This window comes from Mobula hypostoma (assembly GCF_963921235.1).
Source record: "Mobula hypostoma chromosome 5 unlocalized genomic scaffold, sMobHyp1.1 SUPER_5_unloc_1, whole genome shotgun sequence".
In the NCBI taxonomy this organism is placed as follows: domain Eukaryota; kingdom Metazoa; phylum Chordata; class Chondrichthyes; order Myliobatiformes; family Myliobatidae; genus Mobula; species Mobula hypostoma.
In genome coordinates this window covers 234,521-378,699 of record NW_026948113.1, presented here as the reverse complement: position 1 = coordinate 378,699, position 144,179 = coordinate 234,521, and the positions used below count along the sequence as shown (strand labels likewise).

General features: G+C 43.6%; 3 protein-coding genes across 4 annotated transcripts; 2 read left to right on the top strand and 1 right to left on the bottom strand.

The window, feature by feature from the left end:
• Positions 1–9,719: 9,719 nt before the first annotated feature.
• Positions 9,720–37,079, bottom strand: LOC134341110 (major histocompatibility complex class I-related gene protein-like). Its single transcript, XM_063038874.1, has 7 exons — positions 36,897–37,079; positions 25,409–25,672; positions 23,093–23,368; positions 18,194–18,469; positions 12,800–12,928; positions 11,561–11,587; positions 9,720–10,801 (listed from the first exon to the last, which is right to left on the bottom strand). Exons 1-7 carry the CDS (start codon positions 36,946–36,948, stop codon positions 10,719–10,721), a joined length of 1,107 nt encoding a protein of 368 aa, XP_062894944.1. The 5' UTR covers positions 36,949–37,079; the 3' UTR covers positions 9,720–10,718.
• An 11,066-nt stretch (positions 37,080–48,145) lies between these two features.
• LOC134341113 (zinc finger protein OZF-like) lies at positions 48,146–63,066 on the top strand. 2 transcript variants are annotated; one of them, XM_063038883.1, is made up of 3 exons: positions 48,151–48,203; positions 53,238–53,311; positions 57,585–63,066. In XM_063038883.1, exon 3 carries the CDS (start codon positions 57,598–57,600, stop codon positions 58,768–58,770), a length of 1,173 nt encoding a protein of 390 aa, XP_062894953.1. In that variant the 5' UTR covers positions 48,151–48,203; positions 53,238–53,311; positions 57,585–57,597; the 3' UTR covers positions 58,771–63,066. The 2 variants fall into 2 exon arrangements, with proteins under 2 accessions (XP_062894954.1, XP_062894953.1); XM_063038884.1 differs by lacking the exon at positions 53,238–53,311 and having other exon boundaries at positions 48,146–48,203.
• Positions 63,067–94,635: 31,569 nt separating this feature from the next.
• Positions 94,636–106,904, top strand: LOC134341102 (beta-2-microglobulin-like). Its single transcript, XM_063038860.1, has 4 exons — positions 94,636–94,794; positions 103,412–103,690; positions 106,062–106,084; positions 106,171–106,904. The coding sequence occupies exons 1-3, from the start codon at positions 94,743–94,745 to the stop codon at positions 106,067–106,069; spliced, it is 339 nt and encodes a 112-aa protein (XP_062894930.1). The 5' UTR covers positions 94,636–94,742; the 3' UTR covers positions 106,070–106,084; positions 106,171–106,904.
• Positions 106,905–144,179: the final 37,275 nt, after the last annotated feature.

The window sequence follows — 144,179 nt, the reverse complement described above, 5'->3', positions numbered from 1 at the left end:
GGAGCAACACCTCGTATTTCATCTAGGTAGCCTCCAGTCTGATGGCATGAACATCAATTTCTCCAACTTCCGGTATTTGTTTTCTCTGTCCCTTCCCTTTTCCTCATTTCCCCAATCTGGTCTCTTTTTCTCCTCACCTGCCTATCACTTATCCTGGTACCCTCCTCCTTCTCTTTCTCCTATGACCAACTCTTTTCTATCAGATTCCTTCTTTCCCAGCCCTTTACGGTTTCCACTCATTACCCCCCAGCTTCCCACCTTACCCCTCCCGCACCCACCTGGAATACCACCTTCTAGCTGGTCCTCCTCCCCTTCGCCCCACCTTCTTTTTCTGGTTCCATCCCCCATCCTTCTCAGCCCTGATGAAAGATTTTGGCCGAAATGTCGACAGTTTAATCATTTCCATACATGCTGTCTGACCTTTGGAGTTCCTCCAGCAGTTTTTGTGTGTTGTTGTGAAATTTCTTGCTTTGTGGCTAAAACCTAAAAATTGCTGTAAGTTACAGAATATATAAATAGAGCAAAAAAAGGAATAATGAGGTAGTATTCATGGATTCATGTAACATTCATTAATGTTAATCCAAAAGTGAAGAAGCTGTTCCTGCATCACAGAGTGTGGGTCGTGGGCCTCCTGAAACATTGGAGCACCCATTGCTGGAATGGACACTGTCAGAGAGTTAAAGGGGGAATGGGAACGAGAGTGCCAAACCAGATAGTGGAGAGGTTGAGGAGACAGATTTTGCTAAGACCTCAGACTAAGTCTATGCTAAAAGATTGAGCATGGTACAACTAATGTCCTGAACTGTGTATATCCAATGCAAGAAGTATATTCCATGCGACCTGCAGCCCGGTCATCTCGGAGGCTGAAATATGCAAGTGTTTCCAATGAGTGGGCAGTCGCAAGGCTTCGAGACCAGATGGCTTCCCTGGCCGGGTACTCAGAGTGTGCTCGGCACAACTGGCAGGTGTGCTTACGGACATTTTTAATCTCTCCCTCTCCCAGTGTAGAGTGCCCTCCTGCTTCAAAACATCCACCATTGTTCCTGTACCGAAAAAGCCCAAGGTAACATGTCTGAACGACTGGCGTCCTGTAGTAATAAGCAAATGCTTTGATAGGCTGCTCAAGGACTGCATCTGCAGTTTGCTACCACATAAACTGGATCACCTATAATTTGTCTACTGATACAACTGATTGACAGACGATTACCCACAGCTCTTCACACCAGGAAAAGAGGGATGCTTATGTGAGCATGCTGTTCTTGGTCTGCAGTTCAGCATTCAACACCATAATTCCCTCCAGGCTCGACAGGAAGCTCAGAGACCTCGGCCTTCACCCTACTTTGTGTAGCTGGATCCTGGACTTCCTGTCAGATCATTGGTAGTTTGTAAGAGTGGGCGCCTTCACCTCTGCCCCTCAACCCAAATGCCCCTCAGGGCTGTGTCCTAAGCTCCCTCCTTTACTCTCTGTATTCCCATGACTGTGTCACTACCCACAGCTCCAATCTGCTGATTAAATTTTCTGACCACACTGTAGTGATTGGCCTTATCTCAAATAACAATGAGGCAGCCTACAGAGAGGAAGTCATCACCCTGACACAGTGATGTCAAGAAAACAACTTCTCCCTCAATGTCGCAAAAACAGAGGAGCAGGTTCTGGATTACAGGAGGAATGGAGACAGGCTAACACCTATTGATATCAATGGATCTGGGGTTGAGAAGGTGAACAGCTTTAAGTTCTTCGGCATCCACATCACCGAGGATTTCATGTGCCTCTTTCACCTCAGATGGTTGAAGAAGTTTGGTATGGGCCCCCAAATCCTAAGATCTTTCTACGGGGGCACAATTGACAGCATCCTGACTGGCTGCATCACTGCCTGGTATGGGAACTGTACTTCCCTCAATCGCAGGACTCAGCAGAGAGTGGTGTGGACAGCCCAGCGCATCTGTAGATGTGAACTTCCAACTATTCAGGACATTTACAAAGACAGGTGTGTAAAAAGGGCTGGGATCGTTGGGGACCCGAGTCACCCCAACTGCAATCTGTTCCAGCTGCTACCATCCAGGAAATGGTACCGCAGCATAAAAACCAGGACCAACAGGCTCCGGGACAGCTTCTTCCACCAGGCCATCAGATTGATTAATTCATGCTGATACAAGTATAGTTCTATGTTATATTGACTGTCCTGTTGTTCATACCATTTATTATAAATTACTATAAATTGCACATTCTACATTTAGACAGAGACGTAACGTTTTTACTCCTCAGGTATATGAAGGATGTAAGAAATAAAGCCAACTTAATTCATAAGAAAGGCAGATGAGCTCGGAGCATGGATAAGATATTGTACACATTAGTGAGACATTAGTTGCAGGAGGGTGAAGACAGGCAGTTCAATATTCTGGGGATCTGCAATTTCAGATGCAACAGTGCAGGGGGAATTAAAGGGGGAGGAGTGGCATTAATAGTCAGGGAAAATGTCACATCAGTGCTCAGTCAGGACAGACTGGAGGACTCATCTAGTGAGGCTTTATGGGTGGCAGTGAGTAATATGAAAGGTGTTCGTGTTAATGTGGCTATATTATAGACCACCCAATGGTCTATGGGATTTAGAGGAATAAATTTGCAGACAGATCGCAGACTGTTGCAAGAAACATTAAGTTGTTATAGTTGGTGATTTTAACTTTTCACGGAGTTTATCAAATGTGTTCAGGAAAGTTTCCTTAATCAGTACACAGAAGTCCAATGAGAGAGTGTGCAGTACTTAATCTGCCTTTAGGGAATGAGACAGGGCAGGTGACAGAAGTTTGTGTAGGAAAAAGCTTTGCACCTGGTGCTCATAATGGCATTAGTTTCAAAATAAATATGCAGAAAGATAGGTCTTGTCCGCAGGTTGTGATTGGAGAAAGGCCAATTTTGATGGTATCAGAAAGAATCTGGCAAGTGGGAACTGGGACAGTCTGTTTTCTGGCAAAGGTGTACTTGGCAAATGGGAAACCTTCAGAAGTGAAATTTTGAAGTACAGACAAGAGAAAATCAGCAGATGCTGGAATTCCAAGCAACACACACCAAATGCTGGAGGAACTCAGCAGCCCAGGTAGCATCTATGGAAAAAAAGTACAATTGACATCTTAGGCCGAGACCCTTTGGCAGGACTGGAGAAAAAAAATGAGGAGTCGAATTAAAAGGTGGGGGAGGGGAGAGAGAAACACAAAGTGATAGATGAAATTGGGAGGAGGAGGGATGAAGTAAAGAGCTGGGATGTTGGTTGGTGAAAGAGATACAGGGCTGGAGAAGGGGGAGTCCAATAGGAGAGAACAGAGGCCATGCAAGAAAGAAAAGTGAGGAGAAGCACCAGACAGAGGTGATGGGCAGGCAAGGAGATAAGGTGAGAGAGCGAAAGGGGCATGGTGAAGGAGAAGGTGGGGGGGGGGCATTAACGGAAGTTCAAGAAATTGATGTTCATGCGATCAGGTTGGAGGCTACCCAGACGGAATATAAGATGTTGTTCCTCCAACCTGAGTGTGGCCTCATCATGACAGTAGAGGAGGCCATGGAGGAGGGAATCGGAATGGGAAGTGGAATTAAAATGGGTGGCCACTGGGAGATCACACTTCTTCTGGCAGATGGAGTATAGGTGCTCCGCGAAATGGTCTTCCAATTTACGTTGAGTCTTACTGATATACAGGAGGCTGGGCTGGGAGAACCGGACACAGTAAATGACCCCAACAGGCTCACAAGTGAAGTATCGCCTCACCTGGAAGGACTGTTTGGGGCCTTAAATGGTAGTTGGGGAGGAGATGTAGGGGCAGGTGTAGCAATTGTTCTGCTTTCAAGGGGCGGAATGATGTGCTTGTTGGGGGGGGGTGGAATGATGTGGGGGGGCACAGAATGTGGTGGGGGGATGCGGAATGATGTGCTTAGTGGTGGGGGGGTGGAATGATGTGCTTGGTGGTGGGGGGCCGGAATGTGGTGGGGGGGGCACAGAATGATGTGCTTGGTGATGGGGGGGGCAGGGAATGATGTGCTTGGTGGTGGGGGGGCACAGAATGATGTACTTGGTGTTGCGGGGGCATGGAATGATGTGCCTGGTGGTGGTGGGGGGGCACGGGATGATGTGCTTGCTGGTGGGAGGGTGGAATGATGTGGTGGGGGGGCACGGAATGATGTGCTTGGTGGTGGGGAGTGGAATGATGTGCTTGGTGGTGGGGGGTGGAATGATGTGGTGGGGGCGGACATGGAATGATGTGCCTGGTGGTGGAGGGGCACGGAATGATGTGCTTGGTGGTGGGGGGCAGGGAATGATGTGCTTGGTGGGGGGGGCACAATGATGTGCTTGGTGGTGGGGGGAACGGAAAGATGTGCTTTGTGGTGGGGGGGCAGGGAATGATGAGCTTGGTGGTGGGGGGACAGGGAATGATGAGCTTGGTGGTGGGGGGACAGGGAATGATGAGCTTGGTGGTGGGGGGCAGGGAATGATGTGCTTGGTGATGGGGGGCAGGGAATAATGAGCTTGGTGGTGGGGGGCAGGGAATGATGAGCTTGGTGGTGGGGGGACAGGGAATGATGTGCTTGGTGGTGGGGGGATCCCTTTCAAACTTCATCACAATGGATGTAAGTACAAAGGGACAACAGCATTGAGGCAGGTTACTATGTTCTTCTTAGGCACAGGTATAGTTGAAGACTACTTGAAGTAGGTGGGTACCACAGACTGGTGAAGCAAGAGGTTAAAGATATTGGTAAACACTCCAACCAGTTGATCAGCATAGGTCTTTAGTACTCAGGCAGGTACCCCATCTGGGCCAGATACTTTCTGTGGGTTCAGCCTCATGAAGGATGTTCTCACGTCGACTTCAGAGACTGAAATCACAGGGTCACCAGGAGCTGTGAGAGTTTGTGAAGGTGCCTCCATGGTCAAAGCAAGCATAAAAGGCTTTGAGTTCATCTGGCAGCAAAGCCTTGTGGTTACCTGTGTCGCTTGGTCTCACTTGTAGGAGGTAATTGCATCCGAGCCCTGCCACAGCTGTTCAGCATCCTTCACTGATTCAAGTCTGGTCTTGAATTGCCACTGTACATGTGAGATGGCTTTCTGGAGATCGCACCTAGATCCCTTTTATTTTACTTGGACACCAGTACTGAATGTCACTGATCTGACCCTCATAGGATTCTGGATCTCATGGTTCATCCAGGGCTTCTGGTTGAGGAAGACTCTGAATGATTTTGTGGGGACACAAATGTCTATAACTGTTTTTATAAAGCCTGATTTCCGAAAATGCAGTCTAGAGTTTGAATGGTAGCTCTTTCTTATGTTAGTATAGCAGTGGCTGAGTATGTTGGGACCCCTGGTGCTGCAGGTGATATGTTGATGTTAATTGGGCAGAGATTTCTTCATACAAGCCTAATTAAAGCCTCCACCAATGATCTGAAAGATATTGGGTTAGGCTGTTTCTTACTTGCCGATGGCAGCATTCAGTACATCAAGTGCCTGCTTAACATCGGCCTTTAGCAGTACGTATGTAAACCAGCCTTTCTCAACCTTTTTGCCCTGGAAGAACCCTTGAAATAATTTTCAGGTCTCAGGGAACCCCCTACGTATAAATTATTATATCTATAGCTCACGGTATGTTAGTATGATCAGTAAGTTGTGGATATAGTCATCCAAAAATAGTTGTCAATGCTCTTTTGAGTAGAGAACCTTTCTTGGGAAAAGAAACAGGCAGTTAAACTTAGCTAGCTTTCTTGAAATTAATCTCTTTGTTTCTCTTTCATAAATTTTAAAACCTCGTAAGGCAAACATAATAAGTTTCTGTTAAATAAATGGCTTAAGCCAAAATAGGATTTAATTTTTCTAAAGGTGGGCTCGGTAGGTTTAATTTAAATAAAAGTTGTAAATTGATTTTAATTAATGCTATTTACAACATGAAAATTTATTGACAATGTTAAATAGTAAAGTTACTAAAAACTACGAGCCAAAGCAATATGAATAAAATTATAGCCTAAGACATGATTTTATACAAGTTTTTGAAAACACATTTTCTTAGCAAGTGTCATGATCAGGCTCAGACATTGGCCTAGCATGTGTTAAACTCTCTGCTTGTTGTTTGCCACAGACTAGGCACAATGGATTAGGACAACTTTGATCACCAGTCCATGTAAAACCCATTGATAAGCAGATTTTATTGTAAAGATGGACTTTTTTGCGTCTGTTGTTGCACTAGTGCAGTGAAATGACTCAGAAGATTGTAACCTTAGCAGAATTGTCCATAGGCCTAGATCTAGAATCTTCTATCTCACACCTCCTCTTCAAAAATTCACCACATTGGACCACCTTTAGAATGAAAATTTCCCTCCAACTTTTGACTACAAACTGGTAGAGTTTGTTCACTCCCATAAGTCAGTTGGTGGCACGTAAGGGGAAGTAATTCAGGAGGGAGAGGCTGACGTCACAACCCAAGTTGGGTGAGTCTATTGAATGCTCAGAAAACACACTTCATGCTCCTCGTCAACCTATCATCTTCCCCTCCGTGCAATATAGTACTCACCAATTATCAACAGCCTTCCCTATCTCACTGAGAATGGTCTCAACTAAATAAACATGGCCCAATTGCGCACTGCTATACTGAGCTAAGAGACCTCTAACGAGTCGTAAACACAGAGTAGTCTGCAGATGCTGTGATCAAAGCAACACTTTCAGTACGCTGGATGAACTTAGCAGGTCGGGCAGCATCAGTTAGAAACGATGAGTCGATGTTTCGGGCCAGAACCCTTCAACAGGACTGAAGAATGAAAGATGGGGAAGGATTTGAAGAATGCTTGTAGCTTCAGTTGAAAGACCAGTAATTTGAAAGACAAAGGGGTGGGGGAGGGGAAGCATTGACGTCATAGCCCTGAAAACAATGGGTAGTAGAAGATGGAGGCGGAACCATGAGGGAACTGGGGGAGGGGGTAGAGTGAAATAAGGAAGGAGGAAGGGAGGGGGAGGGAATTACCGGAAGTTGGAGAATTCTATGTTCATACCAAGGGGCTGGAGACTACCTAGACGGTATATGAGGTGTTGCTCCTCCAACCTGAGTTTAGCCTCATCATGGCTGTAGAGAAGGCCATGTATGGACATATCTGAATGGGAATGGGAAGCAGAATTGAAGTGAGTGGCTGCCGGGAGATCCTGTCTGTTGTGGCGGACAGAGTGGAGGTGCTTGACGAAGCCGTCCCCCAATCTACGTCGGGTTTCACTGATGCAGAGGAGGCCGCACCGGGAGCACCGGATGCAATAGATGACCCCAACAGACTGACAAGTGAAGTGTTCTCTCACTAGACCTCTAACGAGATTGCTAATGGGGCTGCTCGGTCACTGCCCACCACTCTGAGTGCTAGTATCGTGCAAAGTTAAAAAAATACGATATTTTTTTAATGACGACCTCGTGGAATCGCTAGCCATCTCTCGCAGAACCCCAGCTGAGAAACCCTGATGTGAACTGTGGTAAGGATCAGAGAAGAACTCTCTTGGCAAGTAGAACAGTTAGCACTTAACCATTAGATGTTCCAGTGTTGGGGACAAGACTGCAGCAAGATCGCTGCATCCCAGCACCACAAAGCGTTTATCATGAAGCACAGACACCCACCTTTTGCTTTCTCTGAATCAGCAGTCTGGTCCATCCTATGTACATGGAGCCCTCAGGTCTGATCACTGAATTCAGCATGTCTGGAGTGAGCCATGTCTCCATGAAACACAGAGTACAGAAATTCCTCATTTCCCTCTGATACAGCCATCTTGCCCTTAGGTTCTCAAGCTTGTTCTGCAGCAACTGTACGTTTGCTAACAAGATACTTGGTAGAGAAAGTTTCATGCCCTAGTGTTTTAGTTTGGCTTGGAGTCCTCCCTGCCTCCCTCTCTTAAGGCCATGGTGATGTATCCTTGTCTGCTTAAAGGTCCCATATGTGCATTCTTGAGAGTTAAGTCTGCCAAATCCTTCAGAAGATCATGAAATCCCTAGTTTATCAAGATGGTTCAAAAGTGCATTACTTTAAGGGAAATTAGAGGCTGCAGATTGCAGTGAAACTAGTTCAGAAGAAGTATATTTAGAGGTTTTGTAAGATGCCCTCAAAACATTGACATCTTGAGACATCAGTCAGGATGCTGTCCACCATTTATCTATAGGAATTTACAAGAAGTTTTGGTGACATACCAAATTGCTTCAAATGCCTAACAAAATAGAACAATTGGTATGCTTTCTTCATGATTATATCAATGTGTTGGGCTCAGGATAGATGCTCCAAGATGTTGAGACTCACAACTTTAAAACTGTTCACCCTTTCTACGACCACCCCTCAATGAGGACTGATGTATGTTCTGCTGACTTCCCCATCCTGAAGTTCTCAAAATCAATTTATTAATCTTGCTAAGTTGAGTGTAAGAGTGTTGTGGTGACACCACTCAACCAACCCAATATTTTGTGTATTGCTCCAGATTCAAGAAACTGTAGTCTCTTGTGTCTTTTCAGTTAACTAAAGAGGCAGGGACAGCATGAGATTAAGGGTCCTTGAAAGTGAGTCCATAGGTTATTAAACTGTGAGATTATCCCCTCCGGTTCAGGAACCTGATGGTTGAGGGGTAACAACTCTGTTGTAGGTTCGGAGGCTCCCATACCTTCTTCCTGATGGCATCAGCAACAAGAGGGCATGTCGTGGGTGGTAGGGGTCCTCGATGATGGATGCTGCTTTTTTGCAACAGCACTCCATGTAGATATGCTCAATGGTGGAGAATGCTTTACTCATGTTGGACTGGACTGTATACATTATTTTTGTAGGTTTTTCTGTTCAGGGGCATCAGTGCTTCCATACCACACCACACCCTCCACCACACATCTGCAGAAGTTGGGCAAAGTTTTATGAGTCATGCCTAACCTTTGCAGACTTATAAGGAAGTAGAGGTGCTGCCCTGCTTTCTTAGTAATGGCACTTATGTTCTGAGCCCAGGACATTTCTTCTGAAATGATAAAATTGAGGAATTTAAAATTGCTGACTATCTCCACCTTTGATTCCCCAATGATGACTGGCTCATGGACCTCCACAGTCTTCCCCTTAAGTCAATAATCAGATCCTTGGTCTTGCTGACATTGAGTGAGAGGTTGCTGTTGTGGCACCTCTCAGCCAGATTTTCAATCTCCCTCCTATATAGGGATTCACCACCGACTTTGAATCAGCCAATGGCAGTGGTGTCATCAGCAAACATAAATATGATTGGAAATTTGGATATTGTTTTGGGTCTCAGATCCTTCTTTGGAATGTGAAAAGAGAGAAAGAAACAAGTTAAAGGCAGAGAAGGTGGGGTAGGGTGGGATGTTATAGAGTCACACAGCTTGGGAACAGGCCACTCGGCCCTCTGTGTCTATGCTGACCAGTGTGCCTGTCTATATTAATCCCATTATGCAGCATAGTCAATGACTCTATAACATCCCACCCTACCCCACCTTCTCTGCCTTTAACTTGTTTCTTTCTCTCTTTTCACATTCCACTGAAGGATCTGAGACCCAAAACATTATGGTGTTTCTCTCTCCACAGACACTAGCTGGCCTACTGGGTGTTTACAAAATTTTCTGATTTTATTTCACTGCTTTTCCCACACAAAAGCCGCAGGTTCATGGACAAAACAAACAGCTGGAGTAGCAAGGGAGCACCTGAAGGAAAGGAATGGTGCAGGAGAGCAGTCACGTCTGAGCTCTTTCATTCACAGGTTTTATTGGTATTTGTCACAAATCTGTGGTAAAAATATTTACAGCACATACAATATTACAAAGGCATGGACCATAATGGTAACCAAGACAATGCACCATAAAATTAGCATTTAGATTTACAGGTCTGTTGCAGCTCAAACCTGACATAACAATGTTCTTTTTTAAGAGACGATGCTAATCAGTTTGATCTAGTTGAGCTTGGTCCGGATGATCCTAAAAAAGCTGACTTGCCCACATTACTGCCATACTTCCTATGCTAAACCCAAGCAAGTGAAGTCACATGATTTCTTTCATCCAATGGCAGTCAAAACTGTGGAGGAGTCACGGAGTCGGGAATGACCAAGGTAAGGACGTGTCTGGCACAGCATTGTGGGCCGAAGGGCCTGTATTGTGCTGTAAGTTTTCTATGTTCCTGGATTACTGGAAGTGGACTCTGGATAAAGTGTCAGAGCAATGAACCCAGGGCCATTATAGCACAGGGTCATTTGGTCGGTCAGATCTCTATATCCTGAGACATCAGGTTGATGGAGTCACTTGGCACAGTCTGTGTGCAGGTTGCATAGTCTTCCTGTGACTGGCTGGGTTTCCACTGGGTGCTCCAGTTTTCCTCCACATCTTGAAGATACCTGGGCTTGTAGGTTTATTGGCCACAATAAATTGTCTCCAGTGCATAGGTAAATTGTAGAATTTGAGGGGAAGTTGCAGGGGTGTGGGAAGGGTAAATAAATTGAGTGGTGGAATCCAGGGGTAGTTGATGGGAATGTGGGAGAATATCGAGGTTGTTGTGTAAATGGGCACTTGATGGGCTTCCATGTTTTGAGACTATGATCACAGCTGGACACTTCTGACCTTTGAACATAAAAGGTGAGCAAATAGTAAATCTAATTCAGAATTAATCTTTGTGTTCTGTAATTCATTCCTCTTCCTGATTACACACTGAGAGTCAACCAGCGCAATTTAAGTGGAGTCTCTGATCAGACGCTTCACTACACAAGCATTTTCCCTTTCTCACCACTGCAGTCTGCTTCTTGTGTTGGTATCATTTGCGTTGATTGTTCGCTACCAGTATCTATAACAGAAAGTCACAAGATGAGTGAAGATTCTGGACAAAGTTTATAATAAAAACTCTTGATGGTAAGAAATAATCCTAAATAACATGCTGTTGTTACGCATACACACAAAGTCTACACAGGGCCACTGTCCCACAAGAGGTGTAGGGCTTGGGGGGATTAGGCTGATGGCATGAAATTGGAGCTAGTTGAGTGGGCACCATGGTTGCATGGACACAATGTGACAAAGGCCCTATATCCATGCTGAATTACCTTGTGATTCTAAACACTTCATGCTTATCCTTGGTCCCTGTGCATTAAAACCATGTTATTTGCCGCGGTGTTCATAAGCTGTGTACATACATCTGCTGATGCCTCTGGACACAACTTTAGTGATGTTCCTGGAATCATCGGGTGTGTCGGGTCTTTCAACATCATACACCCTCCTCCAGGTGACCCAGCCAGGGATGATCAGACCCCAGCTTGTGTCCAGATGGCTAGCTACTTATGACTCCATGGCTCCCCTCTTTTGAGCCACCATTTGTTCCTGTGGGATTTGAGAATGAAATTAGCAATATCTCCCTTGAGTGTGGTATTTCAGACATTGGAGTAGGGGATGATCTTAATGCAAAGACTATAAAGTTTCCTGTTATTCCATCTGTGGTATAGAGCTGGCAGGAAAAGTAACGGGATAGAATCTTGAATCATATACAATGGGATGCCACACCCACACTGGCAATACCCTACAGAGTACAGCATATTGGCATTTTGATACTGACCTGATTTAGATATCGTCCCCGTGGATTCTAAACAAAGAAAGATGCACACATTAGCTGTTGAGAAATACCACCAACAAAACATTTCAGAGGCTTCTTTTGAACTTCTTAAAACATTTTCATTTAAAAGTGACCAAAGGTAGCTCAACAACAATGTCACATCAATGCGGTATGGTTCGTGAAATGCCTTTGGTCACAATTTACAAGAAGGCATCCTTGAGGACTAATCATATCCAGAGCAGATGGTCAGAGGATAAGGGAGGCTGGGCCGTTGGACAGGGGTGAGAGCCAGCACCAGGCCACTGGACAGGGACGAGAGGGAACGCTGGGCCACTGGACAGGGGCCAGAGGGAGCACCGGGCCGTCAGACAGGATGGAGAGCAAGAGCCAGCACAGGGCCCCCGGATGGGGAGAAGGAGGAATGCTGCACAACACTTTCTTGCAATAAGTTTATAAGACTGTACACAGATCTCCCAGCCACTTGTTGCTTCTTTGGGCTGGAAGGCACAATGTCCACATGCACACAGACTGTGTGTGGCTGCAGTCCCAATTCACATATCTGAGGGAGCTTCTCCTCGCCTTCTGGTTGGATTTAAGCTCCATCCTCTTTGTATTTGGTCAGCTAGTGCAGGGGGACATGGGACAGGAAGAGGATGCCTGGTTAACTGGTTCCTTGGGGTGGCAAAGTTAAATATCACAGGATCCTGAAGGCAGGTAGATGAGGGCTCCATCCGGGCTGACTGCCTGGCAATCCACCAGGGGTACATTCACACCCAGGTATCCATGCAGAAATAAGATGCAATGCCCACGGGCACCATATAGTTAGTCCAGAAACATATGTCCCCACAGGGCATACATTGCATCCTAGACGAGGATATGAATATTTTAATTTAATTGGTCTTCATCAATTGTTGTTGCTTAGTGTTTTGTTGCAGAGTTGTAGCATTGTGGTTCTTGAAATAAATTTATTTTTGTAAAGAAAATGAGGATGTGCTGCTAGACAAGGAAATAAGAGAGTGCTTGATGGTTAGTCGGGATTTGGAGAATGAATGGCCTGTCCCTCGTGATAGACTACTGATCATCATCTCTGCCTGATCTCTGTTGAGTTCTGCAGCCTACAATTTCACTGCTGACATCTCAGCACATAGGCCAAAAGGTGCTTCGGGTGAATCAAACCATGCAACTGTGAGTGACCCATTCATGAGCTTGGCATGAAAACTGAAGTACACCACTCAGTCTTACCTCTGCTTGAGCAGATGCATTTTATCAGTCCTTTTCTGTGCTTCAGCCAGATGCAAACAGCTCCCACAGCACTGATAACTACCAGCAGGAAGAGGATAATCAGCCATATATTTACTCCACTGTCTGGCTCTAATGAAGCAAGGAGAGAATTGTTACCAGATCACTGTGCAGTGAGCATCAGTCCACCTGCACTTTTCCCATGCCTTACACAAGGCTCCCCCTATTCCTTACAAATAGTAGAATAATTGCAGCGTGGATTAAGCCCATTCCATATCAGGTCAAAGGAAGGACATTCTGGCCAGTGCCTCTCTGCACAGACTGTGAGGACAGGTTTGAGTGAAAGTCCAAAGTAAATTTATTATCAGAGTATACATATTCTACCTAGAGACACCATATACTACATTGAGATACAATTTCCTACAGGCATTCACAGTAAAACATAGAAATACAGTACAGTCAATGAAAAGCTACACACAAAGAGTGGCGAACAGCCAATGTGCAAAAGAAGGCAACGGTAAAAATAAAAAAAGCAAGTAAAGAGTAACGAGAACATGAGCTCTACAGTCCTTGGAAGTGAGACCATAGGTTGTAGAAATAGTTCAGAGTTCAGGTGATTGAAGTTGACCATGCTGGTTGAATAGCCTGATGGTGTAGGGAATAACTGATCCTGTTCCTGTTGGTTTGGGACCAATAGCTCCTATACCTCCTCCCCAATGGTAGCAGTGAGAAGAGAACATGACCTGAAGGGAGGAGGGGGGTGGAGGGGGGGTCCTTGATGATAGATTCTGCTTTCTTGTGGAAGCTCTCCTTGTAGATGTGCTCAATGGTGGAAAGGGCTTTGTCTATGATAGACTGTGATACATCTGGTGCTGTTGGGAAGCAGCACCATCATCAGTACCACTGTGCCTTCCCTTGCGAGCCTGTTATCTAGCAGTTCAGGGACATCTTCGAACAGGTCATAAGGAGAAGCAACCTACCATCCCGATCTCCATACCTGCCCACACATACCTGACCCCTGACCTTACTACCCAGTCTCTTTTCTTTCTTTTTAAATCTTTTCATTAATTTTTCAAAATTATAAACTCAATAACAAAGTTGGTACAAAGAGATTAGGATAATGTTCATCAGCATATATAAAATGAATTTTAAGTATCATAGATATAAAAGACTTTCAAACTCATAATGAGATTAATCATTAAAAAAGAAATAAAAAGAAAAAAATATATATAAACAAAAAAAAACCCAAAAGAAAAAGAGAAAAATAACCCAAAAAAAGCAAAACAGGGCTAGACCAACAGCTTGTATCAGACATGTTCAATAATGTCTTCAACTCCGCTCCTCTCATATAATTTAAGTTTAGAAAAAAGATTCGGAAAGGTCAGATTACCTCATATGAAAATGTTGCATAAAAGGTTTCCAAGTTTCTTCAAATTTAACCGAAGGGTCAAAAATATCACTTCTAATTTTTTCTAAATTTAAACTTAATATGGTTTGAGAAAACCATTGGAATGTAGTTGGAGGGTTAGTTTCCTTCCAGTTCAACAAAATATATTTTCTCACCATTAAAGTAACAAAAGCTATCATTCGACAGGCTGAAGAAGACAAAGATCTATGTTCTACCATTGGCAATCCAAAGATTGCCGTAATAGGATGGGGTTTTAAATCGAACCTTAGAACTGTTGAAATAATATCAAAAATGTCTTTCCAATATTTTTCCAAAAGAGGACAGGACCAAAACATATGAGTTAAAGTAGCCACTTCAGAGTGACATCTATCACAAGTAGGGCTCTGTGGGAATAAAAATGAGCTAGTTTATCTTTGGACATATGAGCTCTGAGTACTACTTTAAATTGTATTAATGTATGTTTAGCACATATAGAAAAAGTACTAACTAATTGAAAATTTTTTTCCAATTTCTCTATAGGTAGGGAAAGTTGAAGCTCCCTTTCCCATTCATTTTTGATTTTATCAGATATATCTGGCTGTAATTTAATAATTATATCATAAATTATTGCTATTAATCCCTTCTGCAAAGGATTAAAACCTAAAATTTTATCAAGAATGCCAGAATGATTTGAAGTCGGAAAGGTAGGCAACGTGGTATTTTAAAAATTTCTTATTTGTAGGTATTTAAAAAAATGGGATCTAGGCAAATCAAATTTCTCAGATAACTGCTCAAAAGATGTAAAGCAGTTATCCAGAAATAGATCACGAAAACATATTATACCTTTCGTCTTCCATATCAGAAAGGCTTGGTCCATTACCGAGGGTTGGAAAAAGAAACTAGATATAATAGGGCTTGATAACATAAATTCATTCAGGCCAAAAAATTTACGAAATTGAAACCATATTCACAATGTTTGTTTAACTATAGGGTTGAAAATTTGTTTATTCAATTTAGATAGTGCAAAAGGCAGCGAAGTTCCTAAAATGGAAGCTAAAGAAAACCCTTGTACAGAATGGCCTTCAAGGTTTAACCAATATGGGCGTGGAGTTATATTCTAATCTTGTGTCCAAAATATTAAGTATCGGATATTAATTGCCCAGTGGTAAAATCTTAGGATAGGCAATGCCAAACCACCCTCTTTCTTAGATTTCTGTAAGTATTTTTTACTTAATCTGGGATTTCTAGTTTGCCATATATAAGAGGAAATTTTAAAGTCAATAGTATCAAAAAAAGATTTAGGAATAAAAATCGGTATCGCTTGAAATAAATATAAAAATTTGGATAAAATAATCATTTTAATAGCATTAATACGGCCAATCAGTGATGGAGACAAAGGGGACCATTTAGTAATCAGTTGTTTAACCTGATTAATTAATGGTAAAAGGTTGAAATTGAATAGATCCTTATGTCTCTTAGTAATTTTATCTCCCAAATAAGTAAAATAGTTAGTAATCACTCTAAATAGACAGTTTCTATAAATGGGAACCTGCATATTTAATGGAAGGAGTTCACACTTACCTAGGTTCTGTTTATAACCAGAAAAACTACTAAACTGAGCAAGCAAAGTTAATACTGCTGGAATAGATTTTCCTGGGTTAGAAATATGTAATAGTAGATCATCTGCATATAGTGATAAGTTATGAGTCTCATTTCCACGGGTAATACCAAATATATTAGGAGAGGAACGAATGGCAATAGCTAGCGGTTCCAAGGCAATATCAAATAGTAGTGGACTAAGAGGGCAACCCTGCCTAGTACCACAGAATAAGTGAAAAAAAGGGGATCTTTGATTGTTAGTAAATACCGAGGCCAAAGGGCCAGGAAATGAATATCGGACTAAAATTAAATTTCTCAAGGGTATTGAATAAATATATCCATTCAACTCTATCAAAAACTACCCAGTCTCAGTATGGCTGTGGTCTTGGCACTTGAAAACTCCTGGCAGATGGTTGAGAGCTTCAAATTCCTCAGTGCAAATGTCTCCAACAATCTGGCCAGGTCCAGGTACTCTACCACCACAGCCGAGAAAGCACACCAGTGCCTCTGCATCTCAAAGTTTTAAAAAGTTCAAAGCAAATTTATTATTAAAATCATATATGTCACCATATACCACCCTGAGATTCATTTTCTTGTACACATTCACAGTATGTACAGAGAAACATAATTGAATCAATGAAAATCTGCACACAAAGTGGACAAAGAAAATAAAACAAAAACATTAATAATAATAAATAAATAACACTGGACAACAAAGATTTTGCTTCCTGAATACTTTTGGGTGTATCTTATGGATTTCAGGCTGCTAATTATGAAAATCACCATGAAATTTCCCTATCACGCACCATTTTTTTGAGATTGCCCATATTGGTTATTTCAATTCATAATCCAAGTCAGAATAACTAAGGCCCAGATTAAGGAAGGAATTTCTGTTGGCCCACAAATCAAACAGGTCACCAATGACAGGAAATTTAAAGAACTTCAGTGGAAATGGAGGAAATCGCATGGAAGTCATTCAAGAATGTTGTTGAAATTTTTCTTGGGAACTACAGAGCACCAAACTACGCGCAGCTGGTTATCAAGATATCCCAAGCAGATGAAACCATGAAGTGCAACATGTCACTAAAGGTTCACTTCCTGCATTCCCATTTAGACTTCTTCCCAGCAAATCTTGGCACTGTTAGTGAGGAGCGTGTTGAAAGGCTTCAATAGGACATTGTGGACATGGAGAAGTCGTATCAGGGAACTGGAATCCATCAGTGCTGGCTGATTATTGCTGGACACTTAACTCAAAGTCTCAGACACTGAGATCAGATGAAAATCATCAGCAAATTGAACTACTGCAAAGTGACAGCACCATGATGCAATTTAACACATTATATTCAATAAAAGTTAATTTCCAGTTTCTCCAAATTCCTCTGTGATACAAGTAGTCTGAAATTGTATTTGTGTTCAGCTTCAAGCATAAACAAAAAAAATTCTGAGGAAGCAACGCTTATGAAAAAAAAAATAAGCATCTCAGAGACCATGGAAATTCAGCCTGTCCCCATTGATCCTCACCAATTTTTAATTGATGCACCATATCTGGATACATCACAGCTTGTTTTGGCAATTGGCTACCCAAGACCACAAGAAACTGCAAAAGATGTGAATAGAGCCCAGCCTCAATTCCATTGACTCTGCCACACTTTTCGCTGCCTCAGGAAAGCGGGCAACATAAGCAAGGACCCATCCCCCACCAGTCAGTTTTCTCTTCTCCACCCCCCCAACCCAAGATATTTTCTGTTATCCATCCTCCCACTGAGCAGAAGATATAAAAGCCTGAGAGCATATGTGACCAGGATCAAGAATAGCTTCTATCAGATCCCTGAAAAGTAGTCCTCTTTTATGCTTGCAGACGAAATCTTGACCTCGCAATCTACATCAACATTGCCGTTGCATCGTATTGGCTATCTGCACTGCACTTTCTATGTTACTGTAACTCTATATTCAACATTATTTTCTTTTAACCACCTTGATGTGCTTATGTATAGAATGATCTTTCTGAAGGGCACACAAACTGAGTGGTTTTCACTATATTTTGGTACGTGTACTGGGAATCAGAGGGGGAACTTCTTCACTCTGAGGATGGGGCGAATGTGGAACGAGCTGCGAGTGGAAGTGTTAGATGGACGCTCAATTGTAACATGTGAGAGAAATTTAGATAGGTATATGGATGGATGAATATGGAAGGCCATGATCTGGGGGGTGCAGGTAGATAGGACTAGGCAGAAGAGTAGGCTGGCATGGACAAGCAGGGCTGAATGGCCTGCTTCTGCCCTGTAATGCTCTATGATTCTACATGACAATGATAAACCAATACAAATACTGATATCTTACACCCACACACCCCACAATACCTTCTCCACCCTTTCACCCCATGATTTACTCATTACTCATCCATGTCTTACCCCAGGTGAAATCCACTCCTTCCGGCCTGCTGCTGTGCTGCACATGACAGACATGTTGCCGTCTCTCCGTAGGCTCTAACAGCAAGGACACCTTTATCTGGTAGGTGTTGTTGTGGTTGGGTAAAATGCTAGAGTTTGCATGTGGGGGAAGAGGTTGGCCATCCCTGAGCCAGGTCACAGTGATGGCCTGTGGGTAAAAGCCAGTGGTCAGGCAATGGAGAATGAGGCCTTCCCCATCTGGAGTCATCTTGGAGTAGACCATCACATCTGGGACAGCTGTGGGAGAAGACAGTTAGTGTTAGAGATACACAGCTTGGAGACAGGTCCTTTGGCCCGATGTACTGTAAGTGCTGAGTGAGTGTGAGTGTGAGAGTGTGGAGCGTGAGTGTGAGAGTGTGGGAGCGTGGGAGTGTGAGAGTGTGGGAGTGTAGGAGTATGAGTGTGGGAGTGTGGGAGTGTGTGAGTGTGTGTGCGTGGGAGTGTGCACGTGCGGGAGAGTGGGAGAGGGAGGGGGAGGGGGAAACAATGCCAGAGAGGGAGTGGGCATGATAGGGAGCAATCAAGAGAGGGCAAGAAAGCAATCGAGTGAGAGGGGGCGAGGTGATCAAGAAAGGGAGTGATTGAGAGTGAGAGATTGATAGAGAGCATTGGAAAGACAGGGAGAGCATTAAAGAGTGGTAGAGAGAGAAAGAGACCACAAAAGAGAGAGAACGCAAGTGATACAGAGTGTGAGCAAGCAATTGAGAGGGAGAGAGAAAGCAATAGAGAGCGAGTGATTGAGAGGGAGCGAGAGAGACAGACAGGAACAGAGCTGACAAGAGCCGCTGAGAACTGGTTTGCTCCTGACCTCCAACACTGTGTTTATGGAGTTTGCATGTGCTCACTGTGACCGTGTGGGTTTGGGGAATTTTCCTGGTTGCTCTGGTTTTCTCCTACATCCCAAAGTCATGCATACTGGTGGGAAAGTCATCTATATTATCCACTGTGAATTGCCCTCAGTAATTACACGAGCGATAGAATCAGGGTTGTGGTGAAGGATGGAGATAATTGATAGGAACATGGGGAGAATAAAATAGCTTTTCTATACTCAATGGCCAATTTAACAGGTAAAGAAGTGTTCCTAATAAAGTGTCCATAGGAGTGGAACCCAGTGGGGTCTTCTGCTGCTGCAGTTCGTCCATTTCTAACTTTGATGTGCTGTGCATTCAGGATGCTGTTCTGCACGCTAAGTCGTAACATGCAGTTATTTGAGTTACTGACACCTTCTTGTCAGCTTTAACCAGTTGGGCCATTCTCCTCTCTTATTAACGAGGTGTGTTTGCCCACAGAACTGCTTCTCACTGGAATTAGTTTTTTTTGTTTTTTTGCATGATTCTCAGTAAATTCTAGAGACTGTTGTGCATGAATATCCTAGAAGATGAGCACCTCATCTGGCACCAACAATCATTCCATGGTCAAAGTTACTTAGATCACATTTATTTCGCATTCTGATATTTGGTCTGAACAACAACTAAGTGTTTTGACCATGTCTCTATGCTTTTATGTATTGAGTTCCTGCCACATGATTGGCTGATTAGATGTTTGTATTAAAAAGTAGGTGTACCTGTTCAAGTATACTCCAGCCAAGGTTATGAGGCCTGGTCCCACAGTCAGGTTTTCACCAATGACTAGCTAGATTACAGGCAACACAGTCACTGCCTAAGCAAAAGCTGCCAAATATTTACAGATAGGTTCAGCAACCATCAGCACCACTTGTTGTAATGTGCATGATCTTACAATATATTGTGAAATGGTGCTATAACCAGACATAAACCATTAACTAATATGACGATATAGCAAATGCTGTGTGCCCGGATGACACTTCAACAGCAGTACTGAAGACCTGCGTCTCCAGAACTTGTCGTGTCCTTGGCCAAGTTGTTCCAGTCCAGCTAACATCACTGGTATCTACCCAACAATACGACTGTAAGACCATAAGACATATTAGCAGAATTAGCCTATTGAGTCCGCTCCACCATTCCATCATGGCTGATTTATTACCCCCATTCTCTTACTGTCTCGCTATAACCTTTGAAACCCTTACTAATCAAGAACCAGCAGCACTTTAAGTATACTGAATGTCTTGGCTATACATCTGTTTGCGGCAATGAATTCCCCCAAAAGAAGTTCCTCCTCATCCTTCTTCTAATCTGGAGGTGCATCCTTGTATTCTAAGTCTGTGCCCTCTGGCCCTGGACTTGCCCACTATAGGAAACATCTTTCCACGTCCTCTCTATCTGGGCCTTTCAATATTAGACAGGTTTCAATGAGATTTCCCCTCATTCTTCGAAACTCCAGTGAGAACATACCCAGAGCCATCAAACAAAATGGATCATTCCCAGGAGCCTCCTGTTCTCCAAAGCAGGGCCAAACAAAGCCAACCAGTTACTACTCCATTAGTCCACTCTTGATCATCAACAAAGCGATGGAAAGGATACAAACAGTGCTGTAGTTGGAAAGGAGACATCAACCAATACAGTTACAAATGGATCTCATAAGATCTGCCAATGGTGACCACTCACCAGATCTCACTGTTGCTCAACTTGATTGTTAGACCAAGATTTACGCCACCAAGTAACAAAAAAATTGCAGTCCGTGGAAAAAGAGCGTAACTAATTGGATATCTCACTCATAGAGCCAGCACAGGCATGTTGGGCTGAATGGCCTGCTTCTTTGCAGTAGGGATTTATGGATAATTTATTGCATGCTTAATAATAACTTACATCAAAGTTGGCCAATAGGAAAGCACTTGTAATGATTGAAGATAGATCTTATTTTGTGAACTACACCACCTAATACTTTCCAAGCAGCATGTATTCAGAATCATACTTGTAGAACAGTACAGTACGGGATCAGGTCCTTTGGCCAACAATATCTGCACTGAATATACGATCCACATCCCGACGTTCCCTGCATATTCATTTCTCTCACGGCCTTTTAAACACCAGACCTTTATCTGCTTCCACCACTGGCAGCCCGTTCCAGGCATCTACTACCATCTTGCCCTTTACCCCTCTCACCTTAAATACCTCAAAGTCAAAGTTGAAGTTGAGTTTACTGTCATGTAGACAAAGACATGTATGCGCCGGTGCATTGAGAAGCTTCCGTGCAGCAGGCACATGGCAACAGAGAGGCATGCCCGGGGATAAGATGTCTGTGGTAATTTTAGAAACTTCTGTCAGGTCTCCCTTCAGCCTTTGATAATCCAGAGAAAACAGCCCTAGTTTATCCAAACCCTTCTTATAGCTCTTGTACTCCAATCCGACAGTGTCCTGGTGAACCTGTTCTGCACCCTCTCCAAAGCCTCCACAACTCTCTTGTAATTTACTCACAGAATAAATGAACACTGATGACGTGTCATAGACCCTCCCTTGTTTCTAGAGCCGTGGATCTCCACAACTCCAATCAGGTCTGACAGTGCATTCAGAATCAGGTTTTATATCACTGGCATATATGTTGTGGAATTTGTCATTGTGGCAGCAGTACAATGCAATATATAGTAAACACAAACTATAAATTACAATAATAAATATATATAAAAAGTTAGATTAAATAAGTGGTCAAAAAGAGAGCCAAAAAAAGGGAAGAAATATAATAAGAGAGTGTACATGGGTCATTGTCCATTCAGAAATCTGATGGCAGAGGGGAAGAATCTGTTCCTGAAACATTTAAGTGTGTGTCTTCAGGCTGCTGTACCGCCTCCACGATAGTAGCAATGAGAAGAGGGCATGTCCTGGGTGATGGGGTCCTTTTTGATAGATGCCAGCTTTTTGAGGCATTGTGCTTTGAAGATGTCCTTGATGCTGGGCAGGCTAGTGCCCCTGCTGCAGCTGGCTCGATTTGCTGATCCTGTGCAATGGCTCCACCATATCAGACGGTGACACAACCAGAGGCTGAATGTGTACCACTACCAGGATGACAGCAGAAAACACCCTCATAACTAAAACGTACAAAACTTGACCACTAGATGTTCCATGTTGGGTGAGCAGGTTTGAGACAAGACTGCCATGTTTGTGCAGCACAATGAAAAGTCTCAGCTATTCTGTCCTTGTGGTGAATAGTGAAGCCCACAGGTAGGATGAACCATATTTCCATGAAGCAAAGTACACAGAAGACCCTGATGTCCCTCTGGTACCGCAATTTTGCTGTGAGGTCTTCATTTTATTTTCCAGAGATCATACATTCACCAGCAGGATAGGTGGAAGTAGGTGTCTAAGGGTTCCATATTTCAATCATACCTGCAGACCTTCCTGTTTTAAGAACAGGTTCATCTCCTCTGCCATCAGACTGCTGAAAAGTTCATGAACCAATGAACATCTCACTAATTGTCTTTTTGCTCTGTTTATTCAGTTCATTCCTCATGTATAATAACTTTTTATGTGTCCCACTGCACTGCTGTAACAAAACAACAAATTACACACAGTGGCTACATTATTAGGTACACTTGTACACCTGCTCATTAATGCAAAGATCTAATTAGCCAATCATGTGACAGCAAAAGCATGCAGACATGGTCAAGAGGTTCAGTTGTTCAGACAAAACATCGTAACGGGAAAGAAATGATCTTAGTGACTGTGACTGGAATTGTTGGTGCCACATGGTGTGGTTTGGGTGGAATCACTTTTAACTCTTTCCTTACACTAATTAAGTGGTCACCTAGTGTATAACAGCGATAATGAACCCGATCCTAATTCTGATCCTAAAAAACAAAGTCCTGCTGCATTTCCTCATGACTCGTGCTATTGGTTCCAGTTCAAACTAACACCATGGAATTAGTGGGGGCAACGTGAAACGTGCAGGAGGACATGGCTGGCAGGGAACTGATCAGATGTTGAATGGCAGATGTTTAGCCTGACCTACCTTTGCGAGACAGTGTCTGGGCTCCGTACTCAAGATATTTCTTGAGCCACTCGGCACAGATGTTCTCTGTGTAATGCTTTTTGTAGAGATTGTTGCTGTTGTCACTGTTCCACTTGTCCTTCGTGGTGATCGCGATGGGAGAGGTGGTGACCCAGGTGGCATGCTCAAGGTCAAAGCTGATTAGGTCTTGGCCGTTGAAGGCGAACTGGCGGACCCCGCTTACCGTTTGGTCGTCATTCAGCTGGCAGCTTGATGTGTACTGCAGGTAGTTCAGCCCTGGAGAAGGAGAAGAAATCAAAACCTGGCCTCAGGTCACACCTGCATCTCGTACGATAATGTGGAACCCAGGGGCATGGATCTCCATTCACCATTGTTCCCCATTACACACTCAATGTCCAATAACCACTTATTGCACACTCATTACCCTCCCACACAGCCATCTACTCACCATTACACTCCCACTCTGCCATCTACTCACCATTACACTCCCACAGCCATCCACTCACTGTTACACCATGACATTGCCATATGGCCATATACACATTATTACCAACGTATTACATCCTCACATGGCCATCACTCACCATTACCCACACTTTTCACTCTCATACAACCATCCACTCATTATTATATTTTCATATGGCATCCACTCACAACAGTCCCACCCAGCCATTACCCACCCATTACACTTGAATACAGCCATCTACTCACTTCTACCCACCCTTTAAACACCCAGATTGCAATCACTCATCATTACCCACCTATACACTCCCACACAGCCATCCACTCACTATTACATACTCATTACAGTTCTACACACCGATCCGCTCACCATTACACACTCATTACACATATACATAGCTATCACTGATCATTATCCACTCATTACCTCCAACACAGACGTCAATTCATCACTGCCCTCCCATTAGTCCTAACTTTGCAGTCACAGCCATTCCTCGTTCTGAGTCAGACATCATTCCTATTCATTACATTCCCAATATTACCATCTGCTCACCATTACGTAGCCTGGATTGCACACCCATTGTGCCTGTCCACTTACCATTTCCCGCCATTTTCATGTCACTGTCCTCTCTCCAATACACCATTGGGTTGCTTTCCCAATATAGTGGTCCGCTCCCATTGAACACTACAGCACAGAAAAACACCCTTTGGCCCACCTAGTCTATGCCAAACTATTGTTCTGCATAGCCGCATCGACCTGCACCTACGCCTGCACCATAGCCCTCCATAACCATGCCATCCAGGTGTTCATCTAAACTTCTCTGATGTTGAAAACAAACCTGATCATTCCACATTCGCAGCCACCCATGTTCACCTGAGTACTTCATCTCTCACCTTTAGCCTATGATATCTAGTTCTAGTCTCACCCGACCTCAATGGAAGAACACTGCTTATATGTACCCAATCTATAATACTCATAATTTTGTATATTTCTATCAAATCTCTGCTCATACTCCTATGGTCCAGGGAATAAAGTCCTAACCTGCTCAACAGTTTCTTATGACTTAAGTCCTCAAGTCCCGACAACATCCTTATAAGTTTTCTCTGCACTCTTTCAACATTATCAATATCTTTCTTGTAGGTACAGGAGGTGACCAGAACTGCACACAACACCCCAAATTTGACCTCACCAATTTCCTATACAACTTCAAATAACATCCCACTCCTGTTCCCAATACTTGGATTTATGAAATCTAATATGCCAAAATCTCTCTTTATGACCTTTTCTACCTGTAACACCACGTTCAGGGAATTATGGATACGTATTAACAATCCCTCTGTACTACTGCACTTATCAGTGCCCTACACTGTGTACTGTATGTCCTACCCTAGTTCTCTCAAAGTGCAACACCTTGCATTTGTCTACATTAAATTTATCTGTCACTTTTCAGCCTTTCCTCCCACCCCTCCACCCGCACCACGGCTGGTCCAAATCCTGCATAAGCTTTGATAGGCTTTCTCACTGTCCATTATGCTCCCAATCTTGGGGGTCATCTTTAAATTTGCTGATCCAGTTTAACACATCATCATCCAGATCATTAATAAAGATGAAAATCAATGGATGAACACTGACCCTTGCAGCACACCTCTAGTCACAGGCCTCCAGTCAGAGAGGCAAACATCTACTACAACCCTCTGGCTTCTCTAATGAAGCCAATGTCACATCCAATTTACTATCTCAACTGAAGTGACTGAACATTTTCAATCAGCCTCACACATGGCTCCTATAAAAACAATGTGGGTCTGCATACAGTGTGAAGCCCATTCACTTTACAAGCATAATGATGCACGCACCTGTCATGCTTCTGTTGGTTCGTTGAATTGCGATCTGGAGGTTGGCCATGGACAGCTTGTGCCGATTGATTAGCCTCTGGGTCTCCTTCGTCCAGTAGTCACCATTCAGTTCTCTCTCCATCCACGGCTGTCTTGAAACGTCCTCCATAATACTGTTGTCAAAGTAGGTTATCTGGACATCATCCAAAAGTCCAACGTGTACAAACTCAGGAAAATCCACATTTCCGGTCATCGAGGTGTAAAAATATTGCAGTTTGTGTGTCTCTGCCAAATACAAAACAACCGCAACTTCATAATGAGGTCACATATCATGGCGATTCTCCTTCCTCACCTCCTGCCCTGCTAGTCATCAGTGATGTGCAAAGCTCAAAAAATGAACATATTCAATTTAGTGTTTGAAGAAAATCACTAAAACAGACAGATGGAAGGGAAACACGTACAGTTCTGATTATTGCACTACAGGATACATGTGACCACACTGGAGGGGCACAAAGAATATGGCATATTCGGTTTATGAGGAAAGACTGAAGAGACTGTGTTTGTTTTCCTCGAGGCAGAGTAGGTTGAGGAGGGATCCAAAAGAGGTGTGTCAAATTATGAGAGACATAGAGAAGATAATGAGAACCTTTTCCCCATAACAAAGACATCTGAAGTAGACAGCGTAGGTTTAAGGAGAGAGGAAGTTGAGAGGGGATTGAGGGAAATGTTTTCACCCAGAAGGTGAGGTTCAGGAAGTTATTACACTTCAACCATCAGACTACCTCAACACTGAACCAATTCCATAACCTACGGACTAACTGTCAAAGACTACATCTAGTTTTCACAGTATTATTTAGTGGAGGAGATGAGAGCCTGCAAGGCGGTGGGAATGAAGCAACAGGGAGCTTGGACAAGACGGGAGAATGCGGTTGAGAGGAAAGTGACCTGGGCTGATCTTTGGAAAGCCGAACCACACTGCATCCAATTTCTCATCCAGGCAGTGTACGATGTGCTTCCAAGCCCATCAAACCTGCACACATGGGGCAAGGCAGAGTCATCTGCGTGCCCACTGTGCTCCAAGCGAGGAACCCTGGAGCACATCCTCAGCGGCTGTGCAAGGGCACTTTGTGAGGGACGATACAGGTGGTGGCATGATCAGTTCCTGAAGACCATCGCTGAAGCCGTCAGCACAGGAGTTGAGTGGGCGAAGAGGTCCCGACCCTCCAAGCAGACCATTGCCTTTGTCAGAGCTGGGGATCAGCCAATACCTGCCAAAAGAACATCTGCAGGCATTCTGACCTCTGCAAGGGACTGGCAGCTGTTGGTGGACCTCGAAGGGCAGCTGAAGTTCCCCAACCATATCGCAGCCACCACCCTGCGACCAGACATTGTCCTAGTGTCTGAGTCTACTAAGCAAGTGGTGCTGCTGGGAAGTTCCATGGGAAGATAGCTTGGAGGAGACCTTTGAAAGGAAGCTCTCCAAGTATGCAGGACTGGTCAGCAACTGTCAGCAGGCTGGATGGAGAGCGAGGTGTCTCCCAGTGGAGGTTGGTTGTAGGGGATTCATAGCCCGTTCTTTAGTTAGAGCCTTCAGCATTTTGGGCATCGAGAGAGAGAGGAAGAGGAGAGCCATCCACAGTACCACCGATGGTGCAGAAAGGGCCTCAAGATGGCTGTGGCTCAAAAGAGGGGAGCCATGGAGTCATAAGTAGCTAGCCATCTGGACACAAGCTGCTGTCTGATCAGCCCCGGCTGGGTCACCTGGAGGAGGGTGTATGATGTTGAAAGACCCGAAACACCCGATGATTCCAGGAACATCACTAAAGATGTGTCCAGAAGCATCAATAGATGTATGTACACAGCTAATTATTATTATTTGTCTTTTTTTCTTTTGTATTTGTACATTTTGTCTCTTTTACACATTAGTTGTTTGTCTGTAATTGTATATGTGTAGTTTTTCATTGATTATTGTATTTCTTTTACTGTGAATGCCTGCAAGGAAGTGAATCTCAGGGTGGTATATGGTGACATAGCCATGCTTTGATAATAAATTTACTTTGAATTTTTGAACTTTGATTGCAATTTGTAAAACACACTTTGAGGAGCAGATAGGTAATCTCAGAGACATAAAAGTGTCTGAATTCAGTAGACAACATGCTAGTTCTCATGGGTGGGTGAGAGTGGAGAGTCATCAGCTTCAAATTCCTGACTGCCAACATCTCAGTGACATTTCATGGGCATGGCACATAAATTAAATCATTAAAAAGGTACATCAACATCTCTGCTTTCTGAGAAACTTAAGATTTGCCATAGCACCAAAAATGAGAAGAAACTTCTACAGAAGTACTATAAAGTATTCTGACTGGAGGCCTCTTGATTGGTATGGCAATTCCAATGCAAAAGAATACAAGATATGGCAGGGAATAGTGGACATAGCTTGGTCTAAAATGGACAGAGCCCTCCCCTCCACTGACAGCATCTACAGGAGGTTCTGCCCCAAGAAGATGGCATCTATCAACAGCATCTTTTCAATCTTGGTCATGCCCTCCTCTGGGTTTTGCCACTGGGCAGGAGGTACAGAAGCCTGAAGTCCTACATCGTCAGGTTCAGGATCAGATACTTTCCTACAACCAAGAGGTCCTTGAACTGACCTGCACGACACCAATCTACCTCAGCAATGGAGCAGTGCAGACCACCTCTAGAACTATCCTGGTTTTATTGTTGATTGTGTTGTTTTTTGGAATAATGTCTCCTTTTTGCATATTTTTTCATTTCTATTCACCATGATATAGCTTACATATAACTTATCTGTATGTACAAATTATATTCTGCAATTGTGAGCCTGTGATGATGCTGCAAGCAAGTTTTTCACTGTATGTGTACCTCGCTGTATTTGTGCACATCACAATAAACTTGATTTGAGTTGACTTGAATTGCAAAGGCACAGAAGGCTAAGGACTAAATACTGGCAAACAGAACTACTATAGATGAGGACACAACAGTTAGCATGTTTGTGATGGTCTGAAGGGACTGCTACTGCCCTCTATGAATCTATGAACCTCTCATTTCAAAATTTGCCTGCTTTCTTTTTTTTTTGAATATCCCAGATGATTCAGCTTCCCCTGCATAGGGAATTCCAGAGATTATCCATTCTCTCTGAGAGTGTCAATTGTGTCAAAATGCTGTTGATTGATGTCAGTACTGTTTTCAATACAATTATTCCCCAGATATTCGTTGGAAAATTGTCCATGTTTGGTCCCAATACTTGCCTCTGTAACTGGACCTTGATGTCCCTGATGAACACAGAACATACAGAATAATACAGCACAGTACAGGCCCTTCAGCCCACAATGTTGTGCCGACCCTCAAACCCTGCCTCCCATATAATCCCCCACCTTAAATTCCTCCATATACCTGTCTAGTAGTCTCTTAAACTTCACTAGTGTATTTGCCTCCACCACTGACTCAGGCAGTGCATTCCACGCACCAACCACTCTCTGAGTAAAAAAACTTCCTCTAATATCCCTCTTGAACTTCCCACCCCTTATCTTAAAGCCATGTCCTCTTGTATTGAGCAGTGGTGCCCGGGGAAGTGGAGCTGGCTATCCACTCTACCTATTCCTCTTATACCTGCTGGTCTGCACTGCTCCATTCCTCTGAAGAGACCACACACTGCCCCTATTGGCAGCAACGTCTCTGATCCCATCACATATAGCACTAGCACGCCCCTAGGGCTGTACTTTCAACCTACTGCTGTTCATAACACTAACACACAACTGCATTGCCAAATCCATTCTAACTGCGTCATTAGATTCGCTGACAATGCAACAGTGGTTGGCCTCATCAACAGCAATGATGAAACAGCAGGGAGGAGGTAGTGCAGCTTGTGGACAGGTGTAAACACAGCAACATAAATCTCAATGTCGACAAGACTGAAGAGATAATGTTGGACTTCAAGAAGATGCAGGCTGACAACTTCATATTGCACATAATGGCTTTTTTGCGGAGAGAGTCAGAAGCACCAAGTTTCTTGGAGTGCACATGACTGGCAATCTCCTATCTCCCCACTTTCCCCACATTTCCCCTCACCCCCCCATTTTCACCACCTTCTACCGGAGCACCAACAAGAGTGTCCTAAGCAGCTGCATTACTGTCTGGTACAGTAACATTATACATTATAATGTCTTACATAAACATGCACATCGCAATTCATGCCAACCTGTCAGTCTTCACACTTGGCACTCAGGGATTGTGCTCATGTTATTTTGCGACTTTATGTGCTGGATTGGACGATCCAGGGGCGGCATAGTGGTTAACACAACTTTTTACAGTACCAGCAACCCAAATTCAATTTCCACTGCTGCCTGTAAGGAGTTTGTACGTTCTCCCCTTGCCATCCAGTGCTCTGTGTGTGTGTGTGTGTGTGTGTGTGTGTGTGTGTGTGTGTGTCTGTGTGTGTGTGTGTGTGTATGTGTGGAGTTTGCACATCCTTCCTGAGACTGCCTGGACAGGAATGTGGGAAAATGTGGGCTGACCACCAGGCATCTATCTGACTGAGTTTTGGATCTTGGACTAGTGTAGATGAATGCTTGATGGTCAGACTGTTTCTGTAATGTGCATCTCAATGTGAATAAAGTGGGGTGTACGGAAAGTGGAAAGCACTTTAATGCCTCTGCATCCACCTTGGCCCTGAGAACATTTTCTTTTACTCATCTGCTGGAGAGGCATTATTTATTGGCCTTTCACTACTGCCCCGTTGAAGGTGAGGATGAACCATCTTCTTCGATCTGCTGGAGTCCTTCTGGTGAAAGTTCTACCAATAAGCCATTGGAGTGAGGTACTGTATGCTAGGAGTTAAAGTCCAATGAACATGCAGGAGTGGCAATATATTTCCAACTCTGGATGGTGTGGGGAACCTGCAGGGAGTAGTGTTCCCATGCAAATTAAGCTTTTGACCCTCCTGGTGGTGGTCACAAGTTTTTGGTGAGGAACTGTGATGGATTTCATAGATGGTGCAAACTGCAGCTACCATCCACTCGTAAAGTAAGGAATGAATGTTCAGGGTGGTGGATAACAGGCTGCTTTGACATCCAGCAATGAGAAGAGTACACGTTAGCACTCCTGACGTGTGTAATCTGACTGGATTCATTGTCCGAGCAGCAGCGAGGCCGGGGGAGACCTGATACAAAACTGGTACACAAATAAAACAGACTGTAGGAAACCAAAGGGCTGAGGTATAAGGAAAAGGTAGGACTGGATTTGGGGAACACAATTTTTATCCAGAGGGTGGTTGGATTCTGGAACGAACAGCCTGAGAGGGTGGTGGATCAGAGACTCTCACAACGTTGAAGCATCTGGATGAGCATTTAAAGCACTAAGGCACAGAAGCTGTAGATGAAAAGCTAGTAAATGGAGTTATATGCAAAGGTACTCAATAGTCAACATGTATATGGTGAACTGAAGGCAATTTCTGTGCTATATAATTCCGGAAGCTGTTAAGGGAGATGGTTTAGAGTCATACAGCACTACAGCACAGAAACAGGCCACTTGGCCCATCCAGTATATGCCAACCTGGTCTTTTGCCTAGGACCATCTAACAGCACCCTGACCATAACCATCTATACCTCTCATTGATATACAGTACCAATCAAAGTTTCTCTTTAATGCTACAATCAAAATTGCATATATACCTTCTGCTGTCAACTTGTTCCATACCCACAGCACGCTCTGAGTGAAGAAATTCCCCCACAGATTATAGAGTCATAGGTGATTCTTTACTGATGCAATCAGCCATTTCCCACAGCTTCATACCATGAACACAAGAGCAGCACAATGATTCAGCAAGCAGAGCAGTGCTCCACTTCATAGTTGTACTGTTCTCCTTGCTGAATCATTGCGCTATTATAAAGTTGCATCCTATTCAGACACAAACAAGAGAAAATCTGCAGATGCTGGAAATCTGAGCAACACACACAAAATGCTGGAGCAACTCAGCAGGCCAGGCAGCATCTATGGAAACGAGTACAGTCAAAGTTTTGGCCCGAGACCCTTCAGCTGGACTGGCGAGAAAAAGCTGAGGAGTAGATTTAAAAGGTGGGCGGGGGGGAGGGAGGAAAACACAAGATGATAGGTGAAAACTGAAGAGTAAAGATCTGGGAAGTTAATTGGTGAAAGAGATGGTGAGCAACAGGAAAACAAAAAAGGGGAGGAGATCCAGAGTGAGGCGCTGGGTGGGCAAGGAGGTAAAGTGAGGGAGGGAAAAGGGGATGGGGGATGGGGAAGGGGGGGCATTACTGGAAGGTCGAGAAATTCTGTATATTGGTGACCCGACGTAGATTGGGAGACCGCTTCAGTGAGTACCTATGCTCCGTGCAGCACAGAAAGCAGGATCTCCCAGTGGCCACCCATTTTCATTCCACTTCCCATTCCCATTCCCATAATTCATGATGAGGCCACACTTAGGTTGGAGGAACAACACCTTATATTCCATCTGCATGGCCTCCAACCTGATGGCATAAACATCGATTTCTCGAACTTCCAGTACTGCCCCGCCTTCACCATTCCCCATCCCCTTTCTCTTTTCCATCTCTCACCTTATCTGCTTGCCCACCTGTTACCTCCCTCTGGTGCTCCTCCCCCCACCCCCTGCCACCTTTTGTTTCTTCCATGGCCTTCTGTCCTCATCTATCCTACTTCCACCTCCTCCAGCCCCGTATTTCTTTCACCATCAAATTCCCAGCTCTATACTTTCACCTATCACCTTGTGTTTCTCTCTCCCCTCCCTCCACTTTTTAAACCCTATCCTCAGCTTTTTCACTCCAGTCCTGCTGAAGGGTCTCAGCCCAAAACATTGACTGTATTCTTTTCCATAGACGCGGCCTGGCCTGCTGAGTTCCTTCAGCATTTTGTGTGTGATCACAGATTGTAACCACTCTGCCGAAGACCACAAGAGTCATTACACTATTAATGGCAAGACTCTTAGCAGTATTGATGTACGGAGGGAGTTGGGGTCCATGTCTATAGCTCCCAGAAAGGGGCAACACAGGTTGATATGTTGGTAAATAAAGTATATTCATGCTTGCTTTCATTAGTGGAATTTCTGAGGTCAAGAGTCAGAAAGTTATGTTGCAGCTTTATAAAACTCTGGTTATTTGGAATATTTCATCCGGTCCTGGCTGCCCCATTACAAGAAGGATGAGAAAGCTTTAGAGAGAGTGCAGTAGACGTTCACCGAGCTGCTGCCTGTATCAGAGGGCATCTGTTGTATGGAGAGGTTGGTCAAACTTATGCTGTTTTATTCTCTGGAGTTGCAGTGGCTGTGGTGTGTCCATAACTATAAAAAAAATGTCCAGGTATGACTTATGGAAGACTATTTTAAGGGCAAAAAAAACCCCAGTTTCCATTGTGGTTAGAGATGGAGTTGGAGATGGAATCTGGTAGGGCTTGCAGACCATTACTTCCTAAAAAAGCGGAATCTAATATCATGTATGGCTGTGAATTTCACTCCCAGATGAGCTCAATGCTTTTATTCATGCTTTGAGTGGAAGAATAAAACAACACCTGTGTGGGTCCCTGCAGCACCTGATGACCCTGTGATCCCTGTCTTGGAGATCGGTGTTAGACCATATTTCAAGAGGGTGAACTCTCACAAGGCATCAGGACCTGGTAGTGTACCTGGTAGAGTTCTGAAAACTTGTGCCAACCAATTGATGGGAGTGTTCAAGGACATTTTCAATCTCTCATTACTGCAGTCAGAGGTTCACACTGGCTTCAAAACGGTGACAATCATACCAGTGCTCAAGAACAGCAGGGTGAGCTGCCCCAAAAGCTATCAGCCAGTGGCACTCAAATCTACTGTGATAAAGTGCTTTGAGAGATTGGTCATGGCCAGAATCAACTCCTGCCTTTGCAAGGACCTGGACCTGTTGCACTATGTCCACAGTGATGCAATCTCACTGGCTCTCTGCTCGGACTTGACTACAGCTCAGTATTCAACACAATCAGTTCTAACCAACAAGTTCCAAAACCTGGGCCTCTGTACCTCCTTCTGCATCTGTATCCTTGAGTTCCTGTGAGGATCAGAAGTAACATCTTCTCACCCATGATTGTGTGCTGAGGCACAGCTCAAACCCATCTATAAATATGCTGACAACACAAATATTGTTGGAAGAATTTCAGCTGGTGACGAGGAGGTGTATAGGAGTGAGACAGATCAGCCGGTAGAGTGGTGTCACAGTAACAAACTTGCACTCGAGGCTAATAAGACCAAGGAACTAACTGTGAACTTCTGGAGGGGAAATTGAGGGAACAAACACGATTTCTCGATGAGGGATTAGAAGTGGAAGGGACGAGCAGTTTCAAGTTCCTGAATGTCAACATCTTTGAGGATCTATCCTATGCCTAAAATATTGATGCAATTACAAAGGCACAACAGTGGTTATATTTCACTGGGTGATTGGGGAGAATCAGAATCAAAATCAGGTTTAACACTGCTGGCATGTGTCATGAAATTGGTTAACTTTGCTGCAGACTACAACACAAATTTATATATACAGTATATAGTTATATTAAATAAGTAGTGCAAAAATAGAAACAAAAAAGTGGTGAGATAGTGTTCATGAGCTCAATATCCATTCAGAAATTGGATGACAGAGGGGAAGAAGCTGTTCCTCAATCATTGAGTGTGTGCCTTCAGGCTTCTGTACAATGAGAAGAGGACATGCCATGGGTGATGGGCGTGTTTAATGATGGCATTGGTATGTCAACAAAGACACTCACAAATTTCTACAGATGTACCATGGAGAGCATTCTAACCTGTTGCCTCATCATCTGGTACGGCGGCTCCACTGCGCAGGATCGATAAAAGCTGCAGGAAGTTGTAAACTCAGCCAGCTCCATTGTGGTCACTAGCCTCCCCTGTATCCAGAATACCTTCAAAAAGTGATGACTCGAGAAGGCGGCATCCATCGTTATCCCATCACATGCCCTCTTCTCATGGCTACCATCAAGGATGAGGTACAGCAGCCTGAAGGCACACACCCAGTGTTTCCAGAACAGCTTCTTCTCCTCTGCCATCAGATTTCTGAATGGACAATGAGCCCACAAACACTACCACAGTCATTCTTCCCTAACTTCTTCCACTACTTTATTTTATATTTATATACTTCCTATTGTAATTTTTAGTTCTTTTATTATGTATTGCAATGTATTGCTGCCGCAAAACAACAAATTTCATGACATATGCCCGTGATATTAAACCTGATTCTGATAAAATTATGAGGGGCATAGATACAGAAAGCACCCAGTATCTTTACTGTTAAAACATCTAATACTAGAGGGCATACATCTAAGATGGGAGTGAGGGTAAATTCAAAAGAGATGTGCAAGGCAGAAGGGATGAATTTAGTAAGGCATTTAATTGCCAATTTAATTATGTCACACAACATTGCAGGCCGCAGGATCTACTCCCGTAATGTTCTATGTTCTAAATTGCAGGGAGCTGAGTACACACTCTGTCTACATTTCCCCCTACCTCAGGAAAGAAGACAACAAACCCTTTGCACCCAAGTCATTTTTGGTTCGCCCCACTCCTACTGGGAGAGGATCCAAAACTTGAAAACAGGAACCAGCTGCTTTAAGGACTGCTTTGGTCCAGCTGTCATAAAGCTCTTGAATAGACCTGTAGTATAATAAATTTGAACCATCAACCTTACAGCCTACCTTGTTATGGCACTTGCACCTTATTCTCTGAAAATGCAATACTATAATCTGGAGGTTATTTTATTCCTCTTCTCTTTGTTCTACTTTGATGTACTTATGTTTTGAAATTATCTACAATGATAACGTACAAAACAAAGTTTCCCACTGTATCTTGGTATAGCTCCAATACCATATACAAGTTTGCTGATGATACCACTATTGTGGGCTGTATCAAAGCTGGTGATGAAGGAGGGAGATTGAAAATTTGGCTGAGTGGTATAATAACAACAACCTCTCACTCAATGTCAACAGTACCAAGGCACTGATTGTGGACTTCAGGAGAGGGAAACCAGAGGTCCACGAGCCAGCAATCATGGAGGACCAGAGGTGAAGATGGTCAGTAACTTTAAATTCCTGTGAATCACTATATCAGGGGACCTGTCCTGGAACCATCACTATTGCGAAGAAAGCACTTCCTCAGGAGTCTGCGAAGATTCAACATGTCATCAAAAACCTTGGCAAACTTCTATAGATGTGTGGTGGAAATTGTGCTGACTGGCTGCATTATGGCCTGGTGTGGGAACATCAATGCCTCTCAGCAGAAAATCTACGAAAGGTGGATTTGGTCCTTTACATTGAAAGTAAAACCCACTCAATCATGAAACATTGCCATACAAAAGCTGCTTCTATCAACATCATCCTCACCACCCAGGCCGTGCTCTTTTCTAGCTGCTGCCATCAGGTAGAAGGTATAAATGCCTCAGGACTGACACCACCCAGTTCCAGAACAGTTACTACCATTATTACCCCTCAATCATCAGACTCTTGAACAAAAGGGGATAACTACACTCATTCTATCTCTGCTGTTCCCACAACAGATGATCTCACTTTAAGGATTCTTAAACTTGTTATTTCATGCTCGTTATTTATTGCTATCTATTTATGTTTGTATTTGCAGAGTTTGTTGTTCATTGATCCCGTTTAGAGTTACAGTTTTATAGATTTGCTCTGTATGCCCGTAGAAAAAGAATCTCCGGGTTGTATGTGGTGCCATGTACGTACTCTGATACAGTAATAAATTTTACTTTGAACTTTGAACATCTGACGGAGGTCAGCAGACGAGAAGAACTTCAAAGGAAGCAGAAAAATTATCAGGGGGTTGAGACATTAGATCTGGGACAGAATCAACAACTTGGGTGGATTCGGCTGATAAAATAAAAACTGTACAAACACTGGAGGTCAGTGTTGAGCCTGGGCCGACGGCGCAGCGAAACAGCAATGCCACCAGATGCACCACCCCCAAGTCCTTCAAGCCACAGTTTTTTTTTAATGATTTTGCCCTGAGGCAAATCGACTGGAGTGATCCAAACACGGAGTTCCATAAAGTTGTGGAGTTAGAGGGGCGGGGGGATTCCACCCTTCCGGGAAAGAGTAGAGAGAGGGACAATCCTTGGCAACAGGGGGCACAAAGAGCACACTGTGCGCTGCATGTCTGATGGGCCATGGCTCAACGACAGTAGAGCTCAGCCATACTGGAGGAGTGCAGATCACCCCTATTCCTGTAGTTCCGAAATCAATTTAAAACGGATCATTTTAATGTTGTCTGTTCCCCGTTTACGACCTCCCCGGTTCTGTAATTATGCGCCTTATTGTTAGTCAGGGAAGTTACACAGGAATCCTTCACTGGAGTCCTTTATCGAGCAAGGATTAAATATCACCCCTTTCAAACCCTAATCATAGTCTAAAATTATCAACGAAGTGTGTCTCCCGGGACGACAGTGGAGGCTGGGTTGATGAATTCACTACTTACCTGGGAAAACCGGACGAATGGAAAGACACAGGGCACAGAGTATCAGCAACATTCCCCAAACTTAATGCTCGGCCGGAACACAGAATAAAATTATATAAAAAATAAAATGAAAACCGACAGATTTATCCACACAACTCTACGGCTACATTTCCGGGTACTCGGTGCTAAGCCTGTTTAAAAAAAACTAAGCTTTTCCTATACAGGCAGCCAATTAGAAGCTTAAGGAAGTCTGATCACCAGTTACCAGGCAGTCTTGACGCCTGCAGTTTGAGAAATAGAAACTAACAAGAGAGGCGCGGCAGTTGCTGGTTAGTTCAGTTTTTTTTTGTTCTGGAGCCTCGGATGTTGAGGGGCGGCCTGACAGAAGTGTATGAAATTATGCGAGGCAGAGATACAATAGACATACTGTAGACCTTTTGCCAAGACCTATGATTGTTTTTGAACTTTATTAACGTTCAGTAACATGCTGACAAGGCTTGGAAGATAGTTCAGGATTAAGGTATAACAGCCCAGGGTTATAATGAGTCTTAATGAGTAATAAGATGCAAATTTCCTCTATGTTCTGTACTGAATTAATTAGCTGCACCACTAATAAAGGGGAGAGGCTGTTCCGAAAGAAGGGTTTGTGATTCATAATTTTTACTCGGTTCTCTTCCCCTCTGATATGTCACAAATAAATGAAGGGAATCCCAGCTATTTTCTCAACGCATTTTTGTCTTTTAAGAGTTGTCTCATGTATGTGGCTGTCCCAATTAACCAGTGGTCTAATTAACCAGGGAGGGAACATCGACTCAGACCTTGAGGCCTGCGTCGGGCATTTTCATGCCTTACAAGGCGCAGATCCCTCCCTCCCTCTCTCCCTAATTAACCAGAACCCACCGTATTTGCCGGACAGCAAATGGTAGGACGTGAAGTGCTTCCCTCTCCACATGAGGGGCACTTCCCCTATTAACAGTGACATCTAAACAAATTCCACTCTAACCATGCAAACAAGAGGAATTCTGCAGATGCTGGAAATTCAAGCAACACACATCAAAGTTGCTGGTGAAGGGTCTCGGCCTGAAACGTCGACTGTACCTCTTCCTAAAGATGCTGCCTGGCCTGCTGCGTTCACCAACAACTTTGATGTGTGTTGCTCCACTCTGACCATACTGGATAATCCCAGCCACCTACGACAGTGGAATATACTCTGCTTGAGTGCACTCACTGTTGAATAATAATGCACTCAGGTACCTCCTGTACCTAACAAAATGCCCAAATGTTCATGGACCCTTGCTGCCGCAGCCATCCCGGTTGCTCTTCTGCACACCACCGTTGTACCGTGTGTTTCTGCTGCCTTCCTGTCAGCATGAACCAGTATCGCCATCCTCCTCTTACCTCCCTCATTAGCTAGGCATTTTCACCCAGAGAACTGCCACTCACCGGACGTTCTTTATTGTTTTTCATGGCATACTCTGTAAACTCTAGAGACTGTTGTGTGTGAGAATCCCCAGAGATCAGCAGTTTCTGAGATTCTCGAGCCATCCAGTCTGGCATCAGCAATCATTCCTCAAATAATCCCAACAGAGTTGTCAAGCACGATTTCCCGTTATGGAAACCATGCTGACTTTGGCGTATTTTATCACGTGCCTCCAAGTATCCCAAAGTCTCGTTCTTAATAATGGACTCTAACATCTTCCCAACTATTGAAGTAGTTACACCCCCACAAAGGTAGGCTATTTAGAACCAAATTAATGGAGTGGTGAACGTATGGGATTATCTGTCACAGTTAGCAAAGATGAACAATGCTGAATATATTTAAGTCATGGAGAATCAGACTGATCTTTTTCACACTGACTTTCAACCAATTAAATTTGTGGATGATGTCACGTGTAGTGTACAGTGAAGAGGATTATCTAAGATTACAATAGATCCAGATCAATTCACACAGAGAGTGGTGGGAGCGTGGAATGCACTGCCAGTGAAGGTGATAGAGGCAGATTCAATAGGGTATTTTAAGATACTGTACTCTTAGATAGGTGCAGACTTGAGCAAGGTGCAGCGGTTTGGTAAGATAAAGTAAGGTAGGACTTACACAGTAAATGTTGATGCCTGGAGAGTAAAGAAGAAGGAAGACTCCAGGGGTACAGGTATGTTGTTATCTAAAAGTGGAGACATGGGTAGTCAGGTGTTATACTTTGCTCTATCAGTCAGGGTACTGAGTACAGGAGCTGCGGTGCCATGTTACAAATGAAGTTATTGGTGAGACCTCACTTGGAGTACAGTGTGCATTTCTGGTTGCCTAGCTGGAAACGGTACAGTAAAGATTCACAAGGATGCTGCCAGGACTGGAGGGCTTGCGTTATAAGGAGATGCAGGATAGGCTAAGACGTTTTCCACTGTAGCGTAGGAGGCTGAGGGTTGAGCTTATATAACATCACCAAGTCGCATAAATGCAGCATAACGTCCTGTACCCAGTGTGCTGACTGATGAAGACCAGTATATCAAAATGTTATTCGACACTTTTATCTACCAGTGATGGCACTTTCAGAGAAATATGTACCTGCACACCTCAGTCCCTTTGTTCTACAACGCTACCATTTACTATAAAAGTTCTAACTTTGTTTAACTTCACTAAATGCAACATTTCGCACTCGTGCAACTCGAAATGCTTGGCCTCACATTGAGACTCACGGCTGCAATGGAAATGAATAAACAGTCCTGATGAAAGGTTTCGGTTCGAACGGCGACTGCTTATTCAATTCTATCGATGCTGCCTGAACCGCCGAGATTCTCCAGCGTTTTGTGTGTGTTGCTCCTCAGTAGAACAAAAGCTGCTCATATTAGCGTTTGATTAGTTGGTGGTTGCGATTGCATAATAACCCAGTTCCGCTGATTGGTTAAAACATCTGCCAATCAGGTGACCCCCCCCCCTTACTGCAGAAGGGTCCCACCGTTTATTTCCATAGTCGGTACCTGACCTGCCGAGTTCCTCCAGCATTTTGTGTGTAATGCTTTTGGTTTCCAGCATCTGCAGAATTTCTGGTGTTTAAAATTCAGCTCTTTCCTGTGTCTGGAAACAAAGTGAGCGGGAAAGGGTTCAATGGGATTTTTCTGCTGCGTTTTTTTAAACAGTAAAATACCCAGCAATGTCCATAGGAGAATGGGGGAGAGGGCACAGGAAACGTGCCTCGTGTTCTGTGAAAGCATCCAGACTGCCTACTTTGAGATATGTGCTAAACTCTCAAGCTGATACTGTAAATTTATTGGAAGCTGGGCTGAGTTTTGTGGGCTAACTTATAAAATTAAGATGCCACGTGATGACCCAAGAAATGCAGAGTCCCAGATGATTCTTCTCAGTTTCTTCGCTGTGGTGAAAACCAATTTCTCGTGGGAAATATTGTTCTCTTGGAAGTCCCTCCCTCTGGAAAGGCTGCAAACAAGTCCCTGGAGGTTTACCCTGTGATTCCTTCTGGTGAAACGTTGAAGACAACTCCACATTCTGAGGCAAAAAAAAACGACTGGAGGAACGCAGCGGGGTCGAGTAGCGCCCGGGGGTGGGTGGGGGAGAAGTTGTCGGCGGGTCGGGTCGACCTCTTGCTTCAGGATGAAGAGGGGACAGGGATGATGGAGGGTACAAAGGGGAGAACGGTAAGGGAGAGAAAGAGACCAAGAAGATATATCGGGGAGGATTGGAGAATCAGAATTAAGTTTAATTAGCACAGCACGTGTCGTGAAATGTGTTCTGCGGTAGCAGAACACTGCAATACGTAACTATAATTTACAATAAGTATATATAAAAAAGATTAAATAAGTTGGGGATATTGGAGGGGAAAACACTGAGTAAATGCCCATGGGTTCGTTGGCCTTTCAGAAATCTGATGGCGGAGGGCAAGAAGCCATCCCGAAACGTTGAGTGCCTCTTCAGGCTCTTGTACCTCCTCCCTGATGGCAGCAATGAGAAGAGGGCATGGTCTAGTTGATGGGCGTCGTTAATAATAGATGCCGCCTTTTTGAGACATCGCCTTTTGCATTTATTAATATTTTTCAGGAATTTGTTACCCGGGCTTTTGTGTTTGGCGCCAGGACGTGTTGTATCCCGCAATGAACTTTTCAGGATACATTTACCATGGTAATCGAGTGGGACACAAGTTTTCCTGAACACAACACGACGGTCCTGTGTGGACAGTGACACGAGGTAAGATGCAGGGTGAGACCTTGCCACTGTTGAGTACAGGGCCTCAGTCTCACGGCACACGGGGAAGCTGTTTGAAAGAGACTGGTTTGGTCGCTATGTAACAGAAGACAGCGCTGGATTGTGCAGAGTCTGAATTTCTAGCAGGTGCCGCCGGAAAAAGCAAAATTAATTGGGCAAAGCATTCACCGAAACCACGGATTTGATGCGGAAAGTTTCATGCATCGTTTGAAATCGGGTCGAAGGGCCTGTATTGTGTTGTAGATTTTCCATGTTTCTATGTTTGCAGGGCTCATGAATCCGCCTATGGGCTCTCTGGGTGGTGGAGTGTGCTTGTGTTGGTGATCTTTGGAAAAGGCAAAAACTGCTGCTATAGCAACTTGGCCACAGTGTGAAAGAAAATCTATATCCTGACATGCAATAACCCCAGTCTGCAAGAAACCGTGAGAGAGAAAATATTTGAAGCTAGCGATGATGGTAATTAAGTTGCAGGTGAAGAAGTCAGATGTCCAAGTCCAGCAAGTTCCCGCCTGTACTGAAAAACAAATCGTTCACTTCCCCAGACAGATTCTGATTAACCTGCTGAGTTGTTGTTTGAATCTCAGGTGGTGACGAGAGGGCGTACAGGAGTGAGATATGCCAACTAGTGGAATGGTACTGCAGCAACAACCTGGCACTCAAAGTCAGTAAGACGAAAGACGAAGAACACATACCAATCCTCACAGAGGGATCAGAGGTGGAGAGAGTGAGCCGCTTCAAGTTCCTGGGTGTCAAGATCTCTGAGGACCTAACCTGGTCCCAACATATTGCTGTAGTCGTAAAGAAGGCAAGACAGCAGCTATACTTCATTAGGAGTTTGAAGAGATTTGGCATGTCAACAAATACGCTCAAAAACTTCTATAGTTGTACCATGGAGAGCATTCTGACAGGCTGCATCACCGTCTGGTATGGAGGGGCTACTGCACAGGACCAAAAGAAGCTGCAGAAGGTTGTAAATCTAGTCAGCTCCATCTTGGGCACTAACCTACAAAGTACCTAGGACATCTTTAGGAAGTGGTGTCTCAGAAAGGCAGCATCCATTATTAAAGACCTCCAACACCCAGGGCATGCACTTTTCTCACTGTTACCATCAGGTAGGAGACACAGAAGCCTGAAGGCACACACTCAGCGATTCAGGAACAGCTTCTTCCCCTCTGCCACCCGATTCTTAAATGGACTTTGAAGCTTTGGACACTACCTCACTTTTTTTCTGTTTTTGCACATTTTTAATAATTTATTCAATATATGTAATTGAATTACTTGTTTTTAATTATGTTTTATTTTATTTATTATTTTTTTTCTCTCTCTCGGGTAGATTATGTATTGCATTGAACTGCTGCTGCTAAGTTAACAAATTTCACGTCACATGCCGGTGATAATAAACTTGATTCTGATTCTGATTCATTTATCCAGCAGTTTGTTTTTCTCTCCAGATTTCAATCCTCATATGAAAGAGGGATTGAAGTGATGAAACCCTGGTTTGTGTTAAAGGGGGTGTGCAAGATATGCCAGCTAGTGGAGTGGTGTCGCAGCAACAACCTGGCACTCAACGTCAGTAAGACAAAAGAGCTGATTGTAGACTTCAAGAAGGGTAAGATGAAGGGTAAGATACCAATCCTCATAGAAGGATCAGAAGTGGAGAAAGTGAGCAGTTTCAAGTTCCTGGGTGTCAAGATCTCTAAGGATCTAACCTGGTCCCGGCATATCGATGCAGCGACAAATAGGGCAAGACAGCGACTATACTTCATTAGGAGTTTGAAGAGATTTGGTATGTCAATAAAAACACTGAAAAACTTCTATAGATGTACCGTGGAGAGCATTCTGACAGGCTGCATCACTGTCTGGTATGGGGGGGAGGAGGCGCTACTGCACAGGACCAAAGGAAACTGCAGAGGGTAGAAGGCTCCATCTTGGGTACTAGCCTACAAAGTACCCAGGACATCTTCAAGGAGTGGTGTCTCAGAAAGGCAGCGCCCATTATTAAGGATCTCCAGCACCCAGGGCATGTCCTTTTCTCACTGTTACCATCAGGTAGGAGGTACAGAAGCCTGAAGGCACACACTCAACGATTCAGGAACAGCTTCTTCCCCTCTGCCATCTGATTCCTAAATGGTCATTGATCCCATGAACATTACCTCACGTTTTTAATATATATTATTTCTGTTTTTGAATGATTTTTAATCTATTCATTTAATGTAATTTATTATTTTTTTCTTCTATATTATGTATTGCATTGAACTGCTGCTGCTAAGTTAACAAATTTCACGACACATGCTGGTGATAATAAATCCGATTCTGTAACCGGGAATGAGGTGTGATGGAGAGAGGGTGGGGAAACTGGGCTCCAGTATGCTGGAGACAAGGCGAGAACTGGGGTCCCCAGTATGTGAGAGGGAGTGTGGGAACTGGGAATGAATAGCCAATTCCTACTTTTTTTTTTCGTAACCTTGTAGAATTATACAGCGCAGAACCAACTCTTCAATACCCAGCGTAATTCCTATCTAATTAATCTAATTTGGCTGTGTTTGGCCATAAACCTTTCTAATCCATGCACCTATCTTTTAAAAGTTGCACCTGTAACCGACTCTACCACTTTCACTGACAACTTGTTCCGTATCCCCATCACTCTGTGGGGAAAATGCTCCTCAAGTCCTCTGAAGGTTTGTCCTCTTTCTTCTTAAACCTGTGTCTTCTAGTGTTAGACTTCACTATCCCTGGGGTAAAAAAAAACTGTGACTATTCCCCCATCTGTCCTTCATCATTTTATAAACCCCTATAAGGTCACCACTCGGCCTTCAGTTCCGGGGAAACCATCTCCGCTTATCCAGTGTCTATAACTCAAGCCCTCCAGTACACCTAACCTTCTTGTTTATGCATGCTCTTTAACTTGGGGCAGTACTGTGCACAACACTCTGAGTACTAGCCAACATTTTGTACAATTCTAATCTGATTTCCCAGTTCTTGCACTCAGTGCAGCAGCTGATGAGGTCCAGCTCACCATCTACCTTTCTCACTGCCTGTGTCAGCGCCTCCTTAACCTCACCACGCCAGAACTCGTTGATTATCTGCTATTTGTGGTGGAGAGGAGTAAATGCTCAGTATCATTTAGGTTAAAGGGAAATAAATGCATTTATTCAACGATTTACTTATCAAAGGATCAAATACAATGACACGCTTTTGAAAATTTGGGAAGCCTTAGAGAGCAGATTCGCCTGAGATGGAGCATTTCAATTATGAGGGGAGGCTGGGATTGTTTTTCTTGGGCTGGGGGAAGCTAATTTAGGAACTAATAGACAAAATTATGAGGATTAGATACAGGGAAACTTTGTTCCATGGCAGGCATACCTAAAATTAGAAAGCATGGGTTAGGGTGAGGCTGGAGGTTTAGAGGGAAGCTAAAGACTTTCTTCCTTCAAAGGGTGGTTGGACTCTGGAACGCACTGACTGAGAGGCTGGTGAAAGTTAAAGGTAAATTTATATCTATATCTATCCATATAAAACACAGTACACCCAAGAACCATAACAGAATCGATGAAAGACTGCACCCAAAAGGGTGGACAATCAACCAATATGCAAAAGGCAATTAACTTTCAAATATAATAGATATAGTATAATAAATAAACAATAATTATCAAGAACATGAGATGAAGAGTCCTAGAAAATGAGTCCATAGGTTCTGGGAACTGTTCAGTGACGGAGCAAGTGAAGTTGTACCCTTTGGTTGAGGTACTTGATGGTTGAGGGGTAGTAACTGTTCCTAAACCTAGTAGTGTGAGCCTTGAGGCTCATGTACCTTCTTCCTGATGGCAGCAGCGAGAAGAGAGCATGATCAAGATGGTGGGGGTTCCAGGTGATGGACGCTGCTTTCCTACGACAGTGCTCTGTGTAAGTGTGCTCAATGGTGGGAAGGGCTTTACCTGTGATGGACTTGGTTGTATCCACTACTTTTTGTAGGACCTTCTGTTCAAGGGCATTGATGTTTCCATAACAGGCTATGATGCAACCAATCTATATACTCTCCATCACACATCAATAGACATTTGTCAAAGTATTAAATGCCATGCCGAATCTTTGCAATCTTCAAAGGAAGCAAACTTTCTTCATAATTGCACTTGTATACTGGGCCCAGTCTTCTGAAATGATAACACTGAGGAAGTTAAAGTTGCTGACCATCTCCATCTTTGATTCCCCAATCAGACTGGTTCATTGGCCTCCAGTTTCCTCCTCCTGAAGTCAATAATCAGCTCCATAGACTTGTTGGCATTGAGTGAAAGGTGGTTATTGTGGAACCACTCAGCCAGATTTTCAACCTGTCTCCTATATACTGATTCGTCACCACCTTTGATTTGGCCAGTGACAGTTGTGTCATCAGCAAACTTGAATATGGCATTGGAGCTGTGCTTAGCCTCGCCATCACTTGTATAAAACAAGTAGAGTAGGGGGCTGACCTGTGCTCATGGAGATTATGGAGGAGATGTTGTTGCCAATATGAACTGAGTGGCATCTGCAAGTGAACAAATCGAGGAAACAATTGCACAAGGAGGACTTGAGGTCAAGGTTTTGAAGCTTAAAGATTATTTTTGTTGGGATGATAGTATTGAATACTGAGCTGTAGTAGATAAAGAGCATCTGTGCTGTATGAGTCTTTGCTGTCCAGATACTCTGGCATTGAGAGAAGAGCCAATGAAATGGCATATGTTGTGGACCTGTTGTGCCGCTAGGCAAATTGGAGCAGATCAAGGTCACTTTTCAGGCAGGAGTTGATGTTTCATCACCAACTTCTTCATTGTGGATGTAAGTGCTACTGGATAATGATCATTGAGGTAGGTTACCATGTTCTTCAGCACTAGTATGATTGAGGCCTGCCTGAAGCAGATGGGTACCTCATTGTCGAAGCAAGAGGTTGAAAATTTTGGTGAACACTCCAGCCAGTTCATCAGCACAAGTCTTTACTACTGACCAGGTACCCCACCCAGGCTGGCTGTTTTCTGTAGGTTCAGCCTCCTGAAGGATGCTCTCACATTGGCCTCAGAGACTGAAATCTACAGGGTTATCAGGGACAGAGACTCCTACAACCTGAATCACCTAGTGCTGGTAAATGGGATTAGTAGAGACAGCAGGCTGCAAAAGCTGGAATCTGCAGTGGAAAACATTGCTGGAGGATTTCAGCATCAGTGGAGTGGTGATGGTAGGGGAACGGGAGGAGAAAAGCAGTTTTTTAGTATAGGCAGGAACTTGATTGGCTTGAACAACTATGACTGTGAGTTCTTAAACTGCTGTTTACTGACTGCAATCATGAGCTTCTGAGATCTTTACTAATCAGGCGATTAGTAAAATCAGCATTTGGCTTGTGGTATGGCTTGCATCTCGACATTAGAATAGTGCGGCTACCGTAAAGTCGAAACACTGCGGTACTTGGTGGGCTGAGTGCAGGGACTGTGTTTTAGATATCAGAGTAAAGCTCTATTCATCTGCACGCTAGAGAGTGGGGGGGGCACAGCCCTGTGTGCTCAAGGGGGAGTTGGGGGGGGACACAGCCCTGTGTGCTCGAGGGGGAGTGCGGGGGGGTCACAGCCCTGTGTGCTCCAGGGGGAGTGGGGGGGGTCACAGTCCCCGTGTGCTTGAGGGGGAGTTGGGGGGGCCACAGCCCTGTGTGCTCGACGGGGAGTTGGGGGGGGGACACAGCCCTCTGTGCTCCAGGGGGAGTGGGGGGGGGTCACAGTCCCCGTGTGCTTGAGGGGGAGTGGGGGGGGTCACTGTTCCCGTGTGCTCGAGAGGGGGTGGGGGGGGTCACTGCCCCTGTGTGCTCGAGGGGGGTGAGGGGTCACAGTCCTGTGTGCTCGAGGGGGAGTGGGGGGGGGTCACAGTCCTGTGTGCTCGAGGGGGGAGTGGGGGGGCCACAGTCCTTGTGTGCTCGAGGGGGAGTGGGGGGGATACAGCCCCGGGTGCTCAAGGGGGAGTGGGGGGCACAGCCCTGTGTGCTCGAGAGGGTGTCATTGGGAGGCAGTGGTAGATGAATAAAGGTAGACAGAAAAAAAGAGGCAGATGGAGTGAAATCAGGGGAGTGGAGTTTGGAGAAAACTGCTGGAGGGAGATAAGTAAAGATGCCACTCAGCCTGCAGAGTTCCTCCAGCAGATTGTTTGTTGCCCCAGATTCTTGCATCTGTAGCTTCTTGTGTTTCTACGATCAGCACTGATCTGGTCCAGGTCTCATCTCTGCTTCTGTGCCAGATCCTCAAATCACTATGTCTGTATTCACTAGAGGACTGTGTCCATTACGGGTTTGTATTCATTAGAAGTCTGAATTTACTATATGTCTGTACTGTCGTGAAGACTGCGTTCACTAGAGGTCTGTGGCATAAATTTCCCTCTCTTTCGAAACTGTTTACCCATGTCAATGTTGTAATGTTTGTAATATCCTGTATCCTGTTTGCAGTATGCTGCTAAAGTGAGTAATTTTCATGGCCTTTATACCCTGGTATGCAGGCGTATGACAAACCAACCTCCCCTTTGTTACCCTCTTCCTCCGGTGATCCAGCCTCCATAAATCCCCGGGATGGAGAATTCACCATCCACTGTGAGAAGCGTTAATTATGTTCCCAGATTTCAGACTCCCACTAGGGGAACCATCTCAATATCTACCCTCTCATGCACTCATCATCATACATGTTTCAAAAATATCACCCCTCATTCTTCATTTGGAATGTAATGATTCAAAAATGTGCGCAATTTTCTGGTCTTTGTTTGGAGACTCTTATTTTAGAGGACACTTCTTAAAGGTCATAGCTTGGAAACTGGATCCGTCCCGAGCACCAAGCACCAAGCACCCATGAATACTTAGCTGCAGATACACCACTGCTGCCCCAAAACCACCAATGCTCCGGGCCCCGGCAGCCGGGACGTCCACCCAGCAATGCAGCAAGTCCGCTCAGTCCGCCGGCGCCGCGGAGGTCCGATGGGTGATTGACAGCTCGGGCGCAGGAAGAACTGGATTGGCTGTTTGACCTGCCAATCAGATAAGAGCCGCCCATTTACGGCGGCCGCGGCCTCCTTTCGTTGCAGAGCGAGCAGCCGAAATGAGCGGAGCGGAGACGGTGAGGCTGAGATGGGGAATGCTTGGATGCATAGACCGGAGCGGTGTGGGGATATGGACGGGGCCGCTACTGTTGCTGTTATAGGAAAGGGTCGGAACTGTAAGATATACCGGGGAGAATGAATGTGATATATAGAAACGATGCATTTTCTTTATTTGCAAACTGCTAGATTGAGGGAGGTTGTTGAATAGTAAGGAGCAGGCGTGATCTGTTATCTGTTGACACTTCAGAGCACCTTAGGGTGGTGAATACACCTCGATCAAGCCATCTCTCATCCTCCTCCCCAAAGAGAAAATCAATTTTAAACACGAGGAAATCTGCAGATGCTGGAAATTCAAGCAACGCACGCAAACTGCTGGTGGAACGCAGCAGGCCAGGCAGCATCCGCAGGAAAATCAATCCAGCTTGCTCAACCTTTCCTTATTAAGGCGGGCTCTCTAACCCAGGCAGCATCCTGGAAAATCTCCTCTGCTCCCTCTTTAAAGCTTCACATCCTTCCTGTAACGAGGGGACCAGAATTGAACACAATATTCCAAATGAGGTCTAACCAAAGTTTAGTTATAGAGCTGCAACATTACTTCGTGACCCCTGACTAATGAAGAACAATACGTCATACACATTCTTAACCACCCTCACAACTTTGAGGGATCTATAGATGTTGTTCCAAGATCCCACTGTTACTCCACACTGCTGAGAATACAGGCATTAATCTTGTACTCCTTTCTTCACTTTCATCTTCCAAAGTGTATCACTTCACACTTGCCCAGATTGAACTCCATCTGCCACTTCTCAGCCCAGCTCTGTATCTTTTCAGTGTCCCATTGTATCCTATGACAAGCTTCTACACTACCCATAACACCACCAAACTTCAGTTGGAGAATGAAATATGAGTAATGTAAATGGACGGCTAATAGTTGTCATGGAATTGATGGGCTGAAGGACCTGTTTCCTTGCTGCTGTTTGCCGTCCGGTATAGTGGCAATGTTTTCAATGATTTTCTGATATACTTGTGAAATGTTTTGAAGTGAATGTGGGCTGACGTGTGTCTGTGTGTGTGTGTGTGTGTGTGTGTGTGTGTTTTAACTCTTTACAAGGTTGCAGAGTTAACACATTGTGTTCATCATAGCCCGAAGACAGTGAATGACATGCGCCAAACATCAGTAACTGCAAACTTATCCCCAGGTCACCATGGTCCCACTGACTAGGAGAGGTTGTCAATTAGACATTATTGCCTTCCCCAACCTAGGACTGGTCTTTAACTCCTGGTCACAAGCATGCAGACAAATGGTGGACATACCTGGGACCTGAAACTGCTGATCTCCCATATGAGATAGACAGCTGTAGGAAGAATGTCAGGAATCTGAAAAAGGGTGTGGAAGAGATGGGTATGGATCTTACTGGGAGTGGAGGGCTTGAGTTATAAGGAAAGGCTGGGATTGTTTTCCCAGGAGTGTACAGGACTGAGGGTGAGCTTACAGAGGTCCATAAAATAATGAGGAACGTAGACAAAGTGAATGGCCACGGTCTGTTTTCCTATCGTGAGGGAATCTGAAATGAGAGGTCATGGTGAGGAGAAAGATTTTGAAAGGGTCTGAGGGGACACCTTTTCACACAGATTGATGTGGATATATGGAGCAAACTGTCAGAGGAAGCTGTAGAGGTAGCAACAGTTACTATGTTCAATAGATAGGCACATGGATAGAAAATATGTAGAAGGACATGGGACTAGCATCTTGGTTGGAATGGATGAGTTGGGCTAGAGGGCCAATTTCCATAGCTCTGAGACACTAAAATTGTTAGCTGTCTGTGTTCAGGCATTGGGTGTTGAATGGAAGATTTTCAAGCTGCTGTTCATTAGCTTTTCTCATGGAGGTGGAGCGTGCTTTGCTGGGTAGGTGATGGACACAGGTCATGGGAGCATCGAAGGAAGCCCCAAATTTCAGCTCCACAAGCAAACAGATCCAAGTAACATATTTGCCTTTCTTTGTGAGGTTCAGTTGCATCGAGAATGGAAGCTGCAGCACATGGCTGGCATAGTGGCAGAGCACTGGAGATACTTCCTCACCGCACCGGAGACCCAAGTTCGATTCTAATCTCAGGTGTTGCCTATGTGGAGTTTGCACATTTTCTGTATGACTGTGTGAGCTCGTAGGTTATAATTGTCCCGTGAGTAGGTGAGTTAATATGGGGAGAATAAAATGAATTAGAGTAAATAGGTGTTTATATCAGTAAATAGCTAGCGTAGGCTTGGGGGGCAAAAGGCAGTTTCCATGTTGTGGAGACAATACCGCAGATGCTGGAATCTGGAGAACAATCAATCTGCTGGAAGAATACACTAGATCAAGCAGCATTTGCGAGAGGAAAAGATTGAGTTCTGATGCAGGGTTTTGACCTGAAAGCTCAACATTTCCTTTCTTTCTACAGATACTACTTGACCCACTGAGTTCTTCCAGCAGATTGAGCTATTTCCTTGTTCCATCTCTCTGACTTAATCACAGTTGTGGAGGTTTCAGCTTGAAACTACAATACTGCAAAATTGTAAAGTCCTGTTTGTATATTTAAGACAGGGCTTTATAGATCTCTGACCAGTTTTATGATCAAAGGATTGTATTTCCCAACTTGCAGGCAGGCTGGGGTGAATGTGCATCACACTGGTTTACACTGCAGGTGCCCTTGTAAGCAGCCTGTTTTTTTTCCTCCCACAGTAGCAAATCACTTTTCAACACCAGTGACTGGAATATCAGAGTTCAATTCCTACTGCTGTCCGAAATAAATTTGTACCTTGTCCCTGTGACTGCATCTCTTCAGTTTCCTTTCACATTCCCAAAGGCATATTGGTTAGGGTTAATAAGTTGTGAGCATGCTCTGTTAGCGCTGGAGGCAATGGTGATGCTTGCAGGCTGCCCCTGGTATATTTTCAAGCTATGATGGTAGTTGACGCAAATGTTTTGATGTGTACATGATAAACAAAGCTAATCTAATAATTCAAATCATTGTAGCTGTTGCTCTGAAGATAATTAATTCACTGTTGACTTGGGCAGATGAATTGAGAGCACATTGAATATTGAGAGAGTTCTGGTCACCATGCTGTAGAAAAGATGCCATTCGGCTGAAAAGGGTGGAGTTATATGAATTGGGTTATTTCCTCTGGAACACAGAGGCTGACAATATCATCATGGGAATAGTCTTTTTCTCAAGGTAGGGGAATCTAAAACCAGAGGGCACAGGTTAAAGGTGAGAGGAGGCGAATTTAATGGGGGCCTGCGGGGCAACTCTTTCATGCAGATGTTGGTGGCTACAAAGGGACCAAATGCAGGCAAATGGGAGTAGCTCAGGTGGGGGTCTTGATCAGCATGGGCCAGTTGGGCCAAAGGGCTTTTTTCCATGTTGTCTAACTCTCCATGGAGAGACTATTAAGTACATATTTGGCACATTTAGTAAGTACTTGGGTGATTTTACAGGTTGGTGCTGGAGTGCAGAACTAATAGTTATTTCAAACTTAAATGATTTGGAAATTAAACTTTGTGGAAGGTGCCTTTTGGTGAGTGTAATTAATGTGACTGTAATAGTTATGACAATATTAAGTCTTTCTTAAACAATTAGTTAAGTTTTTGCTTGGGTGATGTGATCGGTATGAGATGAAGGAATACACATACAGTTTGGAAAATGATTCCAGGTGATGGAGTTGAGTAAGATACAATTATGTAAATCATCCAAGAATCATTCAACATTGCAAAGCAGGTTAATAAAACATCAGTATCAGGTCATATAGTTAATTTCTCATGGAGAGGGTGCTGGACATGGTTAATCCACAATTAAGAATACTGTTATGTTGTTGTAACCATGTTCTAAACACTCAAGAAGTCAGAACACTCAAGACTGCAGATGCTGGAATCTGGAGCATAAACAACCTGCTGGAGGAACTTAGCAGATCGAGCAGCTTTTGGGCTATATTCCCTGGACTTCAGGCGAATGAGAGGGGATCTCATAGAAACATTCCAAATGTTAAAATGCCTGAACAGATTAGATATGGCAAAGTTATTTCCCATGGTAGGGGAGTCTTGGACAAGAGGGCACGACTTCAAGATTGAAGGACGTCCATTTCGAATAGAGATGCAGAGAAAGTACTTTAGTCAGCAGGTGGTAAATCTGTGGAATTTGTTGCCACAAGAGGCTGTGGAGGCCAAATCACTGGGTGCATTTAAAGCAGAGATAGAGGAGGGATGGAGGAGGAAGAACTGTTGACATCTTAAGTCAAAAAACTGTCTCAGGATTGGGAGTAGTGGTGGCATTATAGGGGGGAGAGGTGGGACAAAGGACAAAGCTCAGAGGTGATTGGAGGAGTGGGTTGGATGATGGAGAGTTCGAGCCAAGTTTTGGAGGAGGAGTGAAGTTGGAAGACGGAGGCAAGTGGATGCTAGATGGAGGCAGACACAAAAAGAGGCCGATGCAGCCATGAGTGGCAAGAGGCAGGTGAAGATGGAAACGGAGGTTAGAAGGTGATCAGCAGGAACACTAAAGACTACCAGATAAATAAGGAAGGCAAGAACGGGAACCACTGGGAGAGCCGAAAGGTGGATGGAACCAGAACTAGAACCATGTGGGAGGGTGGGGAGAGCCAGTGGGTGAAATGTATGGGTAATAGGTGCATCAAACTGGGAGGGAATGAAGATGGTTGGTAAGGGTGGCAAAGGAAACACAAATAGTGGGGCTGGAGGATGTTTGGAATGAGGGAGAGTGAAGCACTGGGAATACAGAAGAAAGGATTACCAGAGATAGGAAAACTCAACATTTGTGCTGTTGGCTTGTTGGCTATTCAAGTGGAAAGTGAGGGAGCACCAGTTGAAGAGTGAGGGGACTGATCTGAGCATTCTCTGAACTGTTATATTAGGCCTGCTGCTCTCTCCACAGAGTGCTTCCTGAACTGCAGAGTGTTTCCAGCATTTGCTGCTTTTATTTCAGATTACCAGCATGTGGCAATTTTTTTATTACTTTCACCTTCTCTGTCTAATTGTAATCTCTATATTGTGTAAGGTTCGCATGGATGTGAGATTGTAACTTGACAGAAGATTTTAAACACCAGGGACCTTCAACAAAGGAGAGCATGTGTGAGTGACTGAATCAAAATAGAGTTGTACCATAAAGATCCAAGCCCTTCTGCTCATCCTGTCCACAGTGACCATCAAATATCCAACTCTACTGTTCTCATTTACCTGCATTTAATCTTTAAAAATGGTAATGAATGGAATGTATTCACTTGTCTCAAAACCTTCTCACTAGAAATCAGAAATATAAGTAACTAATATAATCCCAGGTAGGAGTAAGGAAAAATGTTCACTCCTGATGTCTGGGCAGAGGATGGAAATCCCTGGTATCAGCAGATGTGAGGCAGCTTTCGGGACCACTGTGTGAGTCTATGTCACCCATCAAACAAGTAGAAAACAAGCTGCAGGAAGAAGTTTACCACGGTTATCTTGACTGTGCATCTTCCCACCCGAAGGAGTTAGCACGTTCTGCCCGTGACCGCGTGGGTTTCCTCCCACAGTCCAAGAATGTACCGGATTGTAGGTTACTTGGTCATTGTAAATTGTCCTGTGATTAGGCTAGGATTAAATTTGGAGATTGCTGGGTGGCATGACTCGAAAGGCGTATTCTGCACTGTATCTCAATAAATAAATAAATAAATAAAATGAATAGATAGAAAGATTGATAGATAGATAAATAAATAAACAAACGAAGTGCTATTCCCTTTTCTCAGTTCGTTCATCTCCATCCTGTTCCCAGGATGTGGCTTTGCTTTCCAGGTTATCAGAGATGTTGTCCTCCTTCAAAGAATGGGGTTTCCTTTCCTCCACTATTGATGCTGCCCTCACCTGCAATTCCCCCGGTTTCCTGAACATCCGTTGTCACCCCATCTTCCCACTGCCTTAACAGTGATAGTTTCTCCTGCCTTTACCTACTACCCACCTGTGAGCCTCCACATCCAGCACACATCTTTACCCCTCCCCCTCCCTCACACACTTTCTCCACTTTCTGCAGGGATCCCTTGTCCATTAGTTCCTCCCCACTAATCTCCCTTCCGACACTTATCCCTGCAAGTGGCCAAAGTGCTACACCTGCCCATTCACCTCCTCCCTCACCTCCATTCAGGGCCCCAAACAGTCTTTCCAGGTGAGGCGACACTTCCAGGTGGGTCGTCTACATTGGTGAGACCTGCCGTAAACTGGGGGACAGCTTCGTTCAGCACCTCTGCTCCATCCACCGAAGGCAGGACTTCCCAGAGGCCGAACACCTGAATTCGGATACCCATTCCTGTTCTGACCTGCTGGTCCATGGCCTCCTCTTGTGGCAATATGCAGCCACCCTCAGGAGAAGCAATACTTATATTTCGACTGCAATAAACATTTATTTCTTCTTCTGGTAAAAATATTTTTCTCTCTCCCTACCAACTCTTCTATTTCCCACCATGGCCTCTTACCTCTTCTCAAATGCCTATTACCTCCCCCTAAGTCCTCTCCTCCTTCCCTTTCTCCTATGGTCCACTCTCCTCTCCTATCAGATGCCTTCCTCTTCTGCACTTTACCTTTCTAACGCACCTGGCTTGACCTATCAACTTCTAGCTATCCTCCTTCCCCTCCCCCCTACCTTTTTATTCTAGTGTTTTCCCACTTCCTTTTCAGTCCTGAAGAAGGGTCTCAGCCCATAACATCGACTGTACATTCATTTCCATAGATACTGCCTGCTGGTGTCTGAAAAGAGGATGCTGTCCAAGTTGCATGCCATCTTGGACAATGTCTCCCATCCACTACATAATATACTGGGTGGGCACAGGAGTACATTCAGCCAGAGACTCATTCCACCGAGATGCAGCACAGAGCTTCGTAGGAAGTCATTCCTGCCTGTGGCCATCAAACTTTACAACTCCTCCCTTGGAGGGTCAGACACCCTGAGCCAATAGGCTAGTCCTGGACTTTATTTCCTGGCGTAATTTACATATTACTCTTTACCTATTTATGGATTTATTACTATTTAATTATTTATGCTGCAACTGTAACAGAAACCAATTTCCCCTGGGATCAATAAAGCATGACTATGACTGACCTGCTGAGTTTCTCCAGCACTTTGTCTGTGTTGCAGGAAGAACTCACTGAATCAGGCAACGTCTGTAGAGGGAGGTAGTCCAGATAGTTTTGACCTAAAACATCAACTATCTGTCCATTTCCCTCCACAGACACCGCCTAACCTTCTGAGTTCTCCCAGTTGCTTCTTTGTTGTTCACATTCAAGCACCTGCAGTCTCTAGTGCAAGAATTCGAGGGCCTGAGTTGTAGGGAACATTGGGCAGGCCAGGACTTTAATCCTTGATGTATAAGAGATTGAGGGGTGACCTTAGAGAGATGTATAAAATCACGAGGAGAACACACACAATCTTCTTTCCGAAGAAAGTAAAAAAAAACTAGCAGGCATAGGTTTAAAGAGAGGTGAGCAATTTTAAAGGGATCTGCAAGGTAACAGAGGGTGGTGTGTTTATGGAATAAGTTGTATGAGAAAGTGTTTGAGGCAGGTAAAATAAACTATTAAAAAGACACCTGAATGGTTACAGAGATAGGAATGGTTTAATAGAGAACGGGGAAAGCAGAAGAGTACAGCATAGGAACAGGCCTTACAGCCCAAAGTGTCTGCGTAAAACAAGATACCGAATTAAACTAATTCTCTTATGATTCCAACTGATCCATATTTCTCTACACCTGGATATTCTTGTTTTTATCTGTGGAACCATAACAGAATCAATGAAGTATCAATGGAAATGAATCAACAGTCGATGTTTTGGGCTGAGACCCTTCTTCAGGACTGAGAAGGAAGGGGGAAAACACCAGAATGTAAAGGTGGGGGGAGGGGGGAAGGAGGATAGCTAGAAGGTGATAGGTTAAGCCATGTGTGTTGGAAAGGTAAAGTGCAGGAGAGGAAGGAATCTGATAGAGGGGAGTGGACCATCGGAGAAAGGGAAGGAGGAGGGGACCCGGGGGAGATGATAGGTAGATGAGAAGAGGCATTCAACCTATGTGCAAAAGATAACAAACTGTACAAATAAAAAAGGATAGAGCTAATAATATTAATTAAACTATATCGAGAACATAACATGGAGAGTCCATTGGTTGGGAACATTTCAATGATAGAGCGAGTGATGTTATCTACTTTGGTTCAAGAGCCTGATGGTTGAAGGGAAGAAACTCTTCCTGAACCTGGTGGTGTGAGTCCTGAGGCTCCTGACCTCCTTCCTGATGGCAGCAGCAAAAAGAGATCATGTCCTGGGTGATGGGAGTCCTCGATGATGGATGCTGGTTTCCTGCGTCAGTGTTTCATGTAGATGTGCTCAGCAGTGGGGAAGGCTTTACCCATAATGAGCTGGGCCATATCCATTACCATCTGTAGGATTTTCCATCCAGCCTCTCCATATAACTCATCGCTCTAATCCAGGCAGTACCTGGTGAACATCGGCTGCACCCTTCCCAAAGCCCTACGTTCTTCCTGTAGTGGAGTGACTAGAATTGCCCTTAGAGGAAGAATGTGGAGCCTTTGAGCCATTTAGAGGAATATAGGCCAAACACAAGCAAATGGCCACAAAAGAGACTGCAGATGTTGTAATTTAGAACAACAAACAAAACACTGGTGGAACTCAGTGGGTCAGACAGCATCTGTGGAGGGGAATGGACTGTAAAAGTTTCAGGTTCAGATCCCTCAACTGGTCTGGAAGAGAAGGGGAAGCAATCAGTATTGAAAGGCAGAGGGAAGGGGTGGAGCAAGAGTTGGCAGGTGATGGGTGAATCCAGGTGAGGGGAGGGAAGTGACAGGCAAACGGGAAAAGCAGAAGTAGAATGGCATTAACAACGTAGAGTCAATGGGTGGATGTGATGACGAGGTGAAGGTTTGGAACCTGACAGGAGAGAGAAGTGGAGCATGATATAAAGGGAGGGGATTCAGTCGCAGGAGTGTGTGGGTGATGGGCAGATGGAGAGGGTGAGGAAAGCAAAGAGATCGAGCGATGGAGGGGAGCATGTCAGGAGGAGAGAGGAAAGCGACAGAGCCCTGCAGAAAGATCTTGGCACAAAATGTCGACTGCATGTTTTTTCCATACATGCTGTCTGGCTGGCTGAGTTTCTCCAGCATTTTGTATGCATTGAAGGACAGAGGGGGACCAATTAAGGAAACATCTGCGCCTTTTGTGTCTCAATGCCTACGCGCTGAGGTGACATCTGAGGTTTTCTTTGGAGATGCGACTATCTTAGATGAGTTTCTAGTTCAACATGAGCTAAGCACATCAGAGCACTCCGATCCATACCGTATTGCAATGCATGATTTTTATTTGTTGGTTTGTTTACAGACTGCATTTGGAGATGGAGAGTCACTGGGAATGGACTGCACTTGACGAACGCCAGGGCTCCCAGCGAGGACGCCCCTCGGTTCCCCAGAGCAATTGCCCGGTGGCTGTGATGTCACACCGTTTCCTGATGGGGAAGAAGCCATACAAGTGTGAGCTGTGCGGCTGGACCTTTGCCCAGCCCTCCGACCTGGGTGCCCACCTGCGGATGCACACGGGCGAGAGGCCGTTCCGGTGTGAAGTGTGCGGCAAGAGCTTCAGCCATTCCTCCAGCCTGGTGAAGCACCGTCATGTTCACACTGGCGAGCGGCTCTTCCAGTGCAAGGTGTGTGAGCAGGCGTTCGCACAGGCCACCGCCCTCCTGCAGCACTGGCGGCTGCACACGGGCGAGAAGCCCTTCCAATGCAAGACGTGCCGCAGCACCTTCACCAAGCAGTCGCAGCTGGTGCTGCACCGGCGCAGTCACGCCGGCAGCCGGGGCTTCAGGTGCAAGGTGTGTGGCAAGGCATTCATGATGCCAGCCCGGCTGGCTGAGCACAAGTGCGTCCCCAAGGACGGGCGGCTTTTCCTCTGCGAGACGTGCGGCAAGGACTTCTGCAGCGCTGCCTACCTGGTGGTGCACCAGCGCCTCCATACCGGCGAGAGGCCCTTCCGCTGCGAGGTCTGCAGCAAAGCCTTCGGCAGCCCCTCCTACCTACGCATCCACCGACGCAGCCACGCCCAGGAGAAGCCCTTCCACTGCGACGTCTGCGGCAAGGTGTTCTGCAACGTCTCCTACCTCCGCATCCACCAGCGCAGCCACACGGGCGAGAGGCCCTTCTGCTGTGAGATCTGTGACCGGGACTTCTGCAGTGCATCCTACTTGGTGATCCACCGGCGCATCCACACAGGGGAGAGGCCGTTCCACTGCGAGGCCTGTGATAAGGCCTTCCTCAGCTCGTCCTACTTCCTCAAGCACCAGTGCGTCCCGATGGGGGACAAGCCCCTGAAGTGTGAGTTCTGCAACAGGGGCTTCACGCAGCTGGCACACCTCCTCAAGCACCAGCGCACCCACACTGGCGACAGGCGCTTCCAGTGCGACTTCTGCCAGCACTGCTTCACCTATTCCTCCTCCCTGGAGATACACAGGCACACCCACTCCGCAGAGAAACCTCCCATCCTCCCTTCAAGCAAGCCAAAGAGTACCTGAGGGCAGCGATTATGGAAAAAGCCTGGCCCAAAGAGTCAAATCAACACCACTTTCCAGAGGGTATTGGAAATGCTCCTTGAGAAGGGAAGACCTGTAGATCTCCAGAGGAGGAGGAGGAAAAGAGTTAGTTGATTAACTCAGAAGAGCGGACACAGGGAAGGTTGAATGCTGAAAAGATTCTGGATGGGTACCTGCCAAACTGTACTGATAACGCTCTGTCATAATACACTGGTAGGCCCACACTCAAAGGATGGTTGTGGGAAGAATTGTCAGCATTGGAAGTATTGGCGACACCTGTCACCTTAATCGTGTATATTCTTGGGGGAATGAGGGTAAAACTGGGGGTAAATCTAGAATACGTACCATAAGCAGGTCAAAAATCTCCGCAGGGGTACGTTCCCCCCATTTACCTCACTTTATTAAGGATGTTGTATTCCAGGAACTCCACATCCTAACTGATGGAAGATTTTCCCTTCAAAATTTCCACTTTTAAAAGCTGGTCCAAAAGCAAAATAGTGCAGCTGCTGCAAATCTGAAGTTAAAGCGGAGACATGGAACAAGTCTGACGGTATCCACTGGATGGAGATACAGGGTTAGCACATCTGGCTTTCATCAAAGTCGATGATATCTTGCTTTACATTTATTTGGTCAGTGAAATTGTAGCTACCGTATCAGTCCAGCCATTTGAATGACACCGTTATGGTGTACATATATTCTCAGTGGGAACTGATCGCTGATCGGAGAATTAACAAACTTTTTGCTGGAAGGGCTGTTTTTGGGGTCTTTGATGGCACACCCAGTTTTCCTTCCGTTGTGGCAAATACAAATATGTTGCTGTTGTTAGACAGGATCTTCGGTCTCTGGAAGTTTTCTGCACTGAGACACATGTGATCAGACATGCATGAGATTAGCAAGTGAAGGTGTAAGAGGAGCACAACCCTTCCCATAATTTTTAAAAACCCAATGAATGGAGTGCTTGGGCACAGCACACGCCCAGCCCACAACACCAGGGAAGAGGGCTCATCACTGTTCAACTCCGTTGTCGAGGGAGATGCAAAAGAGAAGAGTTCGGTGCTAAACACAGATGTACATACTCTATCAGAAGAACATCTATCAAGAAACTTGAGTTTACCTCAGAATGCATTTTGCCCAGCTAATGTTCAATGTAGTGTAATGTTTTCTAGGAGTCTGAAACATGTATTGTTGTCACGTGGGAGATGTGCCCTGTGAATTTTGCATTGTTTTGGTTTTAGAAATTGCTCTAAATATTAGTGTTGGTAATATTGCATGCTGTTTCCCTGCTTACGTCTGCATACATTTATACCGTGCAGTAAATTTGATACTTGGCTTTATCCAGACTGTTTGGCTTGTAAAAGTTTCTTTTCCCACCTTTTCACAATGGGGGCTGCTGTGAAGTAGCTGGTGGTTCCCCACCGCGTTCCCAGGATGGGCACCAGATGCCAAACCTTTCAGTGATACCCACAATCCAAAAGGAAGGTAAGCAGGGTTACTCCCCACAGGGCAGCACAGTGGCTCAGCTTGTAGAGTTGGGTTCAGTCCCAACTTCCGGCACCATCTACACACCTTCTCCCTGTGACCCCGAGTGTTTCCGCTGGCTGCTTCGATTTCCTTCCACGTCCCAAAGACATGCAGACTGATGACTTGGTTGGCCACTGTAAATTTCCCCCAGAGTGTGGGTCAGTGGTAAGACTTGGGGGTGGGGATTGATGGGAATGTAGGGATAATATAAGAATGGGATTAGTTTAGCAACTGTGTGGTGGAGGAAATTAGAAGGTCAGGCAGTATCTGTGAATGGAAATGAATAGTTGATGCTTTGGGCCTCCACTACTCATGGGGTCTCGAAAGGAAGGGGGCAGAAGACAGAGAAAGAGGGCGGGAGAAGTGGGGGGAGTACGAGCTGGCAAGTGATAGGTGAGTCCACGTGAGAGGGGGAAGGTGGATAGGTGCGGCTGGGTGGATGAAAGACAATGCCATGAGAGGCTCAGATGATGGATGAAGAGGTAAAGGGCAGAAGATGAAGCAGTCCAATAGGAGAGAACAGTGCACTGAGAATAAAGGGAAGGATGGGCAGGTCATGAGGATGCACAATGGAAGGACAAGGAGTGAAATGCAACTAGAATTGGAAAATTGGTTCAAACAGATGGGACTGCTTATGGTAGATGCTGCCTAACATGCTAAGTTCCTCTAGAATTTCAAGTGTGTTCCTCAAGATTTCCAGGATCTACAGTATCTCCTGTGTCTCTGGGATTAGTGTGACTAGGTGTTCAGTGATTGGCATGGATTTAAAGGTCCTCTTTCTGTCCTGTATCGCTGTCTGTGCAATGGTATGGGTGCAGACTGCAGCGCAACTGTATGCTTTTTCTGAGTTTCTTTCCTTCCCTTTGCAATGATCCTGCATACCTTACTTGCCCTCTTCTTACACAATCCCTGGGGATGGAGGGTAACCTGATTCCACTGCAGATTTGTGGGATCTGCAGTTAGTGATGTGGAACACATGGACTCTTCCACTGATAAGATAAGATAAAGCTTTATTTATCCCAGAAGAAATTATTGTTGCAAGGTTGCTCAGTCAGAAATATATACTTGGAAATATATTGAGGTATGAAAAAATACAAAATGTACATTAAAACGTAAATAGTGTAAAATACACGTAGCCCCCCCCCCCCACCCCCTGGCAAGTCTCAGGGTCACTCAACTCTCTGTCGTCTAGGGAAACAGCCCTCAGTCCTGCCAAACTGGGTACTTAAGTTTGTGTGGATGCTGTGTGATGTACCCCACCCCGCCAAATAACAGACAATACACCATATACGATTAAATGAATTACAGTTTATAGATATTACTGGAACTATATAATTAATAGAGATAAAATATAAAAGGGGCCAACTTAGCAAAGTTCAATCTCTTTGTGCACAAACAGTTGGAGGTCTAGTAACGATCCTCTCTTCGCCAGTCAATCCCCTCTGGCCACCTCGACCGGCCGCCTGGGACCAACCACGGTGGTCGACCAGACGCTCCACACGAGTCTGTCTCCGTCTCCTCTCCTCGCCGAAAACCCTGAACCTCGGACTCCTGCTCGGGATCCGACCCCGTTAGCCGGCTCACAGCACCTTGTCCATCCTCTCTCTCTCTCTCTCACGCCTTCTGCCCAAAAACCCGCGCATCACAATAACTTGCAGACACACTGGAAAGAATAACATCTATCCCAATTGGTTCGTTCACTCTATTATCAATAATATAACCCAAACAAGCTGCTAGCGAGAGAACTTTCTCAGCTTTTAACATAACAAAGAAGTCATTTTAATTAGCCTACACAGTAACATAAAAGAATAAACCCCTTACATACAGATGTGCAATGAAGCCGTATACTTATATACTTAAGGAGAAGGAGATGTGGCGTCTTACAGCCACAGGGAGAAAGGATCTCCTGTGGCATTCAGTGGTGCACCTTGGTGGACTGATGCCTGTAGTCATCGGGAGGGGGATTCAGGGATTTGGGAAGTAGTCCATCTTCTTCAGGGTTTATCTTTATTTTCTTATACATTGGGGCAATCTGTACAGTCCTGATGAAGAGTCTCACCCCAAAATATTGACTATTCATTTCCTTCCATAGGTGCTCTCTTGACATGCTGGGTTGACCCAGCACTTGGTGTGTGTGTTGCTGTACATATTGAATGTCAGCCCCTTCTTTCCTTATGCTTCGGTGAGCAAGTTGATAATGGCTTCGAGCTTGGCTTTGTCTGCATAAGTGCAGCTTAAGTACTGCAGGTCAGCCAACCAACTTGCTATAGTGTAATCACTACAGTTTGAACGGATTTCCATTGGTTCTGAAGCCTGGCTCTATTCCAGTGTGAAAGCTGGGTGAGGTGAGGAGAATTGGGAAGAGTGTAGGTGCTTGTTTGACACTGTTCCTGTGCTTACTGTGAACACGGCGCAGCACATCACACAAACCAATCTTCTGTCCTTGGACTCACTTTACACCGCAAGCTGCCGGAGCAGTGCTGCCAGGATAATCAAGGACATGGCCCACCCAGCCAACACACATTTTGTCCCTCTTCCCTCCGGGAGAAGGCTCAGGAGCTTGAAGACTCGTATGGCCAGATTTGGGAACAGCTTCTTTCCAATTGTGATAAGACTGCTGAACGGATCTGGGCCGTACCCTCCAAATATCCGGACCTGCCTCTCATTTTTTTTTGCACTACCTTACTTTCGTTTTTTTTTTATTTTCTATTTATGATTTATAATTTAAATTTTTAATATTTACTATCGATTTGTAATCCAGGGAGCAGGAACTGCAGAATCAAATATCGCTGTGATGATTGTACATTCTAGTATCAATTGTTTGGCGACAATAAAGTATAAAGGATATAAAGTATAAAGTACATTCTATTCTATCTGGAATAAAGTTGTCACTGTGGTTTGGATATGGCCCAAGTGCGGAGTGAGAGACACTGAAGCAGCTTGATGGTTCACAGAATTTAATGCGAACAGTGTTAAAGGGTAAGGAAAACAATAAACGCTAGGCCAAACAGAGCCATTAACTAAAACTCTCAAATGGAAAATGAAGCCTACACTGCGGCTGAAAAGAACAACTAAGTATAGAACAAGTATCGCTAGTCCTCAGAGTCAGTTGACTGGACAGTTTAATTTTCAGGCAAGTCATAATGCAAGCAAGCACATTTGCTGTGTCCAAGTCTCAACAAATACTGTGACAGAATGAATGGAGTTAAATACTATCACAATGAAATGATAATTAGTTTACAAATGCATATTCATGAGCGCAATTGCCAAATATACTGCGCTGCCGAATCCGTGGTTGTGACAAAATTCCCCTCATCCATTTACCTTTCTCATTACTTACAGAATCTGTAACTGCCTTTCTCAAAATGAGCAGACTTTCTTTTTCATAGTCATAGTCATAGTCATACTTTACTGATCCCTGGGGAAATTGGTTTTCATTACAGTTACACCATAAATAATAAATAGTAATAGTAATACTACTATTAGTAAATAGTAATAGTCATGGAAATAATAAATAGTAATAGAATAGTAATAGAAAAATAGTAATAAATAGTTAAATAGTAATATGTAACTTATGCCAGTAAATTATGAAATAAGTCCAGGACCAGCCTATTGGCTCAGGGTGTCTGACCCTCCAAGGGAGGAGTTGTAAAGTTTGATGGCCACAGGCAGGAATGACTTCCTATGACGCTCTGTGCTGCATCTTGGAGGAATGAGTCTCTGGCTGAATGTACTCCTGTGCCCACCCAGTACATTATGTAGTGGATGGGAGACATTGACCAAGATGGCATGCAACTTGGACAGCATCCTCTTTTCAGACACCACCGTGAGGGAGTCCAGTTCCATCCCCACAACATCACTGGCCTTACAAATGGGTTTGTTGATTCTGTTGCTGTCTACTACCCTCAGCCTGCTGCCCCAGCACACAACAGCAAACATGATAGCACTGGCCATCACAGACTCATAGAACATCCTCAGCATCATCCGGCAGATGTTAAAGGACCTCAGTCTCCTCAGGAAATAGAGTCAGCTCTGACCCTTCTTGTAGACAGCCTCACTGTTCTTAGACCAGTCCAGTTTATTGTCGATTCGTATCCCCAGGTATTTGTAATCCTCCACCATGTCCACACTGACCCCCTGGATGGAAACAGGGGTCAACGGTACCTTAGCTCTTCTCAGGTCTACCACCAGCTCCTTAGACTTTTTCACATTAAGCTGCAGATAATTCTGCTCACACCATGTGACAAAGTTTCCTACCGTAGCCCTGTACTCAACCTCATCTCCCTTGCTGACGCATCCAATTATGGCAGTCATCCGAAAACTTCTGAAGATGACAAGACTCTGTGCAGTAGTTGAAGTCTGAGGTGTAAATGGTGAAGAGAAAGGGAGACAAGACAGTCCCCTGTGGAGCCCCAGTGCTGCTGATCACTCTGTCAGACACACAGTGTTGCAAGCACACGTACTGTGGTCTGCCAGTCAGGTAATCAAGAATCCATGACACCAGGAAAGCATCCACCTGCATCGCTGTCAGCTTCTCCCCCAGCAGAGCAGGGCGGATGGTGTTGAACGCACTGGAGAAGTCAAAAAACATGACCCTCACAGTGCTCGCTGGCTTGTCCAGATGGGCGTAGATACGGTTCAGCAGGTAGACGATGGCATCCTCAACTCCTAGTCGGGGCTGGTAGGCGAACTGGAGGGGATCTAAGTGTGGCCTGACCATAGGCCGGAGCAGCTCCAGAACAAGTCTCTCCAGGGTCTTCATGATGTGGGAGGTCAATGCCACCGGTCTGTAGTCATTGAGGCCGCTGGGCCGTGGCGTCTTTGGCGCAGGGATGAGGCAGGACGTCTTCCACAGTACAGGAACCCTCCGGAGCCTCAGGCTCAGGTTGAATACATGGCGAAGTACTCCACATAGCTGAGGGGCACAGGTTTTGAGCACCCTGGTACTGACACCATCTGGTCCTGCAGCCTTGCTTGGGTTAAGACGTTTCAGCTGTGTTCTCACCTGTTCAGCCGTGAAGCCCACCGTGGTGGTTTCGTGTGGGAGAGGGGTATAGTCATGAGAGCAGGGTGGGGGTCTGTGAGGAGGGGTAGGAGGGGAGAGTGGAATATGTGTTGGTTGGGGGCCGACAACAGATGGCTTATGTGGGAGTTGGGCAGGGGCCTCAATGTGAAATCTGTTAAAGAACAGGTTAAGTTCATTGGCACTGTCCACACTGCCCTCAGCTCCTCTGTTGCTAGTTTGCCGAAACCCAGTGATGGTCCTCATCCCACTCCAGACCTCTCTCATGTTGTTCTGCTGGAGTTCCCACTCAAACTTCCTCCTGTACCTTCTCTATTGTGTATAACCCAGGCTGTGGAGCATGTCACACAACCTTCCCTTCAGCAAAATTTTCATTATAGAACATAGAAATTTACGGCATATTACAGGCCTGTCAGCCCACAATGTTGCACTGACCATGTAACCTACTCTGGAAACTACCTAGAATTTTCCTACTGCATAGCCCTCTATTTTTCTAAGCTCCATGTACCTATCTAAGAGTCTCTTAAAAGACCCTATTGTACCCACCTCTACCATCTTCACTGGCAGCGCATTCCATGCACCCACCACTCTCTTTCTGTGAAAAACTTACCCCTGACATCCCCCTTGTACCTCCTTCCAAGCACCTTAAAACTATGCCCCATTGTGTTAGCCATTTCAACCCTGGGGAAAAGCCTCTTGCTATCCATATGATCAATGCCTCTCATCACAACTATCAGGTCACCTCTCATTCTCTGTCGTTCCAAGGAGAAAAGGCCAAGTTCACTCAACCTAATCTCATAAGACAAGCTCTCCAATCCAGGCAACATCCTTGTAAATCTCCTCTGCCCTCTCTGTATAGTATCCACATCCTTCCTGTAGTGAGGTGGCCAGAACTGAACACAGTACTCCAAGTGAGGTCTGACCAAGGTCTTATAGAGCTGTAATATTATCTCATGGCTCTTGAACACAATCCCATGGTTGATGAAGGCCAACACACCATATGCCTTCTTAACAACACTGTCAACCACCGCAGCAGCTTTGATTGTCGTCAGATCCTCCACATGCCAAGAGTCTTACCATTAATATTATATTCCGTCTTCAAATTTGTCCTATCAAAATGAACCACTTCACACTTATCTAGGTTGAACTCCATCTGCAGCTTCTCACCCCGGTTCTACATCCTGTCAATGTTGTACTGTAAACTCTAACAGCCCTCCAGATTGTTTCCACTATTTACAATTTCTGTAGCCATTTTTACCTCCACAATCTTCTCTGTACCAAGAATCCCATGATATCTCTGTCTTCCTCCAGTTCCAGTCTCTTCATTTAATCCTCCACCAATGACAGAGCAAGATAAGATTCCAGAGAGTAGTGGTGGATAACTGTTTGTCGTATTGGAGGACGGTGTCTAGCGGTGTGCCTCAGGGATCTGTACTGGGTCCAGTGTTGTTTGTCATATATACTAATGATCTGGATGAAGGGTTGTAAATTGGATTAGTAAGTATGCAGATGATACTAAGATAGGTGGAGTTGTGGATAATGAAGTAGGTTTCCAAAGCTTGCAGAGAGATTTAGGCCAGTTAGAAGAGTGGGCTGAAAGATGGCAGATGGAGTTTAATACTGATAAATATGAGATGCTACGTTTTGGTAGGACTAATCAAAATAGGACATGCATGGTAAATGAAGAATGCAGTAGAACAGAGGGATCTAGGAATAATGGTGCATAGTTCCCTGAAGGTGGAATCTCATGTAGATAGGGTGGTGAAGAAAGCTTTTGGTATGCTGGCCTTTATAAATCAGAGCATTGAGTATAGGAGTTGGGATGTAATGTTGAAATTGTGTAAGACCAGATTTGGAGTATTATGTACAGTTCTGGTCACCGAATTATAGGAAAGATGTCAATAAAATTGAGAGAGTACAGAGGAGATTTACTAAAATGTTGTCTGGGTTTCATCACCTAAGTTACAGAGAAAGGTTGAACAAATTAGGTCTTTATTCCTTGGAGCGTAGAAGGTTGAGGGGGGACTTGATAGAGTTGACATGGATAGGCTTTTTCCATTGAGAGTGGGGGAGATTCAAACAAGAGGACTTGAGTTGAGAGTTAAAGGGCAAAAGTTTAGGGGTAACATGAGGGGGAACTTCTTTACTCAGAGAGTGGTAGCTGTGTGGAACGAGCTTCCAGCAGAAGTGGTTGAGGCAGGTTCGATGTTGTCATTTAAGGTTAAATTGGATAGATATAGGGACAGGAAAGGAATGGAGGGTTATGGGCTGAGTTCAGGTCGGTGGGATTAGGTGAGAGTAAGAGTTCGGCACGGACTAGAAGGGCTGAGATGGCCTGTTTCCATGCTGTAATTGTTATATGGTTATATTCCCCTGAACCTTCCTGCAAGAACATCCTTCCTGAGATAAGGAGACCCACACCATACACCTCCTGATGGGTTTCACCAGGACCCTCTATAGCTACAACAAGACATCCCTGCATAGTGGCATATAGTGTTGAGGAAACAGAGAGAGTCTGCCGAAAAACTTAGAAAGATTAGGAAGATGAGCAAAGAAGTGGCAGATGGAATATAGCATAGGGAAGTGTATGGTCATGCACTTTCATAGAAAGAACAAAGGGCCAGACTATTTTCTAAATGGGGAGAAAAATCAGCGCAGGATTCCCTAAAGGTTACCTTGCAGTCAGTGTAATGAAGATGTTGCTGGCATTCATTTCTAGAGGACTAGAATGTAAAAGCAAAGATGTAATGCTGGGGCTTTTTAAAACATTAATCAGACTGCACTTCAAAGTTCAAAACGAGTTTATTTTCAAAGAACATATATGTCACCATATACTACTTGGAGATCCATTTTTTTGCAGGAATTCACATTACATACAAAGAAACACAATCAAATCAGTGAAAAACTGATGGATGGACAAACAACCAATATGTAAAAGACAACAAACTGTTGCAAATACAAAAAGACAACAAATACAAAATAATAATAATAAATAAATAAGCATCAAATATTGAGAACATGAGTTGGAGAGTTCTTGAAAGTGCCTCCATAAGTTATGGAATCAGTTCAGTTTTGGGGTCAATGAAGTTGAATGTAGTTATCCCTTCTCCAATGCTTGACGGGTAATAACTGTTTCTGAATCTAGTGGTGTGGCACCTAAGGCTCCCCTGCCTCCTTTCTGATGGCAGCAACGAGAAGGGGTCATCAATGATGAATGCTTATTTCTTGCGATAGTGTCCCTTCTGGATATACTCAGTGGTGGGGAGGGCTTTATCCATTATGGAGTGAGCTGTATTCACTACTTCTTGTTGGCTTTTCTGTTCAAGAGCGTTCGTGATTCCATACCAGGCCAAGATGAAACTAATCAATGTACTCTCCACTGCACATCAATAGAAGTGTGTCAAAGTTTTAGATGACATGCTGAACCTTTGCAAACTTCTAAGAAACTTGGGGTAACAAAGTAAGGTGTTGCTGTGCCTTCTTTATAATGGAAGTTATGTATTGGACCCAGGATTTTCTGAAATGATAATGCCCAGGAATTTAAAGATGCTGACTCTCTCCTCCTCTAATCCCTGAAGAGGACTGGCTCACGGCCCTTCAGTTTCCTCCTCTTGTAGTCAATCAGCCCTTTGGTTTTAAATAGTAGGGATACCTTTGCCATCCTCTGACCTGCAAGAAATTTGGAAAATGACCACCAATGCCTCCACTATTTCTGGGGCCACTTCTACTCTAGGATGTGGATTGTCAGTGTCCTACCTCGGTTTGTCCTCCAAAAGTGCAACACTTCAAACTTGTCTACATTAAATTCCATCTGCCATTTTTCAGCCCTTTTATCCAGCTAGTCCAGATCCCGATGCTTTCCTCGCTGTCCACTACATCTCCAATCTTGGTTATTTGCAAATTTGATCATCATCCAGATCATTGATATACAGTTGATGACAAAAAAATCAATGGATCCAGCACCGATTCCTACTGCACCTCAAACTGTACAGGCCTCTAATCAGAGAAACAACCATTTACTGCCACTTCCTGGCTTCTGCTGCTCAGACAATATTGAATTCAACTTCCTACTTTATCATGAATGCAAGTGACTGAACCTTCTGGACTAGCCTCCCATGCAGAACTTTATCAAAGGCCTTGCCAAAGTCTGCTCAGACAACATCAACTGCTTTACTTTCATCAACTTTCTGGTACCCTCCTTTATAAATGCTATAAGATTGATTAGACATGACCTACCATGGTCAAACCCATGCTGACTAGCCTTAAGCAGGCTCTGTCTATCTAAATCTCCTGCCCTCCAGAGTATCTTCCAATAATTACCAATGTCAGGCTCACCAGTCTAACTGCCATATTTTCACTTATTCTCTCAGTCAGTTCATCTCATCTTTAGCTTCTTCCATACATTCTCACATCCTCCTCCCAGCTCACTAGTCTGACTGTTATTGTATCAGCAACTGGGTAGTAAGACTTAGTTGGACTAAATCTTTGATATGATTTCCATGGAATCCCCCTAGTAACAGCCATGCTACTTGTGAATAACAATGTTTATTCCCACTTGTTGCTTTTTGTTTAATAAACAGTCCTGAATCCTTGGCAACACAAGAAAATGCTAAAGGAACACAACAGGTCAGGTAGCTGCTGTGGAGTGGTTTCAGGTCTAAAACCTGCATCAGGACACTCGCATAGATCAACCTGAAACAACCTTTCTTCCCACAGATGCTGCTTGGCCTGCTGTGTTCCTCCAGCAGATTGGATGTACCTTTTGGAGGAACCCAGGCAGCATCCGTAGTGGGAAATGAGCAGTCAATGTTTCAGGCTGGGATGCTTCATCTGAACTGGAAAGCGGAAGGAACCAAAAGAGAATTTGTTCAGGGTAACCTCAGGTTCCACAAGGTAGAGGAGGGTGTTAGTTAAGAGGTACTAGTTGGATCTATGTTTCAGAAAAAAAGCAGAGAGCTCTTGGGCCATCCTGATTGGGAATAGAAGGGAAGTAAGGTGTCGAAAATGAGGTGGTGGAGGCCAGAGAATTGAAAGTTGTTAAAATGGTGGAGAGTATGTGGGATGTCCTGGGCATCGGTGGAAATGGATTTGACAAGGGGAAGTTAGAATCAAAATACACTTAGTGGTCACTTTATTAGGTAACCTGTGGATCTGCTGGTTAATGCAAATATCAGTGGGCTACAATCATCAGCAGATGTACTTCATTGGTGAGGCAGCGTGTGGTTTAAAAAGAGCTTGGGGCCTTTCGGAACTTTTCAGTAGGCTGCAATCATAACAATCTCTTAGGGACTCGGCAGGGGCCAATAGAAAGAAGCAAGGTATAATCAAAGCAGCCCTGGTAGAGTAGACAATGTTAGAGTGGCCAGGATTTGGCTCCACAGGCTTCAGTGAGAATAGGCACAGGCTAGAATTTAAGCCCGAGAAGTTGGAGGTATAACAAGAGTTGACAGGATGGTAGTAAAGTCAGTGGAATGTTCCTCCTGTAAGATGTGGGATTGTAGGCTACCTAACCATCTCCTTGATGATAGACAGGAGATCCAATGGCCACAAAAGAGATGCCAGGATGGTGTGTTGCCTCCTGGGTGAGAGCAGAAGATTCTCAAGAGGAAGGGTGATTAATCAGAGGCTGAGGTGCACAATGGCATAGGTAGAGAGGGGAAGGAGGTCCTGCATAGTGTGATAAGACTGCTGAACGGATCCTGACCCGGATCTGGGCCGTAACCTCCAAAATATCCGGACCTGGCTCTCGGTTTTTTTTTTGCACTGCCTTACTTTCCATTTTCTATTTTCTATTTATGATTTATAATTTAAATTTTTAATATTTACTATCGATTTGTACTCCAGGGAGCAGGAAGCACAGAATCAAATATCGCTGTGATGATTGTACGTTCTAGTATCAATTGTTTGGTGTCAATAAAGTATAAAGTACAAGGAGTTAGAAAAGAGGCTGAAGTAATTGGTAGTAATTGCTTGAATACACACAGTACCATGTACTAGTAAAGACAGGAATAGTATGATAATATAGATGAATGAGTGGCTGAGGAAGTGGTGCTGGGGACAGGGTTTCAAATTTCTGGATCACTGGGCACTGGGATCTCTTCTGGGGAAGGCATTATCTGTAAAAAATTGACAGGTTACATCTGAACCCAAGAGGAACCAATACTCTTGTGGACAGGTTTGCTAGAATGTTATGTCGGGTTTAAACCAAACAAGTTTGCTAGAATGTTATGTCAGGTTTAAGCCAATTTTGGAAGGGGAAGAGAACTGGATGGATGGTGCAGTTGGAATGCAAGTTGATGCATTGTGTCAATGCATAGCTTCAGCAAGATGATGCTGGTGAACCATGGTGATGAGCTGTGGGCAGTTTATAAAACTCCTAAATATAGTTCTTTTGAATAACTCTCATTGCAATCTGCAGCCTGTAATTTCCCTTTAAATAATATGGTTTTAAACCGTCATAACAAATTAGTGATTTCACAATCTTCTGAAAGACTCAGAGGACTTAACTTTCAGGTACACTAAGCAGATGAAGGTACATCACTACGCCAAAAGGGAGGGAGGGGGGGAGGACTGCAAAACAGAGTCAAATGAAGTGGTATGACACTTCCTCTACCCAGCATTGTGTTAGCAAATGTACTGTTGCTGGAGAACAAGATTGAGGACCTAAGAGCATAATTGTTGTAGATTAGATTAGATTAGATTATGAAGACACACAGTCCTCTTTTATCGTCATTTAGTAATACATGCATTAAGAAATGATACAATATTTCCTCCGGTGTGATATCACAAAACACAGGACAGACCAAGACTGAAGAAAAACTAACAAAACCACATAATTATAACATATAGTTACAACAGTGTAACAATACCATAACTTGAGTAAGAAGTCCATGAGCACAGTTAAAATTCAAAGTCTCTCAAATGTCCCACATCTCATGCAGACGGGAGAAAGAAGAAAACCTCTCCTTGCCATACCCGACCACGGTCCAACTCTGAGAATTCCAAAAACTTCGAGCTCTGATCAACTCTCCGACACTGAGTACTGAGCGCCATCTCTGTCCGAACGATTTGACCTCCATCTCGGTCGCCAACTGCAGGCAAAGCCAGGGATTTTGAGGCCTTCCCTCCGAAAGATTCCCGACCGTGCAGTAACGACAGCAGCGAACAAGCGTTTCAGAAATTTTTCCAGATGTTCCTCTGTGCTTTCACGTCCATCTCCATCAAATCAGAATTGTCCACGGCCCCTATTTAATGCATATGATATTATTTTTCACCGGAGGGCTGCGCACGCATGGCGTGCTGCTTCTCTCTCCTCCCGCTGATTGTATCAGAGTGAAATGAGGATCTGCTGCATTCTCTGTTTCACAGAGACATGGCTCATTCCAGACATGCTGGATTTGTCGCTAAGGCTCCAAGCCTTCTCAATACACAGGATGGAACAGACTGCTGATTCAGAGAAAGCAAAAAATGGAAGTCTGTATTTCGTGATAAACCCTTTGTGGTGCTCGGATATAGCGGTCTTGTTGCACTCTTGTTCCCCCACCCTGAAGCATCTTATGATTAAGTGCCAACCATTCTACCTACCAAGAGAGTTCTCCTCCGTGATCCTGACTGCAGTTTACAAGCCATCAAAGGCTGATGTTAAGTAGGCTGTCAATGTATGGAGTGCCATCATCAGCAAACAAGAAACAAACTACCCTGACACCTTTCAAATCATTGTTAAGTATTTCAGTCAAGCTTGCTTGAAGAAATCTCTTCCCAATTATCATGAACATTTCAGCTGCAGCACCAGGGTTCCTAAAACACTTAACCACTGACATACTATAATTAGGACTGCCTACCAATGGCTGTCCTCCTCTTACTTGCATACAAAGAGGTGGTCACAGGGGGCAGAGGAGTGGCTATGGGATTCCTTTGAGTTGGTGGTCTGGGCCACGTTCAAGAACCTGAAGGACCAGAGGATCTGAACCTATATGCAATGGTGATCACGGACTTTATAAAAACAGTTGTTGATGAGTGTATCCTTAGAATATCATTCAGAGCCCTCTCCAATCAGATGCCATGGATGAATCATGAGATCCACAAAATGCTGAGGGCCAGATCAGTAGCTTTCAGGTCTGGCCCAAGTAAATACAAGAGATTCAGATGCAATATCCAGAAAGCCATCTCACATACAAAGTGGCAATTCCAGACCAAATTTGAATCACCGAAGGATGCTCAACAACTGTGCTGGGACTTGAATGCTATCAACTCCTACAAAGTGAAACCAAATGACATAGGTGGCAATAAAGCTTCACCCCCAGATGAGCACGTCTTTAATGCTAGCTTTGACTGTCAAAAACATGGAGGCACCTCCACAGACTCCAACAGCCCTTGAAGACCCTGTGATTTCAGTTTCTGAGGACATCATGAGAGCTTCCTTCATGAGGGTTGTTATGGCAAGCCAAAACCATCAGCACCAAGTGGTCAGCTGAAACCAATCCCAGGCTGAATTTTACTGATTAGTCATTGTCCCAATCAAAGACTCAATTGTTCTGGAATAAACCATTTAAATAGTCATGCTGGGGAATGTGTTTGAGTTTGATGTAGTTTTACTGAATAAAGGGTTACTTTGAATTCCAGTTTTTTCTGGAGTTATTTGGCTTTGGGTCTCATCAGTATTTATAGGCAAGTGAACACATGGAGGGAGAACCCACAGAAAGCATCCTGCCCAGATAGGATACCTGGCCGAGTACCAAAGACCTGTGTTGATCAACTGGCTGCAGCATTCACCGATATCTTTAACCTCTCACTTCGGAAGTATGAAGTACAGTTCTGCATCAAGCAGACTTCAATTATACAGGTGCCTAAGGAGAATGTGATAATCTGCCTCAATGATTAACATCCAGTTACTTTTATGTCCACTGAGATAAAGAGCTTTGAGAGTTTGGTGATGAATTATATCAATTCCTGCCTGAGAAGCGATTTAGATGTGCTCCAACTTTCCTACGATCACAACAGGTCAACAGCAAATACCATTTCATTGGATATTCACTCATCTCTGGAACACCTGTACAGTGAAGGTGCATACATCAGGATGCTTGTCATTGACAACATCCCATCAGAACTAATCAATAATCAAGATGTTAGCCTCAATAGCTCTTGAGCTACCAGATGCTCAATTTCCTCACTTGCAGATCCCAGTCAGTTTGGGTTGCCAACAACATCGCCTCCACTATCTCCATCAGCACAGGTGCACCTCAGGGCTTGTGTGCTTATCCCCCTGCTCTGTTTGCCTTGTTCTTATGACTGTGACACTAAGCACAGCTCCAATGCCATGTTTAAATTTGGTGACAATACCACTGTCATTGGTTGACTGAAAGGTGATAAGGAATCAGCATATAGGAAGGTGATTGTTTTGGATCTCCATAACAAACTCTCACTGTAGGTCATTCCTCTTTGGGGGATCAGGTCAGAGGTTGAGAGGGTCACCAACTTTAAATTCCTCGGTGTTATCCTTTCAGTCAATCTGTCCTGAGCCCAGCACGTAAGTGTCATGAAAAAAGCATGGCAGTGCCTCTACCGTTTTAGGAGCTTGTGAAGTTTCAGTATGTCATCTAAAACTTTGACAAACTTCTATACATATGTGTTGAAGAGTACGTTGTCTGGAGAGTGAAGATACGTACTTCAGGGTGCATGTCATCACGGACTGGTATGAAAACACCAATGCTGTTGAATGGAGAAGCCTACAGAAAGTACTGGATATGGCCTGGTCCTTCACATGTAAAGCCCTCTCTACCGCTGAGCAACCTACATGGAGTACTGGTGCAGAAAAGCAGCATCCAACATCGGTGACCCCCAACATCCAGGTCATGCTCTCTTCTTGCTGCTGCCATCGGGTAGAAGATACAGGAGTCCCAGGATCCAAACCACCAGGTTCAGGAACAGTTACCCTGCAAACGTCAGGCTCTTGAACCAGAGGGGATCACTTCATTCAACCTTACTTGCCTCAACTGAACTGTATTCATTTTCAAGGACTCTTCATCTCATGTTCTCAAGATTTATTGCTTATTTATTTATTATTATTTTCTTCTCTTTTTATATTTTGTTAATGGTCTTTTGCAGATTGATTGTTTCTCCATTCTGTTGGGGGTGATCTTTCATTGATTCCATTGTGTTTCTTTTACTTACTGTGAATACCACAAGAAAATCAATCTCAGGGTTGTATACCGTGACATATACAGTGGTACTCGAAAGTTTGTGAACCCTGTAGAATTTTCTCTATTTCTGCATAAATATGACTAAAATGTGATCAGATTTTCCTAAAAGTCCTAAAAAGAACCCAGCTAAATAAGTAACACAAAAGCATTGTACTTGTTCATTTATTTATTGAGAATAATGATCCAATATTACATGTATTTGTTGGAAAAAATATGTGAACCTCTGGGGTAATGCCTTCTACAAAAGCTATTTGGAATCGGGTGTTCCAGTCAATGAGATGAGATTGGAAGTGTGGGTTGTTGAGACGCCCTGTCCGATTAAAAAAAAGACACACAACGTAAGGTTACGGACAGAGCCTGCCCTTCTCAAGAAGGATCTGTTTATGTGCACTGTGCCTTGATGAAAACACCTTTCAGAGGACCTGAGAAGGATTGTGGAGATGCATGAAGCTGGAAAAGGCTACACAAGCATTTCTCAAGACCTGAGTATTCATCAGTCCATAGTTAGAGAAATTGACTACAAATGGAGGAAGTTCAGTACTGTTACAACTTCCCCTAGGAGTGGGCATCCTGCAGAGATCACACCAGGAACACAGCTTGCAATTTTATTATTATTTTCTTCTCTTTTTATATTTTGTTAATTGTCTTTTGCAGATTAATTGTTTCTCCATTCTGTTGGGGGTGATCTTTCATTGATTCCATTGTGTTTCTTTTACTTACTGTGAATATTACCCCAAGGGTAATAACAAAAAACCTGCAGAAATCTCTAGAACTTGCTAAAGTTTCTGTTAATGTGCCCACTACAGGAAAAACGCTGAACAAGAAAGATGTCAATGGAATGACACCAGGGTGGAAACCACTGCTCTCCAAAAAAAAATTGCTGCAAGTCTCAAGATTGCAAAAGACCACATGGATGTTCCACAATGCTTCTGGGACAATGTTCTGTGAACAGATGAGACAAAAGTTGAACTTCTTGCAGAAATACACATTGCTATATTTGGGAGGAAAAGGACATCACACACCAACACCAAAACCTCATCCCAACTGTGACACAAAGTGGAAGGAGCATCATGGTTTAGGGCTGCTTTGCTGACTCAGGGCATTGATAGCTTTCAATCGTTGGGGGAACAATGAATTCAAAATTGTATGAAGAAATTTTACAGGAGGACGTTAGGATAGCAGTTCATTGCCTGAAGCTTAATAGAAGTTGGATAATGCAACAAGACAATGATCTGAAAGACAAGAGTAAATCAACAACAGAATGGTTTAAAAAGAAGTAAATTAGTTCCTTGGAATGACTGAAACAAGGACTTGACCTTAATCCTATAGAAATGTAGTGGAAGGACCCGAAGCAAGCAGTTCCTGCAAGGAAGCCCACCAATATCCCAGAGTTAGAGTAGTTTTGTAAGGAGGAATGGGCCTAAAATTTCTCCAAGCAGATGTACAGGACTGATCAACAGTTACCGGAAGTGCTTATTTGAAGTTATTGCTGTATAAGGGGGTCACACCAGTTACTGAAAGCAAAGAGTCACATACTTTTCACAACAACTACATGTAATGAACAAGTATAATATTGTTGTTTTATTTATTTAATTGTTTTCTCTTTATCTAGTTTTAGGACTTGCTTGAAGATCTGATCACATTTTAGGTCATATTTATGCAGAAATAGAGAAAATTCTACAGGGTTCACAAACTTCCTAGCACCACTGTACGCGCCATTGATTTACTTTGAACATTGAATTTTGATACTGCGAGGAAGGACAGGCAGATGATAGGATAAAATTGTAATATGTGGGATGAGTTGAAGTGTAACATGGGGGCAAAATCAAAAAGGAGTTGAATATGGGACTTCAGGTAGATGATCTTCTAGTGCAATTATAGATTGGTATGTATGATGTTGTGGGCATCACTGACTCATGGCTGATGTAAGATCATAGTTAGGAGCTTAACATCCAAGGATACACATTGTATCAAAAGGACAGGCAGGTAGGCAGAGGGGGTGGGGGTATTTATTTTTTTGTTTGTTTAGATACAGTGCAGAGTAGATTCTTCCAGCCCTTTGAGTCACGCCGTCCAGCAATTCCCCCAATTTAATGCTAGCCTAACCATGGGACAATTTTACACTGGTACATCTTTGGGAGGAAACTGAGCATCCGGAGGAAACCCATGTCGCCATGGGGAGAAAGCAGTAAGTCCTTACAGGCAGTGGTGTAAATTGAACCCAAATTACCTGTACTGTAAAGTTTTGTGATAATCACTGCAGTGCCATTCCACCCCACCAAGTAGGGTGGCTCTGTTGGTAAAAAATGAAATCAAATCCTTAGAAACAAGTGAGATAGGTTTAAAGATGAAGATTATTTGTGGGTAGAGTTAAGAAACTGCACGGGTAAAAGGATACTAATGGGAGTTACATAAAGGCCTCAAAACAGTAGCCAGGAACTGAGATGTAAATTGCAATGGGAGATAGAAAAAGCATGTGATAAGGGCAATGTTACAATACTGATGGGGGATTTCAATATGTAGGTAGATTGGGAAAATCTGATTGGTGCTGGAATTTGTAGAGTGCCTACAAGATGACTTTTTAGAGCAGCTTCTGGTTGCATCCACTAGGGGAAAGGCAATTCTGGATTGGGTAATGTGCCATATTTGATTGGAGAGTTTAAGGTAAATGAATACTGAGGAGGCAGTGATCATAATCTGATAGAATTCACCCTACAGTTTGAGAGGGAGAAGATAAAATCAAATGCGTTTGTGTTATAATGGAATAAAGGGAATTACAGAGGCACGAGAGCGGAGCTGGCAAAAGTTGATTGGAAGGGGACACAGGCAGGGATGATGACAGAACAGCAGTGGCTGGAGTTTCTGGCAGCAATTCAGATGGTGCAGGATAGATGTATCCCAAAGATGAAGAAGTATTCTAAAGGGAGGATGAGGCAACTGTGACTGACAAGGAAACGTACAACAGCATAAAAGGAAAAGAAGGGGCATATGATATAGTAAAAATTAATGGGAGGTTAGAAGATTGGGAAGCTTTTAAAAGCCAACAGAAGGCAATTAAAAAGCAATAAAGAGAGGAGAGATGAAATACGAAGGTAAGCTAGCCAATAAAATCAAAGAGGATGCCAAAACTTTTTTCAGATACAAAAAGAGCAAAAGAGAGACTTTGGTGTATATCAGACGCCAGGAAAAGGTGCTGGAGAAGTAGTAATGGGGGACAAAGAAATGGCTGATGAACTTAATAAGTATTTTGTATCATTCTTCATGGTGGAAGACACTAGCAGTATGCCAAAAATTCAGGAGTGTCAAAGGGCAGAATTGAGTGTAGTTGCAATTATTAATGAGAATGTGCTTCGGAAGCTGAAAGGTCTGAAGGTAGTAAGTCACCTGGACCAGATGGAATACACCTCAGGGTTCAGAAAGAGCTGGCTGAAGAGATTGTGGTGACATTAGCAGTGGTCCTTCAAGAATTACTATATTTTGGAGAGGTTCTGGGGGGCCGAAAAATTGCAAGCACTCATTAAGAAGGAAGGGAGGCAGAAGAAGGGAAACCATAGGCTAGTTAGCCAGATGTCAGTGGTTTGGAAAATTTTGGACACCATTATTAAAGATGAGGTTTCAGAGTGCTCAGAGGCATGCAATAAAATAGGCCAAAGTCAGCATAGTTTCCTTAAGGGGAAATCTTGCCTGACAATTTTGATGGAATTATTTGAGGAAATAACAAACAGGATGTTGTTTACTTGGATTTTCAGAAGGCCTTTGACAAGGCCTCACACGTGAGATCGTTTAACAAAATAAGAGCCCATGGTATTACAGGAAAGGTACTTCCATTGACAGAAAATTCCTTGCTTGGCAGGAAGCAAAGAGAAGGAATAAAGGGGGCCTAAAGGGGGCCTAATCTGGTTGGCTGCCGGTGAACAATAGCGCTCTGCAGGGGTCGATGTTGGGGCTGCTTCTTTTTACGATTTGGATGCAGAATTGATGGCTTTCTGGTCAAGTTTGCAAACAATATAAAGATAGTTGGAGGGCAGGTAGTGTTGAAGAAACAGAGAGTCTGCAGAAGGACTAAGGCAGATTAGGAGAATGAGCAAAAAAAGTGGCAGATGGAATATAGTGTAGGGACGTGTATGATCAAGCACTTTGGTAGAAGGAATAAAGATCTAGACTATATTCTAATTGGGGGAAAAAAGTAAAAAGTCAGAGTTAGACCATAAGACCATAAGCCACAGGAGCAAAATTCGGCTATTTGGTTAATTGAGTCTGCTCTGCCATTCAATCATAGCTAATCCTTTCTTCCCCTTTCTCAGCTCCCCTCCCCGGCCTTCACCCTGTAACCTTTGATGCCATGTCCAATCAAGAACCTATCAAGCTCTGCCTTAAATACACCCAACCACCTGGCCTCCACAGCTATCTGTAGTAATAAAATCCACGAACACACCGTCCTCTGGCTGAAAAAAATGTCTCCGCATCTCTGTTTTAAATGGATGCCCCTCTATCCTGAGGCTGTGCCTTCTTGTCCCGGATCTCAAGCATAGTACTATTTCAGGCAACTTTATAAGCCTCTGTCTTCAATTAAATTCTAAATTCTCTCATCAAGACTAAGCATATTTTGGTCATTGATGATATTTTTGCAAATGATATATTATCTCATAAGTGCAAGCCCATCATCGTTTCCTTAAGCGTATTTTCCCAATTAGCCACATCTCAGTGTCCTCTCATTCATCCATTCATCTGTTAAGATGTAAGAACTGAGTCAGGTTAAACTACATCCGATCATGTTATTATCACTATTTACCACAGACCCTAACAACAAAATGATCAATTAACCCCTTTCAATGCAAACAAAAAAGGAAGATCTAAAATAACTTTTACCCTAGTGGTTTGTCCATACGTTAAATTGGAAAACAACCTCATGTGCATTCCATGAGTTCCCCCTTACTGCTAATCCTGTGTATTAGTAGACAAAATTTTCCCATCGTTATCTTACCTTTTTTCATCCACTGAATTTGTCACGATCAGTGTTACGTTTATGACCACTATTTGGTTACCCAAGAGGAACTCCTACCAATGTTTCTGCCCATTGCTATTAACTTAGCATGAAATGATTTTAATTCAAGATCATGATCCATCCAAACAAGATAATTTCCAGCATCTGCACATTTTCTCTTGTTTGTGAGATAATTTCTCACCAGTGTGCTGACCTCTTTCCTTACTGATAATACAACACCAAGAATTTCACTTATCTTCTCCCTCCAAAGATTGTACATCTTTGAGCATTTAGTCACAATGCAGCCATTCTTCTGTACTGGCACTGAGATAATACTCATTTTTATTTTGTATCATTTTCTCACTTACTTTGTTGCCAATACTGTGAGCATTTAGATGGAGCAGTTTTTGCTTTGCTTCTTAAACTTTTTACTGTACTTTGACTCCATTTGTTGCATGACTTTGGTTCCAATGACTAATTATTATTTATCTAGTTTTCCACTTCCTGCTTTGTTTAGTTTCTCCCTGAATTCTCTTTAAGCTTCCATCCCCACGTAAGGCTAAGGTATAGCATTGCTAATATCAGTACCAAGACCCAAACTTGCTTGAGGTCTGAAGAAATACCACTCCCATGCTGCAGAAGTGATTGCAATAAATTAGTGTCACTCCAAGACCTCTGACTTAAATTGACCTTTGGGCATTAAAGTGACTGCATCTTCCTTTAATGATTTGCCCGCAGTGTAGGTCCCTCACATGCTAGACTGGAGGGTCAGCCGCGAATCCAATGCACTAGTCTCCCATGTAGAACTTAAAGCTACAGGCTATCAGCCAGAGTTTAAATTCCTCTCAGCAATTACAATTACAATGTTTAAAAGACATTTGGACAAGTACTTGGATAGGAAAGGTTTAGAGAGTTGTGGGCCAAATGGGGCCAATGCAAGTTGGCAACTTGGTCCGCATGGACACCTTGGACCAATGTTTCCCTGACTTATAATGATTCTAAATCATCCGCTACAGCGAATGACAGATACCTTAAGCCCTCCTTCTCTTTCTATCTTTTGTCATGCATTTATCGGCCCCATCCTTTTATTTCTGAACTCATTCACATTGGTAATAATCCTGAGATCCTGCACTTTAATCTCTTTCCCAGCTCCCTAAATTCCTAAATATAATGAACCGGTGAGAATTCTGGAGACTACATATCTTGGGATTGCTCCCACTGCCAGCTCATTTGGTAGGAGTGCAATTTCTGCTTGGAAAATCTGCGGCTTTAAGTTCCTCATGGGAGATAAGAGCTCTCCTGAACTCACCCCATTGCCCAGCTCCCCTCCCATTGCACAGTACTGATCCAAAATGCATTCCAACGCTTTTCTCTCTCCATCTATAAATCCAAAACTATTTCATCCTCTTCTCTTCATCCTCTATCCATTTGATACTATCCCACTTTCTGTCTGCTCAAAACACTGCTCTGCTCTTTCCCCATGATCTGGTATCAATCCAAAGTTAATCTCGCCCCTATCACCTTCAATGAATCCAGTACTAATTAACTGCCCTCCCCTTAGCCCTTTATCAGTCGCAGGGATTCCTGATGCCCTGTTCCTCCCTAAAGGAATAGTCTTTTCCTCTCTGCCATCAGATTTCCGAATTGTTCATGAACTGATTAACACCACCTCACTATCCCTCTTTTGTATTATTTATTTATTTATTCATTTAATATTGGTAACGTATATTTTTATGCACTGCTGCCCCAAAATAAAAACAAATCCTGACGAAGACTGTACCTCTTCCTATAGATGCTGCCTGGCCTGCTGCATACCACCAGCATTTTTTGTGTGTTGCTTGAAATTCCAGCATCTGCAGATTTCCTCGTGTTTGCGTCATGAGATATGTCACTGCTCCTGATCCTAAAGGAGATTTGTCAGTGCAAAGCTAATCAGAATTAGGTTTTAGTGTCATTGGCACTATCTGGGAAACGGTACCGCAGCATAAAAGCCAGGACCAACAGGCTCCAGGACAGCTTCTTCCACCAGGCCATCAGACTGAATAATTCATGCTGATACAGTTGTATTTCTATGTTATATTGACTGTCCTGTTGTACACACTATTTAATATAAATTACTATAAATCTCACATTGCACATTTAGATGGAGACATAACGCAAAGATTTTTACTCCTTATGTATGTGAAGGATGTAAGTAATAAAGTCAATTCAATTCATACGAAATTTGTTAACTTTGCGGCAGCAGCACAATGCAATGCATAATATGTAAATAATATTACTTATTTAACTATTTTTATATACATATACATACACTAAGTATGTACGTGTGGCCTCCGTCGGTCGTGGTTGACCGTAGGTACTGCGCCTCTGGTACTCACCGGTTTGTCGAGCAGCGTCGGCTGTGGCTATTGAGGCTGATCCTGGAATCGCAATGGTTGCTGTTGCTGCATGTGTCGGGCGTCGTGGAATTGTTGTCCGCTGTCCACTGTGCTCTTCTCAGACTGACTCAGGATCACTCTTTCGCCTCGCTCTGGGTGTTGCTGAAGAGTACCTCGCCATTTGTTGCGGAGTGTGTATATAAAAATAGTTAAATAAGTAGCGCAAACACATAAATAAAAAACGTAGTGAGGTCGTGTTTCAGTGTCCGTTCAGAGACCAGATGGCGGGGGGAAAGAAGCTGTTCCTGAGTTTTTGAGTGTGTGCTTTCTGGCTTCTGTACTTCCTTCCTAATGGTAACGGTGAGAAGAGAGCATGTCTGGGTGGTGGGGGTTCTTTTTTGAAGCACCGCTCCATGAAGATATCTTCGATACTACAGAGGCTAATACCCATGATGGAGCTGACTAATTTTACAATGCTCCGCAGAATACTTTGATCCTGTGCAGTAGCAGCCCCCCATACCTGACGGTGATGCAGCCAGTCCGAATACTCCCCGCGATACATCTGTAGAAATTTTCGAGTGTTTTAGGTGAAATTCCAAATCTCCTCAAATTTCTAATGAAATATAGACGCTCTTGCCTTCTTTGTAGCTGCATCGATATGCTGCGAATAGATCAGATTCTCAGAGATACTAACACCCAGGAACTTGAAATTGCTCACTCTCTCCACATCAGCTCCCTCTGTTAGGATTGGTGTATGTTCCTTCACCTTACCCTATATGAAGTCCACAATCAGCTCTTTGGTTTTACTGACTCTTGAGTGCAAGGTTGTTGCTGTGACACCATTCAACTAGCTGGTATATCTCCCTCCTATATGTCCTCTCGTCAGCATCTGAGATTCTGCCAACAATGATAGTATCTAGCCATGAAGTCATGGATGTAAAGAGTGTTAGCCATAAAGAACTACAGTCTGCAAATCAGTGAATTCGAATGAAGCAAACATAGCGGAAGCAGATGGACCAATTGTCTTTGTTCGTACCATAAGGGGGGAGATGGAGGCTGCCATTTTATGAAAGAGTTCTCCATTTTGTGCTAAAGTAATCAATCTTGTAAAGTTGACTCAATGATGCCTCAGGGAATCGACTGAACGAGGAATCATTTCCAAATGAGAAGTTATTTGAGTGCTGTTTTTGGGTTGGATATAGCATGCAGGTTTGTAAATGTGGTCTCTGTCTGGTCTGTGTGATTCAAGTAGATGCTGATTGAGAATAAAGAGCCATCGATTGCCAATTGTCACTTGCAGGGAAGAAGACAATAAGTGGATGTTGGCCTGGAGAATAGCCAATAAAAAGGTGTTAAAGGTTAGATACATGACCTACAGCCATTGACACTGGAATGTACCATTTGAATTGGTAAGGAATGAATATAAAAGCAGCCACTTATAGTTTGCTGGCAGTGGTTACTCTGTAGGAGAACAACTTTATTTTATTAACAAAATATACTTTCCTCGCAATAAAATTACTTATAACAAACTATTCAATAACTCTAAATTCTTTACAGACATTACCATTACATTCTATACAGTTTCACAATTTCAGCCACTTACATGGCACTCTGTTGGTTCATATTGTATAACCACTGTTGAGGGGTATAGTCCTCGCCACCTAACCCCTCTCACTCCCACGGGAGAAGAACCCTAAACCATGGTCCTTCCCCACCGGGCCCTTGCAGTGGTTGCACCAAGTTCCGGTGCACCCCTCAGCATGTAGTCCTTCAGCCACAAATGTGAACAACTATCGCGGATGTGAGGTGCCCCAATCACGTGGAGATCTGAAACAGGACTCTGAGGAACATGTGGTCAGCAGCAGAAACTCCCTTTTAACTGGTAATATCTTTACTGCACTTTGACTGCTCATGGAAGGTCATGAAAACTTAGCTGGTGTGCACACAGGTATTGGCTGTGCAAGTTCAAGTGTTCCTCCATTGAGATAATAAATATCGGTAAATACAGATTCTTTTTGTGCATCACTGATTATTATTATTATTATTATGAGGAGTGAATCTTGTAACAAGATTGTAGAGTAGTGGACTAAGCACACATCCCTGAGGTGTGCCAGTGAGTCATGGAGGCCGAGATATTATTACCAATCCGCTCAAATTGTGATCTTCCAGTTAGGATGTCGAGTATCCAGTTGCAGAGGGAGCTACAGAGGCCCAGGTTCTGTAGCTTTTTGATCAGGACTGTAGGAATAATGGTGTTAAACGCTGAGCTATAGTTAATAAACAGCAGCCTGACATGGGTATCTGTATTGTCCAGGTGATCTAAGGCCACTTGGAGAACCAATGAGATTGCATCTGCTGTAGACCTATTGTGATGACAGGCAAATTGCAATGGGTCCAGGTCCTTGCAGGCAGGAGTTAAATCTGGCCATGACCAGCCTCCCAAAGCATTTCATCACCGTAGTTGTGAGTGCTACTGGATGATAGTCATTAAGACAGCTTGTACTGCTCTTCTTGGGCATTGATATAGTCGTTGCCCTTTTGAATCTGGTGGGAACTTCTGACTGTAGCAGTGAGAGATTGAAAATGTCTTTGGACTCTCCCACCAGTTGGTTGGCACGAGTTTTCAGAGCCTGACCAGGTACCCCATCAGGGCCTGCTGCCTTGGGAGGGTTTGCCCTCCTGAGAGACAGCCTCCGAGTCAGATCACAGGGAAGTCCTGATGCAGGGTATCAGCCCGATACACTGACACTTTCTTTCCCCCACAAATGCTGCTCAACCCACTGAGTTCCTCCAGCAGATAGTTTGTTGCTCCAGATTCTAGCATCCTCAATCTCTTGTGTAGGTAATCATGGAAGTTTGTTGTTTAACTTTGATATTGAAATCGTGGCTTGTCTATGATCCAAACGTTTTAAGTCCCCAGTGCAGAATGCTATTGAAGGAAAGGGATATTACTAAAGGAGGCCCAAGGAAGGAAACACTGTGACTGGCTCAGTGGCACAGTGTGTGGAGCAGCCTCGCAGTCTGAGGAATTTGAGTTTGATCCTAACCTCTGGTGCCCTCTGTGACTCCATGAGTTCCCCCAGGTGCTCCGGTTTCCCCCCATATGGTTAATTGCATGCTGTACATTGCTCCATCTATGCAGGTGGATGTGGGAATTAATTGGAATGTGGGGAGACTAAATTATAGAGAATGGGATTGCTCTGAGAGCTAGAATAGACTCAGTGGGTCAAATGGCCTTGTTAAGGACATACAGAAATAACAGGCAATACTGTAATAGGAGTAGGGTGGTAGGAGTGAAAAAAGAAGCAGTAAAAACCGGCTGAAGGGTGGGGCAATGCTGAATAGGACTGTTGTGCTGGAAATCCCCCTCTTTTCTTATCACACATACTGCATGACACAATCAAAACCCAACTCTTTCACTTTCATTTGGCACAGTTTCAGCGCAGAAAGGGCTCAACCCAGCACCGTGTGTTTACCACGAACAGCACACCGCCTCCATTTTGTATCTGGGCTTGCCTTCTCCACATATTCACATTCCTGCCGTTTTTGCTCCTTCTTTTCGCTTGGAGCTGGAGGAGTCACTATGAGTAACCCCTGCTCTCCTGGAGGATACCCGTCAGCCAGCCCAGGAAGGATCAAGACAGAGCTGGGGCAGACCACTTTTGTTGTCAAGTAATCACAGGAAGCCAACCGAAAACATTGATCACATAAAGTCATACAACAGAGAAAACAGACCATTCAGCCCATCTGGTCCATTTAAGCTAGGCTGCGTTTGACACATATCTTTCCAACTTTTTCCTATCCGTGCACCTGCCAAAGTTCCTTTTAAGTGTTGTTAATGTTTCTGCTTCAATCACTTCCTCTGGCAGATCATTCCATATACTGAACAGCCTCTTGGTGAAAATGTTGCCCCTCGGGTTCCTATTAAGTCTCACCCCTCTTGCTCTAGACCTGTGTCTTCTCGTTTGTGATTCCCCAGCCTGTGACCCTAAGGAACTCTCCCTGTGATATATAAGGAGACAAAGTACTGGTGACCTTGTAAAAAAAATGCTGGTGGAACGCAGCAGGCCAGGTAGCATCTATAAGAAGAGGTACAGTCGACGCTCCACCAGCATTTTTTGTGTGTTGCTTGAATTTCCAGCATCTGCAGATTTCCTCGTGTTTGCGAATAAGAAAGACATGACCTTGTTCATGGGGCTATATTACTGACTACCCAACAGTCTGTGGGATTTAGAGGAACAAATTTGTGGAGAGATTGCAACTGTTGCAAGAAACATAAGGTTGTTATAGTAGGTCATTTTAACTTTACGCACATGGACTAGGCCTCCCATACTGTAAAAGACGGACTAGTGCTTAACAAATGTGTTTCGGAAAGTTTCCTGAATCAGTACATGAAAGTCCCAATGAGAGAGTGTGCGATACTTGAGCTGCTATTAAAGTTCAAAAGTTCAAAGTTCAAACTAAATTTATTATCAGAGTACATACATGTCACCACATACAACCCTGAGATTCTTTTTCCTGCGGGCATACTTAGCAAATCTATAGAACAGTAACAGTAAATGGGATCAATGAACAATAAACTGTGCAAGTACAGAGGTAAATAAATAGCAATAAATAACAAGCATGAAATAACAAGATAAATGAGTCCTTTAATGAGTGTAGTTATCCCCCATTGTTCTACAGCCTGATGGGTGAGGGATAGTATGAATCCCGAGGCACCTCGATCTTCTACCTGATGGCAGCAGCAAGAAAAGAGCATGGCCTGGGTGGTGAGGATCTTTGATAATGGATGCTGGAAGTAGAGGCACTGTCATGCTAAGGAATGAGAGAGGGCAGGTAGCAGAAGTTTGTGTGGGGGAATACTTTGCACCTAGTAATCGTAATGCCAATAGTTTCAAAGTAAAAATGGAAAAGGATAGGTCTGGTCTGTGGGTTGAGATTCTAAATTGTAGAAAGGCCAATTTTGATGGCATCAGAAAGAATCTGACTAGTTTTCTGGTAAAGGTGAATTTGGCCTTCATAAGAGAAATTCTGTGAGGACAAAGCTTGTATGTGCCTATCAGAAAAAGTAAAGATAAAGCAAAATGGCAGTGGAGAACATCTAGGAAGAGTTTAAAACACCAGTGACAGAAGTTGCAGAAAAGTCCTTGGGTTATCGGAAAAAGAGCAAGAGACATAACCCTTGGTTCACCGATGAGTTGAGAAAGTTAACTGAAGAAAGAAGGAAGGTAAAACATTGGGATAAATGAGCAAAGCCCTGTGGTAAACCATATATATATGTTGTAACTTGGTTACCTGTCTGGCCACGCCCCTCTGCTGACTGCTCACGTGGCTCCTCCCACAGATCCCTAAATAAAGGTGATTGCGCTATTGCTCCTCCTCAGTCCAGGGGCAGATACTCAGCATGGTGGAGGTCACATTTTACTGCTAATAAAAGCCTTTCAGTATTCACTTTACTTCCAGTCTTTTGGAGTTATTGATAGTGCATCACGCCCTACACTGCTTGATTCAAAGAAAATGTAAGGAAGCAAAAGAGAATTGGATGAATGAACGGTGCAAAGAAATTGAGCAGTATGAACAAAGTCATGATTACAGAGACCTTCACCAAAAGGTAAAGGATATGACGAAATTAAAGAGGACCATGCCATCAACTGGGTGTATCGAAGACAGTAGTGGTAATCCATGCTATGAAAAAGAAGAGGTCATGGACAGACGGGTTAAGTACATCTTGGAATTATTTGAAGATAACAGGATTAAGGATTTACCAGAATTAAATCAAATGACTAATCAACCTAAAATATTGATGTCAGAGATGGAAAGTGCGATTTGGAGTCTAAAAGTCAGAAAGGTGGCTGGTGAAGATACGATTTCCATTGAAATTCTGATATCACTTGGTCCGAACGGAAAAAAAACAAACCTTTTAGTGATATTAAACAACAGTATTATGACTTTTTCAAATCAGTATTTATCGCCTTACCAAAAAGGCCAAGGATGATAAGATGTAACGAACACAGGACAATAAACATAATGTCTCATTGCGTCAAGCTACTGTTGAAAATAGCGTTCGGCAGAATGAAAGGTACAATCAGCGATGAAATTGGAGAAACAGTCTGGTTTTCATAAAGGCTCAGGAATAAGAGAATGAATATTTGCATTGAGAAACATCATGGACAGATGCATTGAGGCACAAAAGACCATTTACTTATGTTTATTGACTATGAAAAGGCTTTTGATAAAGTAAGACACAAGAAAGTAATAGAAGTGCTGAACAAGTTCGATCTGGGGTGGGAGAATGTGCAGATAATAAAGAACTTGGATTGGAAACAGAAAGCAGTGGTCAGGGTAGAAAAAGAGCTATCACCATGGGCATGTATTAAATGAGGCACAAGGCAAGGCTATGTTGTACCGCTGGATTTGTTCAACCTCTACGGAGAATGGATTTTTCGGGAATGCAACCATCAGGAGACAGGTATTCCAATCGGAGGCTGGAGGTGGATAACATCAGGTATGCGGACGACACCGCGTTGTTAGCTGACGGCGAATGTGAACTGCAAATTATGCTGACTAAAGTGAATGAGCAAAGCCTTGACTATGGACTAAAGATCAACCCTAAGAAAACAAAATCGATGGTGGTAAGCAAAGTAAACTCTAAAGACTCATTCATGATGATATCGTTACAAGTGAATGGACCAGACATTGAACAGGTGTGAAAGTTTGAATATCTTGGCAGTTGTCTGACAGATGACGGGAGATGTGAAGTTGAGATCAGAAGGAGAATAGGTATGCTAAGACCCAGTTCATGAAGCTAAAAGATCTACTATGCAGTAGAATCCACTTCCTCGAGTGTTATGTATGGTCAGTGCTGAGGTGTGGATCAGAAACATGGACCCTGAAGAAGGATGACATAAAATGAATGACTGCTTTTGAAATGTGCTCCTATTGACGAATGTAGAAGATCAGCTGGGTAGAGAAAGTTTCAAATGAGAGGGTTTTGTCTGAAGTTGGTAGACCATGGATATTGCTGGAGAAGATTATGAAGTTAAAAGTTGCTTATTGTGGACACGTTATGCAGAGAGATAACATCTTGTTGGATTTTCTATATGGAAAGGTGGAGGGAAAGAAAGGAAGATGAAGGCAAAGAACAAATTGACTGGATATCAAGAAGGATTGGACCAAGCTGGACAAGACTAGGGATGTTGTGGACAAGTGTTGGGACAGAGAAGCATGGAGGGAAATAGCCCGCCAACTGGAAATTCCAGATGCGACCTGACGATGGCAAAAGATAACGGGTTTAGGGATCCTTGGTTTTCAAGAGATATTGAAGCCCTGCTAATGAAAATTGGGAGATGCATAGCAGGTATAGGCAGGTAGGAACAAATGAGGTACTTAAGGTGTATATGAAATGCAAGAGAACACTTAAGGAAGAAATCAGAAATTGCAGGGGTCCTAGCAGAGATATTTAAATCATCCTTAGCGACAGGTGACGTACCAGAGGGTTGGAGAACTGCTAATGTTATTCCACTCTAAAAGGCCCTAAAACTAAACCAGGAAATTATAGGCTGGTGAGTCTAACATCATAGTAGGAAAGTTATTGAAAGGTATTCGGGTCTGAATATATAGGTATTTGGTTAGATGGGGAATGATCAGGGATAATCAGCATAGCTTTGAGAGTGGTAGGTGATGTCTAAGAAAACTTACAGAGTTTTTCAAGGAAACTACCAGGAAAGTTGATGAAGGCAAGGCAATGGATATTGACTATATTGAATTTAGCAAGGCATTTGACATGTCTTACATGGGAGGTTGGTCAGTAAGGTTCAGTTGCTTGACATTGAACATGAGTTAGTAAATTGGATTAGACATTGGCTTTGGGGGTGAAGCCAGACTGGAGGACTCTGACTAGTGGAGTACCGGTGACTGCTGTGTCTGTTATTATTTGTCATCTATATCAATCATCTGGATGAGAATGTGGCTAACTAGATTAGCAAATTTGCAGATGACACCAATATTGCGAGGAAGACTATCAGAGCTCACAGCAGGATCTGGACCAGCTGGAAAAATGGGACTGAAAAATAGCAGATGGAATTTAATGCAGACAAGTGCGAGGTGTTGCACTTCAGTAGGACCAACCAGGGTAGGTCTTACACGGTGAGCAGCAAGGCACTGAATGCGATAGAACAAAGGGATCTGGGAATACAGGTCCATAATTTGTTGAAAATGGCATCACAGGTAGATAGTGTCATAAAGAAAGCTTTTAGCACATTGGCCTTCATATGCCAAAGTGCAGTGTACAGGAGATGGGATGTTAAGTTGAAATTGTATATGAGGCCTAGTGAGGCCTAATTTGGAGTACTGTGTGCAGTTTTGGTCACCTACCTACAGGATGTAAATAAGGCTGAGAGAGAGTACAGAAAAATTACAAGGATGCTGCTGGGACTGGAGGACCTGAGTAATAAGTACAGATTGACTAGGTCAGGGCATTATTCCCTGGAATGTAGAAGACTGAGGGCAGATTCGATCGAGGTATACAAAAATATGAGTCGTATAGATAGGGTAAATGCAAGCAGTCTTTTCCGCTGAGATTGGGTGGGATTACAATGAAAGATGATGGATTAAGAGTGAAAGGTGAAGAGTTTAAGACCATAAAACAAAGGAGCAGAAGTCGGCCATTTGGCCCATCGAGTCTGCGCCGCTATTTTATCATGAGCTGATCCATTCTCCCATTTAGTCCCACTCCACCCCCCCCACTTCTCACCATAACCTTTGATGCCCTGGCTACTCAGATACCTATCAATCTCTGCCTTAAATACAAGGGGAACATGCGAGGAAACGTCTTCACTCTGAAGGTTGTGAGAGTGCAGAACGAGCTGCCACACACAAGTGGTGCATGTAAGCTTGATTTCAACGTTAAAGGAAGTTTGGAAAGGTACTTGGATAGTAGAGGTTTGGATGGCTGTGGTCCTGGTACAGGTCAATAGGACTAGGCAGTTTAATTGGTACGGCACAGTCTAGATGGACTGAAGGGCCTGTTTCTGTGCTGTACTTTGCAAAAAACTCCATAAGTCAGAAAATACACAAAAATCTCTGGCTACGGTAATCATAACTCCACAATGATGCAAGGAATGGCAGCAAAATACACACACAGCTGACAAGGAAGAACAATTACTAAAAGTGGAGAGTGAGAGGAAATTTGTTCTGCTGTTCATTAGAACAAATGTACATCCATAGAGTGATAGGGTACTAAGGCACAGAAATAGACCGTTCAGGGTTCATGCTGGAACATACTACTGAACTAGAATATGAGCCATGATCTGGAACATAAGAAAATAGCAGCAGGATAGGCCACACCCTCTTAAGCCTGCCCTGTCATTCAGTATGGGTGATCTGCTCCAGGCCTCATCTATTTCTCTGTGTCAGACCTCTGCTGGCCTTAATAATTGGGGAAGCAGGTTTAGAAGGCTGGATTGCCCATTCCTGAAGCAATTTCTCATGTCCTTAAAAAAAGAGTACAAGGAACTGACAGTGTAAGTCATCTTCCTTCTCAAAAGAGGGCACAAAACACATACCAGAAATTGAGAGAGAGAGGGGAATAAAGTATTACTGAGAGTCATAGTCATACAGCATGGAAGTGGATCCTGTATGGATTGACCCTATCTGTGCACTTCATGCTTTTAAATACCTCTATAAGACCACCCCCAGTCTCATATGCTCCAGTGTAAAAGGTCCCTACCTGCTCAACCTAACTCCATAACTCAGTCTCCGGAGTCCCAGCAGCACCCTGGTAAGTCTCCTCTGCACTTTTTCCAGTTTAACAACATATTTTCTATTCTGGGGTAACCAAAACTGAACACAATATTCCAAATGCGACCTCACCAGCGTCTAGTACAACTTCAAGTGTACAATTTACCAAAAAAAAAATTGAACGCGATCCAAAACCATAAATTCCCCGACATTTAAAATGTTTCGATCTGCAACATTAATTGTGTTTATCTCTCCGTAGACACGACTTAGGAATTTTAGGAGATTCTGTTTTCAGTTCTGGAAATCCCCTGGATTCAATTTCCTCCCCTCCTTTACAATTTTGAAACTGCTGCAGTAGGGACGATATTGTTCTTGAGTCTCCAATATTCTCTAAATTCTGAGCATTGAAAATTGAAAATAAAGAAGACTGACACATTTAGGCCTCAACTGAAGTGATTGCGCGATTAACAATATGTTCAGCTTCAATCACACTGTAAATTGACTTTGGGGCCGCAGATTCTGTCGCAGGTAGATTCAGTTTCACATTTGTTTTATTGTTTATAACAATAAACGTGTTCAGATTTGACAGGATTTCGTCAATATCAATCTAAGCACTGTGCCGGGATTTACCGAAGTTTCAGGTTCTCCTGCGGTAAGACCAGAGTCGAAAGCGCAGGCCAGTTGAACTCTTAGCGATGACCGGGCTATGTTGGGTTCAGAGTGTAGGAACAAAAGTCACTTGGACTGGAGCCTGAAACGGTAATTCCGGGAATCCGTCAGATTTCTCTCTAAGCGACTTGTGAAATTAGTATAAACATAGCATGCGCATTTGCGCAGCTGAACGGGAGGGCGGCGACTTGTGTCAGTAACAGGCTGCGTGACTCATCGGATATTAATCCCAGGTCTGCAAACCCTGTGTTCCCTGTAAGAAGAAATGCAAAACAAGAAATGTTTAGAGCAGTTTTTAACATTAATATTGGGTAACCAGAGCCATTGCCAAAGGATAAACCCTAGCTGAGATTTTGTTTTAGCATCATAGTTGGGTAACCCGGGCCATTGCAAAAGGATAATAACTAGGTGAGAGTTTATAACATAAATGTCTAACTTAATGTATAATTCGAGTTTGTTGTCATATGCGCAAGTACAGATATACACAAGTGCAATAAAAGCTTATGTGTAAAGGTATTACAGGCAAATAGCATCATGTAAGCAGCATACGCAACAAAACATAAATTTTACAAGTATACACTTACGACAAAAAGTCCATTTGTCCTTGCATTATTGAATAATCTGAATCATATTTCGTTTCCGTATTTATCTTCCTATAATGTCTTTTTCTCTCTCGATTTGCATTAATATCGTTTTGTTTATGATGTTTATTTTATCGTGTAAGTTACATAAAATGCATGTTAATTTAAGTTCATGTCAACTTATGTACTGTGCTGCTGATGCAAAAAATCTAATATTCACGCCATTTGTACATTTTCAGTACATTTGTACAATGCAAGTTTATTGTCACAGGAGACTGCAAAATGGTAACTACCTAGTTAATTTTTTAGCATTATTATGGTATGATCTGAGGCATCTTAAATGGATAAGGTGTAACCGAGCTCTGACGAGTAACGGATATACTGAATCTCACCGTCCTATGAAAACACTAGAATTGGCCAGAATCCAACTGCCTCGGAATAATTATTCCACAAATACATGATTTATGAAATTCCAGCAAATCACTCTAATGTTTTGCTTGTGATGTTTCATACTGCGCCTAAAGTAGATTTGTCAATGCTGTGACACAGGCAGTCGGAATTGCAGAGTGACTTTCCTTCTTAAATTTTCTTAAGAGATCGCCGAGGGTCGCGTCTGAACGATCCGCCCTCGTTTCCCGGTCCGCAAACTCTACCGAGATCTTTCACCCGGAGACTGATGATGCGTATTTTCTAAATATTACCATTGGTTGTGCCGAGGCAAAAGGGCGGAGTGCCGTTTTCTTATTGGTACCGGGCGGCCGGTTGTTTCGCATAATCTGAGGGTGCAAGCGCGAGTGATCAGTTGCGGAGACCAAGAAGCGAATTCCTTTCTAGTAGCTGGTGTGTGCCGTGTGTCCGAAAATGATGCTACGTGTTCTGATCCTGCTCTCTCTTGGGTTGATTTGTGTGGCGAGTAAGTAAATTTATAAACTCGAAATTTTGCAACTGCTGGAAATACTGAGTGATTGAAATATTGATACATTAAGTGCCTGAAGAACTCAGCAGGTCAGCCAGCGTCTGTGGAAAGGAATAAACCGTCTATCTTTCGGGTCGAGATTGATGAAGGATCTCAGCCCGAAACGTCAACTTATTCCTCTACGTAGATGCTACCTGACCTACTGACTTACTCTAGCACTGAGTAAATTTGTCGTTTTGGGTCTGTAGGGAGTAGGCAGGGTTGGGAAAATTCTCGGGTCCTATTTGGCCCTATACTCCAGTGCCCGCTCACTGAAAGAATACCCTAGGTCCGGATTCTTAAGTCTTCGTATCAAAGGCGACCTCCCCATTTACGCTAATGCCCCAAGACTCAAAGAGTCCTCCACCTAACCTGTTACACCCACGTCCCCTCTCTGCTCTCTGAAAGATTTACCCATTAGCCCTATTGCCCCATGACGCTCTTGAAAGGAGAGCTTCGCATTACACCCAATACCCCCACAGCGCTCTGGAAAGCAATCCTTCCCACTGGGTGTAATGCTCAATTCCACCTCTGGAGAAACACCTTTCCATAATGTCCCATTCCCTCTCTCTGCCCTTCCCACTGGTCTTAATGACCCTTACCCTCTCTCAAAAGAAGTTGTCCTCATTAATACCAATACCTCGTGTCCCCCTCCGATTAGAGCTAATTCCCCGGGCAGGAGCCCCCACACCCCTTAAATCCCAATGTCCCATGATCTCTTTTCCAAAAGACACTTAACCAGACTTCCCTCTCCCTCAGACCCATCAAATGTTATTTGTCCCAGTATCCCATGCATGCTCCTTTTTTGGAAGGAATCCCTGTTCCAGTGTCACATGCCCTGCCATCACCTTAAAACCTGACGTTTGTTCTCTCCCGGAGAGAACACTACCTCTGGCCATCTGCCCCATGTCTTCAACCTGCATCACCTTTGGAAAGAATCCCTCCCATTATCCTGAATGCCCGGCTGTTGTTTCCTTCTTGACGGCCTGTCAGTTAACCCCATTCTCTGTGCCCCACTTTTGCCCCATTTGTAAGTGAGACCCACTGACCCTGGAGTTGGAAACTGTTCCTGGGGCTAGGGGGAATCGGGGAAAAGAGCTGTAGCATAGAACTGAATGTGGATGAATAGTGTTGAGATGGAAAGTAAATTCAAAGGTCTGAGTGGTCTCTTGTTCCTTCTATTAGATGCAGTGGGCTTCCGCACTTTCTCTGTAAGAGCCCCAAATTACTCATCAACCTCAGTGCCCGATGTCTGGCGCGTGCACTTCCCATTCCCTCTGCTGTCCGTGTGTCCTTTGTTTCTGAAAGAGACACCCATTACTCCAGAAACCCATGTCTTTAACTCTCAGAATACCTGCCCCATTAGCGCACTGCCCCTCTGGAAAGACACACCATTAATACCTTCTGCCCCCCTCTGAATGTGTTCCCATTAATGTCCTGTGCCCCCTTCATCTTGGAAAGCCCTTACCCAGTCACTTTAGACCCTATGCCCATGCGCATTGTATTTGAAAGCAGTGTTGTCCAAAGCACCATGCCCTCTCCCTGAAAGCTGGCCCCATTAAACTTAATGTTCCATGTCCTCCCCCTCACAGAGTGAGCTTCCAGTTAATCTAATGTCTGATGGAACCCCTCTCTCCCTATTGGACCTGTTGCCCCCGTGAAAAGGATGAATTTGTGAAGTGTAGAGGACTGGATATGTTTGGGAACCAACAAGTGGAAATAGTTTTGGAATCAGTACTGTGCAGCAAGAAAGGGTTAATTAATAAACTCTGGTAAAGGGGCCCAGAGGACATACCTTAACTGCAATACTACATGCAATTAGAAAGTGGTATGATTCAGACTGAAACCAGGGTTTTTAATGCAAATAAAATCAACTGTAAAATTATGAGGGGAGGGTTGGCCAGAACTAATTGGGAAACTCCGTTGGAGGATATGACCTCAAATGAGCCATGGCTTGTATTTAAAGGAAAAGTGCATCACTTGTAAAATATTTCTTCAAGGCAGATAGAACTAACCAAAGAAGTGGACCCATCATAGATTATGGGATAAACAGCATAATTATTTGTAATTTATGTAAATGTTTTATGTCTTTGCATTGTAATACAAATTTCACAATATATAAGTCAGTGATCATAAACCTGATTCTGAAAGTTCAAAGTACATTTATCATCAAAGTATGTATACTATTTACAAGCTTGAGATTCATCTCTGTGTTGGCAAACTTGAAGATTGAGAATCTTTTAGAATTCAAAACAAAGTTCATCTAGAAATTGGTAAAGAAAGGCACATAGGGTAACATCCTGTAAAAGCTTATATAGTTGTGTAAAAAAGAAAACTAGCCTGGGCATGTGTGGAGCACAGTGAGAGCTGGGAGAATTTATAGCAAAAATCGAGCTGCTGGAGGAACTTAATAGATCAGGCAGCTTCCGTGGTGGGGGCTGGGGAGGGAAATAGGCAGCTGATGTTTTGGTCCAAGACTCTTCATCTGGACTAAATGAGTAGAGGGGAGATAGTATGAAGAAGTGGGCTGAGAGCTGACAAGCGATTGGTGGATCCAGGTGAGGAAAGTTTGATTGGCAGTTGAAGTCAGTTGGGGGAGGGAAAGTGTAGATAGGCTCGGAGGTGATAGGTGGAGGTGACAAAGGGCAGTCAGTATATGGTGGAATCTATTACCAAAGGAAGATGCAACATGGAGTCAAATAAGGGAGATAGGGCAGTCAGTTGCAAGAAAGTAAAAGAAATAAATATGAGTAAAAGGGATAGAACTAAAAAGTAGATCCTGAAAGCAGGTAATTTCCAAAGATCCCATGATCTACATAGTGGACCTTTGAAGGGATGATGACAGTCTGGTTATCATCTTCCAAAATTCTGTAGATTCTGAAATGGACCTTGCAGACTGGAGTGTAGCAAATATGACCCCACCATTTAGAAAAGAAGGAGAGTAACAACTGGAAGCTACCAATCTGTTAGACTTACAGTACAATGGAACATGGGAAAATTGTGAGTTCTGCAGTAAAGTATGTGATATCAAGACACTTAGAAAATAATTTGACAAATTGGACTCATCATAGATCGAAGAAAGTAAAATCTTGTTCAACTAATTTTATTGGTGTTACTTGGGATGTGTCAAATAAGGGGGATTCAGTGGGTGGGTAAGGTCCCATGCAGCAAGTTAGAACAGATAGAATTGAGGATAATTAACATCTATGGATTGGAGTTGGCTAACACATAGGGAATAATAGGAATAAATGGAATATCTGGTGGCTTTCTTAAGGAAGGATGTGCTTGCTATGGAGGGACATATTGAGGTATAATAACAATTCACCTCATTGGTTACTGTGGTGGCAAGGTCTGTAATTTGAAAAGTAATTGAGTGCTCAAAGCTTTATAAGTATAAGGGCTCGACAGTGTTTATGTCAGGAGGATGTTTATACTGGCTAAAGAGTCTAGACCAGCGGTCCACAACCACCGGGCCGCAAAGCATGTGCTACCAAGCTGCGAGGAAACGATATGAGTCAGCTGCACCTTTACTCATTCCCTGTCACGCACTGTTCAACTTGAACATACTGCACCTGTATTTGCCGGGACATCCCGTATATTGGGCGAAATTGGTTTGTCCACGTATTTCCCCCGCTAAGGTAGAGCATTCCTATGAAACCTTTTGGGCCGAAATGGTGTGAAGTGAAGAAGCAATTACCATTAATTTATATGGGGAAAAGTTTTTGACTGTTCCCAGACCCTAAAATAACACTAGCATATAGTAAAAGCAGGAATGATATGATAAATACACAGCCTATATAAAGTAGAAATAACGTATGTACAATGTAATCGGGAAGATTAAGCCAAAACTGATTTGTGGGGGGGGGGGAAATTGGCATGTACGCGCATGCGCACGTCACATATGCACACACAGGAGCCTGCGCAAGGCTTCATGGTCATGGTAGTCTTTATCAGGGTAAACACAAGTGTCTCGTCAACACACACAAAAAATGCTGGTGAATGCGGCAGGCCAGGCAGCATCTATGGGAAGAGGTACAGTCGACGTTTCGGGCCGGGACCCTTTGTCAGGATTCAACTGCTACTTTTGTCCCTTATTTGGGAGTGAGAAAGTTGGCAACCCTAACTGTAAAAGACATGTTGAGGTGAGTTTAACCCTACTTGAACACCCCACCCCCGCCCCCCCCGGTCGGCCGGTCCGCAAGAATATTGTCAATATTAAACTGGGCCACAGTGCAAAAAAGGTTGGGGTCCCCTGGTCTAGACCTAGAGTCACATTCTCCAAACTAATGTGTAGTTACATGAGTGCATGAGAATTATCTTCACACAGTGGCTGGTGTGCCTTTGAAATTCTCTGCCCCAGAACTGTAGAGGTTTAGTCATTGGTACATTCAAAACAGGTTGCTAGATTCTGGTGAACTGAGGGAATTGAGAGATATGGGGTTAGTCTAAGAAGGTGGTGTTAAGATAGAAGACCAGAGGCAATGTCGTTGAATGGAAGAACAGACTGGAGGGGCTGAATGGTGTGCTTCACATTTAGTTTCTCTCTATTAACTTCAAAGCCACTTCACCCTCTTACTGAAAGCTCTGCAGTGTCTGTATTGTCTTTCCTCTTTTTGAAGGCTCTCAAGTAGTTCCAGTGCCCCACTGCCCTTTCTCTGAAAGAGTTCCCTCATAGTCTAGGTCCTTATCAAAGTGCCAGTTGACTGAACCTTGGACTGTATCAGGCAGCAGTGTGTCATAATTACTCTCCACAGTTGGCCGTAGGTGTTTGTGCAATACTCGGCAAGCATTTTTATTGCATTTCCACACTTAAGTGTTATGAAGAAACCATCCCTAAAACAGATTCCTTCAGCAAACTGATTTAACTTTGTATGTATTTGTGTACAGTATATGTGTATGTGTGTATATCATTGTGTCTTTAATGCAGTGTGAACAGAATCCATTGCCATGATCTGACATTGATACACAAGAGGTTCATACAATGTCCGTATTTCCCTATTTCCTTCTAACATATCAGTCGGCCATTCTGCCTGTCAAGTCTGTCCTAGCTCACAGAGCAATCCCATTCCTCTACTGATTTTTATGGTAATCAATTCTGGATGCCCGTCAGTTCCACCACACACTTGCACATTAGGCACAGTGTGTAATCTTGTGTGCCTTCGTGATGCTTATTCACCACAACTTCAAACTTGCCTGCCTTGTTTAGATTTCAGTTTCAGATTTTAAATTCATCTTTCTTCACATAGCAACTTTACTTTTTTTTGTATCTCCTGAACTGCTGTTCGTATATGACTTTACAATATTTTTGATTTTTGTGTGGCTCTTCCATGGCTGACAGACCCTGACTAATATACGAACAACTCCATTAAGTGGGGGAGTGAGGATCTTGGCACAGTGAATAAATATTCTGATAAAACTCTGAATATCACTCAGGTTGGACCATCAAACTTTCTGGACTTTTGGATAGTCTTTTCATTAATACCTCAATGTGCATTTAATTCAGTTTTTTTTTAAAAAAAGAGATTACATAGTATTATACTAGATTTCCCTTGAAACAGTTAAGCCTAAAGAGTTAAGCTTTTCTGTGGCTGTAAAGTTTTGATTTGTTGATTCTTGGAATTGAGTGTGTGTGTGTGTGTGTGTGTGTGTGTGTGTGTGTGTGTGTGTGTGTTGCTCTATAAATCAGAGTTTGTTACACCCCCCCACCATCTTGAGAAGACAGTCATAAGCAACCTTAAACTACCACCTTCTGTTTAGCGAGTGCACCTGCACTATGTAAGGTGTCTGAGGATGGTAGGTCAGGTGAGTGCATGATAAAGTAATCTCTCATCACCTAGTATTCTGGCCTAAATAGTTCCCTTTCAGTGGTCTAAATCAAAACTAGAAAACACTAGAATCAGTTAGTTGGTCAGGTGGCACCTGTAAAGAGAGAAACAGGTTTGAGTTTCAGGTTGGTAAGTTGAATTGGGGAAAATTAGTTAACAGGCATATATGGTGAAGTGGGGTGGATGGAAGATTGTAAATGGATGCCACAGGTTGGAATAGACTAGCAGAGGATAGAAGGATGTTGATTTGACAGGAGGAAGTGAAAATGGAGAAGGTGCTGAGGAAAGAAATAAAGACAAACTCTTCATTGTGAAATGTGCAATACCAAATGTAGCATCTACTGGAAATCCGAAATAAGGGAATCTATTTGGAGAGCCCAAAGAGAAGGATACTGTCTTCAGAAGTGGTCAGGGAATGAAAAGTGAAAAAATGCAGATACTGGAAATCTGAAATATAAACAGAAACTGTCAGAAACATCCAGATCAGGCCTCATCTACAAAAGGAAGGAAACATAATGGTCCACATCAAAATCATGAGCAGTCACAGATCTGAAACACCAACCATACCTCCTTCCTCATAGATACAGCCCAATCTACCAAGCAGTCCCTGCTTCCATTGAAATTGATAATGTCTAACACAAACTGGAAAGCCTGGCTATCTGAAATTGTTGAATTTGACATTGAATAACCTATTCAGATGAAAACTGATATAAAAGTAAAGACATAGAGTCAGAGTGAGAATGCTGTGGAGATTTACAAGATGTAGGAAGTTGAAGGTTATTTTTGTGAACTGAACAGAGCGGTCCTGCAAAATGGCCACTCAGTCTGCAGTGGTTGTTGAGGAAACCATGTTGTTCAAGTTTCAAGGTAAATTTATTATCAAAGTACATATATGTCACCATATATAACCCTGAGATTTGTTTTCTTGTAGGCATATTTAGTAGGTACAAGAACCATAATAGAACCAGTGTAAGACTACATTGCACCCAAAAGGGTAGGAAACAAGCAATGTGTAAAAAACAAACTGTGCAAATTCAAAGGATAAAAAATAAGCAACAAACATCAAAAATGTGTGATGACGTGCCCTTGAAAGTGAGTGCATAGGTTATGGGAACAGTTCAGTGATGGGTGAATGAAGTTAAGTGAAGTTATTCCCACTGGTTCAAGCGCCTAGTGGTTGAGGGGTAATAACTGATCCTGAATTTGCTGGTGTGAGTCCTGAGGCCCCTGTACCTTCTTCCTGGTGGCAGCAGCAAGAAGAGAGCATGACCTGCATGGTGGGGTTCCCTGATGATGGATGCTACGTTACTGCTACAGCATTCCATGTGGATGTGCTCAGTGGAGGAGAGGGCTTTACCCATGATGGACTGATCAATTTAGCATGGTCAACACCATGTTAAATGGTGCAGGTAGACATCAGCTTCACTTGGAAGGAGCCTTTGATACCCAAGTTGGTGAGAAGGAAAGGGGCGAGAGGGTGAGTGCTGCATTTCATGTAGTTCGTGGTTCATGGTGGAACGATGTATTGTGAAGGGCAGTTGGTTGGATGAGTTTGGGCCGTGAGATTCAACGAGGAGACAGGAATCTGCAAGAGGGGTGAAATATGTCTGGTAGTAGATGATGTATTGAATTTGGACACTGGACAGTTAGATGGAGAAGGGGTTGGGGAATGTTTTAATTTCTCTGACCAGGATGTGGAGAGGTTGGAAGCATAATGGCTGCAATGATTACCAGTGATATCGATTACCAAGGAAGGACAACAGTGACAGCGGAAAAGCATTACCAATAGATTCCTGACTTGTCATACATCAGCCAAATTAAGAAATATATCACCTAGCCTTCATTATGAGTCTAAATCCTGAAATGTCTGCTCCAACAGCATTGTGGGAGTGCCTTTAACAGAAAGACTAAAATTATTGTAAAAGAATATCATTTTATCTGGGGAAAAAACTGGGTGTTGCCAGTGATATCTGATTTTCATCATCATCATCATCATCATGTGCCGTGCCCAGTTTCAGCTTTGACTGCCATGGCCCACACACTCCTTTTTCAGATCAAGTGGATCATTGGTATTCATTTCCAGTTCTCTGGCTGCTGTCTCCATCATCATTTGTCTTTGTCTTCCTCTTGCTTTCTTCCCTTCAATCCTTCCCATAATTACCGTGCATTCTAACTCCTCTTTCCTATTCACATGTCCAATGAAGTTACGTTGCTATTGGACATGTGATTAGGAAAGAGGAGTTAGAATGCACAGTAATTATTGGAAATGTTTTTCATACGTAAATGAAATATAGGGGAAGCACCCAGACGGATTGTCTCGTGAGCAGGAACACAGAACAGGTAGAATAATTTTCCAGGGGAATTGTCAAGTACTAGAGGGCACAGGTTTAAGGTGAGATGGGGGAAGTTTAAGGGAGACATTCAGTGCAAGTTTTCTTAAAGGAGAGAGTGGTGCGTGCCTGGAACTGAATGCTGGAATAGGTTCAGCAATGTTTAAAAGAAATTTAGCCAGACACATGAACAGGCAGAGAATGGAGGTGTAGAGAGCATATGCAGACAGATGGATTAGTTGGACTGGCATAATAGTCGGCCAGACATAGTGAGCTGAAAAGCCTATTCTGTGCTACACTAGTCTATGTTCTAGGGGCAAGCTTGTGATGGAATTTTTAGTGTAGGAGACTCATAATGATACCAGAATTTGAATGGACTTTATTACATGCACTCACTGTGACCCTCCTGTGTATCTGCAGATGTAAGTTCACCACAGGTCAACGTCTACACCTACAAACCCCTCGTGACAGGTGAAGACAACGTTCTCCTTTGTCATGCCAAGGAATTCAGCCCACCCAACATCAAGCTGGAATTGCTGCAGGATGGTCTTCTGATACCAAACACAAAACAATCTGACATCAGCTTTGAACAAAACTGGAAATTCAAATTGACCAGTTATGTTGAAATCTCTCCCAAGGAAGGAGTGCAGTATGCCTGCAGGGTGCTGCACAATGGCGTTAACAAAACTGTTAAACTGGGTGAGTAAAACATGTGATCCTCATCAATCATATTACAATGGATCCCCGTTACTTGGGAGACTTTGGGACCAGTACATTCTAGCCCAATTAAGCTATTGCACCAATTAGCTGAAGTTTCATGGAAATATTTAATAAGATATTTAAAAAAGTCAAACTACCATTTAACTGAGTAACAAATTATGTATTTAAATGAAATACAGAACAAATTAGAACACTACCAAAACTACTGTAAAACTCTGTATTAGTTCCTAATAGTTATTGTGAATCTTAGTGTATGGCACATGTTCTCTTGATTGACTGTACATGAGCAAAATTAGTGCAGACAGTTCGTGTAGATAATGGATGCCTTCAGACAATGTTTTCGAGGATGCCATCCTCCAAATCATCATTGTCATTGTAACATTCAAGATGATTGTCAATACCTTCAAATTCTTAGTAGTTTCTAACTTGTTAAAGTAGTGAAATCATTTCATTTTCACTCCTGGCGATTTCTGGTGTCTTCAAGCCTGAATGCTTGAAACTGCAGTCATACGTTCCCCTCCCCCCCCCCCCCCCATCCCTTCCCACTGATCTCCCTCCCGGCACTCATCCTTGTAAGCAGAACAAGTGCTACACATGCCCTTACACTTACTATTTAAAAACTACAGTGTAGTGTCTGAAGGCAACATGACATGCATGCCACTGATGTTAGTTAGAAACTGTTCTGTAACAGTTTCCTGTCCCAATTAAGTGGCAGGGGACTACCAGCAATTTTCTTGATTTGATTTTGTTTTTCAAAGAGTTGTCCCAAATAAGCTGCAGTCCTGAATAACCGATGGCCCCGATTAACCGGAATCCGCTATAAGTCTCCGATTATCTGACACACTCAGGACTTCGGTGGTGTTGGACTGCAAGGTTTTCTTGACAATTGAAAGTTGTCGTATTCGCAAAGCAGTTTAAGTTCTTTTTTTTTGTATGTTACATGGTATTGCAATACATTTTCGGTGAACACAGTAAGTGCAACAGGAACTTGAGGCCCAGGGCACCTGTGAATTCTAGAGGATCCCAAGGAACTGGGATCCTAGTAAGTTTTATGGGAGTGCAGGTAGTATCATTGATGAGATAGATAATAAACCTACTGCCTAATCTAATAAAAATAGCAGATTTTTGCAGCTGAACTGTATATAAGCATACATTCTTTACTCCAATATGCACAATTAAGCTCTAATAACAAGTTCTTCTCCACCTAATATCAAAACTTAATTAGATTCTACCCTGGAAAATTCCCAGGTATCGTTTAATCCTTAAATAGTCACCTGAATTCCTGCTTAGACCTCATTTCCAGGTACCATGTGTAGGTGTCTGGCCTAAAGTTCAATAATGTAACGTACCTATAACTAACATATACTGACCATTTTTCTCCCCTAAAATAAAGCAAATTCAAATGAGATGTTAACAAGGCCATGTGGAGGGTGGCCAAGATACCCAGAGGAAATTTTTTTTTAATGAAGCTGTGAAAATTTTTATGATGGGAAGTGGATTTAAGGCCCCATCCACAATCCAAACCTGTGACTCTGCTCAAGACTGTATGAAATGTCAGTGTAGTTTCTGTGGTCATGTGTTTGAAATGAGCCTCAACCCTTAACCTGTGATTTGGCTGAGTGTCTTACAATGGAGCTATGCTAGTCCCTGAAATCAGGCTGTAGGATACGGTATCGATGCAACAATTTTCTCGATACAGGTCCAGAGCATGTTTTCCAAAACCTGTCTGACTTAGCCAATTGTCAGCACTCAGCAAATAGAACACTTCAACACTGGAGGTAGCTCTTCATTTCACCATGTCCATGCCAACAATCAGAAGAATCTGACTAATTTCACCTCAAACTTCAAAGTAAATTCATTATTAAAGTACAGATATGTCACTATATACAACCCTCAAATTCATTTTCTTACAGACCTACTCATTAAATTCAATAGCCATAATCAATGAAAGACCACACAAGTGGAGAGGACAACCAGTGTATTTGACATTTCCAGACAGGATTCTATCTGCCTCTTAGATGCCTCTCATAGTTTCATATACCAAAAATTGTACTTTGAGGTGCACCGTGTGAATAATTTGAGACACAACTTGATAATGGTGACAGGAAGCTTTAGGTCCCTGGCTCCCAGATCATCCTTCCACTGTGGACATACTCAAGTTGTGGATTCACGTATGATTTGGTTGATCGTTGCTATTAGTTAGCGGCTCCGTTAGCAGAGGATCTTGCAGTTGACATGATGGTGTATGGAAACTTCAACAGACTTTGGTCACTTAGTCCACTAATATCTATGCATCGTTCTCATCTCTTCTGTTCACTAATTATGTGTTTTTTCCTGCCTTCACTTACAGAATCCTAAGCTGTTGCGCCACAGGTAAGCAAACTCTGACACTTCTTGTTTTTACTGATGATAATATTCTGGCCTAATGTTCAGCTTCCTCACTCTCTTTTGTCTTGCAGGCATGAACACCAGCCCAACAGGAATGGATTGACTTCAAAATTTCATCTTTTCAACATGATCGCATGTTTTGATCCGGCTGTTAAAGTCGAAAAAATATATTACAGTCTGTCTTTTTTGAAATGATATGGATGATTTACTTTAGATACAAGGCTCTATGGTTCTAATGTTTGCTCCTTATTAATTTTGCTGATGACCAGTCAATATGTTTCTTATTATAGTTTATTCGAAATTAAATTTTCCTTCCATTTGCTGCAGAGGACTGGCCTGTAAGTCATGGCTTATAGAAGCAACTAGTAATATTCTTCCTCCTCCTCCTCCTCCTTCCCCTCCACTTCATTCAATAGTATTTGATCCATCGACCCATCCTATGGATTGTTGTACTCATTCGCACACAGCATGATTTACAGCAACTCTAACCTGTGCCAGCCCACCCAGACCCATTTAGTTTGGAATCCAGGTGTGATGCTGCTTTTGGAACATCTCTGGCCAACCCTACTTGTGCATCTTTCCTACAGTTCCCATTCCACTTTGGTGACTTGCAGGACCGAGTTCTATTTCTAGCTGTTGGGTTTTGTTATTGATCGAAGCAACGCGGGTGCAATATGTCGAAAATGCTTTTTTAAAAATCATAGTTGCATTAACTGCTCAGTTTTGTGGGGGGATTTATCATTAGTGTTAATTGGCTTTTTATGTGTAAATCACTGGATAAGTGAATAAAATACATTTTACCTTATCTCCTTGTTTTCTCATTTGTGACTCCAAGAACAAAGAACCAATCAATGTCAGTGTTTGTATCAAGAATACAAAAAACAGCAACTACCACTTACATAATGTTTTCAATTTCTGAAGCAGTTACAAACAAGAGAAAATCTGCAGATGTTGGAAGTCCAAGCAACATAAAATGCTGGAGGAGCTCAGCAGGTCAAACAGCATCTATGGAAAAGGGTATCGTCAACGTTTTGGGCCAAGATCCTTCATCAGGACTGGAGAGAAAAAAAGATAAGTCAGAGTTAGAAGGTGGGGGAAGGGAAGGAAGAAACAGAAGGCGATAGGTGAAACTGGGAGGGGTGAAGTAAAGAGCTGGGAAGTTGATTGGTGAAAGAGATACAGGGCTGGAGAAGTGGTTATCTGATGGGAGAGGATAGAAGTCCATGGAAGAAAGAAAAGGGGGCGGAGCACCGGAGGGAAGTTTGCCATGTGAGGTGACATTAAGCAGGTTAGGTAGCTTTTGAGGAAAGGGAGCTTTGAGATTTCCATACAATGGTGTCAAATTTATTGTCATATGCACAACTGCTATGAAAAATTTGCAGCAGGGTCACAGGCACATAGCATTAGAGACATAACATTGACAAGAAGAATATAAATTAGACAAGAAAGAAAACAATCACGACAAAAAAAAAATCCATCGTAGTACAAAGTTCTCACAGTATTGCCATACAGAGGGAGTGATTAAGGTTGTCATTAGGGAAAAAAGGACATTCAGGTCATCAAGTAACCTGGGGTTGATTGACCTTGTGTTTTGATATGTGTAGTTTTCACATTTTCCCGGTGAGTGTTTGGGTGCTTGATGGTTGGCATGAATGTGATGGGCCAAAGGGCCTGTTGTGTGACTCCACGGGCAGCTCTGCTGTGAACTGCCCAAGAGCTGATTGTGCTGACCATAAAGCAGCCATCTGCATGAGCCATATCTACATGAACACCATGCTTCATTCTCCCCATCCTCCCCAGGTTACCATTTTCCATACACTCGGGGCAACTTACAGTTACATCTTTGCGACGTGGGAGGAAACAGGAGAATGCTGGGGAATTCCGCACGGTCACAGGGAGAACTTGCAAACTCCACATCAACAGCACCTGTGTTCAGGATTGTACTAGAGTCACTGGAGCTATGAGGTAGTGACACTATGCTGCCGCTGGTTTGCAATGATAATTGAGGAGGAGAATCTGAACGGATTCAGGTTAATATGTTGTGGTAGCGGTCGATAGATAATTGGGTAAGGAGCCAGAGAAATATTTCAGTTTCCCTGAGGAGTGGCACAACACAGCAATGTGGTGCACGCCTAGCTGCCCCCTCAGGAATGATAAAGAATAATTAATAGGAACAATGGTAGGGATAGCCACATCCTATGTGAGAGGGTTCAGAAGAACCAGCAGGGAAAGTTTTATCACAATGCACAAAGTTTACAAAATGGGTAAATTTCATCCTGTACTGCAAGATAACATTAGCACTTCAGTCACACACAATAATGAGAGATACTAGATACTGAGTCCCAGCACAGTGAACAACATACTACCAGTGAACTATGGAGAACAGGGATGAGTACATGAGCATTTTGTCACTGTGGGGTATCACAAGCCAGTACTGTCTGGGTGGGTGGGTATTCATTCCAAAACTCTGGATTAATCTGATATTGAGGGTTAGATCTTTGATACTGTGTGACTGTAGATTGGTCTTTGATACCATGAGAATAGGGGTTGGGTATTTGATACCACAGGACTGGGGGTGGGTCTTTGAAACTGTGAAACTGGCAAGTGGGTCTTTAATACTGGGATCTTAAGTTTGGGTCTTTACTCCGAAACTGTGGACCGGGGTTTGTTATAATTTTGTGCGACACCGAACCCCAACAGTTATCCATTGCCCCACGCCACTCATTTAAGTTTGAAAATAAGGAGCTGAAGAGAAAGGGAGCTCGGAGAGAAACAGCATGGGAATAGGCTCTTTGGCTCACTCAGTACATAAGCACCCATTTACGTTCATACTAAATTCATCTGTAGTTTTATTTTCCCCACACTGTCAGCAGTTCCCCTCTTTCCGTCACTCACCTACACAGTTGGAGTGATTTACAGAACGTGTGCCATACGATTGTTCATTGCACTATAGTTTACTGACCACAGGTTCGCTTCAATAATATAATTCCAAGCAAACTCGTCACCAAATTCTGGACCCTGTGAACCAATGCTTCACTCTGCAACTGGGTCCTTGACCTACTGACTAACAGATCACAACCTGTAAGCTTAAGTGGCAATATGTCTGTCATGATTATTCTGAAGAATGGTGCTCCACAAGGTTACGTTCTCAGCCCCTGCTCTGCCCCTTGTACACTCATGACTGTGTGGCCGGACTCTGCTCTACAGGTTTGCAGATGATAGAACTTTAGTGGGCCGTACTTCCAATAACGATGAGTCAAAGTACAGGAAAGAGATAGGAGCTTAGCAACATGGTGTCACAACAACATCAATACCAGCAAAACAAAATAGCTGGTTATTAATTTCAGGAAGGGGGTGAGGTGGTGCACATGCTCCTGTCTACATCAACAGTGTTGCGGTTGAGAGGATCGAGAGTTTCAAGTTCTAGGAGTGAATGTCACAAATAGCCTGTCTTGGTCCAATGACATTGATATCATGGCCAAGAAATCTCTTCAATGCCTCAGGAAGCTAAAAGAAATTTGGCACGTCCCTGTCGACCTGACCAATTTTATTGATGCACCATAGAAAGTATCCTATCTGGATGTATAACAGCTAGGTATGGCAATTACTTTGCACACGACTAGAGAAGAACTGCAAAGACTTGTGGACACAGCTCAGCACACCATGGAAGCCAGCCCCACATCTATAGACTCTGACTATACTTCTTTCTGCCTCACTAAAGCAGTCAGCTTAATCAAAGACCACATCCACCCCGGATTTCTCTCTATCCCACTCTCGCTTTGGACAGAAGATACAAAAGAATGAAAGCATGTCCCACCAGGCTTAAGTTCAGCTGCTACCCACCATTAAATAATACCCCCACACAATAAGATGGACCCTTGACCTCACAATTTACCCAATTATAATCTTGCATCTTATTTACTTGCAGTGCACGATCTCTGTAAAATGTTTCAGTTCATCCTCCATTGTGCAAAGATTTGAGCTGGATGAACCAAATGCAAAACAAGACTTTGCATTTGTATTTTGGTACAATTGACATAATAAAGCAATTCAAATTTCAATTTTTCCGTTGTAAATTCCACCAGGTCTGTAGGAAAGTGGTAGAAGCTGCTGAACGGAGAGCTGCTGACAATGTAAAAATTGGGATTAATGGAGAATTAGCGTAAATGGAAGTCGATGTCAGTGCAGACTGGATGGTCTGAGGGGCTGTTTCCATGCTATCCCTGTCCGTGACAACCCTGAAGTCAGGAATCAACCTAGCGATCTCTGAAATGGACCTTAATCTCCTTCCCTAAAATGAACCAAAACTGTGCTCCAGGTGTGGCATGTGAAACAAGACTTACCTAATTTTTTGTCTTCCTTGTAATAAAGGCCAAAGTCAGTTGACCTCCATGTTTATGTGCTGCACCCGATCCTAACTCTATTTATACAAGGACACCCAAATCTTTTTGAAATCTCCCGCACCGTTTAATTTACATCGCTGGGAGATCACCAAAGGCTCCCAGACGGGGAGAGGGGGAGAAATACCTGCAAGAATACTGAGATATTAATAGGGGATTTCAACTATCTTCATATAAACTGTTTACAGCATATACATAACAGTGGTTCATAATCACTGGTGGAGTGGGAAATATGGACAATGCAACCCCTTCGAAAGGCCTTGCATTGGAAGCACTTAACTTCAACCACAGTGGTTCAACACTGAGGTGAGAGAAGTCTGTCCAGGAGCTCAATGGCTTCCAAATTTAGCGGCATGGGATTCAAGACATCTGCACCTCCTGCCCGATGGCAGTGGCAAGTAGAAAGGGATACTGGTCAAATATGGGCAGATGGTGCTGAACACCTGCTTGTTTTCTGCTCTTGGCCTCAATAATTTCTTCTTGTAAGGTTTCATGGTGGTTGGCTACCAATATAAGGTGCAGTATCTCGACATATTGAATTGGAGTGTGGAGCAAAGAGACAGGAGGTAAACCCACTAAATTCCCCCCTCCCCAAAAATAACTCAAATCATATCAAAAAGTCTAATGCGTTTCAGGAAGTCAGATACAAAAACTTTCCATGTTAAGCAGTGTCCCAAAAATCACAATTTAGCAATGAGATGTTTCCTTTGCACCTCATTGGAACTGCATTCAAATAATGCATGCTGCACCATTTCTGGAGAAGTGCACTCACTACAAATGCCAGTATTATGCACATTAATTCTGAACAAGGAATTATTCAGCCTAGTATGCCCAATACAGGAATGTGTAAGTGTAACTTCTTCTCTCCTTTTGTACCCATCTCCCAAATGAGTTCCCACTATACCGTGCATGTTATATAAATGATGCCCTTTCTTTTCCTTGACCCAACTTTGCTGCCACATTGATTGAATAGACTTTTTAATTATGGCTTTCACCACTTCCCCCCCCCCCCCCGCAACTTTTATGCAAAGGCATCACTGGATTTATAACGTTAAAATGATTGCTTGGCTAGAATGTCTGCCATCCCGTTTCCTTTAACCTCAACATGGGAAGGGACCTATGTTCTCTCTAAGCTGTGCACGTGTGCGCGCACACACGTTTTTCAACCAGCGCACAAAGGAAATTAATGTGTGCACAATAGGTTAATTACCTAAAATGATTTAGTAATTAATAATTATACTTACTGAAAATAATCTTTTAGCTAAATGTTTCTGTTAACTAGTTAGTCGGTTTTTCAAATACCACAATGCACGTCACTAATTTACGTCACCTCACCTTTCCTTTTCCGGTTTGTACAGCTGCATCACGGCGGCAGCCATCTTTGACGGACAGTGTTCATATCGTAAAGTTTACAAAGATCTGTTTGAAATCCTATAGATAGCTGACTAAGTTTTTATTGAAAAAGATCAGTCAGATGACCCTGTGGCTAAGTACTGTCACAAGAAATTGATAAACATCACATACAAAGTAGCTTTACAGGTTTTAAGTGATGTCTTTGATGAACTAGCTGCACTGTGAAAGATTCTGCAAAAGAGTGGCCTGACACCGATTGATGCACTTCATTTTGTGTGAGGTAAAATTAAGAAGATAAGAAAGCAGTATCTAGGAGACAATGTTTCGTGGAGTGACAAGGTTAAAGTATTGCTAAGCCAACAACGTGAAGAAAACGTCACAGTACACACAAGTTTGCTGTTCACTTTTATAAGTAGTATTTGTGTTCATTTAGAAGGAAGGTTTCCTGAAGATGAGGTACAAGAATGGTCAGCTTTTGATTTCTCCACAATTGCAGATTGCGACTTCACCTTTGGCGATGAACAAGTTAATGCCTTATGTCTAAAATATCGTGTTTCCTAGCTGAAAATACTGTAATAGTTAGACAGTTCAATGATTTCAAATTTTCCGTGCAAGAAAAAATGAAATCCAAACTGATTTCAAACTTTGCTCAAATGGTGGCATTTGTACTTCAAAATGAACAGTTTTGCAACCTTGCACAGTTGATGGACATTGGGGGAACCTTTCTTGCGTCTAGTGCGGAGTGTGAGCGAGGTTTTAGCCTAATGAATCAACTCAAAAACAAACTGAGAAACCGTTTAGGTGAATGTCATTTGGATATGTTAATGAGAATCAAAAGCTATCAATTGGATGGAAGTTCTACTAGTCTAGATAGAGCTTACAAAGAATGGGTAAATGCCAAAGACAGGAGAGAGAAAAAAATAAGAGTGGCTTAAATACGTATGTTATTTTGTTGTTATTCTGTGCGGTTTTATGTCAAATGTTTTGTAAACCTAGATAACCCTGCAATGCGTGCATTCAGTGCGCATTGCAGGGTTATCTAGGTTTACAAAACATTTGACATAAAATGTCAAAGGAAAAAGATTTGCACAACATATGATTTTTGCACACACTAACTACTAAAAGTTAGAGGGAACATTGGCAGGGACCCATAAAAACTATATACACAATGCCAAACACTGCAGGCTGAACAGATGTTGTCCAATCTCGAGGAATATCTGGCCTAAAATTTTAAATTCATGTTTTAATAGGTGTCAAAATGAGAATGAATCAGAGCACAGAAGTACATAATCTGCCACATGCAAAGGGAAAAACTATGGAGGAGCGACAGAAAAGGGTACACTGGGACCATATTCCATATTAAACAACCCAAGATTTTGTGCCCATTCGTTTCCAATCCACACAAAACTGAAGTCCTTACAAATGTAGTGTTCCCAACACTACTAATGTTGCCAATATTGGATTACCAACTTTATGTTAACCCAATAAGTCATTGCTAACTATAACCTGCATAGTACTTCACAAGTAATGCTGAAATTGAGGATAATTTAATAGCACCACAAAATAATCTTAATGCTTGAGCTTCTACTTTATCTAGGTGCTTTAAGACCACTGGTGAGGCTGACCCATAAGCAACACATCCACGATCAAAGACATCTGATAAAGTGATATACAGTTGTTTAAGTGACCTCCTATGCACACCCCGATCACACCCAACTAAGCACCTGAGCACATTAATGGCTTTTTTGCACTTATCTACAACTTTGTTCACATGCATTTTCCATATTAGTCTTGTGTGCATCCACATACCGACAAATTTGACTGCTGACTCTTGGTTAAGAGATTGACAATATAACTCGCGATCAATTGTGGGTGTAATGTTCCTTTTAGAAAGACAAAAAACTGGAGTCTTTGGAACAGAATGTCTGAGCCTACATTTAAGAAAATATCATTAATTATAATATTAAAAAGGAGTGGGCTACACACATTCCCCTGTGGAGTCCCATCCTCCATCTCAAACTCTTTCCCACCCTAACTTATATCTTCCTATCCCCATAAAAATATCTTGAATTCAATTGAACATTCTACCATTTCCAGCAACAACCTTGTGTCCATAAAATATCATAAACTTTCTCTAGATCAAAGAAAACTGCTACCTCCGATTCTTCATTAGCTTAGTCCTTATGAATATTAGATTCCAAACTTAACACTGAGTTCATGGTCATTCTCCCATTACCAAATTGAAATAGGTATACTGTACAGCTAATTTTCCACTACTTTCCACAAAATGAACAAGCCTGACGTAGTGCAAGGGATTAAAGGTGGGTGGCATTGCTAGTCAGGGAAAATGTCATAGCAGTGCTCAGTTCAGGACAGACTGGAGAACTGGTCTAGCGAGGCTTTACGGGTAGAACTGCAGAATAAGAAAAGTATGACCATGTTAATGGGGCTATATTATATACCGCCCAACAGTCCACGGGATGTACCAAATAAACCTGATATATGTGTACAGGGAACCTGGTTAAAATCTTGTCTGTGTTTTAAGTTACAAAGTTATGTTGATATAACATGTGGTCGGAAAATGGGTAATGGAGGAGGAGGTGCTACCTTTATCAAAAACCAAATAATCTGGGAACTTACTTTCACATAAATCATCAAATACATCAAAAACTTGCCTTTTTAAAGTTCCATCTGGGGATATGAGAGTCTTTTCTCTATACAGATAGTGGCAAAATGAACACTCCCCACCGTGGTATCCTTATGCACTTCCCAGTTCCACACACTTGCTGTGTCCTCAGATAACAGTGTAAGATCTATAGCAGAAAGCGTGCTGCTGAATAGATTTACCCTTGTAGTCCTACCATCATTCAAGCACTCCAAACACTTCTCTTCCTGAAAATCTTCCACCGCTGTCCCATTCACATTTGTGTCACTGCAACCCCACATGGTACTATGAGCATTGAAATTCCCACACGTTTCAACCATATCTTTCCCAATTTCCACCCACACTTTCCAATATATTAGGCATTAAACTTTCATAAGGGTAATAAAAAATTATCTGAACTTTACTATTCTTTCCCCAAATTTCAATCACAATTGACTCATAAACAACTCTTATTTCCATAAGTCTATTAGCTGTCTCATTTTTGATAAAGGTAGCTACTATTCCTCCATTACCCATTTTCCGATCACATCTTATATCAACATAACTTTGTATCTTAAAACATAGACAAGATTTTAACCAGATTTCCTGTACACATATAATATCAGTTCTATTTGGTAAATCTTTAATAAATGCCTTAAATTCTTGTCCATTAGATAATGGGCTTCTGGTATTACAGTAATATTAGAAAACCATTTACAACCCTCCTTTGAAGTCTAAACATTATTTACTCCTCCTGTAAGGCATCATTAATAACTTACAGAGTTACGGTAAGTGTTTTATTTCTGGATGTTCTTCTGCAGCTTTTAATATAAATTTTTTCTGTCCTATTTTCTGTTTGTCCTATTTAATTTACCACATCTACCATGAAAGTGACAAATTTTAGCTTATAAATTAATCCTTTGTTATAAAATCATGCATTTTACGCACTGTCCCTAAACTATCTCGATATTAATAGGTCCCTTTGACACTGTCTTCTGTATTTCCTGCAGAGCCTCTGCATATGATATGCCCACTTTCACCTGAACATATTACACTTCCACAGCTTTCTGATATACAGGACACCCGGCATAAGCTGAGCTATGCTCTCTTCCACAGTTACTACATATTAGCCAACACCTTCTGCATAATTGCCATAACCATGCTCTTCACCACCTCTAGCACACCGCTTTTTACGCTTGCACACAGCTGCTACATGACCAAACTTCTGCTCTTGAAAATATCTCAAGACCATGGACTTGAACCATAACTCATATAACCTCAATATAACCTAAAACTCCCTGCAACTTTTTTCCCATCATCATTAATCAACACCAATAATATATCTGTTCATACTCTATTATGAAACCTTTTCAAACATTTAACCCCAAAGCTTTTTCACATTGCTTACTATCTTTACAAAATACTGAGAGTGTCCCATCTTTTAAAAGTTTTGTGTCCACACTATCTTCAAATGCTTTTTTTTCAAATCCTTAGGTAGTCTATTTGGATTGATGCTAGAAACAAGTCCACATCCAAAACTTAACAAAACCTTTAAACCTTCCTGCCTTATTTTAATTAAATCCTGACCACTGCCTTCATCATGAGACGGTAAGCACTACAATCCTCAACCAGCTGTTTATTCTTCCATTTCTCAGAAACCTTGCCATTTACCTTTCTCCATACAACTCCTATCATTCAATATCACCTCCCGTTCATTACCTCCATCTCCTCCAGCATTTCCTCCCATCTCTACCACCAACGCCCCCGTCCCCCCACCACCACTTACACCCTGACAGCTACTCACAACACAAGGTTCAGCCGTTTGCTCCAACCCCAATCAGGACTCCAGAATGAGTGCTCCCTAATCGAGTCACCCACTGCCCTCTATCCCCCATTCCTCGACAATTTTAATCCTGCTTGATGTTTTAAATGTCACAGAATAATGGAGCCGAGCACAGGTTCATCTTCTGTTATCTGGCCTCTACGCAGCATTCTCAGCCAGCGGTTTGCTGTCCCGGATGTAGAAGCAATCTCTAGAGTCTAATTTGCCGAATCCCCTGGAGAATACAAAAGTGCCAGTTCATTTAGTCAGTTCGACAGCACATCCATTAAAGGGAAATTACAGGCTGCGGACCGTAGCAATAGCATTTCAGAAGAAGTATGTCTACTAGGGTATCTCGAAGTTTGGTGAGCTGCCTGCAAAACAACGTTGTTGATCACTGGATACATCTTGCAATGGGTGTGATTACACCGGAAAGGGTGCAGGAGAGATTTATCAGGATGTGGTCTGGGATAGAGCATCATGGATGAGCTGGGTTTATTTTCCTTGGAGTAGAGAAGCTTGATATGTACAAACCTATCAGGGGCATTGATTGGATAGATAGTGCACAGACGGAGAACTGTGTGCAGTTCTGACCTCCCGACTACAGCAGTCTAGAGGATACTTACAGAGATATTGGCATGTCTGGATAGCTGGATAGGAGAGTCTGACTAGGCTGGGGTTCCCTGATACACTGAGCAGAGTTATAGCTTAATTGTATAAAGTCCTGAAGCCCAGACACATTTAAGAGAGGAGGCCCTTGCTGGAGGTTGATAACTTTGACACATGCATTTTATGTTGGTTTTGACTTCCCTTGTCAGCCATGGTTGCATCATTCTGCCTTTAGTATACTTCTTCTTGGTATGTATCTATCCTGGTCCTCCTGAATTAATCACAAAAACTCCAGCCATTCCTTGACTCTAATTGATCCACCTGTTGCTTGCCAGCTCCTGTCTCAGCCCACCCTCTCCCATCTTTATACTGGTTATCTTTTGGCCCTGATGGATGATCTTGGCCCAAAACAATGTCCACCCCCTTTCCTCCACTCACGTTACCTGACATGCTGAGTTCCTCTAGCAGCTTGTTTATTCCAGAATCTGCAGTCTCTTGTGTCTTTAGGGTTTATGGGGACTTGCACCCAAATGCTTCCTGATGACCCAGGTATGTGCAAGTTAGCTTCACCACAGGCAAATAAATGTCATGCTCTCATTGTCAAGGTCAAGGTTGCCTTCGCACTCACACCTTCAGAATCATTCTGGGCCGTAACTGCTAGTGGATGCCATGGTCACTGGGTTGAGGGATTCGGCAACACAATGACGCAGCTAGTGGAAACCTGCCTGACAGCACTGGAGACCCAGGTTCAATCCTGCTCTCAGAAACTATCTGTGTGGAGTTTGTACTGTGACTATTTGGGTAAATTGATAATAGAAACTTAGAAACATAGAAATCTACAGCACATTACGGGCCCTTCGGCCCACAATGTTGTGCCGACCATGCAACCTACTCTAGAAACTGTCTAGAATTTCCTTACCGCAGAGCCCTCTATTTCTCTCAGCTCCATGTACGTATCTCAGAGTCTCTTAAAAGACCCTATTGTATCTGCCCCTACTACTGTCGCTGGCAGTGCATTCCAAGCACCCACCACTCTTTGTGTGAAAAACTTACCTCTGACATCCCCCGTGTACCTACTTCCAAGCATCTTAAAATGATGCCCGCTCATGTTAGCCATTTCAGCCCTGAGAAAAAGTCCCTGGCTATACACACGATCAATGCCTCTCATCACCTCTATCAGGTCACCTCTCATACTCCATCGTTCCAAGGAGAAAAGGCCAAGTTCACTCAACCTATTCTCATAAGGCATGCTCCCCAATCCAGGCAACATCCTTGTAAATCTCCACTGTGCTCTCTCTATAGTGTCCCCACCAATATAGTAACCAAACCAATAATAAATTGGTTTATTATTCTCACATGTATTGAGATACAATGAAAATCTGAACTGAGAACATTCAGGCATGACTGGTATGTGGTCAGTAATGTTCATGCCAGCCGTACAGAGATCATTTCGTTACAACAGTACACTGAGGTAGTAGAAGGGAAAACTGTAATAACAGAGTGCAGTATAAAATGGTACAGTTACAGTACTGAGAAAGTGTGGTGCATGCAGATAATCAGATGCAGGAGTCCATCTTATTATTCTAGGTGACCATTCAATAGTCCTATAACAGCACAGCAGAAACTGTCTTTGCACCTGGAGATATGTGACTTTAGGCTTTTGTATCTTTGACCCAGTGTTGGTGGGGGTGGGGGGGCGGGGATGGCAGAAGAGAGAATATTAGGTGTGGCTTTTCCCCTGGTGCTCCAATTTCCTCCACATCCCAAAGATGTGTGGGTTAGTAGGTTAAGTTGTCATTATAAGTTGCCTCGTCTCTTTAGGTGAGAATGTGTGGTGTATTAGCAACACTAGAATTAATACAGGATTAGTGTAAATGGGTAGTTGGTGGACAGTGTGGACGCACAGGGCCAAAGGGCCAGTGCATCCAAACTGACTGTCATGCTTCCATTGCTGTATCTTTCTATAACTTTTAAGGTAGGTGTGTGAAAAGAATAAGGATAGCATATGTAATTTGTCTGGAGGCAGAGGCAACAGGAGAATTTGAATGCTTCAGAGGCTGTTGATGCCTCAAGAAAGACACATGCACTCATGTATTCAGCAATAACCAGCATCCTGAAGCTCAGCAGGCTCCAGATCAGATAAGAATCTCAGTCTAATATTACTTCCATCGCAAGATCAATTTGGGATGTCCACAGATAATCTCGTAATGTTCAATTCCATTTGCAACCACTAAGGATGATGAAGCAGTCTGAGCCTGTGCACAGAAAAATACAGGGAACATACAGGCATGACTGGTACGTAATACCTATATGCTCAGTGATGTTCATGCTACGTAAGTGTAACATGATCAACAAAAGAAATATTAACAACTCCTCTATTAACACAATATTAAAGCAAGATATTCCATAGTGAAAGTGTCTAAAGGTAGAGGGGTCCTGCAGTTCTGGTGGGCACACTGCAGGAAGGATGTGATTGCACACAGGAGGGAGCAGAGGGGATTCACAAGGAAGTTGTTAGTTATGAGGAGAGACTGGATAGGCTGAACTTGTTTTCCTTGGAGAGGAAGAGGCTGAGGTGATACCTGAATTTGAAGGGCATAGATAGGATAAGGAGGAGGGAATATTTTTTATAGAGGAGATGCTTATGACTGGAAGACATGGGCTTAGGGCAAGAGGTAAGAGATTTAGAGATACAAGAGATTCTGCCAACGCTGGAAATCTTGAGAAACACACACAAAATACTGGAGGGACTCAGCAAGTCAGGCAGCATCTAAGGAGGGGAATGAACAGTTGATGTTTCGGGCTGAAACCCTTCATCATGACTGGAAAGAGGCCAGAGACCAGAATAAGATGTTGGTGGGTAGGGGGGAGAGGGGGAGTTGTACAAGCTGGAAGGTAAGACCAAGTGAGGGGGAGGGTGGAGGGTGGGTCTGGACGATAAAGTGAGAAGTTTGGAGGTGGTAAGTGGAAGAGGTAAAGGGCTGAAGAAGAGGGAATTGAATAGGAGAGGATAGTGGACCATGGAATAAAGGGAGGAAGAAGGGAACCAGAAGGAGGGTCTGAGAAATAACTTTTACCATCAAAACTGTGCACGATACCTCAAGCATGTCTAACAAATGTTTTAGAAAGCTATAATGTGACATCCCTGCTGACATATTCTATGCCACAGCAAATAAAGATAGCCAAACAGTGGCATATCTAAGGTATGGCAGATATGCCACGTGCCTTGGGCACCACTTGAAGGGGGTGATAAGCACTAGGATGGCCTTATTTCAGAGCATTGTGCAAGAAGACCTTGAAATGTTTCTTGACAAAGAGAAGCAAAGTGGAGCTGAAGGACAGAAGAGACAAAAGTGGGATGCAGAGGAAGCCAAGAAGTCGAGCAAGTTCTTCATGCCCTTCTTTGAAAAGCCTGGAACAAGTAGTTCGACACGTTCCTTGGAGTCGCCTGCACCTGCTACAAGTTTGTTAGAATCCAAAGGTGGATCAAGTACAAATGCATCACAAGCCGAGGAGGAAGTCAAGTCAGTTAAATCCGAGTATGACGAAATTAAGAGTGAGGCTGCCACAGAGAACGTGGACATGACAGGAGAGGAAGACAATGGTGGTGATGATAATGTTGAGTTTATTGACGAGATTTTACCTGATGAGATTGAACCTGATGACACTGAATCCAGTGAACTAGATGGTGTCAAAGAGCCTCGAACTGTCATACCAGAAGTGATTGAACAGCATGACACTGGACTTCTGAAGTTCGACAAGGATACTGGAAAAGCAATTCTGCCTGACGCGTTGAGAACAAAAATAATAAAGCTGGGTTTGAAGTATTTCCAAGACAGTGAGGGACCTTTCCTACCAACAAATAACTGCTCAATGAACAAAACTTGGTTCAAGTGGAAATTGGGAAATGGTCGTGGTGAGGAAGTGACTCACTCATGACTGGTCTATTCCCCTTTTTAAAAAGTCTGCATTTTGTATCTGTTGTCTTCTCTATTCCCGGTCAGACCATCAATCCTCATTGGAGCAGGAAAGTGGATTCAACTAGTGGAAAGCACCTGAAAGGAGTGGTGTTCATGAAAATGCCAAGAATCATCGGGAATGCTTCACACAGTGGAAAGAAATGGAAAGAAATTTAGCTGGAAACAGAAGAGGTATTGACGTGGTATTTCAGTCACAGATTGAGAAGGAGAAGCAGAAGTGGTGTGATATCTTGACGAGAAACCTTCACAGCATAAACACAAAATACTCCGCAGATGCTGGGGTCAAAGCAACACTCACAACACGCTGGAGGAACTCAGCAGGTCGGGCAGCATCTGTGGAAATGATGAGTTGATGTTTCGGGCCGGAACCCTTCATCAGGACTGTAGAGGGAAGGGGCAGAGGCCCTATAAAGAAGGTGGGGGGAGGGTGGGAAGGAGAAGGCTGGTAGGTTCCAGGTGAAAAACCAGTAAGGGGAAAGATAAAGGGGTGGGGGAGGGGAAGCAGGGAAGTGATAGGCAGGAAAGGTGAAGAAGGAATAGGGGAAAACACAATAGGTAGTAGAAGGAGGCGGAACCATGAGGGAGGTGATAGGCAGCTGGGGGAGGGGGCAGAGTGACATTGGGATTTCCGGTAATTCCCTCCCCCTCCATTCTTTCCCCTTACTGGTTTTTCACCTGGTACCTACCAGCCTTCTCCTTCCCACCCTCCCCCCACCTTCTTTATACGGCCTCTGCCCCTTCCCTCTACAGTTGTGACGAAGGGTTCCGGCCCGAAACGTTGACTCATCATTTCCACGGATGCTGCCCAACCTGCTGAGTCCCTCCAGCGTGTTGCGGGTGTTGCTTCACTGCATAAAATTCCTTAGGACTCAGAACCCGGCTTTGCGAGGACACAGGGATTCACTTCAGCTAGACGATGACTCCAACGTGGGAAATTTCCTTGGCTTACTGAAACTACTGACCATCTTTGACCCTGTCATAAAAAGAACACCTCACTCATCTGAAAAGTCATCCTGGATCCACGTCTTATCTTTTACCCGGTGTCCAAAACGAATTCATCCACATGGTGGCATCCACTGTTCGCCAGAGTTTACTGAGAAGCATTCGTAAAGCCAAGTACTTTGTACTATGGTCTCATGTTCTACTCGACTCCAGATCAGGCACACCTTGAGCAGATGTTAAAAGTAGTGAGGTATGTGGAAGTTGATTTTGAGAGGAAAACAGTCCGTGTTAGAGTGTCCTTCCTTGGTTTTATCCAAATAAGCCAGAAGGATGCTGAGGGCTTGGTTGAAGACATCTTGAAACAGCTAGAGAAGGATGAAATGGAGCTACAAGATTGTCGGCCACTGTGCAATGACCACGGTGATGTGATGGCTGGACACAAGGCGGTGTTCATCAAAGAATAACTGAGAAAAACAACCTGGCAGTGTTTGCGAATTGCGGCAGTCACTCACTCAACTTGGTGTGTGCACATGCAGTCAAGCAGGATACAACGATGGTCACGTTTTTTGGAACCATCGAAGCTCTCTATGTGTTTTTCCCCCCGTTCAACACAGCGCTGGAAAAAACTCAAAAACGCCGTACCTGTGGTCGTTAAATCAGAGTCCGAAACCAGGTGGAGTTGTGACAAGAATACACATAGATTAAGATGTTAGCTGTCCTGTGTGATCAGCAGTTGGTCTGCCACCTGTCTTCAGGAGAGAGAGATAAGGAAAACAATGGAGCAGCAATGGAGATGTGTAATGAAGGGGAAGGAGAGCTGTCAAGAGCGGCTCCCCCTTTGAACCCTGAACTGTTTGAAGTGATGGACAGGCGATACCCCAGCAGGGGGATAAAAAGGGACAGGTTTGCTAAGGCAGGACACACACGACACCCGAGGTAACAAGACCCTGGAAGCCGTGCGTCTCTCACAAGTCGGTGGGAAGTATCGGGCCATAAACGCACAGGGTGGAAAGGCACGATCGACGGGAACCTGGTGTGTGTCCACCCTTGCCTGGGTGCCAGGTTCAGCGCAGGGAAACGATCGTATCTGGAAACGGAGGGGTCACGGTCGGTGACCTCAGATGACATCACAAAGGACTCGCCCGACAGCTGACTGCGAAGGTCTGTGTGTGGAAGCCGTTTGAATATTCATTCGTTTTTGCTCTCTCTCTCCTTCCCCCACCGTCCATCGCCACGGCAACGATTACTGCGAATTGAACTGAACTTTGCGTCACTTTGAAACTGGTCATTTGCCCCTAGACAACGACAGAGCTTGATTGATCCTGTTATCTGAATTCTGTGTACATGTATGTTTATCATTGCTGAACTGTTGCATTTATTATCCTTTTGATTAGAGTACTGTGTTGCTTGTTTCTTTAATAAAACTTTCTTAATTCTAGTAATCCAGACTCCAACTGAGTGATCCATTTCTGCTGGTTTGGCAACCCAGTTACGGGATACGTAACAGAGTGTAAGGACAGAAGCAGTGACGTCTGTCAACAAGTACCTCGGGGAGACACTTCAAGTTCTCCAGGACATGATAGACAATGAAAACAAGACCAGTTAAACAAGAAGTGAAGCAACGCAGCTGAACAACCGCATGTTGAGTTACGATCTTCTGATTTTGCTAGAATTTTGGAACAAAGTACTCATTCGCATTGACCGTATTCAAAAGAGGCTGAAGGATCCTCGCATGAACTTCCACAATACTGCCCTGGATTTGAAAGCCTTCCGAGATCATTTTTATGATGAAAGAGAAGTGTTGGTCAGTAAGTCACTCGAAGAAGGAGTCGGTCTCGTCAAGAATGGAATAAGTTGAAAGACGTCAGAGACGAAAGAAACGAATGGCTGATGCGAACTCGAGAGACGCTGGGTTAACAGCTAAAGAGGACATGGAAAGAGTCATGAAGGGAACACTCGACCGTCTTCACAGATAAATGGACGAAAGGTTCGCACGACACTGACACCAAGTTCGGGTTCCTTTTCGATGTCGAGGGACTGCGTTACGGCGCCGACAGTAACGACCGAAAGAAGAAGTGCGAAAATTTGGGCGATTTGTACAGATCTGATGTTGATGGACAGCAGCTATATGAAGAAATTTTGGACTGCAGGATGTTGCTATCAAGGCAGGTCAACATGAAAATATCAAGACCTGAAGAGCTTCTTGAATTTATTGTTCAGTAAGGAGATGAGAGCGTCTTCCCCAATCTTCGCATTGCTATTCAGATAATGCTAACCATCGCAGTTTCCATCGCCAGCTGTGAGAGATCATTCAGCAAGTTAGGACTAATACTTTCATATTTGAGAGCCTCTATGGGTCAAGGCAGACTCTGTGATCTTGCTCTGCTGAGTGTAGAAAGAGAAGAAACTGAAAAAAACTGACTTTGATCACGTCATAGACCAATTTGCATCAGTGAAAGCAAGGAAGGTGCGGTTACAATTTTCATGTAGTGCCATAATTTGCTAATTAAAAGATTAACGAGCTTGACTTGTATTTTTGAGCTGATATTATGGTAAAGTTATCTAAAGGATGGGTGTAGTACATTCAGCCAGAGACTCATTTCTCCGAGATGCAGCACAGAGCGTCATAGAAAGTCATTCCTGCCTGTGGCCATCAAACTTTACAACTCCTCCCTTGGAGAGTCAGACACTCTGAGCCAATAGACTGGTCCTGGACTTATTTTATAATTTACTGGCATAATTTACATATAGCTATTTAACTATTTATTACTATTTTTCTATTACTATTTATTATTTCCATTACTATTACTATTAATATTACTATTACTATTTCTATTACTATTTATTATTTATGGTGCAACTGTAACGAAAACCAATTTCCCCCGGGATCAATAAAGTATGACTATGACTATGACTATTGCTCAGGGGCACAATTTCAGTGCTTGCCATAGGCACTATTTTCCATAGATACCTCCCTGCAGTCAAAAGACATTGACCTCCCTCAACACCCTATCAATCAGTGATGCCATGTTCAAAGATTTCTGGAAATATCCCAAGCTTTCTTTGTCAACCAACCAACCATAGTCTTACAATTTACTTTCCATGTCCTACTTTTGTTTGCCCTCCATAGATGTTACATGACTTTATGAGTTCCTCCAGCATTTTGTGCATGTTGCTCAATATTTCCAACATCTGCAGAACCTCGTGTATCTGTCCAAATGTCTTATAAATGTCATGTGCACCACTGCCTCTGGCAGTTCATTTTAGATAGCCCTACCCATTTGAATGGAAAATCTTCACCCTCAAATCCCATTTAACATTCCCCACTCTCACCTTAAATATATGCTCTCAGGTTCTGAACTCCCCTGTCCTGGGAAAGGGACTCTGTCTATCGTCTAAATAGGACTATCTGTCCTATTTTTGTATCTGACAAACTTATAAGCCGTACAATGTTCCTCCTATGTTTTAGTGTGAGTCAGAATCAGGTTTATTATCACCAAAGTATGTCATGAAATTTGAGCAGTCGTACTCTGCAAGACATAAAAGTAATTAAATTTTTACAAAAAATACAATAAATAGTGCGGAAGAGGAATAGTAAAGTAGTGTTCATAGACCATTCAGAAATCTGATGGTGGGGGACTGAATCAGTTTTAAAAACATTGACTGTGGGTCTTCAAGCTCCTGTACCTCCTCCCTGATAGCAGTAATCAGAAGAAGGCATGTTGCCCTTAATAATGAATGCCACCTTTCTTGAGGCACTGACTTTTGAGGATGTACTCGATGGTAGGGAGGCTTGTGGCCATGCTGGAGCTGGTTGAGTCACAAGCCTCCCGCAGGATCTTTTCATCCTGTACATTGGATTCTCCATACCAACCGATAATGCAAATAGTCTGAATGCTGTCCATGATACATCTGTAGAAATCTGCAGATGATACACCAAATCTCCTCAAATCCTTAATGGAGTGTAGTTACTGCTGTGCCTTCTACATGATTGCATCAATATTTTTGGCTCAGGGTAGATCCCCTGAGATGTTGATGTCCAGTAAGTTGAAGCTGTTCACCCTTTCTAACACTGACTTCTCAATGGGGATTGGTATGTGTTCTCGTGACTTCAGCTTCCTGAAGTCTGCAATCAACTCCTTGTTCTTGCTGAATTTGAGTGCAAGATTGTTATTGTGATACCACTCAACCAGCTGATGCATCTCATTTTGTCTGCCTCTTTGTCACCATTTGGAATTCTGCCCACAATAGTGGTGTCATTGATGAATTTATTGATGGTGTTTGAGCTGTCTCTAAACAAACAGTCATGATGTAGAAACAGTAGAGTAGTGGGCTAAGCACCCATCCTTGAGGTTGTGCCAGTGAGAAGGAGATGTTATTTCCAATCCAAACTGACTGTGGTTTCCTGTAAGGAGTCATGAATCTGGTTGCAGGAAGAGGTGCAGAGACCCAGGTTTCAATAGGTACATTTAATGTTAGAGAAATGTATACAATATACATCCTGAAATTCTTTTTCTTCGCAGACATCCACGAAAACAGAGGAGTGTCCCAAAGAATTAATGACAATTAAATCTTAGATCCCCAAAGCCCCCCATCTCCCCCTCCCACACATAAGTAGCAGCAAAGCGATGGTCCCCCCACCAGCAAAAAGGCATCTGCACCTCCCACTAAGCACTCAAACATGCAGCAAAGCTTCAATGAAGACACAAACTTGCAGTACACCGAAGACTACTTGTTCACCCAGTAATTCGTCATACTACAGCAGCCTGATGCAAGTATTGTCATTGATCAGGTGCTCCAAAGTCAAATGGAGAGCCAGTGAGATTGTGTCTGCTGTAGATCTGTTGTGGTGGGAGGCAATTGCATTTCCTTGCTCATATATGAGTTAATTCTAGTCATAACCAAAGTTCGAAATTCAAAGTAAATTTATTATCAAAGAACATATATGTCACCAAATAAAAGATTGAGTTGGGGTTCACTTTAAGACCATAAGCTATAGGAGCAGAATTAGGCCATTTAGCTCATTGAGTCTTCTCCACCATTTCATCATGGTTAATTCTTTTCCCTCTCAGCCCCAATCTCTTGACTTCTCCCCATATCTTATCCCTTCATGCTCTGACCAGTCAAGAATCTGTCAATCTCTGCTTTAAATATACATAGTTAATTCAGAAACAAAGGTTCTGAACTTAAAGAGGGGTAACTTTGAAGGTATGAACGTGAATTAGCTAAGATAGACTGGCAAATGACACTTAAAGGATTGACGGTGGATATGCAATGGCAAGCATTTAAAGGTTGCATGGATGAACTACAACAATTGTTCATCCCAATTTGGCAAAAGAATAAATCAAGGAAGGTAGTGCACCCGTGGCTGACAAGAGAAATTAGGGATAGTATCAATTCCAAAGAAGAAGCATACAAATTAGCCAGAGAAAGTGGCTCACCTGAGGACTGGGAGAAATTCAGAGTTCAGCAGAGGAGGACAAAGGGCTTAATTAGGAAGGGGAAGAAAGATTATGAGAGAAAACTGGCAGGGAACATAAAAACGGACTGTAAAAGCTTTTATAGATATGTAAAAAGGAAAAGACTGGTAAAGACAATGTAGGTCCCCTGCAGACAGAAACAGGTGAATTGATTATGGGGAGCAAGGACATGGCAGACCAATTGAATAGTTACTTTGGTTCTGTCTTCACTTAGGAGGACATAAATAATCTTCCAGAAATAGTAAGGGACAGAGGGTCCAGTGGGTTGGAGGAACTGAGCGAAATACATGTTAGTAGGGAAGTGGTGTTAGGTAAATTGAAGGGATTGAAGGCAGATAAATCCCCAGGGCCAGATGGTCTGCATCCCAGAGTGCTTAAAGAAGTAGCCCAAGAAATAGTGGATGCATTATTGATAATTTTTCAAAACTCGTTAGATTCTGGACTAGTTCCTGAGGATTGGAGGGTGGCTAATGTAACCCCACTTTTTAAAAAAGGAGGGAGAGAGAAACTGGGGAATTATAGACCGGTTAGCCTAACGTCGGTGGTGGGGAAACTGCTGGAGTCAGTTATCAAGGATGTGATAACAGCACATTTGGAAAGCAGTGAAATCATCGGACAAAGTCAGCATGGATTTGTGAAAGGAAAATCATGTCTGACGAATCTCATAGAATTTTTTGAGGATGTAACTAGTAGAGTGGATAGGGGAGAACCAGTGGATGTGGTATATTTGGATTTTCAAAAGGCTTTTGACAAGGTCCCACACAGGAGATTAGTGTGCAAACTTAAAGCACACGGTATTGGGGGTAAGGTATTGGTGTGGGTGGAGAATTGGTTAGCAGACAGGAAGCAAAGAGTGGGAATAAACGGGACCTTTTCAGAATGGCAGGCGGTGACTAGTGGGGTACCGCAAGGCTCAGTGCTGGGACCCCAGTTGTTTACAATATATATTAATGACTTGGATGAGGGAATTAAATGCAGCATCTCCAAGTTTGCAGATGACACGAAGCTGGGTGGCAGTGTTAGCAGTGAGGAGGATGCTAAGAGGATGCAGGGTGACTTGGATAGATTGGGTGAGTGGGCAAATTCATGGCAGATGCAATTTAATGTGGATAAATGTGAAGTTATCCACTTTGGTGGCAAAAATAGGAAAACAGATTATTATCTGAATGGTGGCCGATTAGGAAAAGGGGAGGTGCAACGAGACCTGGGTGTCATTATACACCAGTCATTGAAAGTGGGCATGCAGGTACAGCAGGCGGTGAAAAAGGCGAATGGTATGCTGGCATTTATAGCGAGAGGATTTGAGTACAGGAGCAGGGACGTACTACTGCAGTTGTACAAGGCCTTGGTGAGACCACACCTGGAGTATTGTGTGCAGTTTTGGTCCCCTAATCTGAGGAAAGACATCTTTGCCATAGAGGGAGTACAAAGAAGGTTCACCAGATTGATTCCTGGGATGGCGGGACTTTCATATGAAGAAAGACTGGATGAATTGGGCTTGTACTCGTTGGAATTTAGAAGATTGAGGGGGGATCTGATTGAAACGAATAAGATCCTAAAGGGATTGGACAGGCTAGATGCAGGAAGATTGTTCCCGATGTTGGGGAAGTCCAGAATGAGGGGTCACAGTTTGAGGATAGAGGGGAAGCCTTTTAGGACCGAGATTAGGAAAAACTTCTTCACACAGAGAGTGGTGAATCTGTGGAATTCTCTGCCACAGGAAACTGTTGAGGCCAGTTCATTGGCTATATTTAAGAGGGAGTTAGATATGGCCCTTGTGGCTACGGGGGTCAGGGGGTATGGAGGGAAGGCTGGGGCGGGGTTCTGAGTTGGATGATCAGCCATGATCATAATAAATGGCGGTGCAGGCTCGAAGTGCCGAATGGCCTACTCCTGCACCTATTTTCTATGTTTCTATGTTTCTATAAAGACTTGGCCTCCACAGCTGCCTGTAACAATGAATTCCACAGATTCACCATTCTCTGGGTCAAGAAATTCCTCCTCATCTCCATTCTAAAAGGATGCTCAGTTATTCCTCTGGTCCTAGGCTCCACCATAGAAAACATCCGCTCCACATCTACTCTATTAGGGCCTTTCATCATTCAGTAAGTTTCAATTAGGTCAGCTCTCATTCTTCTGAATTCCAGTGAATAAAGGCCCAGGGCCTTCAAACGCTCTTCATACGACAAGCTGATCAGTCTTGGAATCATTTTCATGAATCTCCTTTAATCCATCTCCAGTGTCAGCACATCTTATCATAAGGGGCCCAAGCCTGTTCACAGTAATCCAAGTGAGGCCTCACCAGTGCCTTATAAAGCCTCAACATTACATCCTTGTTTTTATATTCTAATCCTTTCAAAATAAATGCTAACATTGCATTCATAGAACATAGAACATAGAATAGTACAGCACAGTACAGGCCCTTTGGCCCACAATGTTGTGCTGACCCTCAAACCCTGCCTCCCATATAAGCCCCCACCTTAAATTCCTTCATATACCTGTCTAGTAGTCTCTTAAACTTCACTAGTGTATCTGCCTCCACCACTGACCCAGGCAGTGCATTCCACGCACCAACCACTCTCCGAGGAAAAAACCTTCCTCTAATATACCCCTTGAACTTCCCACCCCTTACCTTAAAGCCATGTCCTCTTGTATTGAGCAGTGCTGCCCTGGGGAAGAGACACTGGCTATACACTCTATCTATTCTTCTTATTATCTTGTACACCTCTATCATGTCTCCTCTTATCCTCCTTCTCTCCAAAGAGTAAAGCCCTAGCTCCCTTAATCTCTGATCATAATGCATACTCTCTAAACCAGGCAGCATCCTGGTAAATCTCCTCTGTACCCTTTCCAATACTTCCACATCCTTCCTATAGTGAGGCGACCAGAACTGGACACAGTACTCCAAGTGTGGCCTAACCAGAGTTTTATAGAGCTGCGGCATTACATCACGACTCTTAAACTCTATCCCTCAACTTATGAAAGCTAACACCTCATAAGCTTTCTTAACTACCCTATCCACCTGTGAGGCAACTTTCAGGGATCTGTGGACATGTACCCCTAGATCCCTCTGTTCCTCCACACTACCAAGTATCCTGCCATTTACTTTGTACTCTGCCTTGGAGTTTGTCCTTCCAAAGTGTACCACCTCACACTTCTCCAGGTTGAACTCCATCTGCCACTTCTCAGCCCACTTCTGCATCCTATCAATGTCTCTCTGCAATCTTCGACAATCCTCTACACTATCTACAACACCACCAACCTTGGTGTTATCTGCAATCTTGACAACCCACCCCTCTACCCCCACATCCAGGTCATTAATAAAAATCACGAGAAGTAGAGTACCCAGAACAGATCCTTGTGGGACACCACGAGTCACAATCCTCTAATCTGAATGTACTCCCTCCGCCATGACCCTCCGCCTTCTGCAGGCAAGCCAATTCTGAATCTACCGAGCCAAACTTCCCTGGATCCCATGCCATAAGCCTACTGTGTGGAACCTTGTCAAATGCCTTACTAAAATCCATACAGATCACATCCACTGCACTACCCTCATCTATATGCCTGGTCCCCTCCTCAAAGAACTCTATCAGGCTTGTTAGACATGATCTGCCCTTCACAAAGCCATGCTGACTGTCCCTGATCAGACCATGATTCTCTAAATGCCCAGAGATCCTATCGCTAAGAATCTTTTCCAACAACTTTCCCACCACAAACATAAGGCTCACTGGTCTATAATTACCCGGACTATCCCTATGACCTTTTTTGAACAAGGGGACAACACTCACCTCCCTCCACTCCTCCGGTACCATTCCCGTGGACAACGAAGACATAAAGATCCTAGCCAGAGGCTCAGCAATCTCTTCCCTCGCCTCGTGGAGCAGCCTGGGGAATATTCCGTCAGGCCCCGGGGACTTATCCATCCTAATGTATTTTAACAACTCCAACACCTCCTCTCCCTTAATATCAACATGCTCCAGAACATCAACCTCACTCATATTGTCCTCACCATCATCAAGTTCCCTCTCATTGGTGAATACCAAAGAGAAGTATTCATTGAGGATCTTGCTCACTTAATACCGAAGAGAAGTATTCATTGAGGACTTCACTCACTTACTCAACTTGTAAATTAACCTTTAGAGAATCCTGTACGAGGACTCCCACATCCCTTTGCACATCAGATTCTTGAATTTTCTCTCCATTTAGAATTTCTGTCCTTTTATTTCTTGTACCAAAGTGCATGGCCATACACTTCCGGACACTGTATTCCATTTGCCACTTCTTTCCGCATTCTCTTAATCTGTCTGAGTCCTTCTGTAGCCTCTCTACGTCCTCAGAACTACATGCCCCACCACCTATCTTCATATCATCCACTAACTTTGCAACAAAGCCATTAATTTTGTCATCTAAGTCATTGACATATAACATAAAAAGAAGCAGTCCCAACTCACAGACCCCTGTGGAACACCACTAGTCACCAGCAGCCAGCTAGAAAGGCTCCCTTTAGTTCCACTCTCTGCCTCCTGCCAATCAGCCACTAATTTATCCATGCTATTATCTTTCCTGTAATACCATGAGCTCTTAACTTGTTAAGCAGCCGCATGTATGGCACCTTGTCAAAGACCTTCTGAAAATCCAAGTACACAACAACAACTGATTCCAATTTATCTATCCTGCTTGATGGTTCTTCAAAGAAATCCAACGGATTTGCAGATTTCTTTGAGGAAACCATGCTGACTACAGCTTATTTTACCATGTGCCTCCAAGTGCTCCAAAACCACAACCTTAATAATCAACGCCAGCATTTTCCCAACCACTGTGGTCAGAATAACTGGCCTATAATTTCCTTTCTTCTCCTATTTCTGGAAGAGTGGAGTGACATTTGCAATTTTTCAGTTTTCCGGAACCATTCCAGAGTCTCCAACTCTTCAAAAGATCATTACTAATGTCTCCGCAGTCTCTTCAGCCACCTTTTTCAACCTTGGGGTGTACACCATCTGGTCCAGGTGACTTATCTACCTTCAGATCTTTCAGTTTCCCAAGAACCTTCTCCCTAGTAATAGCAAATTCAAACACTACTGACCTTTGACACTCTCAAACTTCCAGCATACTGCTCGTGTCTTCCACAGTGAAGACTGATACAAAATATTTATACAGTTTATCCGTCACTTTCTTGTTCTACATCACTACCTCTCCAGTATCATTTTCCAATGGTCCAATATCCACTCTTGCACCTATTTTACACTTTTTGTATCGGAAGAAACTTTGGTATTTTCTTTGATTAGCTAGCTTACTTTTATATTCCATCTTTTCATTCCTAATGACTTTTTCAGTTGGTTTCTCAAAGCTTCCGAATTCTCTAACTTCCTGCTAATTTTTGCTCTATTATATGCCCTTTCTGGCTTTTATGTTGGCTTTGACTTCTCTTGTTAGCCATGGTTGAGTCTTGACTTTCAGGTACTAATTCTTTTTGGGATGTATATATCCTGTGCCTTCCAAATTGCTTCCAGAAATTCCAGCCATTGCAGTTCTGCTGTCATCCCTGCCAGTGTTCTTTTCTAATCAATTCAGGGAACCTAGGGTTCCTCTCCTGTGTGATGTCTGAACCGGTCTCCCTCACCTCGGACAGAGCGTAGGTGTTCAGCAAAACGATCTCCCAGTCTGCGTCGGGTCTCGCCCAGAGAAAGCAGGATCTCCCAGTGGCCACACATTTTAATTCCACATCCCATTCCCATTCTGATATGTCTATCCACGGCCTCCTCTACTGTAAAGATGAAGCCACACTCAGGTTGGAGGAACAACACCTTATATTCCATCTGGGTAGCCTCCAACCTGATGGCATGAATATTGACCTCAAACTTCCGCTAATGCCCCACCTCCCCCTTGTACCCCATCCATTATTTATTTATATACACACACTCTTTCTCTCTCTCTCCTTTTTCTCCCTCTGTCCCTCTGATTATACCCCTTGCCCATCCTCTGGGTCCCCCCCTCCCCCTTTTCCTTCTCCCTGGGCCTCCTGTCCCATGATCCTCTCATATCCCTTTTGCCAATCACCTGTCCAGCTCTTGGCTCCATCCCTCCCCCTCCCCCTCCCATGTTCAAATCTCTTACTAGCTCTTCCTTCAGTTAGTCCTGACGAAGGGTCTTGGCCTGAAATGTCGACTGTACGTCTTCCTAGAGATACTGCCTGGCCTGCTGCGTTCACCAGCAACTTTGACGTGTGTTGCTTGAATTTCCAGCATCTGCAGAATTCCTCGTGTTTGCGTTCTCCACTGCAGTTGGTAGCCATAAGTGACAAATAGATGCGCAAGGCATTTTCTACATTTGGAAAACATGACTCCAAAGAATTGTCAGTTATCAAACGGTACAACTGTAACTCTACAAGGTCTTGTTTGGTGCCAATATGAGAAGCAAGATCAGTTTTCAAGATCAGTTCAGTAAATTGCACAAATTCTTCATCAAGACTTTCTTCCAGATCTTCTGGATATGATTTAATAAGATTTGATGACCTTTTTTACAATCTCTTCAGGTGTAAACGACTGTAACTGATGAAGGAATCCAAAAACAGCATTCACCTTTAGATAAGCTTTCTGCCTTTTTGACAGGGCAGAAAGCAAGCTGTCAATAATGGCAAGAAATGTTCGGCTTTTAAAATTCTGAGAAGGTGTTTGAGATTCAACAAGTGGATCCAGAGTGCTGGAACCACTGAAATCATCACATGCGTGATTTTGCTTGTGTTTTCTTTGAGTTTGCTGTTGATAATCTTCACACTTAGTCAGATCATTGGCTTTTTGCTCAATGTCTGACAAAGTAGACCGCATAGCTTGAATATATCCATGCAAGGATTCATAGAGTGCACAAGCTGTGTTCAAGTCTTGGCCAGAAGATTGCAAAGAAGCACTGGTCATTTGAAAACGCTGAAATACTTGATCCCACAATATGACCATTATTCCTGTTTCCAACTTCATCATGGTTGAAAGTAGTCCACGAGCCTGTTGTCGACACTCTGCCTTCTGATCATTGTTATTTGAAATGTCATCCAAGACTTGTTTTATTGCAGAAAAGCTGTGTAAAAGTGCCTTTGTTGCATCTGCACGAGCTGACCACCTGGTATCTGACATTCTTTTCACAATGGGCAAATGGGCACCACCATCACATAATGCAGCAGAAAGGAGATCCCACTGATAAGCAGAAGCAGAAAAAATGTGTACAGGCTTTCTACAAATTGGAAGAAAATTAATGTTTCTTGACAACATTCAGCAGCATATTTTCCATCCAAATTTAGTGAATGTGCAAAACATGGAATGTAACCCGCAAACTCATTCAGTTCTTTAATTCGTGCTTGTAACTCATGTTGCTGGCATTGTGATAACTTTGACCATGGCAGTCTTTTATATCAATGTCATTTTCCTTTAAAAAGTCAAGTAAACTTTGAGCAAGCTGCTCAGCACTATGACCTTCCATATCCAAAATCTTCACAAATCTTTCAACTGGTCCGGACGGCAAAACATATCGCACAGTCAAAGTCAGCTGGTCCACATTAGATATATCTGGAGTAGAATCCAATGAAACAGAATAATACTTGTATTTCTTCACTTCACCAATATTGTGATCCAGTATGCTGGATCCAATCAGATTGCTGAATTCCTCACATGCTGTTTTAGATAGGTATGATTTATGTCCCCTTGCTTTGTATTGCATGAGCATTTATATCCTCTGCCAAAAAAGGGTCAAACTTGGCCGGTAATTCAAACAACCCCAAGTAATTTCCATTATGAGGAGAGCCAACAGTTTCATCACTACCACGAAATGAAAGGCCTCGTTCTGTTAAAAACTTTACAACGTTAATTATTTGCTCTAGAAGTGTGCGCCAATACTTTTGTTCAGTCTCCATTTCTTTCACAAGGTGGGGACCGACATGTTTAGTGACACAAAACTCACAGTCTAATCTGATCTTGTATGTTCCTGAGCTGGTTCGGACTACCTAAAATCAGGAAAAAAAAAATGAGGAATCATGAACTGGGTCACATAAAACTGTTGAGTTGCACATTCTTTGTTGCAGGCTCACCGTGGTGGCGCGTCTCCAGCGGCGTAACGGCGCACACTGCAGCGGCTTGGGAGCGTGGGAGATAGCACAAAGGTCACCACAACACAGCAAGGAGCCAACACAAGCCTGCACACACATACCATGCAGCGTGCTGCTCTCCCGACATGAAAACAACAGCGTTGCCAGATCATTGTGAGAATACGGTGAGAGACGCCGTTTTCACCAGACTGCAACTTGCCAGCATTTAGTGCGGGGCCCTCGAAAATGCGGCGCCCGTAGCATAAGCTGCTTTTGCTATTAGGTTAATCTGGCCCTGATTATCTGGATTCCAAATCCACTTGTTGCCAAACCACTTCAAAGAGAAATGCATCTTCCCTCTTTGAAAATTCTATACCTCTCATAATCTTATGTACACAAAGTAAATTGCTCTTCAGTGTCCAAAGGAACCCTTGTCTCTCCTCAGCACTATAATTCTTTAGCCCCAGCAACATTTTCTTTAATCTCGTTTTCTCTCTGGTAGTGTGATGTCCAGAACTTCACACAGTGTTCCATCTGTGGTCTCACTGATGTTTCAGATTGTCCCACCATGCTTCTGTATGCTACACCTTAATCAATAAATGCATGTACCTCATATATAGAAACCCCATTATTCTGGGGTTAGCATTCCTAGAAAATGGTCCTTATCGTGATTTTCCACAACACAAAGCTGGATTATTTATATGTGCATCAAGAAACAAGTGCTGAAAAAGAAAGTTGTGCTTATTGCTTTTTTCACATTAACCCTATGAGACCAAATTGTATTCCGTATATTGGATTTTTGGGCAATAATTTGTAAGGGTAAATTTTCTTTACCCAAGTGACTGTAACATGGAAGTTCCTGTGCCTACTGTTGGCCAGAAAGAACTACAATCTACAAATCAGTGAACAGGTATGAGGCAATGACGGTGGAAACAGATAAAGCAAAAGTCTTTGTTCTCGTCATGTGGTTGCAAGAATGGAGGTGGCCATTTTGTAAGACTGTTCTTGCAGCTGCCATTTTGTGGACTGTTTGGTGAACTGGTTCTTGCTCAGGGATAACTTAATCAGAGGAATTGAAAATGGACACGATGAATATTTGGCTGATCTGCTAAACTGAGACCACTTTCAGATGAGAAGCTCTTTATTATGTAAAACTGCAAGCTTGCAGAAAGAGCAGCCTGTATTCTGGTCATCTAGGCCCAGTGTTTGTCTGACTTGGATGGACTGGTTTGAACCAGACTGCTCTGGAAATAATAAAAGAAATTACCTATGGCTCAAGTCTGAGGGAAACAGCCACAAAGCAATACTGCTTGCAGCCTAAGGCCACATCCAATGAGAAGGTGTCAGATGAGTTTGAACCAATGAAATTGAAACATCATAGATTGATCTGATAAGGATAAGAGTGAAGAATTTTGGGAACACAGCTCTATGGAGACCAACCGTTGCATGGCCCCAAATCAGAAACATGAAGATCACATCAGGATCAAGATGAATGCCTGGCCAGCAGAGATGCCTCTTCCCAGGCATTACATTTTCTCTTTGACTGTCTACGGAGGGTTATGGATACTGATAGGTGTACAAACAGGTATTTAGTTTATAATTTCACATGTACATTAGTTGAGACAGCAGATGTAGTTGTAAGCAAATATACATTCTCTCTGTGCCTAATTGATCATTATTATTGAAGAAAAATGGTTGTAACACTACATAACCTTCATGTGTCCCTCTCCCACTACCTTGACGGATATCTGGATATGGCAGTCCAATGTTTCTCTGTGCCGCTCTGCATCCTGCCATTTATCCGAAGTGCTTTTGCACTCCATTAACTACCCTGCGCTAAATTCTGTTTCCCACATTTCAGAGAATCATACAAACATAAACAGGTCCTTCAGCCATGCCAAACATCAACTTCCCATTTTCCACTGCCCATATACCCATCATCTGCCCCTGCCTACACTAACGGGTAATTTACATTGCCCGGTTAATCTACCAAATTGCAAGTCTTTGGATGTGGGAGAAGACAGGAACACCTGGGAAGACCCACATGGTCACAGTGATAACATGAAATTTTTACACCGACAGTGCCAGAAGTCAGGATTGGACTCTAGGCCACTGCAAAACTAGTGGCTCTACCAGCTCTGCTAAAGGTTCCTTCTCGTGACATTGAACTTTCACCCTCACTATCAACCATATTGCTACTTTTGATATCACTGGGAAACTTAACAGTGGCTCTGACATTAATATCTACCATGAAAAACAGGGGAATTAATAGCCTGGTGCACCAAGTCCTCCCGCAGCTAAAGTATTGCCTTTTGCTCTCTCTCTGTGAGCCAATTTTTCATCTGACATTATACTTTTCTTGAAACCTCTGCTCTACTACTTCCTGATCTATCTGCCAAATGCCTTCCCAAAAGTCTCATAGACTACATCAAATACACCACTGTCATCACCTTCAAAGAATCTTTAAATTCTGCAATTGTTCGTGCAGATTAGAGAATAACAAACAAAAAGGAAGTTAGATATGGCCCTTGTGGCTACAGGGGTCAGGGGGTATGGAGGGAAGGCTGGGTTCTGAGTTGGATGATCAGCCATGATCATAATAAATGGCGGTGCAGGCTCGAAGGGCCGAATGGCCTACTCCTGCACCTATTTTCTATGTTTCTATGTTTCTATGTAAATGGAAGGAGAGAGCATGACTACAGCTTGTTAGCCCGATGTCACAGAAGGAAAATGCTGGAATCTATACTGAATCCCAAGTTAACATAAAGCTTGAAAGGAATATTAGAACTGAGCAGAGTCAGGGTGGATTTGGAAGGGAGAATCAATTTTGACTAACCCGTTGGAGTCCTTTAAGATACTACTAGTAGAGTCGAGAAGGGGGAACCAGCGGATATGATCTATTTAGGAATATCATACAGCTCTCAATGAGGTTGTACACAAGACCACTTTTTATATGAGGGATATAGATAGAGTGAATGTTTGCAGGCTTTCTGCACTCAGATTGTGTGAGACTAGAAACATAGAAAACCTCCAGCACAATACAGGCCCTTCGGCCCACAAAGCTGTGCTGAACATGTCCTCACCTTAGAACTACCTAGACTTACTCATAGCCCTCTATTTTTCTAAGCACCATGTATCCATCTGTGAGGATCTTAAAAGACCCTATCATTTCCGCCTCCACCACAGCCGCCGGAAGCCCATTCCACACACTCACCACTCTCTGCATAAAAAGCTTACCCCTGATATCTCCTCTGTACCTACTTCTAAGCAGCTTAAAAATATGCCCTCTTGTGCTAGCCATTTCAGCCCTGGGAAAAAGCCTCTGACTATCCACACGATCAATGCCTCTCATTATTTTGTACACCTCTATCAGGATACTTCTCATCCTCTGTCGCTCCAAGGAGAAAAAGTTGAGTTCACTCGACCTATTCTCATAAGGCATGCTCCCCAATCCAGGCAACATCCTTGTAAATCTCCTCTGCACCCTTTCTATGGTTTTCACATTCTTCCTGTAGTGAGCGACCAGAGTTGAGCACAGTACTCTAAGTGGGGACTGATCAGAGTCCTATATAGCTGCAACATTACCTCTCAGTTCCTAAACTCAATCCTGCGATTGATGAAGGCCAATGCCCCATGTGCCTTCTTAACTACAGAGTCAACCTGCGTACAGCTTTGAGTGTCCTCTAGACTTGGACCCCAAGATCCCTCAGATCCTCCACACTGCCTAGAGTCTTACCATTAATACTATATTCTGCCATCATATTTGACCTACCAAAATGAGCCACCTCACACTTATCTGAGTTGAGCTCCATCTGTTACTTTTCAGCCCAGTTCTGGATCCTATCAATGTCCCGCTGTAACCTCTGACAGGCCTCCACACTATCCACAACACCCCCAACATTTGTGTCATCAGCAGATTTACTAACCCATCCCTTCACTTCCTCATCCAGGTCATTTATAAAACTCACAAAGAGTAGGGGTCCCAGAACAGATCCCTGAGGCACACCACTGGTCATCGGCCTCCATACAGAATATGACCTGTCTACAACCACTCCTTACTTTCTGTGGGAAAGCCAGTTCTGGATCCACAAAGCGATGTCCTCTTGGATCCCATGCCTGCTTACTTTCTCAATAAGCCTTGCATGGGGTACCTTATCAAATGCCTTGCTAAAATCCATATACACTACATCGATGGTTCTACCTTCATCAATGTGTTTAGTCACATCCTCAAAAAATTCAATCAGGCTCGGAAGGCACGACTTGCCTTTGACTAAGCCAATGCTGACTATTCCTAATCATATTATGCCTCTCCAAATGTTCATAAATTCTGCCTCTCAGGATCTTCTCCATCTACTAACCAACCACTGAAGTAAGACTCACTGGCCTATAATTTTGCTGGGCTATCCTTACTCCCTTTCTTGAATACTGGAACAACATCCGCAACCCTCCAATCCTCCGGAACCTCTCCCGTCCTCATTGATGAAGCGAAGATCATCCCCAGGACCTCAGCAATCTCCTCCCTCACTTCCCTCAGTAGCCTGGGGTACATCCCGTCTGGTCTTGGTGAATTATCCAACTTCATGCTTTCCAAGATCTCCAGCACAACCTCTTCCTTAATAGCTACATGCTCAAGCTTTTCAGTCCGTTGCTAGTCATCCCTACAATCACCGAGATTCTTTTCCACAGTGAGTACCGAAGCAAAATATTCATTAAGTACTTCTCAAACAACAGGAATTCTGCAGATGCTGGAAATTCAAGCAACAGACATCAAAGTTGCTGGTGAACGCAGCAGGCCAGGCAGCATCTCTAGGAAGAGGTACAGCCGATGTTTCAGGCCGAGACCCTTCGTCAGGACTAACTGAAGGAAGAGCTAGTAAGAGATTTGAAAGTGGGAGGAGGAGGGGGAGATCGAAAATGATAGGAGAAGACAGGAGGGGGAGGGATGGAGCCAAGAGCTGGACAGGTGATTGGATATGAGAGGATCATGGGACAGGAGGCCCCGGGGAGAAAGACAAGTGGGGGGGGGAATGCAGAGGATGGGCAAGGGGTATAGTCAGAGGGACAGAGGGAGAAAAAGGAAAGTGAGAGAAAGAATGTGTGTATAAAAATAAATAACGGATGGGGTACGAGGGGGAGGTGGGGAATTAATGGAAGTTAGAGAAGTTGATGTTCATGCCATCAGGTTGGAGGCTACCCAGATGGAATATAAGGTGTTTTTCCTCCAACCTGAGTGTGGCTTCATCTTTACAGTAGAGGAGGCTGTGGATAGACATGTCAGAATGGGAATGGGATGTGGAATTAAAATGTGTGGCCACTGGGAGATCCTGCTTTCTCTGGCAGACAGAGCGTAGGTGTTCAGCAAAGCGGTCTCACAGTCTGCGTCGGGTCTCGCCAATATATAGAAGGCCACATCGGGAGCACGGGACACAGTATATCACCCCAGCCGACTCACAGGCGAAGTGTTGCCTCACCTGGAAGGACTATCTGGGGCCCTGAATGGTGGTAAGGGAGGAAGTGTAAGGCCATGTGTAGCACTTGCTCCACTTACAAGGATAAGTGCCAGGAGGGAGATCAGTGGGGAGGGATGGGGGGGATGAATGGACAAGGGAGTCGTGTAGGGAGCGATCCCTGAGGAAAGCAGAGAGGTGGGGGAAGGGAAAGATGTGCTTAGGGGTGGGATCCCACTGGAGGTGGCGGAAGTTACGGAGAATAATATGTTGGACCCGGTGGCTGGTGGGGTGGTAGGTGAGGACCAGAGGAACCCTATTCCTAGTGGGGTGGCAGGAGAATGGAGTGAGAGCAGATGTACATGAAATGGGGGAGATGCGTTTGAGAGCAGAGTTGATAGTGGAGGAAGGGAAGCCCCTTTCTTTAAAAAAGGAGGACATCTCCCTCGTCCTGGAATGAAAAGCCTCATCCTGAGAGCAGATGCGGTGGAGACGGAGGAATTGTGAGAAGGGGATGGCATTTTTGCAAGAGACAGGGTGAGAAGAGGAATAGTCCAGATAGCTGTGAGAGTCAGTAGGCTTATATTAGATATCAGTGGATAAGCTGTCTCCAGAGACAGAGACAGAAAGATCTAGAAAGGAGAGGGAGGTGTCAGAAATGGACCAGGTAAACTTGTGGGCAGGGTGAAAGTTGGAGGCAAAGTTAATAAAGTCAACGAGCTCAGCATGCGTGCAGGAAGCAGCGCCAATGCAGTCGTTGATGTAGCGAAGGAAAAGTGGGGGACAGATACCAGAATAGGCATGGAACATAGATTGTTCCACAAAGCCAACAAAAAGGCAGGCATAGCTAGGACCCATACGGGTGCCCATAGCTACACCTTTAGTCTGGAGGAAGTGAGAGGAGCCAAAGGAGAAATTATTAAGAGTAAGGACTAATTCCGCTAGACGGAGCAGAGTGGTGGTAGAGGGGAACTGATTAGGTCTGGAATCCAAAAGGAAGCGTAGAGTTTTGAGACCTTCCTGATGGGGGATGGAAGTATATCGGGACTGGACATCCAGACCAGTTAAGTACTTCTGCCATCTCTTCCGGTTCCATACACACTTTTCCACTGTCACACTTGATTGGTCCTATTCTCTGATGTCTTATCCTCTTGCTTTTTGCATACTTGTAGAATGCCTTGGGGTTTTCCTTAATCCTTCTCATGGCCCCTTCTGGCTCTCATAATTTCATTCTTAAGCTCCTTCCTGCTAGCCTTATAGTCTTCTAGATCGTTATCATTACCTAGATTTTTGAACTTTTCATAAGCTCTTCTTTGCTTCCTGACTAGATTTAGAACAGCCTTTATACACCATGGTTCCTGTACCCTACCATCCCTTCCCTGTCTCATTGGGACTTACTTGTAGAACCCCACACAAATATCCCCTGAACATTTGCCATATTTCTTCCCTACGTTTCCCTGAGAATATCTGTTTCCAATTTATGCTTCCATGTTTCTGCCTGATAGCCTCATATTTTCCCTTACTCCAATTAAACGTTTCCCTAATTTGTCTATCCCTCTCCAATGCTATGGCAAAGGAGATAGAATTGTGATCACTATCTCCAGAATGATCTCCGACCGAGAGACCTGACACCTGACCAGGTTCATTTCCCAATACCAGATCACGTACAGCCTCTCCTCTTGTAGGCTTATCAACATATTGTGTCAAGAAACCCTCCTGAACACGCTTAACAAACTCCACCACATCTAAACCCTTCCCACTCAATATTTGGGAAATTAAAATCTCCCATCGCAACAACCCCGTTATTATTACTCCTTTCCAGAATCTGTCTCCTTATCTGCTCCTCGATGTCCCTGTTACTATTGGGCGGCCTATAAAAAACACGCAGTGAAGTTATTCACCCCTTCCTATTCCTAACTTCCACCCACAGAGACTCCGTAGACAACCCCTCCATGACTTCCTCCTTTTCTGCAGCCTTGACACTATCTCTAATCAACAGTGCCACACCCATCTCTTTTGCCCCCCTCCCTATCCTTTCTGAAACATCTAAAGTCTGGCACTTGAAGTAGCCATTCCTGCCCGTGCACCATCCAAGTCTCTGTAATGGCCACAACATCATAGCACCAAGTGCTGATCCATGCTCTAAGCTCAACCGCTTTGTTTAAAACTCCTTGCATTAAAATAGACACATCTCAAACCATTGGACTGGGTGCATCCCTTCTCTTTCACCTGCTTATCCTCCCTTTTTCACTGTCTCCAAGCTTTCTCCATTTGTGAGCCAACCTCCCTTTCCTCCATCACTTCAGTTCGGTTCCCACCGACCCCCCTCCCCCCCCCCAGTAATTCTAGTTTAAACTCTCCCCAATAGCCTTAGCAAACCTCCCAGCCAGGATATTGGTCCCCCTCAGAATCAAGTGCAACCTGTCCTTTTTGTACAGATCACACCTGCCCCAGAAGAGGTCCCAATGATCCAGAAATCTGAATCCCTGCCTCCTGCTCCAATCCCTCAGCCTCGCATTTATCCTCCATCTCCTTCTATTCGTATTCTCACTGTCACGTGGTCCAGGCAGTAGTCCTGAAATTACTACCTTTGAGGTCCTGCTTCTCAACTTCCTTGTTAACTCCCTGTAGACTGCTTTCAGGAGCTCCGCCCTTTTCCTACCTATGTCATCGGTACCAATATGTACCACGACCTCTGGCTCGTCTCCTTCCCACTTCAAGGTATCGTGGACATGACCAGAAACATCCTGGACCCTGGCATCTGGGAGGCAAACTACCATCTGTGTTCCTTTGCTGCATCCACAGAATCACCTGTCTGACCCCCTAACCACAGAGACCCCCTAACTACTACCATCTCCTTCCTTTCCCTACCCTTCTAAGCCACAGGGCCAGACTCTGTGCCAGAGCAGCAACCACTGTTGCTTTCCCCTGGTTGGCCATTTCCCCCAACAGTACTCAATCAGGAGTAGTTATTGTTAAGGGGGACAGCCACTGGGGTACTCTCTAGCACCTGCTTCTTGCCCTTCCCTCTCCTGACTGTTACCCACTTATCTGTCTCCCTAGGCCTCAGACCTATAGCTCCTCTCTATCACCTCCTCAGTCTCCCTGACCAGACGAAGGTCACCGAGCTGCATCTCTAGCTCCCTAACGCAGTCCCTAAGGAGCTGCAGCTCGACACACCTGGTGCAGATGTGGCCATCCGGGAGGCTGGGAGTCTCCATGACTTCCCACATCTGACACCGAGCACAGAAAACTAGAACTGGAAGTTTAAGGGTTAGACTGAATAGCAAAATGTTTAATGCAAATCAAAGGGGGAAATTCTTCAATCAGAGGGT

Bases quoted from the DNA above. Each gene is read 5' to 3' on its own strand.
- LOC134341113 (XM_063038884.1), top strand. From the start codon at position 57,598: ATGGAGAGTCACTGGGAATGGACTGCACTTGACGAACGCCAGGGCTCC.
- LOC134341102 (XM_063038860.1), top strand. From the start codon at position 94,743: ATGATGCTACGTGTTCTGATCCTGCTCTCTCTTGGGTTGATTTGTGTG. The intron at 94,795-103,411 runs GTAAGTAAATTT...GTGTATCTGCAG, and splicing joins TGGGTTGATTTGTGTGGCGA to ATGTAAGTTCACCACAGGTC.
- LOC134341110 (XM_063038874.1), bottom strand. From the start codon at position 36,948: ATGTTGCTGATACTCTGTGCCCTGTGTCTTTCCATTCGTCCGGTTTTC. The intron at 25,673-36,896 runs GTAAGTAGTGAA...TGTATTTGGCAG, and splicing joins CATTCGTCCGGTTTTCCCAG to AGACACACAAACTGCAATAT. The intron at 12,929-18,193 runs GTAAGACATGGA...TTGCTTCATTAG, and splicing joins AGGAGTGGATTTCACCTGGG to AGCCAGACAGTGGAGTAAAT.